Below are 143,265 nucleotides of genomic sequence, written 5' to 3'. Positions count from 1 at the left end.
CTCGGGAGAGTGGGAGTGAACAGGGAGCCCACCTGGCTTCATCTGGGCAAACCTTCATAGCGCCTCTGGCAGGATGTGTGCCCAGTCCCCAGATGGGCAGAGGCACTGCAAGGTAGACACACGAGGGCTGGGGGGCAGGGGCGGAGCCGAACCCTGCAGCAAGGGAAAAGCAGGAAAGGCCTGGGCCCTCCGGCATTTCCCAGCTTTGGGGGCTCCCAAGAGATAGTGGTTCGCACTTGCCCAGCCACTGCTGTGCCAGGCAGCAGGGTCGGACCTGAGCCTGTGGTCACAGCAGACCAGCTACCACTCAGCTCCAGGCCCTTGTTTCCAATCCTCGGTGTCCAGGGGAGAAGGCTGGTCCCAGAGGCCCCAGGCCAGGGATGGGAGAAGGGAAGGAAGGCCAGGCCAGGCCTCTGGGACCAGCTGTAGCCCTTCTGAGCTGGGGCCCAGCGCTCAGCAGAAGCCAGATGGGGACAGAGTGTGGAAGTGGCGTTACTGTACAGAGAGGCGGCAGGCAGGAGTCGCAGATGGTGGTGGCTGCTAGGACAGCATGGACTGCTGCAGGGCCTTCTGCAGCGACTGCCGCGTCACCAGCAGGCACACCACCTCCTCCAAGCGCTTGGTGAGCCACTTCCGGGCCTGGTCGTGTGTGACCATGGTCATGTCCCAGCCATTCACCTGCATGATCTTGTTTCCAATCTGCAGGCCAGCGATTTCAGCAGGGCCTCCTTCGGACACCCGTGTGACATAAATACCCTTGTCCATCTTGTCTTCAGAGAAGGGATTCTGGGAAGGATCCTGGTCGATTCCACCTCCAATGCTGAAACCCAGGATTAAGTTCTCACCTTGATGCAGCTTGTGAATTTCAACTCTTTGCACCACGGCGGTGACCGGCTGGCCCGGGATGCAGGACATCTCGACCCCGCTCTGGTCGCCCAGCGCTGCTCCGAGAAGCCGGCAGCAGAGTCTTATTCACCTTTATTTAACTGATTACCTACGTAACACTAGATACCTGCACTACTCACTCATTATTCCACTATAGTAAGAATTTAGCTTTGAGAAACATGTCTTTTTTCAATTATGGGCGTCTGTGTACTTCTCTGTTTTACTCTACTTATGTCTAGCTACTCCCAGATATCTGTAGTATTAACTGCTTATTCCAACAAGAAATTAGGAAGTAGACTTGAAAAAATGATATTCGTCTTCCTGGATTCAAATAATTATTCCCCTTATAACAAGCTATCTGTAGTGTACTTTTTCGCTAGGTACCATGACTTATGCGCAGCATTAACACATTATGCCAAGAAGAAACATGATGTCAGAGTTGGGAAGAATGCTTTTTGGCTTCCTGGCTTATACTAGTCATTTTAGTTACCTCCAGTTATCCCTAGACACCTAGTTTTTTATGTATCACTACTTTTCTATAGTTCTAAGACAACATTCCAACAAGGAATAAGGATATAGTATATATGGCTGCGCATTTCAGGCAAATAAAAATAGACAAATGGGACTTAATTAAACTAAAAATCTTCTGCACACTAAAAGAAATAACCAACAGAGTGAAGAGACAACCTGCTGAATAAGAGAAAATACGTGAAAATTATTCATCTGACAGGAGACTAATATCCAGAGTATAGAAAGAACTCAAACAACTCAAGTGGAAAAAAAAACCTACAAGTAATCCCATTAAAAAGTGGGAAAAAACATGAATACACATTTCTCAAAAGAAGACATACAAACAGTATATGAAAACCTGCTCAACATCACTCATCATCAGAGAAATGAAAAAACCACAATGAGATATTATCTTACCCCAGTCAGAATAGCTATTATTAAAATGACAAAAAAAAAAAAACAGATGTTACTGAGTATGGAGAGAAAAGGAAGCTCTTATACACTGTTGGTGGGCATGTAAGCTAGTATAGCCACTATGAATGACAGCGTAGCGACTTCTCAAAAAACTAAAACTAGAATTACCATTCGATCCAGCAATCCCACCACAGAATCTACTCCAAGGAAAATAAATTAATATATCAAAAGGATACCTGCATTTGCATGTTTACGGCAGCACTATTCACAATAGCAAAGATATTGGATCAACTTGTGCTCATCAACAGCTGAATGGATAAAGACTATGTGGTACATATACACAGTGGAATAGTATTCACTCACAGAAAAGAATGAAATCATGCCATTTGCACCAATATGGATGTAACTGCAGGTCATTACCTTAAGGGAAATAAACCAGGCAAAAAAGACAAGTATCACATGTTCTCACTAATATATGGGAGCTAAAAAATGTGGATACATGGAGGTAGAGAGTGGAAAAACAGCATAGAATGGAAAGAGTGGAGGGGGGGGGATGATGAAGAAAAGTGCGTGGAAGGGTGCAAACATACAGTAAGATACAAGGAATAAATTCAATGTCCGATAGCAGAGTAGGGTGACTATACCTAACAAAAATGTACTTGGGTGATGGATACCCTAATACCCTGCATTGACACTATGCATTAAATTCATGCAACAAATTCCTCATGTACCCCATAAATTTGTACAAATAAATTTGTACAATGTCTCACACCTGTAATCCAAGCTACTCAGGAGGCTAAGGCAGGAGGATTGGTTGGGCCCAGGAGTTCAAGACCAGCTTGGGCAACATAGTGAAACCCTGTCTCTAGAAAAGAATAAAGTTTTTAAGGCTGTGCATTTCAATTTGGAGTTCAAATGCATGTTCTAATTATCTTTAGTTACCTCTAGTAACCTCATTAAATAGGTGTATTAGTCTGTTTTCACACTGCTGATAAAGACATAAGTGAGACTGGGATGAAAAAGAGGTTTAATTGGGCTTACAGTTCCACATGGCTGGGAGGCCTCAGAATCATGGCGGGAGGCAAAAGGCGCTTCTTCCACGGCAGTGGCAAGAGAAAATGAGGAAGATGCAAAAGCAGAAACCCCCGCTAAAACCATCAGATCTCATGAGACTTATTCACTACCACGAGAACAGTATGGAGGAAACCACCCCCATGATTCAAATTATCTCCCACCAGGTACCTCCCGAAACACGTGGGAATTATGGGAGTACAATTCAAGATGAGATTTGGGTGGGGACACAGAGCCAAACCATATCAATAGGTATCACCAGTTATCTATAGTATTAGCTCACTATTATAACAAGAAATCAGAAGTTCCAATGGTAAATCATGATTTTTAAGATTCTTGCCTTCAAATTATTTTTTAGTTATTTCTACATTACTCAAATTTGCTATCGACCTATGTACTACTAGATGTCTATAGTAAAACTGATTTTATCAAGGAAAGATAAGAATTTCATCTTGTTGAGGACTGCTTTCCAGGTTCCAGGCTTCTCTGAGGTTTTCTAGTTATCTCTAGTTATCTCCAGTTCAGTAGTTACCTATGTACCCTGGTTATATAGAACTAACTCATTATGCTAACAGGAAGTTGGTTATAAGAAGAAGGTGTTCTCCACTCTCCGGATTTATCTGGTATTAACATGTTACAGTTGTGATTACATTGAGTCACAGAGATGTTACGTAACCTGCTCAAAGTTACCCACTTGGGAAAAATTCACAGCTAGAATTTGAACCTATCCTAAGTAATATCCTTGAAACAGAGGATGCTTGCTATTGTGCTACAGGCTATAATTTTCATTTGTAATTAGTAGCTCTACTTATCGCTATTTAACTAGTTTACTGTGTTTAAGCAGTTATCTGTAGGAAAACTGATTTCAACAAGAAACAAAAATGTAGTGTTGAGAATGATCAACTTCCTGAATTCAACCACTTTTCTTCAGCGTCCTGGTTTAAACTTGTTATTCTAGATATCATCCTTTATCCCTTGTTTACTAATGACAGAGGTACCACTAGATATCTGTGGCACTAATTTTTTGCTTGTTTGTTTTGTTTTGTTTTATTTGAGACGGAGTCTCGCTCTGTCACCCAGGATGGAGTGCAGTGGCGCAATCTCGGCTCACTGCAAGCTCCGCCTCCTGGGTTCACGCCATTCTCCTGCCTCAGCCTCCCGAGTAGCTGGGACTACAGGCGCCTGCCACCACGCCCGGCTAATTTTTTGTATTTTTAGTAGAGACGGGGTTTCACCGTGTTAGACAAGGTGGTCTCGATCTCCTGACCTCGTGATCCGCCCGCCTCGGCCTCCCAAAGTGCTGGGATTACAGGCGTGAGCCACTGCACCCGGCCTATGGTACTAATTTAATATTCAAACAAGTGAAGGAAATTTTGAGCTGAATGATACTTTTATTTCTGTTTATAGTTAACTAATTACAAACGAATAATAATTATAGTGTAATAGCAAACGTTATTGAGCACATCCTCTGTGTCAGGAATGGTACTCAGAGGATGGGTTCAAATCTCAGCTTTGGACATTTCCCAAGTGAGTAATTTGAGCAGGTTATTTAACCTCTCAGTGACTCAATCATACCACCTGTAAAATGGCAATAGTAGCATATATATGTTTATAGGGGTGTTAAATTACATGTGTTAATATAAACAAATCACTTAGACCATTGCCTAGACACAGTAAGAACCAGGTATGTGTGAGCTGCCATTAGGATCATCTCAGTTAGTTTCCACAACAGCTCCATGTGGTAGGTCTATTATTATCCCGTTTTACAAATGAGAAATTTGAAGCACAGGGAGAAAAAGCAACTCACCAGGTTAGCTAGGTATCACAGAAAAATATGCTGGAGCGGTTGGGAAGATAGACATTTTCAAATGAGTATGAAATGTTCATCAGTGTATTTCATTTCATCCATAATTCTGAAAAAGTTTAAATACTGAACTTTTGTGGTTTTCTCCTGCAGAATGGAGCTTGCAATATGCATGGATGTCAGTGAAACCGAAGTGGAAGGCAGTACGCCTGATGAAAGCAATTGGTCAGTGTAGCCACTCTGAAACCTGCTTCAGTTCTTGGATACTTTGACCTACACATTCTCAAGCTGGCCTGTTTTTGTTGCCTTTTCTGTTTGCTGAGTTCTGAACTTTAGAGGGTGAAAAATGAGTTAAGGAAACCCCAGCTTATGGAAATTACACATTACCAGAGGGAATATGCTTTCTAATGGAAAAATAAAACGAAACATACCAAACTGCTACTTCTATTTCCTGTACAAAATTAAGTATAAATAAAGTTTGATTTCTTTTAACAATGGTATCATTTAGAGAATACTTCTGTGTGGAGGCATGTTGGGACTGAGTCTGACTTAGAAGTATGCAAATTAATGCACCAAGGAGCTAGGATGTGAGAAGGTTCAACTGTATTTAAAATATTTAAACCGGGCTATGTTCTTAGCTCAATAAGTGAGTTTATAAATATTCGGGCATTGGGTTAAGGAAATAAGTCACACACACAGAGAACACACTATATGAGTAATTAATGTATGTTTAGTTTCACTGAGACTGATGGCAAAGAGATAGCTTAAAAGTCCAAGTGCCTGGTGGTACGGCTGTTTTTTTTCCTCTTTGTTTTTTGTTTTTTAAGTGTCTGATGAAGACATATAGAAAGTGGCTACCTGAAATTGCAATTTTCTGGGATACTTCGATGTGTCAGCCTGAAAACACTGCTAATATACACACATTACAGTGGGGGTTGGGGGGAGACAGGTTTGCAAACTGGAAATTTGTCTAAAAATTGGAACAAACAAGAACAATTTTGAATAAGGTTCCAGTCACCTAAGAAGGGTGAAAAGGTTGAAGAAGAATGGCATACACTTACATATATACCTTGAAGAAATGGCACAAATTGAACTGTATGAGTGAATATTCTCTTGAGGAATTTCTAACAACTAAGGAATTATTTTGATGGGACTGTCTAAAGAGGTGGGTTTTATGAAATTTGTTTGGTGATGGGGAGCACGCTCAATTTAGACAGGATTCTTACCTGTGCTTATTTGAAATACTTTTTCATTTTCCCAGGCAGTGATGACTAATTTGTAGGTCATGGGATCAAAAGATTACTAAGATTACTTAAGTTTTATTGAGAGAATTTTCCAAAACGAAAACAAAATCCAGGATGAGGTTATGAGCCTCAATCTGCAGTTTGTGTGAGGGCAGTGATGGAAAGGAGCTGCAGAACTGGTGTGGGTGACTTTTAGTGAATTTAGACCCAGTTTGGCCCAATTTTGCTCAACTCTGCAGGCTAAAATAGCAGGGCAATATCCACAGCATTAGGACTCTTTTGTCCCAGCTAGATAAGCCACAGACTCTCTAGGTCCCCCATAACCAAGGCTTTTTTCCCTAGACCATCCTATTCACTCTCAAGAGTTTTCCGGCCAGGGGCGGTGGCCCATGCCTATAATCCTAGCACTTTGGGAGGCCGAGGCGGGAGGATCTCCTGAGGTCAGGAGTTCAAGACCAGCCTGGCCAACATGGTGAAACCCCGTCTGTAATTTAAAAAAAAAAAAAAAAAATTAGCCGGCTGTGGTGGCGTACGCCTGTAATCCAGAGGAAGGAGAATCGCTGGAACCCAGGAGACAGAGGCTGCAGTGAGCTGAGATCATGCCACTACACTCCAGCCTGGGTGACAGAGCAAGACTATGTCTCAGGGAAAAAAAAAGAGAGAGAGAGAAAGAATTTTCAGAGGACAAATGGCCCCTTAGACTTCCTTGAGGAAACCTGATTAAAAATCCAACCTGCTCCCATTGATTTAGTTACTTCAGACTGAAGATGTGCTTTTCAAACGTGGAGCTGTTCCCCTCAATATAACTTTAAATGGTGCCCACCTTATACCTTGCTCGACTATCCTCACAACCAGGATGCCAATATCCCTAATGAAGAGGCAGCAGAGGCAGCTGGACACCCCGATGGTCTGCTTTCAGGATACTGACATTTCTTCATCCTGTTACCAAGCATAGCGTTAACAGTAGATACTTAGTGCAGTTTGTTCACTAGACTCATATCCAGGAGCTGGAAAAAACCCTTAAAGAATATTAACATTGGAAGGAGAGAGGCAAAGCAATAAGTATTGTCCAAAACAGAACTGAAGAGAAGGTGGTACAGGATTAACTTTCCTAAAATAGTTTTTCCAATAAGGAAATAGCTTCTCCCAGTGGAGTTTAAAACATCAGTGGCATAGAGTTACATGTTGTGGGGTTTTTTTTCTCATAATATTGTTTGATATACTAAGCTGATCCCTTTATAAAACCTGATTGAGGGTTTTGCTTTAAAAATAGGAGGGTCAAGTAGAGGAGATATCAGGAGGCATTAATTAATGTTCAGAAATAACATGACAGTGGCCCTGTCACCCTGGGTCAGTGGGTACGTATAATACTGGATGGGCCCTATCAGTCATCCTTGATCCACAACCCTATTGAAGATGGGACCTTCTGGAGCCACCACTGCCCAGGTTGCCTACGCCACCCACGCCTCCTCTGCCCTTACCTTCCTTTGGTCTGGCCCCAGTTGGACTGAAATAAGCCCCTGTCATCAGCCGTCATTTTGTAGTCCCCCTTCTCTAAGGTATGATCTTCATGACAGTTTCCAAACTGTTTTTCTGGCAGATTCTAATTCTGCAGAGCATGTTAATAGCACTTCACCAAATGCCTGTTAAATAAATTGCATAAAGTCAGTGCCCCATTTTGTGTGTGTGTGTGTGTGTGTGTGTGTGTGTGTGTGTGTGTCAAATGGGGTTAATAATGTACAGGTGCATATTTCTAAGGGAATGACATTGAAACAGAATGGTGAGGAGGCCTCTTTTCATGAGGTGACCTCCCTGAGTCAGCATGAGTAGGCCCTGCACTTCACAGAAGTTCTCCAGGTACCCACGGTGTGTTTACTGACCCGCGATTTTTCTCCTCTGCTCTCCATCACTGCATCCTCACTATTACCCTTTGAGATCACATAAATATGCAATATGAGGTGGGTGAGTCCCTAGTGAAAGAACTGTGCTTTCAGACAAAGTAGAGCCCCATCCGTGCTAATAGGAACATTCACACCCAACTCCGGACTCTAAGGGAAGCTTCCTAAACGGCTACTCAGTATTTATGGAAAGCAGGCAGGTAAGCATTCATCCAACCAGCTCCAAATTCTGTTCACTGCCCTCCCTTTTTGTGGGGGATACAGGGGAATAGGAGTCATTCTGGCCCAAAGGTCCTGCTGCTTCAGAAGAATCATGAGAGGAGCCTCCACCAAAGCCAGAATGAGGCTGTTCTCCCTTTTCTCTTCCATCCCCAGACCAGAAGGCATATTATTACACCTTCCCCAACTCAAAACTGACAATCAAATCATCCAATGTATTTTGTTGCTCTCTTCATCCTTAAGAGATATCAAATGCCTGCTAGTTAAAAATAGAAATGGAATATTTGGGGTTACTGGCACTCGAATCAAGGAAATGGTCCCCTGAACAGTGATCCAGACTCATCATTCACTGGAATAGGCAGTCATTTGTTCATGGTGTCTTCTTCCTGTGCAACTACCAGAGTAGAAAACAACAAAAACAAAAATGGGAGGGGTAAAGGGAGCCAGGTCTACTTTTTAAGAAACATTAAGTTCTTCTCAATACAGCCTTTGCTTTTGAGCAATCTCCAGCAATGCAAGGCTTCTCGTTTACCATTATAAGTGCTTAATTGTGAGCACCAAGGCTGCACTATGAACTGATTGCTAAGATAAGTGCCATGGTTCCATCAGAATTTTCTATAGCAGGAGTTAAATCAAAGTCCAGTTTCACAGCACTTATGTGTTCCCAGTATAAAGTGAGGCTCTGTTTTCTTAGGAAAGCATGCATTTTTTTGCTGTATTGTCCACTATTTCACTCTGCGACCTTCACAGTTGTGGATATGAAATGTCAGGAAAGCAGTTGCATGTAACGTGGGACTTCTACGCAGAGAGGAGATTATTACTACCCAGTGGCCGCAGCGCCTGGCTGAATTGGGGAACATCTAGGAATGCACCTGCGCATGCCCACTGCCATCCTCAGCAGATAATTTTGAAACCAACATTTCTTATTTCCAAATGTGGGCACCTGTTCTTTTTAAACATCAGCTTCCTCAATGCTATAGGTACCCTCAAAACAGAACTACAGGATCTATAGAAATAAAAGCCACAGGACACCATCAGACCGAGTTCTGTCCTCTTCCAACCTATGTCCACAGTTGAGCACATGGCTTTGCCATATTGCTATTGAAAGCTAAAGAAATACTGCACACAAATCCTGCAGTAAACACTAACATTCAATTTGACACACACTAACATTTTTTTCATGCTCAGGAAAAGAATAGTGAATACCATTTCCCATAACTGATGGAGTCTTCAAGACACATGTAAGTACTTGTTTTTTTTTGTTTGTTTGTTTGTTTTTTTGTTGTGTTTTGTTTTGTTTTTTTGACACAGGGTCTCAGTGCAGTGGCCCAATCTCGCCAACTTCCACCTCCCAGGCTCAAGGGATCCTCCCACCTCAGCCTCCTGTGTAGCTGGGACTACAGGCATGTGCCTCCATGCCCAGCTGATTTTTGTACTTTTAGTGGAGATGGGGTTTCACCATGTTGCCCAGGCTGGTCTCGAACTCCTGGGCTCATGCGACTCACCCCTCGTGATCCCTTGAACAGAGCCACCATGCCCTGCCGACATATGTACTATTTTTAATGTCTGTCTAGTTCTTCCAGTTTCCAGAAGAATTAAGGCATGGGGCAGAGGAAATAGTCAAAAATACTGCAGCAGATAATAGTTGCCACTCAGTCTAAGTTTCAAAAAGAGAGTTATTTAAAAATTAATCCTACAAAAAGCATGTATTTTAATATGTATTTCAAATATTTCAAAGGCAACAACCAGGCCAGGTGTGATCACCCAGGCCTGTAATCCTAGCACTTTTGGAAACCGAGGTGAGAGGATTGTTTCAGCTCAGGAGTTCAAAACCATCCTGGGCAACATATTGAGATCTCATCTCTCAAAAGGGATTTAAAAAACATAAAAAAGGAAAAAAGGCAAAGATGAGAAATTAGCTGTTCTAATACAAGTTTAAATTTTTTTATTTATTAAAAATATTTAACACTGGTTACCAGAAAATAGGTTCGCCCAAGATAAATGGTCTTCATAGATGTTAGTTTCAGCTGAAAAGCTATGAACACAATCTCGGGAGGAGTCCAGGAGCTTCTGCATTCCATAGTAATCAAAAAAATTGAGGATTTAGCTTTCTAAAGTTTCTTTTTTTTCTTTTGAGATGGAGTCTCACTCTGTCACCCAGGCTGGAGTGCAATGGCCCGATCTTCACACACTGCAACCCCACTTGAAAACCTCCCATTTGAAAAGTCCATCTTCAGTCTGAAGTAACTACATCAATAGGAACAGGTTGGATTGTTAATCAGGTTTCCTCAAGGATGTCTAAGGGGCCATTCATCCTCTGAAAACCTTTTTTATTATGAGACAGGGTGTTGCTCTGTCACCTAGGCTGGACTGCAGTGGCACGATCTTGGCTCACTGTAACCTCTGCCTCTCGGGTTCAAGCGATCCACCTGCCTCAGGCTCTCTAGTAGCCAGGGCTACAGTAATACACCACTATGTCCGGCTATTTTTTGTATTTTCACAATGGGGTTTCACCATATTGGCCAGGCTGGTCTCGAACTCCTGGCCTCACATGATCTGCCTGCCTTGGCCTCCCAAATTGCTGGGATTACAGGCATGAGCTACTGGGCCAGACTTCATCCTCTTAAAACTCTTGAGAGTGAAAAAGATGGTCTGAAAAAAAAAAGGCTTAGTCATGGGGGGCCCATCACTGCACTCACTCGAACTGCACAGCACTGCTCATAACCTCATCCTGGATTTTCTTTTTGTTTTGAAAATATACTCGGTCAATAATACTAAAGTAATCTTAGTAATTTCTTGATCTCATGATCTACAAATTAATCACCACTGCCTGGGAAAATGAAAAACCATTTCAAATTAGCACAGGTAAGAACCTGGTCTAAATTGAGCGTGCCCCACCCCACCACCAAACAAATTACATAAAACCCACCAGTTTAAAACAGTAACATAAAAAAAATCCTTCGTTGTTAGAAATTCCTCAAGAGAATATTCCCTCATAGAGCTCCATTTGTGCCATATCTTCAAGGTATATATTTGAGTGTATGCTTTTCTTCTTTAACCTTTTCACCCTTCTTAGGTGAGTGAAAACTTATTCAAAATTGTTCCTTTTTATTCCAATTTTTAAACAAATTTCCAGTTTGCAAGCCTGCCCCCCACACCCCCACTGTTATTCGAGAAAATAAAAATTTCGGGCTGCCACTTTCTACATGGCTTCATCAGACCCTTAAAAACAACAGCAGGACCACCAGGCACTTGGACTTTTAAGCTATGTCCTCCCCATCTGTCTCAGTGAAACTGAACATACATTAATTACTCATATAATGTGTTCTTTCTGTTTGTAACTTATTCCTCTATTCCAATGCCTGAATATTTATAAATTTGGTCATTTAGCTAAGAACATAGCCTGGTTTAAATATTTTAAATACAGTTGAACCTTCTCACAATATGGCTCCTTGGTGCATTAATTTGCAAACTCCTCAAGTCAGACTCAGTCCCAATATAACTCCACACAGAAGTGTTCTCTAAAGGATACCATTGTTAGAAGGAATGGAACCTTATTTATACTTAATCTTGTACAGGAAATAGAAGTAACAGTTTAGTTCTGTTTCGCATTAGAAAGCATATTCCCTCTGGTAATGGGAAATTTCCATAGGCTAAGGTTTATGTATCCCATTATTCCCCCGCTAAAGTTCAAAACTCACTTGGCAAACATAGAAAAGGCAACAAAAACAGGCCAATTGGAGAATGTGTAGGACAAACGTATTCAAGGACTGAGGCAGGTTTCAGAGAGTGGCTCCTCTGACCAATTGCTTTCATCGGGCTTACTGGCTTCCACTTCGGCTTCACTCACATCTATGCATATTGCCAGCTGCTTTCTGGGAAAGAAAACTATAAAAATCCAGTATTTGGGATTGTGCATGAAATGAAATATACCTATGAACATTTCACACCGGTTTGAAAATGTCTATCCTCCCAACTGCTCCTGCACATTTTTCTGTGATACCTAAAAATAGCCCCAGGCTTGCATTAGGTAGGGGATGGTTTTCCTTTGTGTGCAGAATTTCAGAGAGGACTAAAACACTCAGGATTCAAGATTTTTCTATCTGTATCTATCAATCTATCTACCTACCTATCTATCTATGTATCATCTATTTATGTAATCTATCTATGTATCTGATTTTAGAGACAGGGTCTAGCTCTGTAGCACAGGCTGGAGGGCAGTGGCCGGATCACAGTTCATTGAAGCCTTGAACTCCGAGCTCAAGCGATCCTGCAGAGTACCTTGGACTACAGGTGTGTGCTAACATGCCCAGCTAATTTTACAATTTTTTTTTTGTAGAGATGGAGTCTCACTATATTGCTCAGGCTGGTCTTGAACGCCTGGACTCAAGCGATCCTCCTGACTTGGCCTCCCAGAGCGCTGGGATTACAGGCATGAGCCACTGCACCAGCCCGATGCTAGATAATTTTTAATGCAAATATTTAACGTGATTCGTTTCCATACTGCGTGAAAAATACCTTGATGCCTAGTAGGTATTGCCCGCATCCCACAGCTGAAGAACGGCCCTGAGCCAGTGGCCTTGAACCCCCTACTTAACCTTGTGTCCTTGAGCCTTGTGTCCTTGAGCCCCCTAAGTAGCTTTTGACACTGGAGGGTGAGAAGGAGAGAGGGATAGGGCCAAAGGCGTCCAGGGAAGAGCCCTAGAGTCCTGGTAATTGGGCACCTCCAGAGCAAGCCGCTTACCGAGCGAGAATGTGGGGATATTCAGAGCGTGGGAAAATGCTGTCTAGCTCCTTCAGGTGCAACCTGCTGAACGCGCTGGGGCTGAAGAAACGCTGCTGATCTTGGGGTTGTGGTTCCTCTGAGGAGGAGTCCTGGGCTAGAAGCCTCAGGCTGCTGCTGCGAGGGCTCCTGGTCGCCACCGCCGCGCTTCTGGTTATCTTATCTTCCATCATGGGGTCGGCAGCTCCCGCGCAGAGGTGACTTTCTTTGTCTGTTCTGGCTCCCTGCTTGGTTTCGGACCGTATTTTCTTCTCATCGTCTCCTCCAGCTTCAATCACCAAAGTCCCTACAGCCTTCGCATCTGGAAAGGAGGAAAGGCAAAGAGAGATTCAGAGAGCAGAGAGAGAGGGAGAGAAAGAGAGACAGAGGGAGAGAGAGAGACAGACGGGGGGGGGAGAGAGAGAGAGAAAGAGAGAGACTTACATCAGGGAGTTTGGCGCGGGCATAGGGCAGCATACAACCGCGGCCTGAGAGGAGGCGCAGCAGCTTTCTGTCCACGCGCCTCTCTCCGGGAAAGTTCCTTTCCGAGAGTTCCCCCAAAGCACCGGTATGGGTCCCCAGACAGACACTGACTGTCGCCTTCCTGGAACTTCCAGGCGGAGGTCACCGGCGTCTTCATGGCCGGATCTGGGCTGGAACGCCATCTGGGAGCGCGGTAGATGAAGCCGTGCGCCTCCGCGGATTCTGCCCTGGGGTCTTCTGGCTGTTCCGAGTTCCCAAGCGTGGATTTGGGGGTCCTACGCCTGCACGTGGCGGGGAACCGGCTGCTGGTCTGGTCGCCTCTGCTTGTGGGGTGTGCGTGTGTGTGGCGGAAGGCCCTGCTGGCACGCACTCACGGCCGGTGTGTGGCCCTTAAGTCAGGGGCGCGCTCGTGGTCAGGGCGCGGGGAGGGGTCGGAAGTGTGTGGGGACCTGCGATCTATTTTGCAGGTTTCTTGACCACTCCCACTCCGGGAGGGGTGACTGCCAGAGGAAGAGGCTGAGCTGTCTAGTGGAAGCCGATTTGCCTCGGGGAAGCGGCGGAGGAGCGAGACCCAATCTAGCTCCCAAACCCTTGAAGAAAGTTTGCAGAACATGTCACCGTGTGGCCCTGGAGTCAGGCGGGCCGGCGTAATGCTTCTCCAGGGCGAAGACGCTGCGCGCTGAAGGCAGTGCACTTTGCAATTTCGACTGCCAGCATCGCTCTCCCCTCTGGGTAGATGGTGACTAATGGATGAGTCTCTCTAGTTCTGTTCTGCTCCAACCCCAATTCCGCGAATCGGACCGAAATTAAGATGAAATGATTAAATGGAGGCTGCATGCTAGGTTTTTGCAGCAATGTCCAGAAAGTTGAGTGCGCCACGCTCTCCAGGAGATCTGCGGAAGCAGAAGTTTGGGGCTGGGATTTGCAGAGCACTCTGGACGCTCAGATGCAAGCTGCAAGAAACCTAACGCCGCTTGCGAAATACTCCACGTCAGAGTACACGTAGAACCCTGCCTGTGTTTAGTGCATCCCAGAAAGCTTACACTGCAAGTGACCCTTCCTTTGGCGTTCGCTAGACGCGACTGCGGAGCATGCAATGTCTGCTAAGCTATGCTGGGCTCTGGCGCCTTAGGTTGCAGGCCCTCTGCAGAAGTGCCAGTATTCACTGTGCTGCGAACTTGGGTTAGTTCCCGCCTTCCCTCCATCGTCACCCGCTTCTGTTACTCACCCTCCTCCTCCTCCTGCTTCTCCTTTCCTACTCTTTGTCTAGAACTATCATTCTGACCTTTCGCCCCCTACTGATAAATGTCAAATAAAAAAGAACCAGGGCAGATTGGGACCTCTATGTTTTTCCCTTAAGAAGTGTGCCTCCCAAGCGGACCTAATAGACATCTACAGAACTCTCCACCCCAAATCAACAGAATATACATTCTTCTCAACACATGGCACTTATTCCAAAATTGACCACATAGTTGGAAGTAAAGCACTCCTCAGCAAATGTAAAAGAACAGAAATTGTAACAAACTGTCTCTCAGACCACAGTGCAATCAAATTAGAACTCGGAATTAAGAAACTCACTCAAAACTGCTCAACTACATGGAAACTGAACGACCTGCTCCTGAATGACTACTGGATACATAACGAAATGAAGGCAGAAATAAAGATGTTCTTTGAAACCCATGAGAACAAAGACACAGCATACCAGAATCTCTGGGACACATTTAAAGCAGTGTGTAGAAGGAAATTTATAGCACTAAATGCCCACAAAAGAAAGCAGGAAAGATCTAAAATCGACACCCTTAACATCACAATTAAAAGAACTAAAGAAGCAAGAGCAAACACATTCAAAAGCTAGCAGAAGGCAAGAAATAACTAAAATCAGGCCGGGCGTGGTGGCTCACGCTTGTAATCCCAGCACTTTGGGAGGCCGAGGCGGGCGGATCACGAGGTCAGGAGATCGAGACCACGGTGAAACCCTGTCTCTACTAAAAATACAAAAGAATTAGGCGGGCGTGGTGGCGGGCGCCTGTAGTCCCAGCTACTGGGAGAGGCTGAGGCAGGAGAATGGCGTGAACCCGGGAGGCGGAACTCGCAGTGAGCCGAGATTGGGCCACTGCACTCCAGCCTGGGCGACAGAGCGACACTCCGTCTCAAAAAAAAAAAAGAAATAACTAAAATCAGAGCAGAACTGAAGGAGATAGACACAAAAAAAATCTTCAAAAAATCAATGAATCCAGGAGCTGGTTTTTTGAAAAGATCAACAAAATTGACAGGCCACTAGCAAGACTAATAAAGAAGAAAAGAGAGAAGCATCAGATAGATGCAGTAAAAAATCATAAAGGGGATATCAACACCGATCCCACAGAAATACAAACTACCATCAGAGAATACTATAAACACTTCTACGCAAACAAACTGGAAAATCTAGGAGAAATGGATAAATTCCTGGACACATACACCCTCCCAAGACTAAACCAGAAAGAAGCTGAATCCCTGAATAGACCAATAACAGGCTCTGAAATTGAGGCAATAATTAATAGCCCACCAACCAAAAAAAAGTCCAGGACCAGAGAGATTCACGGCTGAATTCCACTAGAGGCACAAAGAGGAGCTGGTACCATTCCTTCTGAAACTATTCCAATCAATAGAAAAAGAGGGAATCCTCCCTGACTCATTTTATGAGGCCAGCATCATCCTGATACCAAAGCCTGGCAGAGACACAACAAAAAAAGAGAATTTTAGACCAATATCCCTGATGAACATCGATGCAAAAATCCTCAATAAAATACTGGCAAACCGAATCCAGCAGCACATCAAAAAGCTTATCCACCACGATCAAGTTGGCTTCATCCCTGGGATGCAAGGCTGGTTCAACATACACAAATCAATAAACGTAATCCATCATATAAACATAACCAAAGACAAAAACCACATGATTATCTCAATAGAAGCAGAAAAAGCCTTCGACAAAATTCAACAGCACTTCATGCTAAAAACTTTCAATAAACTAGGTATTGATGGGACGTATCTCAAAATAATAAGAGCTATTTATGACAAACCCACAGCCAATATCATACTGAATGGGCAAAACTGGAAGCATTCCCTTTGAAAACTGGCACAAGACAGGGATGCCCTCTCTCACCACTCCTATTCAACATAGTGTTGGAAGTTCTGGCCAGGGCAATCAGGCAGGAGAAGGAAATAAAGGGTATTCAATTAGGAAAAGAGGAAATCAAATTGCCCCGTTTGCAGATGACAGGATTGTATATTTAGAAAACCCCATCTCAGCTGAAAATCTCCTTAAGCTGATAAGCAACTTCAGCAAAGTCTCAGGATACAAAATCAGTGTGCAAAAATCACAAGCATTCCTATACACCAATAACAGACAAACAGAGAGCCAAATCATGAGTGAACTCCCATTTGCAATTGCTTCAAAGCGAATAAAATACCTAGGAATCCAACTTATAAGGGATGTGAAGGACTTCTTCAAGAGGAACTACAAACCACCCCTCAACGAAATAAAAGAGGACACAAACAAATGGAAGAACATTCCATGCTCATGGATAGGAAGAATCAATATCGTGAAAATGGCCATACTGCCCAAGATAATTTATACATTCAATGCCATCCCCATGCAGCTACCAACGACTTTCTTCACAGAATTGGAAAAAACTACTTTAAAGTTCATATGGAACCAAAAAAGAGCCCACATTGCTAAGACAATCCTAAGCCAAAAGAACAAAGCTGGAGGCATCACGCTACCTGACTTCAAACTATACTACAAGGCTACAGTAACCAAAACAGCATGGTACTGGTACCAAAACAGAGATATAGACCAATGGAACAGAACAGAGCCATCAGAAATAATACCACATGTCTACAACCATCTGATCTTTGACAAACCTGACAAAAACAAGAAATGGGGAAAGGATTCCCTATTTAATAAATGGTGCTGGGAAAACTGGCTAGCCATATGTAGAAAGCTGAAACTGGATCCCTTCCTTACACCTTATACAAAAATTAATTCAAGATGGATTGAAGACTTACAGGTTAGACCTAAAACCATAAAAACCCTAGAAGAAAACCTAGGCAATACCATTCAGGACATAGGCATGGGCAAGGACTTCATGACTAAAACACCAAAAGCAATGACAACCAAAGCCAAAATTGACAAATGGGATCTAATTAAACTAAAGAGCTTCTGCACAGCAAAAGAAACTACCATCAGAGTGAACAGGCAACCTACAGAATGGGAGAAAATTTTTGCAATCTACCCATCTGACAAAGGGCTAATATCCAGAATCTACAAAGAACTTAAACAAATTTACAAGAAAAAAATCAAACAACCCCGAGCGTGGACACAAGGATACCGAATACCTTCAAGGGAGGTTGATTAATTTTCCTAAAGGTGAAATGACCCAGTACTTCTGCTTGGGTGGGATCCTTGAGTTTTCAGCCCTTCTGAAGCAGGAGAACAAGGTCTGGAGGCAGAGAACCTAAGGCCCTTCCACACTTACTTCCTAGAACTAAATTGAAACGAAAACCCTAACTTTCCATGCCTAAATAACAAAAGGACCAGGGGCTACACCCTTTGCAAAACCCACTTTTTCTGCAGGGCTGATGGGAAATTGAAAGTACCTGTGACTGGTACTTTTTGCAACCATTTGGACCTTTGCCTAGGAATGTAACTTTGTAACTTCACCTCAGCCACTGATTGATTGCTATCTGCAACCAATCAAACTGATTGTGAGCCAAGTCTTACTTTGCATAGAAGTGCAACTTTGTAACTTCACATTCACCTCTGATTGGCTGTGAACCTTGTAACTTTATTTCAGCATCTGATTGCAGGCTATCACTTCATTTACATGAGGTGGACACCAAGTGGCCAGTGGGAAACCTCTAGGGGGTACTTGGACCTGAGAAGATTCTGTATCTGGGGCCTTGAATGCTAAAGCTACTGGACTCCTCCCCAGACTGGTTCATAATTTTTCAGCTGAAATTAATATCTACAAAGACCATCTATCTTGGGTGAACCTATTTTCTTGTAGCCAGCGTTAAATATTGGCTCAGTCTAAGGCCTCTCAGGAAGAGATAATACTCAGCCATAAAAAAGAATGAAATCATGCCATTTGCAGCAACATGGATGGAACTGCAGGTCATTACCTTAAGGGAAGTAAACCAGGCACAAAAAGAGAAGTATCACATGTTCTCACTTATATGTGGGAGCTAAAAAATGTGGACACATGGAGGCAGAGAGGGCAAAAATAGATAACATAGAATAGAAAGAGTAGAGGGAGGGGGGATGATGAAGAGAAGTGGGTGGAAGGGTGCAAACATACAGTAAGAGAGAAGGAATAAATTCAATGTTTGATAGCAGAGTAGGATGAGTATACTTAACAAAAATGTACTTGGATGATGGATACCCTAATACCCTGACTTGACACTATGCATTAAATTCATGCAACAAAATTCCTCATGTATCCCATAAGTTTGTACAAATACAAATGTCTCACACCTGTAATCCAAGCTACTCAGGAGGCTGAGGCAGGAGGACTGCTTGGACCCAGGAATTCAAGACCAGCTTGGGTAACATAGTGAAACCCTGTCTCTAGAAAATAAACACAATTTTTTGTTTGTTTTTGAGACAGAGTCTCACTCTGTTGCCCAGGCTGGAGGGCAATGGCACAATCATGGCTCACTGCAACCTCCACCTCCCAGGTTCAAGCGATTCTCCTGTCTCAGCCTCCCGAGTAACTGGGATTACAGGCACCCAACACCATGCCCAACTAATTTTTATATTTTTAGTAGAGTCAGGTTTTCACCACGTTGGCCAGGCTAGTCTCAGACTCCTAACCTCAGGTGACCCGCCCACCTCAGCCTCCTAAAGTGCTGGGATTACAGGCATAAGTTGCCGTGCCCAGCCAGAAAAACAATTTTTTAAGACTGCATTTCAATTTCGACGTCAAATGCATGTCCTAATTATCTTTAGTTACCTCTTGTAACCTCATTAAAGAGGTGTATTAGTCCATTTTCATGCTGCAGATGAAGACATACCCGAGACTGGGAAGAAAAAGAGATTTAATTGGACTTACAGTTCCACGTGTTTGGGGAGGCCTCAGAATCATGGTGGGAGGAAGAAGGCACTTCTTACATGGCAGCTGCAAGAGAAAATGAGGAAGATGCAAAAGCAGAATCCCCTGATAAAACCACCAGATCTCATGAGACTTATTCACTACCACGAGAACAGTATGGGGGAAACCGCCCCCATGATTCAAATTATCTCCAACCGGGTCCCTCCCACAACATGTGGGAATTAGGGGAGTACAATTCAAGGTGAGATTTGGGTGGGGACACAGAGCCAAAGCATATCAATATGTATCACCAGCTATCTATAGTATTAGCTCATTATTATAACAAGAAATCAGAAGTTAGAGTGGTAAATCCTGATTTTTCAGATTCATACCTTCAAATTACTTTCTAATTATTTCTACTTTACTTAAATTTGCTATCGACCTACATACCACTAGATGTCTATAGTACAAATTGATTTTATCAATGAAATATAAGAATTTTGTCTTGTTGAAAATTGCTTTCTAGGTTCCAGGCTTCTCTGTTTTCCAGTTATCTTTCATTATCTCCAGTTCAGTAGTTACCTATGTGCCCCTTGTTATATAGAACTAACTCATTATGCTAACAAGAAATAAGTTGGTTATAGGAAGAAGATGTTCTCCACTCTCTGGCTTTATCTGTTATTGACATGTTACAGGTGTGATGTTATTGAGTCACACAGATGCTATGTAACCTGCTCAAAGTCACCCACTGGGGAAATGTCCAGAGCTGGGATTTGACCCTATCCTGAGTACTATCCTTGACACAGAGAATATTTGCTATTGTGCTACACGCTATAATTTTCTTTTGTAATTAGTAGTTCTAGTTATTGCTGTTTAACTATTTTCGTGTGTCCAACCACTTATCTACAGGACTAACTGATTCCAACAATAAACAAAAATGCAGTGTTGAAGAGAATGGTTAACTTCCTGAATTCAACCACTTTTCTTCGGCATCCTGGTTTAAACTTGTTATTCTAGATATCCTCATTTATCCCTTGGTTACTAATGAGGGAGATACCAGTAGATATCTATGGCACTAATTCCATATTCAAACAAGTGAAAGAAATTTTGAGATGAATGATACTTTTATTTCTGCTTATTTCTAGTTAACTAATTACAAAGGAATAATAATTATAGCATAATTGCAAATGTAATTGGGCACATCCTCTCTGTTAGGAATAATACTCAGAGGATGGGTTCAAATCTCAGCTTTGGACATTTCCCAATTGAGTGACATTTCCCAATTGAGCAGGATACTTAACACCTTGGTGACTCAATAACACCACCTGTAAAATGACATATAATAGCACATCAATGTGTATATTGGTTTGTTAAGAGGATTACATGTGTTAATATAAACAAATCACTTAGATCATTGCCTAGGACACAGTAAGAACCAGGTTAAGTGTGAGCTACCATTAGTATCATCTCAATTAATCTCCACAACAGCTCCATGAGGTAGATATTATTATCACCCCATTTTACAGATGAGAAAATTGAAGCACAGAGAGAAAAGGCAACTCATCAAGTGAGCTAGCTAGCAAATGTCAAGCAAAGCAATGATGCAGATGCCAGCAATCTGGCTCCAGGGTCCCTGCACTCATAAATCTAGGACATCAAACCCATCATTTGTGCCTATGTTTATTGGGATGAGGCTCAATTCAGTACGTAGCATTTACAAGAAGTGAATCAATTTAACTAAAAATTTTAAGTAAACACTACCTTGATTGGTGCTCCAGTAGGTAACACTCACCAAAGGGACACAGAAATGACTACTGAAATTTAGAAAGCACTGAAGCAAGTCATGGAAACCTCAGCTGTGAGACACCACACAACTCCGATTCTGACAGATGTCCGAGTTGGGCTAATACACACCATGATTAAAACCATTGTAGGTCTCTCACATAGTAACTGATCCTAGGCCAAAATTCATCAAAGTGTGTCTGGCCATGAGAAGGGTGAGGTCTGCCGGACCCTGCAAGATTCAGCCTGAGGAGGAGACGTCTTGGTTAATGTCAGGGACAGTCTGTGGGTGAAATTCCTTGACAGCTTTTTCAGAGTGAATTGGTCAACCAACCATCCTGTAGCTGGCTTCCTATCTACCATCCAGGAATGGGAGACAGGAGAGGCTTATCTGTCAGGCAGAGTGGGCAAAGTGAGTGGAGGTCCCGGTTCTTTTTAGGGGCCTATGAAAATTGTTTAATTTATTAAATAGGCCTGTTGACAGTGGTGGTTCTGAAGGCCAAAATTGGCTAAATAATCCCAATATTCAGGAAACCAACTCATTCCAAGGCCTGATTCTTATTTTTTATTTTGTTTTATGTTTTACAGCTAGGGTCTCAGTCTATAGTTCAGGATGGAGTGTAGTGGTGTGATCATAGTGAGGCAGGAGAATAGGGTCTGGAAGCAGTGAACCTAAGGCCGTTTCAGGCTGACATCCTAGAACTAAATTGAAAGGAAAGCCCTAACTTCCCACGCCTAAGTAACAAAAGCACCTGTGGCTACTCCGTTTGCAAACCCCCACCTTATCTGCTGGGCAGATGGGAAATTGAAAGTACCTCTGATTGGTTGCTTTTTGGAACCAATCAGACCTTTGCAGAGGAATGGAACTTTGTGACTTCACTTCAGCCTCTGATTGGTTGCTTTCCACAACCATTTAGACTGATTGCCGGTCACCACTTCATTTACCTAAGGTGAACACCTCGTGGCCAATGGGAAACTTCTAGGGGGTATTTGGACCCCAGAAGATTCTGTATTGGGGCCCTTGAGTGGCTGCTCAGGCCTGCTCCCACCCTGTGGAGTGAACTTTCGTTTTCCATAAATCTCTGCTTTTGTTGCTTCATTGTTTACTTGCGAGTTTTGTCCAATTCTTTGTTCAAAACGCCAACAAACTGAACAGCCTCCGCTGGTAAAAATAGCCCACTACAGTCTCCAACGCTTAGGTTCAAGCGATTTTCCCGCTTCAGCTAGGTGAGTAGCTTAGACTTCAGGTGGGTGCCACCACGTCCCGCTATTTTTGTTTTTTATTTTTTTAGAGATGGGGGTCTTGCTGTGTTGCTCAAGCTGGTCTCAAACTCCTGGGCTAAAGCGATCCTCCCGCCTCAGCCTCCTGGAGTAGCTAGGATTACAGGCACGCACCACCAGGGCCAGCATCATCCCGAGGAACCATTTTCTTTTTTAAGGTACAGGGTCTGTCTTTTTCTCCCAGGCTGGAGTGCAGTGGCAGGATTGTAGTGTGGCGACCATAGATCACTGTAACCCACAGCCTTCATCGTCCTGAGGCACACTTCTTGAAGAGAGAAACATAGAGCTCCCAATCTACCCTGCCTCTTTTTTATTTGACATTTATCAGTAGGGAGCAAGAGGTCTGAAAGATAATTCTAGACAAAGAGTAGGAAAGGGAAAGCAGGAGGAGGACGAGGAGGGTGGGTAAGAGAAGGTGATGACGAGCAAGGGAAGGCGGGAACTAAGCCAAGTCCACAGCGCCCGCCCAGCACACGAAACACTCATGCTTCTGCAGAGGGCCTGCAACCCGAGGCTCTGGAGCAGAATATAGCTTAGCAGACATTTCATGCTCCGCAGTCGCGTCTAGAGCCAAAGGAACATCCACTTGCAGTGTAACCCTTCTTAGATGCACTAAACACCGAACAGGGTTCTACGCTTGTACTCTGAGGTGGAGTAATTAGAGTGTTAGCAAGGGGCGTGTTAGGTTTCTTGCAGCTTGCATTTGAGCATCCGGAGGGCTCTGCCAAACCCAGACCCAAACTCAGGGTTCCCCAGACCCCCTTGGAGAGCGTTGCGTGCTCAATTTTCTGGACGTTGCTGCAAAAACCTAGCATTCAGCCTCCGACCTCATCATTTCATCTTAATTACGGTCCGATTCGAGGGCTTTCAGCGCGAACGGAACACAACCAGCGAGTCTCATGCATTAGTCACCAACTAGCCAGAGGGCAGCGTGGTGCCAGTAGCCCACGCCGCAAGGTGCACTGCCTTCAGCTTGCAGCGCCTTCGCCCTGGAGAAACATTCTGCAAGCCCGCGTGCCTGGAGGGCTGGACAGAGACATGTTCTGTTAACTTTCTCTATTGGTTCTAGCTCCTCCGCCTCTTCCCCTGCCCCAGATCTGTTGGCGCCAGGCAGCTTGGCCCCTTCCTCCTGGCAGTCACCCCACCCGGGTTGGGAGTGGTCAACCAAGCCGCAAACTGGAGCGCGGGTTCCCTGCACGCCCGACCCCTCCCCGCGCCCTGACCAGGAGCTCGCCCCTGACTTTACCGCCACCTTCCTGCCGCGAGCGCGTGCCAGTAGGACCTTCCGTCCGCCACACACACACACACACACACACACACACCGCCAGCGGAGGTGACCAGGGCAGCAGCCGGCTCCCGCCACGTGCAGGCGTTGGACCCGAAGTCCACGCGCCGGAACTCGGACCGGGAGCCAGAGGACCCCAGCGCAGAATCCGCGGAGGCGCACGGCTTCATCCACCGCGCTCTCAGATCGCGTCCCAGCCCAGATCCAGCCACGAAGACACCGGCTACCTCTGGCTGGGCTTCGTGTTCCATGAGCTCCAGGAAAGCGACGGTCAGTGCCTGGCTGGGGACCCGGACCGGTGATTTGTTCAACTCTAGGAAGGGAACTTTCCCGGAGAGAGGCGCGTGGACGGGAAGCTGCTGTGCCACCTCTCTCAGGCCGCGAGTCTAGGCTGCCCTGTGCCTCTCTCGCGCGCGCTCTCCCTCCCTCCCTCTCTTTCCCTCTCCTCCTTTCCAGATGCGAAGGCTATAGGGACTTCGGTGATTGAAGTGGGAGGAGAGGATAAGAAGAAGAGTCCGAACCCGAGCAGGGAGCAGAAGCAGAAGAATGTCACGTCTGCGCGGGAGCTGCGGACCCCATGTTGGACGAGAACCAGAAGGGCGGCGGTGGAGACCAGGAGCCCTGGCAGCAGCAGCCTGAGGAGTCTGCCCAGGACTCTTCCTCCTCGGAGCTGCAGCCCGAAGATCAGCAGCATCTCTTCTCCCCCAGTACATTCAGTGGATTGCGCCTGAAGGAGCTAGACAGCATTTTCCGACGCTCTCAGTATCCCGACGTGTTTGCTAGGTAAGCGGCTTGCTCTAGAGGTGCGCATTATCCAGGACGCTAGGGCTCTTCCCGGGACGCCTTTGGCCCTGCCCCAGTCTCGCTCCCTCCCCTCCAGAGTCAAAAGCTACATATGGAGCTCAAGGCCACTGGAGTAGGTCACTCTTGAGCTGTGGGGTGGGGGCGATGCCTACTGGGCATCAAGGTATTTTTTCACGCATTATAGAAACGAATCAAGCCAGGAAACTTTGGCCAGACTCGTGTTTTGGAAATGTTTTGTTGGAATTGCGATTGACATCAGGGTGAGGAGAGTGAGTCCTACACGGTTGGATCTTGCCTTTTTTGAACATTTTAACAATTTGGTTACTGTGGATTTTTTCATTGGTCTCGACTTTTAAAATACTGCCTTAACATTTGTTAATCTTCGGGCTGGTTCGATGGCTCACGCCTGTAATCCTGGCACTCTGGGAGGCCGAGGCAGGAGGATCATTTGAGTCCAGGCGTTCAAGACCAGCCTGAGCAATATAATGATACTCTGTCGCTACATAAAAATTTAAAAAATTAGACCAGCATGGTGACACACACCTGTAGTCTCAGCTACTCCGTAGGATCGCTTGAGCCCAGGTGTTCGTGGGTTCAGTGAACCGTGATTGTGTCACCCCTCCTCCAGCCTGGATAACAGAGCTAGACCCTATCTTTAAAATTAAATAGATAGATGGACAGTTACATAGAAAGAGATATCTTGAATCCTGAGTGTTTTAGTGCTCTCTTAAATTCTGCACACCAAGGACAGCCATCCCTAATGCAAGCCTGGGGCTAGGTATCACAGAAAAATATGCTGGAGCAGTTGAGAGGATAGACATTTTCAAACGGGTATGAAACGTTCATCAGTGTATTTCATTTCATCTACAATTCTGAAAAAGTTTAAATACTGAACGTTTGTGGTTTTCTGCCCCAGAAAGGAGCTTACAATATGCATGGATGTAAGTGAAGCCGAAGTGGAAGCCAGTAAGCCTGATGAAAGCAATTGGTCAGAGTAGTCACTCTGAAACCTGCTTCAGTCCTTTGATACCTTTGTCCTACACATTCTCAAGTTGGCCTATTTTTGTTGCCTTTTCTATGTTTGCAAAGTGAGTTCTGAACTTTAGAGGGTGAAAAATGGGATAACGAAACCCCAGCTTATGGAAATTACCCATTACCAGAGGGAATATGCTTTCTAATGGAAAAATAAAACTATATATACCAAACTGCTACTTCTATTTCCTGTATAAAATTAAGAATAAACAAAGTTCGATTCCTTCTAACAATGGTATCCTTTAGAGACTACTTCTGTGTGGAGGTATCTTGGGACTGAGTCTGACTTAGAAGTATGCAAATTAATGCACCAAAGAGCTAGGATGTGAGAAGGTTCAACTGTATTTAAAATATTTAAACCAAGCTATGTTCTTAGCTCAGTGAGTGAGTTTATAAATATTCGGGCATTGGGTTAAGGGACTAAGTCACATACACAGACAGCACACTATATGAGTAATTAAGTATGTTTAGTTTCACTGAGACTGATGGGGAAGAGATAGCTTAAAAGTCCAAGTGCCTGGTGGTCCTGCTATTTTTTCGAAGTGTCTGATGAAGACATGTAGAAAGTGGCTACCTGAAATTTTAATTTTCTGGAATACTTCGATGTGTCAGCCTGAAAACACTGCTAATATACACACATTACAGTGGGGGTTGGGGGGAGACAGGTTTGCAAACTAGAAATTTGTCTAAAAATTGGAACAAACAAGAACAATTTTGAATAAGGTTCCAGTCACCTAAGAAGGGTGAAAAGGTTGAAGAAGAATGGCATACACTTACATATATACCTTGAAGAAATGGCACAAATTGAACTTTATGAGTGAATATTCTCTTGAGGAATTTCTAACAACTAAGGAATTATTTTGATGGGACTGTCTAAAGAGGTGGGTTTTATGAAATTTGGTGATGGGGAGCACGCTCAATTTAAACCAGATTCTTACCTGTGCTTATTTGAAATATGTTTTCATTTTCCCAGGCAGTGATGATTAATTTGTAGGTCATGGGATCAAAAGATTACTAAGATTACTTAAGTTTTATTAAGAATTTTCCAAAATGAAAACAAAATCCAGGATGAGGTTATGAGCCCTGCTCTGCAGTTTGTGTGAGGGCAGTGATGGAAAGGAGCTGCAGAGCTGGTGCGGGTGACTTTTAGTGAATTTAGAACTAGTTTGGCCCAATTTTTCAGACAGAATAGAGACCCATCATTGCTAACAGGAACATTCATGCCCAACTCCGGACTCTAGGGGAAGCTTCCTAAGCGGCTACTCAGCATTTATGGGAAGGCAACAGCTAAGCATTGATTCAACATGCTCCAAATTCTGTCCACTGCCCTCCCTTTTTGTGGGGGACACAGGGGAATAGGAGTCATTCTGGCCCAAAGGTCCTGCTGCTTCAGAAGAATCATGAGATGAGACTCCACCAAAGCCAGAATGAAGCTGTTCTCCCTTTTCTCCCCCATCCCTAGCCCAGAAGGCATATTATTGCACCTTCCCCAACTCAAAACGGACAATCACAATGTCCAATGTATTTTGTTGCTCTCTTCATCCTTAAGAGATCTCTAATTTCTGCTAATTAAAAATAGAAAGGGCATCTTTGGGGTTATTGGCACTCGAATCAAGGAGATGGTCCCCTGAGCAGTAATCTAGACTCATCATTCACTGGAATAGGCAGTCATTTGTTCATGGTGTCTTCTTCCTGCGCAACTACCAGAGTAGAAAACAACAAAAACAAAAATGGGAGGGTGAAGGGAGCCAGGCCCATTTTTTAAGAAACATTAAGTTCTTCTCAATACAGCCTTTGCTTTTGAGCAATCTCTAGCAATGCAAGAGTTCTCGTTGGCTATTAAAAGTGCTTAATTGTGAGCACCAAGGCTGCACTATGAAGTGATTACTAAGATAAGTGCCACAGTTCCACCAGAATTTCCTCTCGCAGAGGTTAAATCAAAGTCCAGTTTCACAGCACTTATGTGTTCCCAGTGTAAAGCGAGGCTCTTTTTCTTAGGAAAGCATGCATTTTTTGCTGTGTTGTCCACTATCTCACTCTGCGAACTTCACAGTTGTGGATATGAAATGTCAGCAAAGCAGTTGCATGCAATGTGGGACTTCTGCACAGCGAGGAGACTATTGATACCCAGAGCCCCCAGCGCCTGGCTGAATTGGGGAACATCTAGGAATGCGCCTGTGTATGCCCACTGCCATCCTCACCAGATAATTTTGAAACCAACATTTCCTTTTTTTTGAGTCGGAGTCTCACTCTGTCACCCAGGCGGGAGTGCAGTGGCGCGATCTGGGCTCACTGCATGCTCCGCCTCCCGGGTTCACACCATTCTCCTGCCTCAGCCTCCCGTGTAGCTGGGACTACAGGCGCCCACCACCAAGCCCGGCTAATTTTTTTGTATTTTTAGTAGAGACGGGGTTTCACCGTGTTAGCCAGGATGGTCTCGATCTCCTGACCTCATGATCCGCCCGCCTCAGCCTCCCAGAGTGCTGGAATTACAGGCGTGAGACACCACACCCAGCCGGAAACCAACATTTCTTATTTCCCAATGTGGCACCTGTTCTTTTTAAACATCAGCTTCCTCAATGCTATAGGTACCCTCTAAACAGAACTACAGAATCTATAGAAATAAAAGCCACAGGACACCATCAGACCGAGTTCTGACCTCTTCTAACCTTTGTCCCAGTTGAGCACATGGCTTTGCCATATTGCAACTGAAAGCCAATGAAATACTCCACATAAATCATGCAGTAAACACTAACATTCAATTTGACACACACTAACAGAACATTTTTTTCATGCTCAGGAAAAGAATAGTGAATGCCATTTCCCATAACTGATGGAATCTTCAAGAGACATGTATTTACTTGTTTGTTTTGTTTTTGTTTTTGACTCAGGGTCTCACTCTGTCGTCCAGGCTGGAGTGCAGTGGCCCGATCTCACCTCACTGCAACTTCCACCTCCTAGGCTCAAGGAATCCTCCCACCTCAGCCTCCCCTGTAGCTGGGACTACAGGCATGCACCACCATGCCCAGCTGATTTTTGTACTTTTAGTAGAGCTGTGGTTTCACCATGTTGCCCAGGCTTGTCTCAAACTCCTGGGCTCATGCGACCCACCCCCTGGGATCCCTTGAATGGAGCCACGGCAACTTGCCAACATATGTACTATTTTTAATACCTCTCTAGTTCTTCGAAGTTCCAGAAGAACTAAGGCATGAGGCAGAGGAAATAGTAAAAAATAATGCTTTAGATAATAGTTTCCACTCAATCTAAATTTCAAAACAGAGAGTTCTTTTAAAAGTAATCCCACAAAATGCATGTATTTTAAAATGTACCTCAAATATTGCAAAGGCAACAACCAGGCCAGGTGAGATCACCCAGGCCTGTAATCCCGGCACTTTTGGAAACCGAGGTGAGAGGATTGTTTGAGCTCAGGAGTTCAAAACCAACCTGGGCAACATATTGAGATCTCATCTCTCAAAAGGGATTTTAAAAACATATAAAAAAGGAAAAAAGGCAAAGATGAGAAATTAACTGTTCTAATACAAGTTTAAAATTTTTATTTATTAAAAAATATTTAACACTGGTTACCAGAAAATAGGTTCACCCAAGATAGATGGTCTTTGCAGATGTTAGTTTCAGCTGAAAAGTTATGAACACAATCTCGGGAGGAGTCCAGGAGCTTCTGCATTCCATAGTAATCAAAAAAATTGGGGGTTTTGCTTTCTAAAGTTTCTTTTTTGTTGTGGTTTTTGAGACGGAGTCTCACTCTGTCACCCAGGCTGGAGTGCAATGGCCGGATCTTCACACACTGCAACCCCATTTGAAAAGCCCATCTTCAGTCTGAAGTAATTACATCAATAGGAGCAGGCTGGATTTTTAATCAGGTTTCATCAAGGATGCCTAAGGGGCTATTCATCCTCTGAAAACTTTTTTTTTTTTTTTTTTTTGAGACAGGGTCTTGCTCTGTCACCAGGCTTGGAGTGCAGTGGCACAATCTTGGCTCACTGCAACCTCTGCCTGTCAGGTTCAAGCAATCCACCTGCCTCATGCTACACCTAGTAGCTGGGACTACATTGGTGCGCTACCAAGTCCAGGTAATTTTTGTATTTTCACCATGGGGTTTCACCATGTTGGCCAGGCTGTCTTGAACTCCTGACCTCATGTGATCTGCCTGCCTTGGCCTCCCAAATTGCTGGGATTACAGGTGTGAGCCACTGGGCCAGACTTCATCCTCTGAAAACTCTTGAGAGTGAAAAAGATGGTCTGAAAAAAAAAAAGGCTTGGTCATGGAGGGCCCATCACTGCACTCACATGAACTGCACAGCACTGCTCATAACCTCATCCTGGATTTTCTTTTTGTTTTGAAAATATACTCAGTCAATAATACTGAAGTAATCTTAGTAATTTCTTGATCTCATGACCTACAAATTAATCACCACTGCCTGGGAAAATGAAAAACCATTTCAAATTAGCACAGGTAAGAACCTGGTCTAAATTGAGCATGCCCCACCCCACCACCAAACAAATTACATAAAACCCACCAGTTTAAAACAGTAACATAAAAAAAAATCCTTGGTTGTCAGAAAAAATTCCTAAAGAGACTATTCCCTGATAGAGCTCCATTTGTGCCATATCTTCAAGGTATATATTTGAGTGTATGCAATTTTTCTTTAACCTTTTCACCCTTCTTAGTTAAGTGAAAACTTTTTCAAAATTGTTCTTTTTTATTCCAATTTTTAAACAAATTTCCTGTTTGCAAACCTGCCCCCCCACACCCCCACTGTAATTCGAGTATATTAGCAGTGTATTACAGCTTACAAATAAAAGTATTGGAGAAAATAAAAATTTCGGGCTGCCACTTTCTACATGGCTTCATCAGACCCTTAAAAACGACAGCAGGATCACCAGGCACTTGGACTTTTAAGCTATGTCCTCCCCATCTGTCTCAGTGAAACTAAACATACATTAATTACTCATATAATGTGTTCTTTCTGTATGTAACTTATTCCCTTACCCCAATGCCTGAATATTTATAAATTTGGTCATTTAGCTAAGAACATAGCCTGGTTTAAATATTTTAAATACAGTTGAACCTTCTCACAATATGGCTCCTTGGTGCATTAATTTGCAAACTCCTCAAGTCAGACTCAGTCCCAACATAACTCCACACAGAAGTGTTCTCTAAAGGATACCATTGTTAGAAGGAATGGAACCTTATTTATACTTAATCTTGTACAGGAAATAGAAGTAACAGTTTAGTTCTGTTTCGCATTAGAAAGCATATTCCCTCTGGTAATGGGAAATTTCCATAGGCTAAGGTTTATGTATCCCATTATTCCCCCGCTAAAGTTCAAAACTCACTTGGCAAACATAGAAAAGGCAACAAAAACAGGCCAATTGGAGAATGTGTAGGACAAACGTATTCAAGGACTGAGGCAGGTTTCAGAGAGTGGCTCCTCTGACCAATTGCTTTCATCGGGCTTACTGGCTTCCACTTCGGCTTCACTCACATCTATGCATATTGCCAGCTGCTTTCTGGGAAAGAAAACTATAAAAATTCAGTATTTGGAATTGTGCATGAAATGAAATATACCTATGAACATTTCACACCGGTTTGAAAATGTCTATCCTCCCAACTGCTCCTGCACATTTTTCTGTGATACCTAAAAATAGCCCCAGGCTTGCATTAGGTAGGGGATAGTTTTCCTTTGTGTGCAGAATTTCAGAGAGGACTAAAACACTCAGGATTCAAGATTTTTCTATCTCTATCTATCTGTCATCTATTCATGTAATTTATCTATGTATCTAATTTTAGAGACAGGGTCTAGCTCTGTAGCACAGGCTGGAGGGCAGTGGCCGGATCACAGTTCACTGAAGCCTTGAACGCCAGGCTCAAGCGATCCTCCAGAGTACCTTGGATTATGGGTGCGTGCTGCTAATATGCCCAGCTAATTTTACAAAATTTTTTGTAGAGATGAAGTCTCACTACATTGGTCAGCCTGGTCCTGAACGCCTGGACTCCAGCGATCCTCCTGACTTGTCCTCCCAGAGCGCTGGGATTACAGGCACGAGCCACAGCACCAGCCCGAAGATTAATAATTTTAATGCAAATATTTAACTTGATTCATTTCTATACTGCATGAAAAATACCTTGATGCCCAGTTGCTATCGCCCGCATTCCACAGCTCAAGAGCGGCCCTGAGCCAGTGGCCTTGAGCCCGGTAAATAGCTCTTGGCACTGGAGGGTGGTAAAGAGACATGGGTAGAGCCAAAGGCGTCCAGGGAAGAGCCCCAGAGTCCTGGGAACTGGGTAGCTCCAGAGCAAGCCGCTTACCGAGCAAACACGTCGGGATATTCAGAGCGTGGGAAAATGCTGTCTAGCTCCTTCAGGTGCAACCTGCTGAACGCACTGGGGCTGAAGAGACGCCGCTAATATTGGGGTTGTGGCTCCTCCGCGGAGGAGCCCTGGGCTGGAAGCCTCAGGCTGCTGCTGCGAGGGCTCCTGGTCGCCACCGCCGCGCTTCTGGTTCTCCTTGATCGTGGGGTCGGCAGCTCCCGCACAGAAGTGACTTTCTTCTGCTGCTCCAGCTCCCTGCTCGGGTTTGGACCGTATTTTCTTCTCATCGTCTCCTCCAGCTTCAATCACCAAAGTCCCTACAGCCTTCGCATCTGGAAAGGAGGAAAGGCAAGGAGAGATTGAGAGAGGAAAGAGACAGAGAGAGATCAGGGCGTTTGGCACGGGCACAGGGCAGCACAGAACCGCGACCTGAGAGAGGAGGCGCAGCAGCGTAAGGTCCACGCCCCCCTCTCCGGGAAAGTTCCCTTCCGAGAGTTCCCCAAAGCACCGGTCCAGGTCCCCATACAAGCACTGACTGTCGCCTTCCTGGATCTCATGGAACAGGAAACCCAGGCCGGGGTCGCCTGTGTCTTCGTGGCCTATCTGGGCTGGAACCCCATCTGGGAGCGCGGTGGATGAAGCCGTGCGCCTCCACGGATTCTGCGCTGGGCTCCTTCGGCTCCTGCTCTGAGTTCCGGCGCGTGGACTTTGGGTCCGACGCCTGCACGTGGCGGGGAGTGGGCTCTTGCCCTCGTCGCCGCTGCTTGCGGTGTCTGTGTGTGTGGCGGAAGGCCCTGCTGGCAGGCGCTCAAGGCCCGAGTGTGGCCGTTAAGTCAGGGACGCGTTCGTGGTCAGGGCGCGGGGAGGGGTCGGGCGTGTGTGGGGACCTGCGATCCATTTTGCAGCTTCGTTGACCACTCCCACTCCGGGCAGGGTGACTGCTAGAGGAAGGGGCTGAGCTGTCTGGCGCGAGTCGAAATCGAGGCAGGGGTAGAGGCAGAGGAGCGAGACCCAATCTAGCCCCCGAGCCCTTGGAGGAAGTTTGCAGAACACGTTTCCGTGTGGTCCTGGAAGCAGGCGGGCCGGCTTAATGCTTCCTCAGGGCGAAGACGCCGCACACTGAAGGCAGCGCACCTTGCAATTTGGACTGCCAGCACCGCCCTCCCCTCTGGGTAGTTAGTAACTAATGGATGAGTCTCTCTAGTTCTGGTCTGTTCCCACCCAAAGTCCGCGAATCGGACCGTAATTAAGATGAAATGATGAAGTCAGAGGCTGCATGCTAGGTTTTTGCAGCAATGTCCAGAAAGTTGAGTGTGCCACGCTATCCAGGAGATCTGTAGAAGCGGAAGTTTGGGGCTGGGATTTGCAGTGCACTCTGGATGCTCAGGTGCAAGCTGCAAGAAACCTAACACGCCCCTTGCAAAAGCTCCGGGTACTCCACGTCAGAGTACACGTAGAACCCTGCCTGGTGTTTAGTGCATCCCAGAAGGCTTACACTGCAAGTGGCCCTTCCTTTGGCGCTAGACGCGACTGTGGAGCATGCAATGTCTGCTAAGCTATGCTGGGCTCTGGCGCCTTAGGTTGCAAGCCCTCTGCAGAAGTGCCAGTGTTCACTGTGCTGGGCAGGCGCTGGGGACTTGGGTTAGCTCCCGTCTTCCCTCCATCCTCACCCCCTTCTGTTACCCACCCTCCTCCTCCTGCTTCTCCTTTCCCACTCTTTGTCTAGAACTATCATTCTGACCTTTTGCTCCCTACTGATAAATGTCAAATAAAAAAGAGCCAGGGCCGATTGGGACCTGTTATGTTTTTCCCTTAAGAAGTGTGCCTCAGGACGATGCAGGGTGTGGGTTATAGTGAACTATGATAACGCCACTGCACTCCAGCCACTGCACTCCAGCCTGGGCGACAGAGCGAGACCCTGTATTTCAAAATTTAAAAATGAAAAAATCGTGCCCCCGGACATTCTGGGCCCGGTTGTGCGTGCCTGTAAATACTAGCTACTCCTGTGGCTTCGGCGGGAGAATCACTTGAGACCAGGAGTTTGAGACCAACCTGAGCAAAATAGAAAAAAACCCATCTCTAAAAAAATTAAAAACAAAATAGTTGGGCATGGTGTCTGTCATGCACTGTCGTCCAAGCTAGTAAGGAGGCTGAGGTGGGGGGATCGCTTAACCCCAGGCATTGGAGGCTGCAGTGAGCTATGATCACACCACTGCACTCCAGCGTGGGCGACTCAATGAAACCCTGGCTCTAAAAAAATAAATAAAAATAAATAAATAAATAAATAAATAAGAATTGTTCATTGGAATGAGTTGGTTTCCTGAATATTGGGATTATTTATCCTTTTTTTTTTACCATGATAAACACCATTGCCATCAGACCCATTTAATAAAATAAACCATTTTCATAGGCCCATAAAGGTACACCCACTCACTTCGCCCACTGTGCTAGACAGATAAGTCTCTCCTTTCTCCTGTTCCAGGAGGATAGATAGGAAACCAGCTACAAGATGGTTGGTTGACCAATTCACTCTGAAAAAGCTGTCAAGGAGTTTCACCCCCACAGACTCTCCCTGACATTAACCAAGACGTCTCCTCCTCAGGCTGCCTCTTGCAGGGTTGTGCAGACCTCACCCTTCTCGTGGCCAGTCACCCTGTAATGAATTTTGGCCTGGGATCCGTTACTATATGAGAGACCTACAATGATTTTAATCATGATGTGCCTTAGCCCAGCTAGGACATCTGTCAGAATTGGAGTCGTGTGGTGTCTGAGAGATTAACATGACTTCCTTCAGTGCTTTCTAAGCTTCAGTAGTCATTTCTGTGCCCCTTCGGTGAGTGTTACCTACCAGGGCACCAATCAATTAGTATTCACTTAAAATTTTTAGTTAAATTGGTTCACTTCTTGCAAATGTTTTGTACGTAATTGAGCATCATCCAAGCAAAAACAGGCCCAAATGATGAGTTTGATGTCCTAGATTTATGAGGGCAGGGACCCTGGAGTAAGACTGCTGGCATCAGAATCATGGCTTTGCTTTACATTTGCTAGCTAGCTAACCTGGGGAGTGGTTTTTTTCTCCCTGTGCTTCATTTTTCTCATCTGTAAAACCAGTTATAATAATACCTACCTCATGGAGCTGTTGTGGAGATTAATTGAGATGATACTAATGGTAGCTCACACTTACCTGGTTCTTACTGTGTTCTAGGCAATGATCTAAGTGATTTGTTTATATTAACACATGTAATCCTCTTAACAAACCGGTACATATTGATGTGCTATTATTGTCATTTTATAGGTGGTGTTATTGAGTCACCTGGATGTTAAGTACCCTGCTCAAAGTCACTCATCTGGAAAATGTCCAAAGATGAGATTTGAACCCATCCTCAGTACCATCCCTGACACAGAGGATGTGCTCAATAACATTTGCTATTACACTATAATTATTATTCTTTTGTAATTAGTTAACTAGAGATATACAGAAATAAAACATCATTCAGCTCAAAATTTCCTTCACTTGTTTGAATATCGAATTAGTGCCGTAGATATCTAGTAGTACCTCCCTCATTAGTAACCAAGGGGTAAATGAGGATATCTAGAATAACAAGTTTAAACCAGGATGCTGAAGAAAAGTGGTTGAATTCAGGAAGTTAACCATTCTCCTCAACACTACATTTTTGCCTGTTGTTGGAATCAGTTAGTCCTAGAGATAACTGCTTGAACACAGGAAACTAGTTAAATAGCAATAATTACAGCTACTAATTACAAAAGAAAATTATAGCATATAGCACGATAACAAACATCCTCTGTATCACGGATAGTACTCAAGATAGGTTCAAATCCCAGTGCTGGACATTCCCAAGTGGGTGACTTTGACCAGGTTATTTAACGTCTCTGTGACTCAATAATGTCACACCTGTAAAATGTCAATAACAGATAAAGCCAGAGAGTGGAGAACAACGTCTTCCTATAACCAACTTCTTATTTCTTGTTAGCATAACGAGTTAGTTCTATATAAGCAGGAGTACATGGTAACTATTGAACTGGAGATAACTAGAAATAACTAGGAAACCTCAGAGAAGCCTGGAACCTGGAAAGCAATCCTCAACAAGACAAAATTCTTATCTTTCATTGATAAAATGAGTTTGTACTACAGATATCTGGTGGTATGTAGGTCGCTAGTAAATTTGAATTAAGTAGAAGTAATTAGAAAAAATATTTGAAGGCGGCCGGGCGCGGTGGCTCACGCCTGTAATCCCAGCATTTTGGGAGGCCGAGGCGGGCGGATCACGAGGTCAGAAGATCGAGACCATCCTGGCTCACACGGTGAAACCCCGTCTCTACTAAAAAAAATACAAAAAAAATTAGCGGGACGTGGTGGCAGGCACCTGTAGTCCCAGCTACTCGGGAGGCTGAGGCAGGAGAATGGCGTGAACCTGGGAGGCAGAGCTTGCAGTGAGCCCAGATCGCGCCACTGCACTCCAGCCTGGGCCACAGAGCGAGACTCCACCTCAAAAAAAAGAAAAAGAAAAAATATTTGAAGGCACGAATCTGAAAAATCATGATTTACCACTCTAACCTCTGGTTTCTTGTTATAATAATCAGCTAATACTATGGATAGCTGGTGATACCTATTCAACGAGGTTACTAGAGGTAACTAAAGATAGTTGGAACATGCGTTTGTGGTCGAAATGAAATGCACAGTTTTTTTTTTCTTTTCTAGAGACAGAGTTGCCCAAGTTGGTCTTGAACTCCTGGACCCAACCAATCCTCCTGCCTCAGCCTCCTGAGTACCTTGGATTACAGGTGTGAGATATTTGTACTTGTACCAGTTTAGGGGATACAGGATAAATTTGGTTGCATGTATTTAATGCTTAGTGTCAAGTCAGGGTATTAGGGTATCCCTCACCCAAGTATATTTTTCTTAAGTATATTCACCCTACTCTGCTATCAGACATTGAATTTATTCCTTGTATCTTACTGTATGTTTGCACCCTTCCACTGACTTCTCTTCATCATCCCCCCTCCCTCCACTCTTTCCATTCTATGTTATCTATTTTTCCACTCTCTACCTCCATGTGTCCACATTTTTTAGCTCCCACATATAAGTGAGATCATGTGATACTTGTGTTTTTGTGTCTGGTTTATTTCCCTTAAGGTAATGACCTGCAGTTCCATCCATGTTGCTGCAAATGGCATGATTTCATTCTTTTTATGGCTGAATACTATTCCACTGTGTATATGTACCACATTTTCTTTATCCATTCAGCTGTTGATGAGCACAAGTTGCTTCCATATCTTTGCTATTGTGAATAGTGCTGCAATAAACATGCGAATGAAGGTATCCCTTTGATATATTGATTTCTTTCCCTTTGGGTAGACCCAGTGGTGGGATTGCTGGATCAAATGGTAATTTTATTTTTAGTTTTTTGAGAAATCACTACACTGTCATTCATAGTGGCTATACTAGTTTACATGCCCACCAACAGTGTATAAGACTTACCTTTTTTCTGCATATTTAGTAACATCTGTTATTTATTGTCATTTTAATAATAGCTATTCTGACTGGGGTAAGATAATATCTCATTGTAGTTTTCATTTGCATTTCTGTGATGATTAATAAATTTGAGCAGTTTTTCATATACCTTTTGTATGTCTTCTTTTGAGAAATGTCTATTCATGTTTTTTGCCCACCTTTAAATGGGATTATTTGTGAGTTTTTCCACTTGAATTGTTTGAGTTCCCTGTATATTCTGCATATTAGTCCCCTGTCAGATGAACAGTTTGCACATATTTTCTCTCATTCAACAGGTTGTCTCTTCAGTCTGTTGATTATTTCTTTTGCTGTGCAGAAGCTTTTTAGTTTAATGAAGTCCCATTTGTGTATTTTTGTTTGCCTGAAATGCACAGTCTTATATACTAGATCCTTATTCTTTGGTGGACTGTTGCTTTAGAATTATAGAAAAGTAGTGATACCTAAAAAACTAGGTATCTAGGGATAACTGGAGGTAACTAGAATGACTAGTATAAGCCAGGAAGCTAAAAAGCATTCTTCCCAATTCTGACATCACGTTTCTTGTTGGCATGTGTTAATACTACACATAAGTCATGGTAGCTAGGGAAAAAGCAAACTGATAGCTTGTGAAAAGTGGAATAATTATTTGAATGCAGGAAGATGAGAAACATTTTCTCAAGTCTACTTTCTACTTTCTTGTTGGAATTAGGAGTTAATACCACAGATATCTGGGAGTACCTAGACATAAGTACAGTTAAATAGAGAACATAGTAGCCCAAAATTGAAAAAACACATTTTTGTCAAAGCTAATTTCTTACTATAGCAGAATAATAAGTGAGTAGTGCAGTTATCTAGTGTTACAAAGGTAATCAGTTAAATAAAGGTGAAGAGAAATAACCAGAATAAATATATGACACCAGGAAGTTAGTAAAGACTTGTTTTCAATTCTTTCATTTATTTTAAAATAACAATGAGGCAATATTATTGATAAATAGTGCTATTGTGGCAGGCCAATTCTCCCTGACAATCACACACAGGCCTGCATAAAACTTCAGTTACATAAATTTCCACAGAGCTGCCTTAACATTGAGCAAATAGTTAAATCTAGGGAAATCGGTGTCCAGACATCAAAGCTAGAAATGAAACATATGATCAGTAGGAGCCTTGCATAAGCTTGTCCCTAACCTGGAGCAAGTCAAAATAATGCAGACAGCCTTACATTCCTAGTGCCAGGATCTGTCTTGGTCGACGAAATCTGAGACGAGTCAAGGTAACGGAGACAGCTGTTCAAACAGATTTATTGGAGAGTCTAAGGCAGTTCTCCAGGCCAAGTTATAAAGGAGATAAGATAGAAATAATCACCCCGGTATCACAATAGACATGCCTTGAAGGCACTGGGCCCCTCACAGCATACTCGGACTTAGCAAGCATTTTTTTGCCTCTGACCTAATTGAAACAAAATTAGTTACCTACAGACTTAGGCGAATACTATACTGCACATAGGCACATAACCCCAACCTATGTAAGCACTAAGAAAATTGTAACGCTTTGAGTTGGTCTGGTGGAATATCTCTGACCTTCTCCCTGTATCTGGTTACAGCAATAAATTCCCTTCTTTCCTAGTTTGTCTGTTTGTCCTTATTGGGCCACAAGAAAACACAGCCAAACCCGGCTCGGTTCTGGGAACAATATCTATTTATTTATTTAATTAGAGATAATTAGATATACCTAGAACGATAATTTGAAGGCAGGAAGCTGAAAAAACATTTTTTCTCAACACCAAATTTAATATTTGCAACATGTATTAGTGCTATAGACAAATACTGGTAGCGAGGTAACTACTTTACTAGGGATAGCTAGAAATAATCAGAAAATCTGTTTGAATCCAGAAGTTGAAAAACTGTTTAATACCACCCTAAATCTTGGTTTGCTTGTTTGTTTTGAAACAGAGTCTCACTCTGTTGCCCAGGCTAGAGTGTACTGGCAACATCTCGGCTCACTGCCACCTCCACTCCCTGTGCTCAGGCCATCCTCCTACCTCAGTCTCGAGGAGCTGGGACGACAGGAAGGAGCCACTATGCCCGGCGAATTAAAAAAAAATTTTTTATAGAGACGAGGTCTCACTGTTTGCCCAACGCTGGTCTCGAACTCCTGGGCTCAAGCAATTCACCTGCCTTGGCCTTCGTAAGTGCTGGGATTACCACCCTAAATCTTAATCTCCTGTTCGAATAAGGATTTGTTACTATGGATAATCAGTAGTAACAGCTTAGCTAGTTAACTACAGATAACTGGCTGAAGCTAAAAAGTGGAACCATAATCTACTCAGCATGAAATTCTTAATTCTGGTTGAAATAATGTATCAGTAGTATAGTTAATTAGAGGGAACTCTAATCAAGAATTCCCAGTTGTGAGGATTGTGGTTTCTACCTTCTGGCTCAAACCAGTTCTCTGTAGTTAACTAGTAATCTTGTGACCAGTAGTTAACCATAGTACTAAATATGTATTCCTATATGAGATAAGAATTAGGGGTGTGACGAATGGTTTTTCAACTTCTGAATTCAAATAGATTTCCTGGTTATCTCTAACTATCCCTACTAAACTAGTTACATACTGTAGTGGTTAATTTTGTGTCTACTTGACTGAGTTAAGTCTAGTTACCTCTAAATAAATAGGTACCACTACTTATCAATAATACTAACACTCTTACAAAAAATAAAAGTCAGATTTCCAAATAATGTTTGTATTCTTGTTGTGATACTTATTTCTTGTTTTATGGTATTGCTCATTATTATTTATTTTTATGTTAATAATATTAATTTTCATAAATAATCTTTTGTAATTCTTTGTTACATTCCTGCTGTCAAACGTTTACTCTGGTTGTGTCCAATTACCTAGGTACCACTACATAACCATACCATTCACTCATTATTCCACAAGTAAAAAGAATTTAGATTTGAAAAAAATGTGTTTCCAGGGTCTGGGCTTCTACAAGTTTTTCTGCTTCTCTCTACTTATTTCTAATTATATATTTCACAAGGGACACCTAGTTATTTGTAATACTAACTCATCATTCCAACAACAAATGAGGTAATTCTCTGGATTCCACTAATTATTCTACATATCACAAGTGATCTCCAGTTTACTCATTCCCTAGGTACCACCAGTTATTTGCAGTACTAACACATCATGCCAACATGAAATAACATTTTAGAGTCAAGAAGAATATTTTTCTTCTTACACTAGTTACTTTAGTTATCTGCAGATGTCTCTACATATCTAGTTTCTCAGGTACCAATACTTAGCTATAGTTCTAAGGCAAAATTCCAACAAGGAATGAGAACATAGTACTGTATGACTTTGCTTATCACCTTCCAGGATTACAATACTTATTTTGATTATCTCCAGTCATTTTGAGGTAAGTAATGAAGTAGACATCACCAGATATCTATAATACTAACTCGTTATAATAAGAAATAAGGAGTTGCAGTGGTAAATCATGATTTTTCAACTTCACGAATTCATTTTTTTTCTGGTTATTTCTAGTTAAATCTATTTCACTACTGACATAGGTACCACCAAATATCTGTAGTATAAACTCATTATTTTACACAAAAAGTAAGAATTTGAGTCTGTGAAGACTGTGCTTTCAAACATCACTGCACTCCAGTGTAGGCAACACAGCGAGGTGCTGTCTCAAAAAAAGAAAGAAAAAGAAGGAAAGGAAGGAAGGAAGAAAGGGAAGAAAGGAAAGAAAGGACAGAAAAGAAGGAAGAAGGAAAGGAAAAGAAAAAGAAGAGAAAGAAGGAAGGAAAAAAGAAAAAAAGAAAGAAAAGAAAGAAAGAAGGTATTTATGAGAATATTTTCTCACCTCCTTTTCTTTGACGTACGACAGGCAAGCCGCCAAATTGGGATTTTGCCCGGATGAAGGGTGAGCAGGTAGTGAGATTGAGCAACTTTTATTGAACTGGTATTGCTTCTTGCAGAACAGCACTAACCCATAGGCAGTGCACCCAGAGCCAGCAGCCGATGGGCTGTTGGCAGCTGTATTTATATCCACTTTTAATTATGTGCTAATCAACAGGCAGGTTATTGAGAACTTTCAAGAAAACGAGTGAGGAGTATCCAGAAAATACAAGGTAACTTCCTGGCTATTGCCATGGCCCCTGGCTATGGCAGTTGTAAATTGTTTTTACACTGGGAGTGTCTTGATGCTAATGGACAGTGAAGACAACTAGAGGTAGCTTTCGTCGCCATCTGCTGGATTTCGCTGGCTTCTTCCCTGCATCCTGGTTTTTTGGGTTTTTGTTGTTGTTTTTCTTTTTCTTTTAAGGGAGTCTCACTGTGTCCCCAGGCTGGAGTGCAATGGCGCGATCTCGGCTCACTGCAACCTCTACCTCCTGGGTTCAAGCGATTCTTCTGCCTCAGCCTCCCGAGTAGCTGGGATTACAGGCACCTGTCACCACGCCCAGCTAATTTTTATATTTTCAGTATAGATGGGTTTTCACCATGTTGGCCAGGCTGGTCTCGAACTCCTGGCCTCAAGTGATCCTCCCACCTCGGCCTCCCAAAGTGCAGGAATTACAGGCTCGAGCCAACAGGCTGGGACGACTGCATCCTGTTTTGACCTGATCCTGTTTCCATCAGTGGGGTCGTGACCCTGTGACTGGAAAATAACTTCTGCTGGCCTCCTACCTCATCTTCATTTCCATATTAATAGTTTTATCCAATTAGTTAGTGTCCTGGGTACAAATAGTTATCTACAACACTAACTCATTATATCCACAATAGATACGACTGTAGTGTTGAGAAGAATATTGTTTCAACTTTCTGGATTGATCAACTTTTCTTCAGCAGAGAATTTGGTGTTGAAAAGAACGTGACTGGCAACTTCCTGCCTTCAACTAGCTATTCTTGTTATTTCTGGTTATTTCTAGGTAAATAATTACAAAGGTACCAACTGAACATTTACAGTATTAACTAATTATTGCAATGATAAGCAGAATTTACAATTGACAATTTTGTGTTGTGTTTTTAGCTCTCCAGCTTTAACTACTTATTCCACTCATGTTTAGCTATCCAGAGTAAGCCAAATGCCTCTTGATTACTACTTATTTATAGTAATAGCATTCAAAAAATATAGAACAGGCTGGGCGCGGTGGCTCACGCTTATAATCCCAGCACTTTGGGAGGCCGAGGCGGGTGGATCACGAGGTCAGGAGATCGAGACCACGGTGAAACCCTGTCTCTACCAAAAATACAAAAAAATTAGCCAGGCGTGGTGGCAGGCACCTGTAGTCCCAGCTACTCGGAGAGGCTGAGGCAGGAGAATGGCATGAACCCGGGAGGCGGAGCTTGCAGTGAGCCGAGATTGCGCCACTGCACTCCAGCCTGGGTGACAGAGCGAGACTCCGTCTCAAAAAATATATATATATAGAACAGAGAAGTATAGTTTTTTGTTGTTGTTGTTCTTTTTTGGACAGCTAGTAGTTTTCCAGTTATTTCTAGATATGTCTGTGTATCACTAGTTATCTACCTTTCCAGTACTTTACTTCAAGAAGAAATAATAAGTTGCACTTGAGAAAAAATGTTTTCCAACATCCTGGCTTCAATTAATTTTCTAGTTATTTCCAGTTATTTCTCTATAAGTAGTTATATAAGTAACACTAGTCATTATATTACTAACATATTCCTTCAATGATGAGAAGTTAGATTGAAAAAAAATGTGTTATTTAGCTTTCTGCCTTCAACTAGTCATTCAGGTTGTATCTATTTTTTATTATTTATTTACCTTTGAGATGGCCTCACTCGGTCGCCCAGGCTGGAGTACACTGAGCCCATCAAGCTCACTGCAGCCTGTAATTCCCAGGCTCTATTGACCTTCCCGCCTCAGCCTCCTGAGTAGCTGGGACTACAGGCTCACACCACCACACATGGCTAATTTTTAAATCTTTGGTAGAAATAGGTTCTCCCTATGTTGCCCAGGCTAGGTTATATCTAGTTATCTTTATATAAAGCTTACCTTAGAGACTGGGTGCAGTGGCTCATACCTGTCAACCTAGTGCTTTGGGAGGCCAAGGTGGGAGGATGGCTTGAGACCAGGAGTTCCAGATCAGCCTGAGCAACGTAGTGAGACCTCGTCTCTACCTTAAAAAATAAAAAATAAATCAGCCAGGCATGGTGGCGTATGCCTGTAGTCCTAGCTCCTTGGGAGCCTGAAGCAGAAGGATCACTTGAGCCAGGGAGTTTGATGTTACAGTGAATCATGACGGTACCATTTCACTCCAGCCTGGGTAACAGAGTGAGAACCTGTCTCAAAAATATAAAAATAAAGCTTACCTTAGTATGCTAGGTATTTTGAGTACTAAATGCACATTCCAAAAAGAAATATAAAAAGGAATATTTTAGAGATGAAAAGCATGTATTTTTCAGCTCTATGGCTTTAAGTAGCTTTCTAGCTAATTCTAGGTATCTCTAATTAAATAATTACATAGCTACCACTAGTTATCTATATTTCCAATACCTTATGTTGAAAGAAATTAAATTCGGATGTAAAAAGAATGTGTTTTTCAACATCCTAGATTGAGGTATTTTTGTAGTTATTTCCAATATCTCTAAGTAAGTACTTAACTAGGAACCACATATTATCTATATTATAGCAAGTTTTTTAAAATAAGAATTATGAAGTTAAATTTGAGGAAAACTTGTTTGACAGCATCCTGCCTTCACATACTCAGTCTAGTTCTAGTAATATCTAGTTATCTTTACGTCTTACATAGATAACTCCGTTTATAGCACTACTTCCATATTACAAGATATAAATATTTAAATGTGAGAAGGGTGGGTTAATTAAAATTCTAAAATCAGTATATCTAGTTAACAAGGTGTGACTAATTACCTATTGGGCTAACTCATTAATTAAACAAGATACAGGAATTCAGATGTGAGAAAAGATTGGTTTTGCATTATCTGGCTTCAAGCCATGATTGCTTTATGCCTGCATTTAAGTAGTTACCAAGTTATCAGTAGGTATCTCTAGTATTAACTCATTTTTCCGACAAGCAATAAGAAGTTATTGTGAGAACAATGTGAGAAAATTAGCTTCCCAAATGGAGGGACCATTTCCCTCCATATAACTGCAAATGGGGCCCACCTTATACCTCGCTCAACTATCCCGACAACCAGGGTGACACTATGAAGTGAGGCAACAGAGGCAGCTGCTCAAGGACACCCCAGTGGTCCACTGTCAGGATACTGAAATTTCTTCATCCTGTTACCAAGCATAGCGTTAACAGCAGATACCGGCTGGGCGCGGTGGCTCACGCCTGTAATCCCAGCACTTTGGGAGGCCAAGGTGGGCGGATCACCTGAGGTCAGGAGTTTGAGACCAGCCTGGCCAACATGGCGAAACCCCATCTCTACTAAAAATACAAAAATTAGCTCGGTGTGGCGGCAAGCGCCTATAATCCCAGCTACTTGGGAGGCTGAGGCAGGAGAATCGCTTGAGCCTGGAAGGTGGTGGTTGCAGTGAGCTGAGATTGTGCCACTGCACTCCAGCTCGGGCGACAGAATGAGACTCTGTCTCGAAAAAAAAACAAAAAAAACCACAAAAAACAGCAGGTACTGATTGCAATGTGTCCACTAGACTCACATCCAGGAGCTGGGTAAAAACCCTTAAAGAATATTAACAATGGGAGGAGAAAGACAAAGAAATAAGCATAGTCCAAAACAGAACTGAAGGGAAAGGGGTACAGCATTAACTTTCCTAAAATATTTTTCCAATAAGGAAATAGCTTCTCCCAGTGTAGTTTAAAATGTCAATGGCATAGAGTTACATGTTGTGGGGTTTTTTCTTATGATATTAATTGTTTGATATACTAAACCAATACCTTATAAAACTCTGACTGAAGGTTTGCTTTAAAAATAGGTGGGTCAACTCTTCAAGGAGAACTGTAAACCACTGCTCAACGAAATAAAAGACGACACAAACAAATGGAAGAACACTCCATGCTCATGGATAGGAAGAATCAATACCGTGAAAATGGCCATACTGCCCAAGGCAATTTATAGATTCAATGCCATCCCCATCAAGCTACCAATGACTTTCTTCACAGAATTGGAAAAAACTACTTTAAAGTTCATATGGAACCAAAAAAGAGCCCGCATTGCCAAGACAATCCTCAGCCAAAAGAACAAAGCTGGAGGCATCATGCTACCTAACTTCAAACTATACTACAAGGCTACAGTAACCAAAACAGTAACTGGTACCAAAACAGAGATATAGACCAATGGAACAGAACAAAGCCATTAGAAATAATACCACACATCTACAACCATCTGATCTTTGACAAACCTGACAAAAACAAGAAATGGGGAAAGGATTCCCTATTTAATAAATGGTGCTGGGGAAACTGGCTAGCCATATGTAGAAAGCTGAAACTGGATCCCTTCCTTACACCTTATACAAAAATTAATTCAAGATGGATTAAAGACTTAAATGTTAGACCTAAAACCTTAAAAACCCTAGAAGAAAACCTAGGCAATACCATTCAGGACATAAGCATGGGCAAGGACTTCATGACTAAAATACCAAAAGCAATGGCAACAAAAGCCAAAATTGACAAATGAGATCTAATTAAACTAAAGAGCTTCTGCACAGCAAAAGAAACTACCATCAGAGTGAACAGGCAACCTACAGAATGGGAGAAAATTTTTACAATCTACCCATCTGACAAACAGCTAATATCCAGAATCTACAAAGAACTTAAACAAATTTACAAGAAAAAAATCAAACAACCCCATCAAAAAGTGAGAGAAATATGAACAGACACTTCTCAAAAGAAGACATTTATGCAGCCAACAGACACAGGAAAAAATGCTCATCATCACTGGCCATCAGAGAAATGCAAATCAAAACCACAATGAGATACCATCTCACACCAGTTAGAATGGCCATCATTAAAAAGTCAGGAAACAACAGGTGCTGGAGACGGTGTGGAGAAATAGGAACACTTATACACTGTTGGTGGGACTGTAAACTAGTTCAATCAATGTGGAAGACAGTGTGGCGATTCCTCAAGGATCTAGAACTAGAAATACCATTTGACCCAGCCATCCCATTGCTGGGTATATACCCAAAGGATTATAAATCATGCTGCTATAAAGACACATGCACACGTATGTTTATTGCAGCAATACTCACAATAGCAAAGACTTGGAACCAACCCAAATGTCCATCAGTGATAGACTGGATTAAGAAAATGTGGCACATATACACCATGGAATACTATGCAGCCATAAAAAAGGATGAGTTCATGTCCTTTGTAGGGACATGAATGAAGCTGGAAACCATCATTCTGAGCAAACTATCGTAAGGACAGAAAACCAAACACCACATGTTCTCACTCATAGGTGGGAATTGAACAATGAGAACACTTGGACACAGGGTGGGGAATATCACACACTGGGGCCTGTCACGGTGGGGGGAGGGGGGAGAGATAGCATTAGGAGATATACCTAATGTAAATGACGAGTTAATGGGTGCAGCACACCAACATGGCACATGTATACATATGTAACAAACCTGCACTTTGTGCACATGTACCCTAGAACTTAAAGTATAATAAAAAACAATAAAATAAATAAAAAAATAAATTTCAGTTTAGTAAATCAATTGTCTCTTTAGATCCCAGCACTTTGGGAGGCCGAGGCGGGCGGATCACGAGGTCAGGAGATCGAGACCACGGTGAAACCCCGTCTCTACTAAAAATACAAAAAATTAGCCGGGCGTAGTGGCGGGCGCCTGTAGTCCCAGCTACTCGGAGAGGCTGAGGCAGGAGAATGGCATGAACCCGGGAGGCAGAGCTTGCAGTGAGCCAAGATTGCGCCACTGCACTCCAGCCTGGGTGACAGAGTAAGACTCCATCTCAAAAAAAAAAAAAAAAAAAAAAATTGTCTCTTTAGAATCAGATTATGAGCTGGGCAGTGGCTCACACTTGTAATCCCTAGCACTTTGGGAGGCCAAGGCAGGAGGATAACTTTAGGCCAGGATCAAGATCAGTCTGGGCAACATAGCAAGATCCTGTCTCTGTATGAAAAAATACATAATAATAAATAAGTAAAATCAGACAATGTTGCTGATGTCTTTAAATATATATATAAGTATATATATAAGTATATATATCAAAGTATATATATAAGTATATATATAAAAAAGTACATATAAATATATATATAAAAGTATATATATATTTTTTTTGAGATGGGAGTCTTGCTCTGTCGCTCAGGCTGGAGTGCAGTGGTTTGATCTTGGCTCACTGCAACCTCTGCCTCCTGGGTTCAAGTGATTCTCCTGCCTTGGCCTCCTGAGTAGCTGAGACTGTAGGTACAAACCACCATGCCTAGCTAATTTTTGTGTTTTCAGTAGAAACAGTGTTTTACCATGCTGGCCAGGCTAGTCTTGAACTCCTGACCTCAAGTGATCCTCTCGCCTCATCCTCCCAAAGTGCTGAGATTTCAGGCGTGAGCCATCATGACTGGCCTCAGGCAGAGTTGTTTCTAAATCCAGGCCTATGGCTGGCTGCAGTGTCTCATGTCTGTAATCCCAGCACTTTGGGAGGCCATGGCAGGAGGCTCACTGGAGCCCAGGAGGTCAAGACCAGCCCTGGAAACATAGCAAGACTCCATCTCTACAAAAAATTTTATAATTAGCCAAGGGTGGTTGTGTGCACCTGTGGTCCCAGCTACCTGAGAGGCAGAAGTGGCAGAATTACCTGGGTCCAGGGAGTCAAGGTTGCAGTGAGCCATAGTTGCACCACTCCACTACAGCCTGGGTGACAGGAGTGAGACCCTGTCAAAAATAAATAAATAAATGAATAAAATAAAAAATAAAAAAACCCAAAAACAAAACAAAACAAAAATTCCTTGAATGAGTCACATCACTTCCATATCTTCTGTATCAGTAACATGTTATTCTAAAACTTAGTGGGTTAGAAAAACAATAATCATTTATTGTTTCTCATGGTTTCTATGGGTCAGGAAATTTGGAAGAGTTTGGCCTGGAAGTTCTTGCTCTGAGAAGGATGCAATCAGATTTTGGCCAGGGCTGCAGTCATCTCAAGGCTTGAGTGGGGCTGAAGGATTCACTTCCAAGCTGACTAATTCACGTGACTGGCAAAGTGGTGCTGGCTGTTGGTTGCGCACCTTCCTTCTTCTCCATATGGGCCTTCCTACAGTGGTTATTCAGGATCCTCATAGGATTGTAGCTGGCTTTTCCCAGAGTGAGTGATCCAAGAGACCAAAGTAGAAGCATCAGTGGATTTTATGACAGCGTTGGAAGGCCCACCATCACTTCTGCTGTATTCTATTGGTCACAGAGGGCCAACCCTAATTCAATATGGGAGGAAACTACACAAGGGCATGAATACCAACAGGCAAGGATCACTGAGGGTCATCTTGGAGACCGGCTATTACAAAACCTAGGCTAACATGCAATCTCCTTAAAGAGTCCTACAAGGCCATTCACCCTTGTCATCAGGAACAAGGACTTGTCATGTCCTAGCACACCTCTAAGCTTGCTATTTTAGAAGACATAGTTCTTAATTCATCTATTTACTCCTAAGGCCCAATAATTAGAGGTGCTGGCATTATTCCAGTTGGCTCATTTATTTTAATGTTCTTAGAGAAGAAAGTGCTAGTGCCACTGAAAACTGTAACATTCTGTGATTAGGATTACTGACAAATACAAAATTATCTCTAAGTCATCTACATAAAACAATACACATTAAACTAAATATGCATATTTAGGGCAACATATTTCATAAAGTTAAATATATTCAGTAATTCAAGTGTGACATTGTCAATATTTAAACTTAAGATTTAGTTAATAAAATTAAATATATCCAAAAAATAAAATAAAAATAAAAATAGGTGGGTCAAGTAGAGGAGACATCAGGAGGCATTAATGAATGTTCAGAAATAACATGACAGTGGCCCTGTTACCCTGGGCCACTGCGTAGGCATAATCTTGGATGGGCCCTATCATGTCATCCATGTTCCAGAGCCCTGTTGGAGATGGGCTCTTCTGGAGCCACCACTGCCCAGGCTGCCGACACCACCTATGCCTCCTCTGCCCTTGCCTTCCTTTGGCCTGGCCCCAGCTGGCCTGGAATGATCCCCTGTCATCAGCCGTCATTTTGTAGTCCCCCTTCTCTAAGGTACTGTCTTCATGACAGTTTGCAAAGTGTTTTTCTGGCAGATTTTAATTGTGCGGAGCACAATGTCAAGAGCAGTTCACCAAATGCCAAATAAACAAAGTCAGTGCCCCATTTGTGTGTGTCTGTGTGTATATCAAATGGGGTTAATAATGTATGGGTGCATATTTCTAAGGGAATGACATTGAAACAGAATGGTGAGGAGGCCTCTTTTCAAGAGGTGACCTCTCTGCGTCAGCATGAATAGGCCCTGCACTTCACAGAAGTTCTCCAGGTACCCATACTTTTTCTCCTCTGCTCTCCATCACCCCATCCTCACTCTTACCCTTTAGGACCACATACATATGCAAGATGGGGTGGGTGACTTCCTAGTGAGAGAACTGTGCTTTCAGACAGAGTAGAGCCCCATCCGTGCTAATAGGAACATTCATGCCCAACTCCGGACTCTAGGGGAAGCTTCCTAAGCGGCTACTCAGTATTTATGGGAAGGCAACAGCTAAGCATTGATTCAACATGCTCCAAATTCTGTCCACTGCCCTCCCTTTTTGTGGGGGACACAGGAGAATAGGAGCCATTCTGGCCCAAAGGTCCTGCTGCTTCAGAAGAATCATGAGAGGAGACTCCACCAAAGCCAGAATGAGGCTGTTCTCCCTTTTCTCCCCCATCCCCAGCCCAGAAGGCATATTATTACACCTTCCCCAACTCAAAACAGACAATCACAATGTCCAATGTATTTTGTTGCTCTCTTCATCCTTAAGAGATCTCAAATTCCTGCTAATTAAAAATAGAAAGGGAATATTTGGGGTTACTGGGACTCAAAGCAAAGAGATAGTCCCCTGAACAGTGATCCAGACTCATCATTCACTGGAATAAGCAGTAAATTGTTCATGCTGTCTTCTTCCTGTGCAATTGCCAGAATAGAAAGCAAGAAAAAGAAAAATGGGAGAGGTGAAGGAGGCCAGGCCCACTTTTTAAAAAGCATTAAGTTCTTCTCAATACAGCCTTTGCTTTTGAGCAATCTCTAGAAATGCAAGGCTTTTCATTTGCTATTAAAAGTGCTTAATTGTGGGCCGGGCACGGTGGCTCACGCCTATAATCCCAGCACTTTGGGAGGCCAAGGCGGGTGGATCACGAGGTCAAGAGATTGAGACCATCCTGGCTAACATGGTGAAACCCCGTCTCTACTAAAAAAATACAAAAAAATTAGCCAGGCCTGTTGGCGGGCACCTGTAGTCCCAGCTACTCGGGAGACTGAGACAGGAGAATGGCGTGAACCCAGGAGGTGGAGTTGCAGTGAGCCGAGATCGCATCACTGCACTCCAGCCTGGGTGATGGAGCGAGACTCTGTCTCAAAAAAAAAAAAAAGTGGTTAATTGTGAGCACCAAGGTTGCACTATGAAGTGATTGCTAACCATGGTTCCATCAGAATTTCCTCTCACAGGGGAAAAATCAAAGTCCAGTTTCACAGCACTTGTGTGTTCCCAGTGTAAAGTGAGGCTCTGTTTTCTTAGGAAAGCATGCATTTTTTTGCTGTGTTGCCCACTATCTCACTCTGTGACCTTCACAGTTGTGGATACGAAATGTCAACAAAGCAGTTGCACGTAATGTGGGACTTCTGCACAGAGAGGAGGTTATTGCTACCCAGAGCCCCCAGCGCCTGGCGGGAGTGGGGAACATCTAGGAATGCACCTGTGCATGCCCACTGCCATCCTCACCAGATAATTTTGAAACCAACATTTCTTATTTCCCAATGTTGGCACCTGTTCTTTTTAAACATCAGCTTCCTCAATGTTATAAGTACCCTCAAAACAGAACTACGGGATCTATAAAGATAAAAGCCACAGGACACCATCAGACTGAGTTCTGACCTCTTCTAACCTGTGTCCACAGTTGAGCACATGGCTTTGCCATGTTGAGACTGAAAGCTGGACAACTACTCCCCACAAATCCTGCAATTAACACCAACATTCAATTTGACACACACTAACAGAACATTTTTTTTTTTTCATGCTCAGGCTGTCTGGGAAAGAATAGTGAATACCCTTTCCCATAACTGATGGGGTCTTCAAGAGACACATATATATACTTTTTTTTTTTTGAGCCCTGTTCTCACTCAGTCACCCTGGCTGGAGTGCAGTGGCGTGAGCTCAGCTCACTGCAACCTGCACCTCCCAGGCTCAAGGGATCCTCCCACCTCAGCCTCCCAAGTAGCTGGGATTACAGGCATGTGCTACCATGCCTGGCTGATTTTTGTATTTTCAGTGGAGATGGGGTTTCATCATGTTGCCCAAGCTGGTCTCGACTTCCTGGGCTCAAGCGATCCACCCACTTCGGCATCCCAAACTGCCGGGATTACAGGAATGAGCCACGGCACCTGGTTGATATATATACTATTTTTCGTGCATCTCTACTTCTTCCAGGTTCCACAAGAATTAAGGCATGAGGCAAAGGAAATATTCAAAAACACTGCTGCTGATAATAATTTCCACTTTTTCTAAGTTTCAAAAAAGGGAAGTCTTCTAAATGTAATCCCACAAAAAGCATGTATTTTAAAATATACTTCAAATATTTCAGAGGCAAAAATCAAACTGGGCACAGTGGCTCACACATGTAATCCCAGCACTTTGGGAGGCCAAGGTGGGAGGACTGCTTGAGTGCACAAGTTCCGGACCAGCCAGGGCAATGTAGTGAGACCTCATCTTTAAAAAATATATTTTAAAAAATTCTATTTAAAAAGGTGAAAATCAGAAATTATTCTAATGCAAGTTTTAATTTTTTTTTTTTTTTTTTTTTTTTGAGACGGAGTCTTTCTCTGTCCCCCAGGCTGGAGTGCGGTGGCGCGATCTCGGCTCACCGCAACCTCCACCTCCTGGGTTCACGCCATTCTCCTGCCTCAGCCTCCCGAGTAGCTGGGACCACAGGCGCCCACCAACACGCCCGGCTAATTTTTTTGTATTTTTTAGTAGAGACGGGGTTTCACCGTGTTAGCCAGGATGGTCTCGATCTCCTGACCTCGAGATCCACCCGCCTCGGCCTCCCAAAGTGCTGGGATTACAGGCTTGAGCCACCGCGCCCGGCCAAGTTTTAAATTTTTGATTAAAAAATATTTAACACTGGTTACCAGAAAATAGGTTCATCCAAGATAGATGGTCTTTGTAGATGTTAGTTTCAGCTAAAAAGTTATGAACATAATCTCAGGAGGAGTCCAGTAACTTCAGCATTCTACAGTAATCAAAAAATTTTGCGTTTTGCTTTCTAAAGTTTCATTCCAGAGAAGATCAGCCATTTCGTGACCATGCTCTCCTCTGGGCCCTGAATCCTATGGAAAATGCGTACCAACCCAGGTTCAGTTCCTCAGCACTCAAGCACCTCCATCCTGCACAAAACTCTCCTTCAAAGGGCTGAAAATTCAAGGATCCCACTCAAGCCAAAGCACTAGGTCATTTTACCTCTGGGAAGGGTAATTAACCTCTCTTGAAGGTATTAAGTGTCCTTCTGTCCACACTTTCAGGCCTTGAGAGGTTGATGCAATTTGTACCCTCTTCACAAAAGGCCAAGTATGCTTCCTCTGCAGCAGCCCTCATTTCCCCCAATCTTTTTGCAAAGCAAAGTCTGCCAACCGAAAATACAACCCATGAGCAAAAGCCAGTTCTGTGCTTGTGTTAAATTAGCTTTTTTAGGAAAGCAGGCTAACAGCTTGGAAACTGTTATTACACAATTAGTATTCGTTTTGGAATTGGTAATTTGTCATTCGCCTCAGTCAATATCACACTTGATATCTCAGCTATCAGCACAGAACTATGGGACAGGGACCCTGAGTGCAATTGAGGCAGAATAATAAGGTCTAGAGGCAGGGAACCCAAGGCCATTTCACGCTGACTTCCTAGAACGAAACTGAAAGGAAAACCTTAACTTTCCATGCCTAAGTAACAAAAGGACAGAAGTACGAGTGGCTACTCCCTTTGCAAACCCCCATCTTTTCTGCATTGGCAGATAGGAAATTAAAAGTATCTCTGATTTCATGGACATTAAAATGATGAGAAAGGAATATTTTGAAAAACTTTATGGCCACAAATTTAATAACTTAGATGCAATGGACAAATTCCTTGAAAGATACTGTTGGGGTGATCAGACCCAACACCAGGTCGTGGGGACGACGAAGTCCAGTGGAGTCAAAGGATTGAGAAAAAGACAGTTTGAGAGAAAGTGGGACCGGGGGCCATCGCAAGTGTGGAGGCTGCAAAGGCCCTGAGCTCTGGGAGCCCACGCTATTTATTGGTGCTCAAAGAAACAGGTGGTGAGGATGTGGGGGTGGAAAGGAAACAGTGTATCAAGTGAATGAAAAACATATGGCTACTTGGGATAATGGTAGTGCTAGAAGTAAGGAGCCAGCAAGTCTAGCAGACATGCAAGCCCTGCCTCAGCTTCTCTCCCTACACAGCTTTTCTCCCAATAGATACAATCTACTAAAACTCAAACAAGGAGAAACAATCTGAACATCTATATGTATTTTTAATTGAATCAATAATCTTCCAGAACAGAAAGCATCTGGCCCAGATAGTTTCACTGGGGAATTCTACCAAACATTTAAGGAAGAAATTATACTAATTCTCTACAATCTGTTCTAAAAAATAGAAGCATAGGAAATACGTCCTAACTCATCCTCTGAGGTCAGCATTACCCAAATACCAAAATCAGACAAATGCATTACAAGCAAGGAAAACCACAAATGAACATCTCTCATGAACATAGATGTAAAATCTTCAACAAAATGTTAGCAGATCAAATTCAGCAATGTATACAAAAAAATTATACGCCACAACTAAGTGGAATTTATTTCACGCATGCAAAGGTGGTTCAACATTTGAAAATCAATTAATGTAACCCATCACATTAACAAGCTAAAGAAGAAAAATAACATGATCATATCAACAGATGCAGAAAAAAGCATTTGAAAAAATCCAACACCCATTCATGTTAAGAACTCTCAGAAAACCAGGAAGAGAGAGTAAGTTCCTCACCATGATAAGGACATCTAAAAATGCCTACATCACACTCAATGGTGAGAAACTAGATGTTTTCCCCTTAAGATCAGGAACAAGGCAAAGGCATCACCTCTCACCACTCCAAATCACAATTGTCCTGGAAGTCCTGCCTAATGCAATAAGAAAATAAAATAAAATAAACAGTATATGAACTGAGAGGAAGAAAATAAAATTGTCCTTATTCACAGATGACATGATTATCTGTGTAGAAAATCCCAAGGAATTAACAACGATAAAAAAACAACACTCCTGAAACTAATGAGCAATTATAGCAAGATTGTAGGACACAAGGTTAATATACAAAAGTCAATCACTTTCCTATATGTCAGCAATGAGCAACTGAAATTTGAAATTAAAAACACAATACCATTTATATTAGCACCAAAAAATTAAATACTTAGGTATAACAAAATATGTGTTATATCTCAATATCTGTATGCAGAAAACTACAAAACTCTGATGAAATAAATCAAAGATCTAAATGGAGATCCTTTGAGCTGCAAGGTAAAAAATTTAATAAAAATAAATAAATACATGAAGAGAGATTCTATGTTCACGAATAGGAAGACTCAGTATTGTTTAGATGTCACTTCTTCCCAACTTGACCTATAGATTGAATGCAATTCCAATCAAAATCCCTGCAAATCATTTTGTGGAAATCAACTAACTGATTTTAAAATTTATATAAAAAATCAAATGACCCAGAAATTGCCAAATTAATTCTCAAGAATAAGAATAAAGTGAGAGGACTGACATTTCCCAACATCAAGATATTACTATTATAAAGCTACAGTAATCTAGACAGTGGGGTATTTGTGAAAGAATAGATTGATGAGACACAACAGACAGCTCAGAAATAGGCCCACACAAATATAGTTAACTGATCTTTGATAAAGGAACAAAGGCAATCCAATGGAGAAAGGATAGTCTTCTCAACAAATGGTGCTGGAAAAACTGGACAGCTACATGCAAAAAAAAAAAATGAATCTTACACCTTTCACAAAAAGTAACTCAAAATGGATCACAGATTTAAATACAAAATGTAAAACTAGGCCAGGTGCAGTGTCTCACACCTGAAATCCCAGCAATTTCAGAGGCTGAGGCGGCTGGATCTCGTGAGTTCAGGAGTTTGAGACCAGCCTAGGTAACATAGCAAAACCCTGTCTCTACCAAAAGAAAAAAAAATTAGCCAGCATGGTGGCGCCTGCCTGTAGTCCCAGCTACTCAGGAGGCTGAGGTGGAGGATTGCTTGAGCCCAGGAGGTGGAGATTGCAGTGAGCCCTGATCTCGCCACTGCACTCCAGCCTTGGCAACAGAGCGAGACTTCGTCTCAAAAAAAAACAAAAAATTAATGTAAAGCCATAAAACTTCAAGAAGATAACATACGAAAAAATCTGGGTGACTTGGGGTTTGTCAATAAGTTTTTAGGTAAAAAGCAAACAGAATAGTCCATGAAAAAAAATTGATAACTTGGACTTGGCATTAGGATTAAAAACTTCTGTCCTACAAAAAACATCATTAAGAGAATGGGGCTGGGCGCAGTGGCTCATGACTGTAATCCCAGCACTTTGGGAGGCCGGGGCAGGCAGATCACAAGGTCAGGAGTTCGAGACCAGCCTGGCCAATATGGTGAAACCCTGTCCCTACTAAAAATACAAAAATTAGCCCGGGCCTGGTGGCGGGCACATGAAGTCCCAGCTACTCAGGAGGCTGAGGCAGGAGAATCACTTGAACCCAGGAGGCAGAGGTTGCAGTGAGCCAAGATCGTGCCACTGCACACCAGCCTGGGCGACAGAGCAAGACTCCATCTCAAAAAAAAAAAAAAGAGAGAGAGAGAATGAAAATACAAGCCACTGACTGAAAGGAAATATTTTCAAAACACATATAAAAGGCTTGTATCCACAATACACAAGGAACTCAACAATAAGAAAATAACCCAATTAAAAAGATGTGACCCAAAAGAAGACATACACGTGGCAAACAAGCACATGAAAAGATGTTCAACATCACATATGTAGTTTGCAAATTGAAAATTAAAATTAGATACCACTACACAGCTATTAGAATGGCCAAAATCCACAACACTGACAGCACCAAATGCTGACAAGAATGTAGACCAACAAGAGTTTTCATTCATTGCTGATGGGAATGCCAAATGGTTCAGCCACATTCAAAGACAGTTTGGTAGTTTCTTACAAGGCTAAACATAGTCTTACCATATGATCCAGTAATCACACCTCTAGGTATGTACCCAAGTAAGGTTAAAACATATATCTGCACAAAAACCTGCACATAAATGTTTATAGCAGATTTATGCATAATTGCCAAAACTTGGAAACAATCACGACGTCCTGCAATAGGTGAATAGATATACAAACTGTGGTGTATCCATACAATAGAATATTATTCAGCACTAAAAAGAAATGAACTGTCAAGTAACAAGAAGACATGGAGGAATGTGAAATGCACACTGCTAAGTGGAAGAAGCCAGTCTGATTGCAAATATATGGCTGTGATGGTTAATACTGAGTGTCAAATTGATCACACTGAAGAATGTTCCAAAGTATTGTTCCTAGGTGTGTCCATGAGGGTGTTGCCAAAGGAGATTAACATTTGAGTCAGTGGACTGGGAGAGGCAGATCCACCCTCAATCAGCGTGGGCTCCATCTAATCAGCTGCCAGGGGGCCAGAATAAAAGCAGGCAGAAGAACAGACTAGACTGGTTTAATCTTCTGGCTTACATCTTTCTCCCATGCTGGATGCTTCCTACCCTTGAACATCAGACTCCAAGTTCTTCAGCTTTGGGACTTGGAGTAGGTTCCTTGCTCGTCAGCTTACAGACAGCCTACTGTGGGACCTCACCTTGTGATCATGTGAGTCAATACTCCTTAATAAACTCCCTTTATATATATATATATATATATATATATGCTATTAGTTCTACTAATGCTATTAGTTCTACTAATAGCATATATATACTATTAGGTCTACTGCTAATATATACGTATACACGTATATAGTATATATACGTATACACGTATATAGTATATATACGTATACACGTATATAGTATATATACGTATACACGTATATAGTATATATACGTATACACGTATATAGTATATATACGTATACACGTATATAGTATATATACGTATACACGTATATAGTATATATACACGTATATAGTATATATACGTATATACTATATAGTGTATATATACACATAGTATATACACGTATATAGTATATACACGTACATAGTATACACACGTATACACTACACATACACGTATATAGTATACACACGTATACACTACACATACACGTATATAGTATACACACGTATACACTACACATACACATATAGTATACACACGTATACACTACACATACACATATAGTATACACACGTATACACTACACATACACATATAGTATACACACGTATACACTACACATACACATATAGTATACACACGTATACACTACACATACACATATAGTATACACACGTATACACTACACATACACATATAGTATACACACGTATACACTACACATACACATATAGTATACACACGTATACACTACACATACACATATAGTATACACACGTATACACTACACATACACATATAGTATACACACGTATACACTACACATACACATATAGTATACACACGTATACACTACACATACACATATAGTATACACACGTATATATACTACACATACACATATATAGTATACACACGTATATATACTACACATACACATATATAGTATACACACGTATATATACTACATATACACATATATAGTATACACACGTATATATACTACATATACACACATATATACCATATACATAGTATACAATATATGTATACATATATACACACATATATGTATATATATAATTAGTTCTGTCCCTCTAGAGAACCCTGACTAATACTATGGCGTTCTAGAAAAAGTACAGCTGTAGAGACAGTAAAAAGATCAGCAGTTTCCAGAAGTTTGGCAGGGAAGAAGGGAGAGGGTAGGGAAGGAAGGATGAATAGGTAGAGCACAGAGAGATTTTAAAGGTAGTGAAACTGCTCTGTATGATGCTGTAATGGTAGGTACATGACATTATGCATTTGGCAAAATCCATAGAAAGTAGAACACAAAGAATGAACCCTAATGTAAACTACAGACTTTAGTTAATTATCATATATCAAAATTGGTTCATCAATTAACAAATGTGCCACATCACCAGGCGCGATGGCTCACGCCTGTAATCCCAGCACTTTTGGAGGCCAAGGCAGGTGTAATCCCAGCACTTTGGGAGGCCTGAGGTCAGGAGTTCGAGACTGGCCTGGCCAACATGGTAAAACCCCGTCTCTATTAATAATACAAAAATTAGCTGGACGTGGTGCCACATGCCTGTGGTCCCAGCTACTTGGGAGGCTAAGGCAGGAGAATCGCTTGAACCCAGGAGGCAGAGGTTGCAGTGAGCCAAAATCACACCATTGCACTCCAGCCTGGGCAACAAGAGCAAAACTCCGCCTAAAAAGCAAACAAACAAACAAAAAAAAAAACAAACGTGCCACACCAAAACAAAATGTTCATAATAGATGAAACTGTGGAGATGGAGTGGGGCAGGGCAGGGGGAGTATATGGGAACTCTGTACTTTCTGCTCCATTTTTCTGTAAACCTAAAACTGCTCTTAAAAATAAAGGCTATTAATTAAAAAAAAAAAAACAAGGCAAGATCAAAGCATGACTACAGCTAGCATCTCTGCTCACTGAATCCAATGTTTTCAGGGTGTGCCTATTTCGGGTTTTCAGTTTATTGGCATGGCTTATCCGATAATAGATACGAGTACTTCATGTAGTGTTTAGTTAAATTTTGCAAAACTGCATTCTGAGGAAGTCCTGTTCTTTCATTTTTAAAGCTAGAGGAAGAGAGGGGGAAGGGACAGAAGGGAAGGAGGAGGAAAAGAAGAGGGGAGCATGAGGGAATCAAATGCCACAGTCCCATATTTAACATTTGCCCTTACAGGAATAGCAAATGTGCAGCATGTTGATTTCTCACTATCAGCACCAAAGTTTTGTACTCTAGCTACTGCAAATAAGGAATGTCAGTTAATTGGAGTTAAGCAACACCGGAACAGAGGGTTATATCTTACTTCTCTCTGTAATCAACCCTCTTTCCCTTTTTTGCCCCTTCTCACATAGATGCAAACTGGAAGCTGTTCAATTGTATTTGGAATCTGTGACACAACTATTGTGTCTATTGTGATTATTGGCTGTGCTTTAGGATATCGGTTGTTTGGCCAAGTTTTGGAGCGGCCTCGCCCCCTGGCTAACATCCTAGTCCCCTAGGGACCCGGTGGGCAGCAGAGCACTCAAATTCTCCATCCATGTCTAGCACTGAGCTCTGCTTCATTCAGTGTTTCCTCTCTATATCTTTTGTGTGCTCATGAGCACACACGATCTTTAGCTCGAATATATCCTAGAATGGTCACATCACTTATTTTATCCTGTGCTTTTGGTCCTCAGAACACACCTGTAAGTTTCAGCCATATTTCTACCTGTTGGTAGATACAGCTCCTCCTAGTGGAGTCAAATTAGACACAATTCTCCATTTATGACAGTCTTTCCAATGTGAGATTCAAATAGGCTAACCCAAGAGTGCGAAATTTTCCATATTTAGGGGCCTAATATCATCAAATTTCTTCCTGTAGAAGTAGCAGCAATTCATTATCAGAGAAGAAATGCAGATAAGTGAGGTGTTAGAAGAACTGACAAAGCCAGCACGCCAGTTAAGTTATCAGGGATCACAGATCTGTATTGACTAAGCAGTATTCTAAAAAAAAATCCTTTTTAGAAATTATGTAGTTCGGGTTTTGATCCTGTAAATTCTTTCAAAAGAGGTTAGTGATTAAAAACATTGTTTTAATCTCGCAGTCTCGAGTCCCCCTAACACCCACTCCTTAAATTCCATTTCCACAACCCAGATGCCTGCCTCAGTCCTCTGGGTGTTAGCCATGCACCTACCTGCCCAGACAGCTGCAGAGTCTCAGACTTTGAAGAGGAGTAGTGAATGGAAGCTGAATACCTCCATATCCCATAACACACAAATGGTTTAATTCCTGTAGAGAATGGATCAGGTCGGGTGTGGTGGCTCATGCCTGTGATCCCAGCACTTTGGGAGGCCGAGGCAGGCGGATCACTTGAGCTCAGGGGTTCCAGACCCACCTGGGCAACATGGTGAAACCTTGTCTCTACCAAAAATGTCAAAACTTAGCCAGGCATGGTGGTATGCGCCTGTTGTCCCCGCTACTCGGGAGGCTGAGGTGGCAAGATTGCTTGAACCCAGGAGGCGGAGGTTGCAGTGAGCCAAGATAGTGCCACTGCACTTTAGCCTGGGTGACAGAGTGAGACCCCCATCTCAAAAAAAAAATTTTTAAAGAAGAATAGGCCAGGTGCGGTGGCTCACGCTTGTAATCCCAGCACTTTGGGAGGCTGAAGCAGGTGGATCATGAGGTCAGGAGTTCAAGACCAGCCTGGCCAACACGGTGAAACCCCGTCTCTACTAAAAATACAAAAATTAGCTGGGCATGGTGGCACATGTCTGTAGTCCCAGCTACTTGGGAGGCTGAGGCAGGAGAATCACTTGAACCTGGGAGGTGGAGGTTGCCCAGGCTGGAGTGCAGTGGCAGGACCCAAACTCTGCAAGCCTGATCCCACTGGCTGTCTGCACCTGCCTGTGTGCTCTAGCTCCCCCTCACTGCCAACTCATGAAACACAGGCTGCTCCCAGGATCCCTGGCAAGAAGAGCACCATGCCATTCAGATGTGCAGGAGTAGGGGTTTGCTCTTCCCAACTAAAGTACATGTCCACCAGCCATGGGGCAGGTAGACCAATCACTGTTGCAGAGTTGGTTTTATAGGCAACTGATGTGAAGGTGTACAGCCTGTTGTCACAAAAGTTAGGCAGTAGGTTTTCCATTGAAAACTTTCTTATTAGAAATTCTCCCCAATCTCCATCTCAAATCACAGAATTTCTCTTATTCAATTAAGTTTTTGGACCTGGCCCCATGACAAATTAGTTATACATAGAAGATATCCAATAGTGTGGTCCACTCTTTCCATTTAACATTATTTCATACATCTTTCCCTTAAATTCCAAAAAAAGGAGATTTCTGATAATCAATTGGCATTAATTTTCATGATCTGATAAATTACTTCTTAGGAAAATCCCAGAGGCCATCATGCTACTGGCAGACTGGACTTGGAATTTCTTCGGCAAACCTATGTACCTTCAAAAATCCAAATTGAGGGCTGTGCATGGAGGCTCACGCCTGTGATCCCAGTACTTTAGGAAGTGGAGGCCGGCAGATCATTGGAGGCCAGGAGTTTGAGACCAGCCTGGCCTACAGGGTGAAACCCAGTCTCTACCAAAAATACAAAAATTACCTGGGCGTGGTGGTGGGCACCTGTAATCCCAGCTACTTGGGAGGCTGAGGCACGAGGACTGCTTGAACCCAGGAGGCAGAGGTTGCAGTGAGCCAAGATCCTGCCACCGCATTCCAGCCTGGGCAACAGAGCAAAACTCCGTCTCAAAAAAAAAAGTCAAAATCAGTAGAATTAATGTTGGAATGCGCTTTGATTTAAAAACAGTAGAGGCCTAGGCGCAGTGGTTCAAGCCTGTAATGACAGCACATTGAGATGCCGAGGTATGAGGATCACTTGAGTCCATGAGTTCAAGACCAGCTTGGGCAACATGGCAAAATCCCATGTCTACAAAAAAATTCAAAAATTAGCCGAGCGTGGCACATGCCAGCTACTCAGGAGGCTGAGGTGGGAAGATCCCTTGAACTCAGGAGGCGGAGGTTGCAGTGAGCCAAGATTGCACCACTGCACTCCAGTCTGGGTGAGGGAGCCAGACCCTGTTTCACAAAAGAAAAAAGAAAAGAAAAACAGTATAAAATGTATAGAAATGCTGGGCGTGGTGGCTCACGCCTGTAATCCCAACACTTTGAGAGGCTGAGGCGGGTGGATCACAAGGTCAAGAGATCAAGACCATTCTTGCCAACATGGTGAAACCCTGTCTCTACTAAAACTACAAAAATTAGCTGGGCGTGGTGGCATGCCCCTGTAATCCCAGCTACTCGGGAGGCTGAGGCAGGAAAATAGCTTGAACCCGAGAGGCAGAGATTGCAGTGAGCCAAGATCGCGCCACTGCACTCCGGCCTGGTTACAGAGCGAGACTCCATCTAAAAAAAAAAAAAAAAAGAATAGAAATACTGATCCTTAACTCTATATTGCTGGGCTGGCATACAATGAGACTAGTTTAAGGAGCTGGACAAAGAAGGGATTACAAATTCCTTTTGCTGGACAGATAATAGAGGCTAGGTAGGGTATGTGGGAGAAAGCAGAAGGATGAAGAGAAATAGGTTAAAGGGTACAAACATACAGTAAGATAGAAGAAATAAATTCAATGGTTTTTGTTGTTGTTTTAAGATAGTGTCTCATTCTGTCGCCCATGGAGTGCAGTGGATCAATCATGGCTCACTGCAACTTCGATTTCCTGGGCCCAAGTAAGTGTTCCTCCCACCTCAGTCTCCTGAGTAGCTGGCATGCACCGCCACACTCGCCAAATTTTTAAATTTTTGTAGAGACAGGGTCTCCCTATGTTTCCCAGGCTGGTCTCCAACTCCTGGGCTCAAGTGATTGGCCCGCCTCGGCCTCCCAAAGTTCTGGAGCTACAGGTGTAAGTCACCACGCCCAGCCCCAAATTCAATGTTTGATATTGACATCAGGGTAGAGTGAGAGTACACTATTTTTTTTTTTTTTTTAAACACAGCCTCACTCTGTTGCCCAGGCTGGAGTGCAGTGGCGCAATCTTAGCTCTCGGCTCGCTGCAACCTCAGCCTCCCGGGTTCAAACGATTCTCGTGCCTCAGCCACCCTAGTAGCTGAGATTACAAGCACGTGCCACCAGGCCCAGCTAATTTTTGTATTTTTAGTGGAGACAGGGTTTTGCCATGTTGGCCAGGCTGGTCTCGAACTCTTGACCTCAAGTGATCCACCCACCTCTACCTCCCAAAGTGCTGGGATTTCAGACATGAGCCACCACACCAGGCCAAGAGTACACTTAACAAAAATGTACTGTGCTCAGATAATGGACACCTTAAATACCCTGACGTCATCCCTACACATTATAGACATATAACAAAATTTCACAAGTATCCCATAGATTTGTACAAATTTTAAAAATAATAAAAAATTAGCTGTGCATGATGGCACATGTCTGTAATCCCAGCTACTCAGGAGGCTGAGGCAGGAGAATCACTTGAACCTGGGAGGCGGAGGTTGCAGTGAGCCAAGATAGCCACTGCACTCCAGCCTGGGTGACAGAGTGAGCCCTTGTCTCAAAAATAAAAAAATAAAAAATAAAATGACACTTTTTGGGGAAAAAAAATACAAGCCAGACGCAGTGGCTCACACCTATAATCTCAGCACTTTGGGAGGCCGAGGCTGGCCGATCGCTTGAGCCCAGGAGTTCAAGACCAGCCTGGGCAACAAGGTGAAACCCTGTTTCCCCCAACCCCCCTCAAAAAAAAATTAGCCAGGCTTGGTGTCGCATGCGCCTGTAATCCCAGCTATTCAAGAGGCCGAGGTGGGAGGATCGCTTGAGCCCGGGAGGAGGAGGTTTGCAGGGAGCTGAGATCTTGCCACTGTACTCCATCCTGGGCGACAGAGTGAGCAGAGTGAGTTCCAGTCTCAAAACAAAACAAAACAAAACAAAACAAAAAAAAACCTCCTTTAGCTGGGGCATTATTGGTGGAGACGGGTGGCTAGGGGATAAGTATGCAGTTTTTCTCTAGGCGGGAAACTTAACTGAAGTTTATCAGGCGCGAGTTATTAACAACATTTGCGCCCTCTAAGCTAACACGGCAATATGGGGCTTAGACATCATAGCTCATCCCCAGTCGCGAAAAACCCTCCCAAATTTGCTTGGGATTGGAAAGAAAAAGAAAATATACATTCATACTTTCATACATGACAGACACACACACACATTTATATAAATACACACAGAAAGCACATGAAACACAAGCAGAATTAACTGTGTTGTTCATACGGCCACTCAGTGAAATGTATACTGTATATTGTGTTTTAAATATATACTTCCCTTCAAGTGTTTCAAGTTCCAGGCTGAGAAAGGACTTGGTCTCTTGCTTAGATTTGAGGAGCCTCACTCGGAACTGGAAGGGTGTACGCAATCTAGTTGCCCCACCGGCTTATTTATATTGATGCACACATCGCTTCCCGTCGGTGACGACCGCCTAGATCCGGGGAAGAGTTTTGCAGACGTACCGAGAACTGTTTCCAAGGTTTCCTCAGATTTGGGCTGTTCCGCAGCGGCAGGTCCCGGGAACCAGTGCAACAGAGATCTTCCTAGGCTCGCGAGAGTGTCCCCTTCTCCCACGGCTGCTGGGGCCCCCCAGTAACAATGGCTCCGGTGTCCGGCTCGCGCAGCCCGGATAGGGAGGCCTCGGGCTCGGGGGGAAGACGTCGCAGTTCGTCGAAGAGTCCAAAGCCCAGCAAATCTGCCCGCTCCCCGCGGGGCCGCCGCTCTCGCTCGCACTCTTGCTCTCGGTCCGGGGACCGGAATGGACTCAGCCATCAGCTGGGTGGCCTCAGCCAAGGCTCCCGAAACCAGTCCTACCGCTCACGCTCGCGGTCGCGTTCTAGAGAGCGGCCCTCTGCGCCCCGGGGCATCCCCTTCGCTTCTGCCTCCTCGTCAGTCTATTACGGCAGCTACTCGCGCCCCTACGGGAGCGACAAGCCTTGGCCTAGTCTCCTCGACAAGGAGAGGGAGGAGAGCCTGCGGCAGAAGTGAGTGAGACGGCCGCACTTTCTCTTGTACGAGCCTACGTGCCTTTGGAGTCCGATCTGTCATTCATTCCGCTTCTGGGTATTTGCATTTCCCTCACTCTGCTTGCCTTGCGCCCATTTTCATCCCTTTCTTTAATCCACCCACGACAACCCTTTATTCGTCCTTTTCATTTTCCCTTACCCTCAGGCCCCTTCGTATAGTACCCTGGTCTCCCGCTACCCCCTTCCGCCTCCGGTCTTGTTAGAGAATATTGCCGAGAGCCTCAGACCTATCAGAATTGTAGCATTTACCTGGTTGTGTCATTATCATTCGTGAATATATTTGTATTTCCCACTAGACTGAGCTCATGGAAAGGAGGAGCCACTGAACGGAGGAGAATTCTGATCACAGAATTCTAAGTGCCTGATACTTTATAGGCGCTCAACCACTGCTTGTTGAATGAAGGAACTCACAGGTCTGAGATAACAGGATATTTATGTAGAAATGTTTTGTGGGGAATTAGGAAGAGATGAAATCAAGGGTTTAAGTTGGAGAGGAAATAAACCTTCCCCTCAGACAAGACGATTAGATGCATGTAGGAAAAGTGATCTGATAAGCTATAGATGACCCCACTTTGAGGAAGGTCTTGTTAAGTGGTCTCAGTCTTGATCTCGAAAAATGACGCCAGGATGAGACTAGATCTCTAATCAAAGTGAAAGAATGCATAGCTTGGGGATTGTTTTGTTTTTGAGACAGGGTGTAGCTCTGTCGCCCAGGCTGGAGTGCAGTGGTGCAGTCTTGGCTCACTGCAGCCTCCACCTTCTTGGGCTCAAGTGATCCTCCCACCTCAGCCTCCCTCATAGCTGGGACTATAGGTGCACACCGCCACGCCCGGCTTATTTTCGTATTTTTTGGTAGAGACAGGATTTCACCATGTTGCCCAGGCTGGTATCGAACTCCTGGGCTCAAGTGATCCTCCCACTTTGGCCTCCCGAAGTGCTGAGATTACAGGTATGACCCCACATGCCCTGCCGAACCTGTCCTTTTCATCACTATACTTTATTACCTCCCACTGCCGGAAGAAAAAGAATCAAGACATCTCCCAACTGTTGAAACTTTAACCTACCTCTCAATGCCTGTAATATTTCTAAGTTTCTCATTTTTTTAAACATATAAGTGCACGTAAATAACTTACTACAGTGCCTGACACATAATTTAACAATAAACATAAGATATTAAGACTTACACAGCAATAATTATGAGCCTTTTCCTTTCTCCTTAAAACTATGCATTTTTGGCTGGGCGCAGAGGCTCTTGCCTGTAATCCCAACACTTTAGGAGGCCAAGGCAGGAGGATCACTTGAATCCAGGAGTTCAAGACCAGCCTAGGCAATATAGGGATACCCTGTCTCTACAAAAAGTGTTTTAAAAATTAGCTGGGCGTGGTGGCATGTGCTTGTAATTTCAGGTACTGGGGATGCTGAAGTAGGAGGATCACTTGAGCTGGAGAGGTCAAGGCTGCCGTGAGCCATGATCTCACCACTGCACTCCAGCTTGGGTGACAGAGGGAGATGCTGTCTCAAAAACAAACAAACAAAGAGAAGAACAGGAAGAAAGGAAAAGGACAAACTCCAGAATCAGACTGAGTATGAAGCCTTTATTTGCCACTTAATAGCTGTGTGACCTTGGTCAAGTTACTTAACCTCTCTGGGCTCCATTTCTTCATCATTAAAAGGGGGATAAAATAAGTATTACGGATTAAAAAGGGGATAAAATAAGTACTATGGATTTTGGGATTGTAATAATTAACTGGCTGGAACATAATAACTATTCCATAAATGTTAGCTATTAATGTTTCATGCATGGGAGCAAAAACAGTAAAAACAGTCCTGAGTTAGGTTGGAGACCCATCTCTCCAAGTTACATTTTTCAGAAACATACCCACAGGCTATGTCAATCAAAAAGTAAATAGTTTCTTCTTGGAGAATCCTCACCAAAAGATGTCAGAACTGCTTGGATGAAACTTGCATATGTACATTTAGCAAATAAATAATTTATCTTTTTTTTTTTTTTTTGAGATGGAGTCTCACTCTGTCTCCCAGGCTGGCATGCAGTGGTGCAGTCTCGGCTCACTGCAGCCTCTACCTCCTGGGTTCAAGTGATTCTTCTGCCTCAATCTCCTGAATAGCTGGGATTACAGGTATGCACCACCACACCCAGCTAATTTTTGTGTTTTTAGTAGAGACGGGGTTTCGCCATGTTGGCCAGGCTAGTCTCGAACTCCTGACCTCAGGTGATCCACCCGCCTCGGCCTCCCAAAGTGCTGGGCCCGGCCAATAATTTATCTTAACATTACAGATGAAACCAGGTGACAACAGGACTTCCTGCTGTTTACAGTCTGGTAGGCGTTCTTCCCCCGATCCATACATTCCAAGTACAGCTATAAATATGTTACCTTTTAAATTGTCTGTTACTTCAGGTGAGAAACCCTCTCAGTCTGACTCTGCATAGTTATAATACCTTTTCCCCTGATTAAAGAAGCAAAAACAATTTATACAAAAACTCATTGCAATTATATTTATTTTGGAAGGATTTTTTAAAACAAATGGAGTCACAAGCAGCTAAAGTTTGAGAGAATGAGCCTTAGTCTTTGTTTTGTTTTTTTTTTTAGTTTATGAGGAATAACAAAAATTAAAACAGAAGAAACCATAGGCATAAAACAAAAGAAGAAACAAATTTTAGTGTCCTTCAAAGAACAGATACAAAATGCACTCCTTTTCCAAAAAGGAACTAAAAGGAAAACAGAGAGGGAACAAACCTTGTATCTCATTGAGTATAGTTTTTTTTTGGTTTTTTATTTTGAGATAAGAGTCTCGCTGTATCACCCAGGCTGTCACGTGCAGTGGCGTGACCTTGGCTCACTGCAACCTCCACCTCCAGGGTTCGAGGAATTCTCCAGCCTCAGCCTTCTGAATAGCTGGGACTACAGGCGCATGTCACCATGTCCAGCTAATTTTTGTATTTTTTTTTAGTAGAGACAGGGTTTTACCATGTTGGCCAGGCTGGTCTGGAACTCCTGACCTCAGGTGATCCACCTGCCTCGGCCTCCCAAAGTGTTGGGATTACAGGCGTGAGCCACCACGCCCAGCCCCAAGTATATTTTTTGTTAAATGAAACTTTTTGACTAGGTGCAGTGGCTCATGCCTGTGATCCCAAGGCTTTGGGAGGCTGAGGCAAGAGGATTGCTCGAGGCCAGGAGTTCAAGATCAGCCTGGGCAACAAAGCAAGACCTCTTTTTTTTTTTTTTTTTTTTTGAGACGGAGTCTCGCTCTGTCTCCCAGGTTAGAGTGCAGTGGCGCGATCTTGGCTCACTGAAACTTCCACCTCCTGGGTTTAAGCGATTCTCCTGCCTCAGCCTCCCTAGTAGCCGGGATTACAGGCACGCGCCACCACGCCTGGCTAATTTTTGTATTTTTAGTAGAGACGGGGTTTCACCATGTTGGCCAGGCTGGTCTTGAACTCCTGATCTCAAGCGATCCGCCTGCTTCAGCCTCCCAAAGTGCTGGGATTACAGGCATGTGCCACCGCGCCCAGCGGCAAGACCTCATCTCTACAAAAAATAAAAAACTTTTATTTCGGGCCAGGTGCAGTGGCTCACGCCTGTAATCCCAGCACCTGAGGTGGATCACCTGAGGTCAGGAGTTTGAGACCAGCCTGGCCAACATGATGAAACCCCATCTCTACTAAGAATACAAAAATTAGCCAGGCATGGTGGCGCATGCCTGTAATCCCGGCTACTAAGGAGGCTGAGGCAGGAGAATTACTTGAACCCAGGAGGCAGAGGTTGCAGTGAGCCAAGATCGCGCTACTGCACTCCAGCCTGGGCGACAGAGTGAGACTCCATCTAAAAAAATAAATAAATAATAAAATAAAATAAAAACTTTTCTTTGATTTTCAGAACTTCAGTTGTTTTCTACGTCTAATGCATCATTTTTATTTTCTTCATTAATTCCTCAGTTTCTGAAAACTGAAGATTTGACCAAATCAAGAGACTTCTCTTCATCTTTCATAAATCTGTAAACAAATGGTTACTTACAAATGTGAAGCTGTTTCTGTCACATGTTACAGATGATGAAATGAGCAGTTAAGAGCTGTGTCATGCATTCAGCAGAACGGATGCACTTGACAGTCTCTCAGGCCATCGTTTCTATAGTCTGTACAATTTGATAGTATCATCAGAACATCAGACCTTAAGTGATGAGTTTACATTTAAACCAAGTTTTTATTCATGTTTAAAATATAAAGGGAAAAAAGGCTTAACTAGACTCCTATTGAATTTGATTATATATTTAGGAAACAACTCAGCCATTGAGTTATAATTTACATGTCTTTATCTACTAGGAGATTAAGTGAGAGAGAGAGAATTGGAGAATTGGGAGCTCCTGAAGTATGGGGACTTTCTCCAAAGAATCCTGAACCAGAGTAAGTGGTTAAAAAATATATTTTTAAAATGTTATAATATGTGTTTAAATCCTGAATCTATTGTGAAAATGTTTAAGTGAAGAACTTTAAATATATCTCACATTTTTCTTTCTTGTGATTTATGTTCTTCTATCCCTTAAGTTTTAAAAACATAGAACACATCTAAAGATTAAAACATGTTGCTAGTAGATTTTAGCATAATCTAAAATAATTCATGGAGTATAAATTTCCTATTAGTAGGGTTCATTGTTAAATAATACACATTATTTTGAATTATTTTTTCTCAACTAAACTCAGTGGCAGATTGCATGCCAGATATTAGCATTACAAAGAGATTTTTTTTTTTTTTTGAGACGAGTCTTGCTCTGTCGCCCAGGCTGGAGTGCAATGGTGCAGTCTCAGCTCACTGCAACCTCTGTCTCCTGGGTTCAAGCGATTCTCCTGCCTCAGCCTCCCAAGTAGCTGGGATTACAGGCGCCTGCCACCACGCCCAGCTAATTTTTGTATTTTTGGTAGAGATGGCGGTTTCACCATGTTGGCCAGGCTGATCTCGAACTCCTGACCTCGTGATCTGCTTGCCTCAGCCTCCCAAAGTGCTGGGATTACAGGCGTGAGCCACTGCGCCCAGCCTACAAAGAGATTTTTTAAAATGAATATACCAGTATGGTTTTGTTTAGTTAATATTCCTATATCCAATACTATCTTCAGGCTTAATGCTTTTTCTTTTTGCTTATTTCTTTTCTCTTTGATGCTACTCATAAGTTTCTTCTTCCCTCTTTATTTCTGTGCCAACTTTAGGTTGAGTTGAGACAATGTGCTTGACAGGTAAACCTGTAATTTGTGACTGGATAATAAAGCATTATTATCTGAAACTTGTTCTTACAGATACCTTTAGAAAATGCTTGAAGAGGCCAGGTGCAGTGTCTCACGCCTGTAATCACAGCACTTTGGGAGGCCAAGGCAGGTGGATTCCTTGAGCCCAGGAGTTCAAGACCAGCCTGGGCAAATAACAAGACTATTTAAAAGAAAAAAAAAAAAGAAAATGCTTGAAGAACCTGAACGTATTGAATTAGAGTTGGAAGGAACCCTAAAAATAGTTTTCTTTCTTTCTTTTTTTTGAGACAGAGTCTCACTCTGTCACCCAGGCTGGAGTGCAGTGGTGCGATCTTGGCTCACCACAACCTCCGCCTCCCGGATTCAAGTGATTCTCCTGCCTCAGCCTCCTGAGTAGCTGGGATTACAGGTGCATGCCACCATGCCTGGCTAATTTTTGTATTTTTAGTAGAGATGGGGTTTCACCATGTTGGTCAGGCTGGTCTTGAACTCCTGACCTCATGATCCGCCCACCTCGGCCTCCCAAAGTGCTGGGATTACAGGCATGAGCCACCGCGCCCAGCCAAAATAATTTTCTAGATAATATTTAAATTACTCCAAGTATGATCTTCAGAGGAAAAGATTATATGATGTGGAAACTCCTTTTCTAAACTATTGTAGAATTTGAATACTCATTTTCAGAATTCTCTGCAAAAGAACAACATCTCTTTAGACTGTAGTTTGTTAGGTTTTTGCTCTGAGGAGACAGAACAGTTGCTGCTTTACCATTTGTCTTTTACGTGCTTAAAATAAAATTATAAAGTCTTTCTTCGGCCTTCTTATACCCAGTTTCTTTCATCTTTCCTATGGTTCCTGTTTCTCTACTTTTTCCCTGTGGTTTCTTGTGAAAATATAAATCCTCCATGCTGCTCTGTTTAAATAGCACTATGTAAACTCTAAAGTGTTATGCAAATGATAAGTTATTTTATTATTACAAAGATGGTAGACCCTTGAACTGCACGTTTACGAAAGTAGTTCAGTGCTTGCTTTGTTGTTGTTGTTTTGGTTTTTTTGATTCCCAAGTTCTGCCTTAGGATCTCCAATGCTTGCTTTTAATGGTTCTTGGACAATTGATGCTGTACTGAAAAATTTGGAGTTCTTATTTTTATACTCCATGGTCCATATCTCATCACTTTCCTAATTCTTATAACCATTTTATTTAAATTCAGTTCCGATGAACATACACCAGTGGAGGATGAAGAGCCAAAGAAAAGCACTACTTCAGCTTCTACTTCAGAAGGTATTTTTAAAAAAAGGGTATTTTTAAAATACAAGCTATTTTATTGAGAGATTTTAAAAAATCAGTTTGTAAATAGTTGAACATTAGACTTTGCTTTTACTCAAATTGCCCATCGTCTGTTTCTTTTGATGTTCAGAAATAGTTTTTTAGAATATAATTTTTTTATTTGTACTTTCTTAGAAGAAAAAAAGAAGAAGAAGAAGTCTAGCCATTCAAAAGAAAGGTCCAAGAAAAGGAGAAAGAAAAAATCATCGAAAAGAAAACATAAGAAGTATTCTGAAGATAGCGACAGTGACTCTGATTCTGAAACAGACTCCAGTGGTAAGAACGCCAACAGCATTCTGCAAGCCTTGCTTGCAGTTTTACTTCTTAAAACTTATTTTAGAAGAAGGTTCCTGAAAACAATAATAATACTGAAGAGTTTTTGAACACTTGCTAACCTTGTGCCAGGTACCCCAATAAGTGCTTTATATTCATTATTGCCATTTAATCCATACAATAACTGTAGGGTACATCTTATAGATGAGGAAATGGAGACAGAGCAGGTTATAAGTACTATCCCTAAGGTCACACAGTTTGGATTCAAACCTAAGCAATCTGACTCCGGATTGGGATTGGTTGTGCAAAGTGTACAAGGCACATGGCACCAGACCAAGTCAGGGGGTTGGGCTGTACCAAAGTAAGCCTTACAGGGCTGCATCAGCCCAGTGGAAGGGCTCTTTTGTTTAATTCTCATGCTCAATGAGCACCTCTGTACAGTTTTCAAAAAGGTATGCCATAAAGTGCCTACTTCATGCTGGCTGCCTATTTGTGGAAGGCACCCTATCTGGGGTAGTGCATCACAAAGAGTCTCCTTTTTGTACTCTCTCCTGGCTGATGATTGACCAGAAGGTGCCTCCTCTGAGGTTAACACATTACACAAAGATTCACCTTCCTTTGATATCGCCCAAGTTTCCTGGCCCTCCCTGTCACTTCTCTTCCTCAGTGCTGGAAGACAGAACTTTCAAATATTTCTGTGTGCAACACTTAAAAAGAGGCATTTTTATACTTAACTACAACACTATCTCATACAATAAAATTAGTAATAATACCCCATAACACCAAATACCTACTTAAAATCGTTCAGTAGCACTCCATAGCCTTCAGGGTAAAGTTCAGACCCTGACTCATTTCTCTCTAATCACATATACCCTGTTACACTCTCTTGCAACATCCTCTGTAATCTGAAAACTACTTTCTGTCTCCTCAGTATTCCATGTTCTTTCTCTTGTTACTTGGTAGAGAGGCCCTCTGCCTACAATGCCAGTATCTCCCTCCATCCAGCTTGGTTTACTCATTGCACCAATGGGCATGCGTTACTTTTGTGATCAAATAACTACTTTAAGAGTCACCTTTCCTGATCAACCATTCCTCAGCCACCCTCCCCAAATCAGTCTGATTTTGAGACTCCTCTGTGTGTCCAGGTTCCCCAAGCTTCCCTCTATCATTCCAGATTGTATTGATCTCTTTACCTATCTGTCTCCTCCATTAGACTGAGCTCCAGGAAAGTATTTTCTCTCCTGTCTCCAACACACATAGTTTTCTTTCCCTTTTTATCATGAAAATATTTAAATATTCAGAAAAGCGAAGAGAATAGTATCATTAATACCATATACTTATCACCTAGATTTGGCAGTTGTTGGTATTTTTACATATTTGCTTCAAATATGAGCTTTTCACTGAGATAGTCAAAGTTAATTACAAATATCATCACACTTCCACCCTAAATATTTCTGTATGCATCCCGTAAAAAGAGGCATTTTCCTACTTAGCCACCACACTATCTCACACGATAAAATTAATAATAATACCCTATATCATCAAATACCTAGTGACTTTAATTACGTTCATAGTACCTCCTACAGTTCCTAACAAATAGCAATAAATGTTTCAATGAGGTAATTTCTTTGTAACAATAAATGGGACAGCAATAGGATAGTTACCTACTCAAAAGTACTACGGTTTTAGAGTTAAAAAAATTTTTTCTTAATTGTAATGTGCTTTAATTTGCAGATGAAGATAACAAAAGGAGAGCAAAGAAAGCCAAGAAAAAGGAAAAGAAGAAGAAACACAGATCGTCAGTTTTTTAAGTTTTATTATGGAAAATCTTTTCTTTTTTTTTTTTTCTTTTTGAGACAGTCTCACTCTGTCAGGCAACAGAGTGCAGTGGTTCGATCTCAGCTAACTGCAACCTCCGCCTCCTAGGTTCAAGCGATTCTCATGTCTCAGCCTCCCGAGTAGCTGGGATTATAGGCACCCACCACCATGCCCGGCTAATTTTTGTATTTTTAGTAGAGATGGGGCTTCACCATGTTGGCCAGGCTGGTTTCATACTCCTAACCTCAAGTGATCCTCCCACCTTAGCCTCCCAAAGTGCTGGGATTACAGGTGTGAGCCACCGCACCCGGCCAGAAAATTTCAAATGCATGTAAAATTACATAAAATAGTATAATGATCCCTCCTGCACCTGTCATGCAGTCTAAATGATTATCAACTCATGGGCAGTATCTGCCATCCATCATTTATTTTGGAACCAATCTCAGATATCATTCCATCCATAAGCAATTCAGTACCTTTCTCTAAAAGATAGGCATTCTTTTTTTTCTTCTTCTTCTTTTTTTTTGAGATGGAGTCTCGCTCTGTCGCCCAGGCTGGAGTGCAGTGGCGTGATCTCGGCTTACTGCAAGCTCCGCCTCCCGGGTTCACAAAGATAGGCATTCTTTAAAACAAAACAAAACAAAAAACTGGCCAGGCACAGTGGCACATATCTGTAATCCCAGCACTTTGGGAGGCCAGGCAGGAGGATTGCTTGAGCCCAGGAGTTCATACCAGCCTGGGCAACATAGCGAGATCCTGTCTCTGTATTAAAAAAAAAACCCATAACCAGAATGCTATTATTGTGCCTAAAACATTTAATAATAATTCCTCTATTCTCAGCAGTCTTTTCTGTAGTTTATTCCAATCAGGATCCAAATAATGTCCCTAAATTGCAATGACCGTATTCTTATGGTATTCTTTGGCATGTTCTGTCCTCTGTATTTCCAATAGATTGATAGGTCTAGAGGCCTGAGAAGGCTCAGATTTGAGTTTGGGGCAAGAATACTTCATAAGTGGTGCTGTATACTGTCAGGAGGCAAATAATGTCTGGTTGTCACTTTTTGTCATATTAACAGCCATTGATGGTCATTATCTCGATCCATTATTTCATTAGGGGTTGTAAAATGGTGATAGTCTAATCCTGGCTTTATCCTTCATTTATTAGGCAGAATAATTCTATAAGAGAAACTTACCCTCATCAACTATTTAGATACCCTGAAATATAGTTTATATAGTAAGAACAGGATAATTGCTTGATTTTTTTTGTTTTATGACTTTTCAAATAATGAATTGGATTTTTTAAAAGTATTATTAACCCAAGGATTTAAACATATTTGACATATTTTAATCCATTACACATAAAATTATTCATAACTTTCAAATTGTTGGGACTTTTTAGGCTGTTTTATTTCTGTTGTCTTTCTACAACATCAGAACTGTATTTCATTGTTCCCTTTAGTGAATTTTTTTTTTTTTTTGAGACCGTGTCTCACCCTGTCACCCAGGCCAGAGTGCAGTGGCACGATCACAGCTCACTACAACCTCAACCTTCCAGGATCAAGCCATCTTCCCACCTGTGCCTCCACTTTCCCCATACCTGGGACTACAGGCGTGTGCCACCACACCTGGCTAATTTTTGTATTTTTTGTAGAGACGTTTTCGTCATGTTGCCCAGGGCTAGTTTCTAACCCCTGGGCTCAAGTGACCCACTCGCCTCAGTCTTCCAATGTGCTGGGATTACAGGGGTGAAACACTACACCCAGCCTCCTTTAGTGATAATTTTTATAGCAAAAGATGATTTGGTTAAATAAGTTAGAATACTTTTTAAAAAAATTGTTAAGAGACAGTGTCTCGCTCTGTTGCCCAGACTGGAGTGCAGTGGGCTAATCATAGCTCGTTGCAACCTCGAACTCCCGGGCTCAAGTGATCCTCCCACCTCAGCCTCCTGAATAGCTTAGACTACAAGTGTATGCCATCACACCCAGCTACTTTTTTTTTTTTTTAAATAGAGACGGGGTCTTGCTCTGTTTCCCAGGATAAGTTAGAAGCAGATTTTTTTAAGCAAAATTATCTTGCAAGTTTGAATAAGCTGGGAATTCAGATCATTTTATTGTCACCTTTCTTTGCCTTGAAAAATTAAGATGTATAGTCACCAGTTCAAAATTTAAAAAGAAAAAGAAAAATTAAGATGCCCTCTAACATAGGAAGATTAAGTGAATTTGTATCAAATTAAAATCCCTATAGGAAGAAATATAAGAAAAAGAGGTCTAAGAAGAGCAGAAAAGAGTCCAGTGATTCAAGCTCTAAAGAATCCCAAGAAGAGTTTCTGGAAAATCCCTGGAAGGATCGAACAAGTAGGTTCTTCTGATAGACTTTAACTCAGAACAGATGAAACATTAACCAATTAGTCAGAATGTGAATGTGTTTCTTAATATCCTTCATGCAGAGGCTGAAGAACCCTCAGATTTAATTGGCCCAGAGGCTCCAAAAACACTTACCTCTCAAGATGATAAACCTTTGAAGTAAGTAGCAGTGTGTTTATAATATCTAAAGTACCCACCAAAAAGTCTGGTTCTAACTTACCTTGCCAAGCTTATGTGACTTTATTCCCTTATTTCTACTCCAGGTTCCAGCTGAGCTGGACTACTAACTATTCCCTGGGCTTAATGTGCACTTTGCAACTTTTATGCCATGTTCAGCTTATTTCTTCATCCAGTGTGCCTTCCCTTCTTTTCCCTGCCCTCTGTTTTCTTCCCTATCCCCAGTTTCTTCCTGTTAAAATCGTTACTTACTATCCTTCGAAGCCCTTTTCAAAAGGAGATGCATATGCTGATTCCCAATACTTCCCCTCCACAAGTGGGTGTGATTTCTATTTCTCATTGATCCTCACAGAATTTTTTATTCCTTTTTTTTCTCTTTTTTCTTTTTTTTTTATCAGCAGAATTTTTTTTCTTTTTTTGAGACAGAGTCTCGCTCTGTTGCCCAGGCTGGAGTTCAGTGGTGTGATCTTGGCTCACTGCAACCTCTGCCTCCCAGGTTCAAGCGATTCTCCTGCCTCAGCCTCCTGAGTAACTGGGATTACAGGCACGCACCACCATATCCGGCTAATTTTTTTTTGTATTTTCAGTAGAGACAGGGTTTTACCATGTTGGTCAGGCTGGTCTCAAATTCCTGACCTCATGATCCACCTGCCTCAGCCTCCCAAAGTGCTGGGATTACAGGCGTGAGCCACCGCACCTGGCCTAGAATTTTTTGTTTGTTTTGTTTTGTTTTTTTGAGATGGAGTCTCACTCTGTCTCCCAGGCTGAAGTACAGTGGTGTGATTTTCACTCTGTCGCCCAGGCTGGAGTGCAGTGGCGTGATCTTGGCTCACTGCAACCTCCACCTCCCAGGTTCAAGTGATTCTCCTGCCTCAGCCTCCCAAGTAGCCAGGATTACAGGCGCCTGCCACCACGCCCGGGCTAATTTTTGTATTTTTAGTACAGATGGGGTTTCGCCATGTTGGCCAGGATGGTCTCGAACTCCTGATCTCAAGTGATCTGCCCGCCTCAACCTCCCAAAATGCTGAGATTACAGGCGTCAGCCACTGCACCCAGCCTACTTTGCTTTTTTTTTTTTTTTTTTTTAGACAAAGTCTCGCTCTGTCACCCAGGCTGGAGTGCAGTGACACGATCTCAGCTCACTGCAACCTCTGCCTCCCAGGTTCAAGTGATTCTCCTGCCTCAGCCTCCTGAGTAGCTGGGACTACAAGCATGCACCACCATGCCCGGCTAATTTTGTATTTTTAGTAGAGACGGGGTTTCGCCATGTTGGCCAGGCTGGTCTCGAGCTCCTGACCTCAGGTGATCCGCCCGTCTCGGCCTCCCAAAGTGCTCAGATTATAGGCATGAGCCACAGTGCCTGGCATACTTTGGATTTTTTAAGGAAAAAAGGGAAAGGGAGTCAGCTGGAGCCAGAATCAGTAATGACAATACCCGTAGGGATAAATTAATCCATAATTGTAAACTGTGAATCTATACTTACATCAGTTCTTTTCTTCCAAAATATTTCTGCATTTCTGGGTTAGTTGTATAGGTCATAGTGCAATGCAATGTTTAATATACTAATTAGGATAAAGCAATTCACATTAAGCTTCCTAGCACACTACTGCTGAGCACTGTTATTCCTACTCTTGTCTGAGAGAAAATTTGGGGATTTTTGGTGCTCTCTTTAGATTATAAGCTTTTAATATTAAGATGATTTAATGGACCTTTTCTGAATTCTGAATTACTTTGTAGCTATGGCCATGCTCTGTTACCTGGTGAAGGTGCAGCTATGGCTGAATATGTAAAAGCTGGAAAACGTATCCCACGAAGAGGTGAAATTGGCTTGACAAGTGAAGAAATTGCATCATTTGAATGCTCAGGTTACGTAATGAGTGGTAGCAGGTATGTTGTTGGCATTAAGCTCAGTTTCCATGATTAGATCTTTTTCTTCTTTTTTACTACGAGACTTATATTTTGGTAATTGATTTTCATAACCTTTGGATATAAGGTTAGTACACAAAAATCCATTGCATTTCATAAGTGACTGTTTCTTATGAAAAGTAGAGTATAAATATTGGTTTGATATTAGTGTTGTTAGTATAACATGGTTTTCTGCAATTCCAAGTATATATGCAACTCAGCCTCAAACTCAGCTATATTTCTGACTTCAAAGAATCAATCTTTCTAATGTCCTTTCCTAGTTGGTATTTGCTTACAGATGTTTTATCCACTGGAGGATATAGTTAAATTCAGCTATTTATCACTGCCCCATGAGGAATGTGGCAGTTAGGAAAATATTTTCACAAGACAGTGTTTCCTGGTTACAAGTTTGTCTCCAGTTTTTATGGACCCAGATTTCTGAGACTGAATCACAGAAAAAGATGATAAAAGACATTGGTCAGCTGAGAACATATCCTGGCTAATAAATAAATGAATAAATAAATAAATTTTAAAAAGACACTGGATTCAGCATGGGAAAATGAATATAAAATTAGGAAAGAGAAAAGTTCCAGGAAGAACCAGGAGAATGAGCTAATTAGGGCAGCAGTACTTAGATCAAATTGAATTTTGGATTCTTTAAAACTTGATAAACTTTTTTTTTAAGTAGGTAACTATTTTTAAATGACATTGAAGGCAAATATTTGCAGAAACCCTGAAGCACCTCCAGAATCTTGTAATACCGAGGACCAATATTTGAAGCATTGCATTGGAGGACCCACACAGTAAGGCAAGAAAAAGAAATTAGAGACACAAGGATTGGAAAGGAAGGCCAGGCATGGTGGCTCGTGCCTGTAATCCCAGCACTTTGGGAGGCCAAGGCAGGCAGATCACTTGAGCCCAGGAGTTCAAGACTAGCCTGGGCAACATGGCGAAACCCGTCTCTACTAAAAACACAAAAATTAGCCAGACGTGGTGGTACGCACCTGTAATCCCAGCTACTCAGGAGGTTGAAGCAGGAGAATCGCTTGAACCCAGGAGGCGGAGGTTGCAATGAGCTGAGATCACACCACTGCATGCCAGCCTGGAGAGCAAGACTCAGCCTGAAAAAACAATAATAATAACAATAATAAGGATTGGAAAGGACGATATAACAATGTCATTTTTTAGCCAGGCACGGTAGCTCACGCCTGTAATCCCAGCACTTTGGGAGGCATAGTCGGGTGGATCACCTGAGGTCAGGAGTTCAAGATCAGCCTGGCCAACATGGTGAAACCCTGCCTTTACCAAAAATACAAAAATTAGCTGGGCATGGTGGTGGATGCCTGTAGTCCCAGCTCCTCAGGAGGCTGAGGCAGGAGAATCACTTGAATCCAGGAGGCGGTTGCAGTGAGCCAAGATTGTGCCATTGCACTCCAGCCTGGGTGACGAGTGAAACTCCGTCTTAAAAAAAAAATGTCATTTTTTTGTGAGTGACATGGTGAATGATTTGATTGTTTACATAGAAAATCCCAAAGAATCTCCAGATAAATTATAAGTAAGAGGAAGGTTTAACAAATGGTTGGATATAAGGTTAGTACACAAAAATCCATTGCATTTCTATTTACCAGCAACAGACAACTAGAAAATGTAACTAAATAAGAAGAAAACAACATTTGTTATAGTATCAGAGAATATGAAGGACTTCAGAATAAATCTTAACAAAAGATGTCCAAGGCTCTGTGAGGAAAACTATAAAACATTATTAAGAGATTGTATATTCAATACAGTTCCAATAAAAATGAACTGCATTTCTATTTACTAACAAGAGAAACCTGGAAAGTTTATAACAGTGTCAGAATACGAGAGACTTAAGAATAAATCTTAACAAAAGATGCCCAAAGTTCTATGGGAAAAAATGTAAGACATTAAGAGTCTGTATATTCAATACAGTTCCAATCAAAATCACAACACAGTTTTTCATGAGACTTATTAAGCCGGTTCTAAAATTTATATATTACACTAAAAGGACAAGAATAGCCAGGTCACTTCTGAAGAAGAAGAGCAAGAAGGTAAGATTAAAGAAAACTTAAATAACTGGAGAGATACCAGGTTCATGGATAGGAAGGCAATATTGTAAAGTTGTCAGTTCTTCCCAAATTGATCTTTATATTCAATACAGTCCCAATCAAAATCACAACAGTTTTTCATGAAACTTAATAAGCCAGTTCTAAAATTTATATACTAGACTAAAAGGACAAGAATAGCCAAGTCACTCCTGAAAAAGGAGAGCAGGAAGGTAAGATTTCCCCTACAAGATAGGAGGACTTATTATGAAGCTTACAGCACTTTAGAAAGCATAGGAGAACAACTGAATTGTTCAGTGGAATAAAATTCAGGCCGGGCACAGTGGCTTACCCCTGTAATCCCAGCACTTTGGGAGGCTGAGGCAGGTGGATCACCTGAGGTCAGGAGTTCAAGAGCAGCCTGGCCAACATGGTGAAACCCTGTCTCTGCCAAAAATACAAAAATTAGCTGGGCGTGGTGGCTAGTGCCTGTAGTCCCAGCTACTTGGGAGGCTGAGGCAGGAGAATCGCTTGAACCCATGAGGCGGAGGTTGTAGTGAGCTGAGACCTCGCCGTTGTACTCCAGCCTGGGCAACGAGCGAAACACTATCTCAAAAAATTAAAATAAAATTCAGAGCCCAAAGATAGCCATACATGTATGGAACTTCAGTGTATGAAAGAGATAGCATGTCAGATCAATGGGGAAAGAAAGAACCATCAGTACATGAAATAGGAGGCTGAGGCAGGAGAATCGGTTGAACCTGGGAGGCGGAGGTTGCAATAAGCCAAGATTATGCCACTGCACTCCAGCCTGGGTGACAGCGGGAGACTCGGAAGTTAAATCCACTGACAAAAACTGCTCTTCAATTATAGATTTAGACTTGGTTCTTTTTTTTTTTTTTTTTTTTGAGACCTAGTTTTGCTCTTGTCTCCCAGGCTGGAGTGCAGTGGCGTGATCTCAGCTCACTGCAACCTCCACCTCCTGGGTTCAAGTGATTCTCCTGCCTCAGCCTCCCAAGTAGCTGAGATTACAGGTGCCCGCCACCACACCCAGCTAATTTTTGTATTTTTAGTAGAGATGAGGTTTCACCACGTTGGCCAGGCTGGTCTTGAACTCCTGACCTCAGGTGACCTGCCCGCCTCAGCCTCCCAAAGTGCTGGGATTACAGGCGTGAGCCACCGTGCCCAGCCTAGACTTGGTTCTTTTGGTTTTATGGTAAAGTAGAACCTTGAAGGAAGTTCCATCTGATTAATGACTAGTTAAATGTTTTATCTATCCTACTTCCAATTCCACAAAGGCAAATGGATATATCACCTAGGAAGTTTAATAATTTGCCCATTTCTGGTTGTTTTACTGGAAACAAATTAGACGTATACCTTTAGTATTTGAAATTAATGATAGCGGCCGGGCATGGTGGCTCAAACCTGTAATCCCAGCACTTTGGGAGGCCGAGGCAGGTGGATCACCTGAGGTCAGGAGTTCGAAACCAGCCTGGCCAACATGGCAAAACCCCATCTCTACTAAAAATACAAAAATTAGTCGGGCGTGGTGGCACACACCTGTACTCCCGGCTACTCGGGAGGCTGAAGCAGGGGAATCACTTGAGCCCAGGAGGCAGAGGTCGCAGTGAGCCAAGATTGTGCCACTGCACTCCAGCCTGGGTGACAGAGCCAGACTACATCTCACAAAAAGGAAAAAAAAAAGGATAACATTTACTGTGTTAACAGGAAATCAGAGATCATTATTTGAATAGTGGAAATGAATCAAAGACATATCAGGGCTGGGCACAGTGGCTCACACCTGTAATCTCAGCACTTTGGGAGGCTGAGACAGGCGGATTACTTGAGGTCAGGAGTTCAAGATCAGCCTAGCCAACATGATGAAACCCCATCTCTACTAAAAATGCAAAAATTAGCCAGACCTGTTATCCCAGCTACTCAGGAGGCTGAGATAGGGGAATTGCTTGAGCCAGGTAGGTGGAAGTTGCAATGAGCTGAGATTGCGCCACTGCATTCCAGCCTGGGCAACAGAGCAAGACTCCGTCTCAAAACAAAACAAAAAAAAAGGACGTGTCAGGCAGCTAAAATATTAATAAATGATCTTTTGGAAATTTAACCCATTTCAATTTTTATTTGTCAGCTGTTAAATCGATCACTCTGGGTAAGAAAGGATTAATGAGGATGTACTATGAAAATAATTACTGAGAAATTAAGCCAAAAATAAAATTCTCTCCAGGCATCGCCGAATGGAGGCTGTGCGACTGCGAAAAGAGAACCAGATCTACAGTGCTGATGAGAAGAGAGCCCTTGCATCCTTTAACCAAGAAGAGAGACGAAAGAGAGAGAACAAGATTCTGGCCAGTTTTCGAGAAATGGTTTACAGAAAGACCAAAGGGAAGGATGACAAATAAAGATTTTCTGATTGTCCAGAAGACATTTTTAACAACTAAAAAGAAAGTCTGGGTTCCACACATACATAGAAAAAGATTATTATGTTCTGAGAAAGCTTTACAGTGCTACTGTGCCTTCTATTTAATTCTTTCAGTCCTTCAATAAAAAGCTGCTTATTGATATAACTTTAGCAAGTTCTTTGGGTTATTTTGGATTGACCATAATAACTTTAATGGTTTAAAAATCCAAATTATGGGCTGGGCACGGTTGCTCACACCTGTAATCCCAGCATTTTGGGAGGCTGAGGCGGGTGGATCACTTGAGGCCAGGAGTTCGAGACCAGCCTGGCCAACATGGTGAAATCCTGTCCCTACTAAAAATATAAAATCAGCCAGGAGTGGTGGCGCACACCTGTAGTCCCAGCTACTCGAGAGGATGAGGCAGGAGAATTGCTTGAACCTAGGAGGTGGAGATTGCAGTGTGCCAAGATTGTGCCACTGTACTCCAGCCTGGGCAACAGAGCAAGACTCTGTCTCAAAAAAAAATAAAAGGCCGGGCACGGTGGCTCACGCCTGTAATCCCAGCACTTTGGGAAGCCAAGGCGGGTGGATCACCTGAGGTCAGGAGTCGAGACCAGCCTGGCCAACATGGTGAAACCCTGTCTCTACCAAAAAATACAAAAATTAGCTGGGCATGGTGGTGGGCGCCTGTAATCCCAACTACTTGGGAGGCTGAGGCAGGAGAATTGCTTGAATCCAGGAGGCGGAGGTTGCAGTGAGCCGAGATTGTGACATTGCACTCCAGCCTGGGCAAGAAGAGTGGAACTCTGTCTCAAAAAAAAAAACAAAAACCCAAATTATGAATAAAATCCTACTGTATTGGAGGAGATGGCATGAACAAAAAGTGAGATGAGAAACTTCAATCTCACACCATGAGACAGTGCTACTATTAGCTCTATGCGATGCCTGCCCCACCCCCACCTCTACCCCAACTGAACTTTTGGGAAATTATCACTCCTCTGTGTTGAATGTGTTATAAATGGACTTGATAGGAACATATAGGAGGCCACTTTTGTTAACAAAATGAAGGCATTGCTGCGAAAAGCAAATCTGGAATTTGAAAACTGACTTGTGTACTATAATATATGATCTGCCCTGGAAATAATGAGTTTTGATTTAAGTCCCTACCTCCACTCTAAAACCAACAAACAAACCAAAAAGCAAACTAACCCACAGATGTGTTGAATTGAAAATGTGAACATTAGATATTTTAAATTGTTTTTTGTTTTTTTTTTTTTGAGATGGAATTTCGCTCTTGTTGCCCAGGCTGGAGTACAGTGGGGCGATCTCGGCTCACCACAACCTCCGCCTCCTAAGTTCAAGCAATTCTCCTGCCTCAGCCTCCTGAGTAGCTGGGATTACAGACATGCGCCACCACGCCCGGCTAATTTTGTATTTTTAGTAGAGGCAGGGTTTCTCCATGTTGCTCAGGCTGGTCTCGAACTCCCAACCCCTGGTGATCTGCCCGCCTTGGCCTCCCAAAGTGCTGGGATTACAGGCGTGAGCCACCTCATCCAGCCTAAATTCTTAATAAGTTACTTAAAAATGGTTATTTCAAATATAAAGTCTTAAGAAGTCTACTCTTATCCCCATGTAAGTACTTTATTTCAATCTGAGCTGATATGAGCTTGAGGATAGGATAACATCCAAAAGAATAGGAGTCAACTATGGCCAAGAGTTCTGATAAGGAAGAATATAATGAGTCAGTATTTAAGCTTAATTGTTTCATAAGAGAAACTAAAATGATATTAAATATTTTTAACTGTCTTTCATATACTAAGTAGATTTCATTTGAAACACTTAAACCTTTCTGTTTGTTTTTAAGTTGGGGAGAAAGGGAAAATTGTGGGACTGTGATAACATGATCTTGTTCCTTTGTTTTGTTCAATTTTAATTAGGTCAGAAGAGTGAATGGGGGAGGGAACCCTGGAAGTTTTGGCTGTTTTCATTAAGGTTGGTTTTCTGTTTTTTTGTTTTTTGAGATAGAGTCTCACTCTGTCACTCAGGCTGGAGCCCAGTGGTGTGATCTCGGCTCACTGTAACCTCTGCCTCCTGGGTTCAAGTGATCCTCCCACCTCAGCCTCCCAAGTAGCTGGGATTACAGGCACTCACCACCACAACTGGCTAATTTTTGTACTTTCAATAGAGATGGGGTTTTGCCATCTTGGCCAGGCTGGTCTCGAACTCCTGACCTCAAGTGATCTGCCCGCCTCAGCCTCCTGAAATGCTGGGATTACAGGTGTGAGCAACCGTGCCTGGCCATTTTTGTTAAGGTTGTTTGATCTGCATTATTATTACATGCCTATGGTAAATTTAAATTACCTGAGTGATAAGGACATTCTGATTATACTATTGTAAAATGCCCATTTGCCTTATATTTTTAAGTGGTTGTTTTTCAAAAGTGTTTAAATAAGCCAGTCATATTTCAAAGTATAGAGCAAAGTTTTTTTATTATTATTTTTGAGACAGGGTCTCCCTCTGTCACCCAGGCTAGAGTTCAGTGGTGCAATCTCGGCTCACTGCAACCTCCACCTCCTAGGCTCAAGCAATCCTCCACCTCAGCCTCCCGAGCAGCTGGGACTACCAGTGTGCACCACCATGCCCAGCTAATTTTTGTATGTTTAGTAGAGATGAGGTTTCACCTTGTTGCCCAGGCTGATCTCGAACTCCTGACGTCAAGCAATCCGCCCGCCTTGGCCTCCCAAAGTGCTGGGATTATAGGCGTGAGCCACCACACCTGGCCAAAAGTTTTATAATTAAATAGTATTAACAGTCTTAAATACTATTAAATATACGTTCCAGGAAATGTCTACCTTTAACCCGCAACTACTGAAATAAAGAGTCAGCATGTAGCAACATTAATGACCCCTGAATTTGAAATGATTTCTGTTTATACCTAATCATAGTTGCTGCCTAGCCTAATATATCTGTAGTTTTCAAAAGTTAAACTAGTTCCCAAAGTTTTGAGTCTCAATCCATCTACTTCCCTGAATAATAAAACCTGAATTTTTTAATACCCACTTAAAAATTTTATTTTCAGCCGGGTGTGGTGGCTCACGCCTATAATCCCAGCACTTTGGGAGACCGAGGTGGGTGGATCATGAAGTCAGGAGATCAAGACCATCCTGGCTAACATGGTGAAACCCCATCTCTACTAAAAATACAAAAAATTTAGCCAGGCGTGGTGGCACCCACCTGTAGTCGCAGCTACTTGGGAGGCTGAGGCAGGAGAATCGCTTGAACCTGGGAGGTGGAGGTTGCAGTGAGCCGAGATCAAGCCACTGCACTCCGGCCTGGGAGACAGAGTGAGACTTCGTCTCTAAATAAATAAACAAATAAAAATGTATTCTCTAAGGACATTTTTTTTTTTTGGTTACTGTTTCCTAGAGGTGAAATGATTATCTTATTTTCAGTAGGCAAGGTAGTTTAAATGCAGAAATTCTGTGATATATGAATATTGTGACATCAAGAACAGCTTCATTGGCATATTCTTTGGGAAAGAGGCAAGAAGAATAAAAGGGCTAAAAGTATTTTATTTTCAGCTTATGAGTGTTGTTACTGCTTCAAATTGTGTTTAGTCACCTGAGCCATAAATCAGTTGTAGTAGGGCTATTATATTTTAAATATATTTTTTGTTCTCCAAGGAGACTTACCTAGTTTGCCACCTCCTTGCCCATTGCTCTGATATGGTTTTCCCTCCTTTTTTATTTATTGCACAAATATCTAACAGTTAAAAAGAAAAATTTCAGTACCATATCAATTATCTTTCATATTTTGTGTTCCTCCTTTCCAGTGCTTTTCTATGTAAGTAAACATTCTGATGTACTTGTAAGTAATCACTCAGAGCATAATGTAATTTTGTCTTTGGTGTCTTAAAATTTTGCAGCCAGGTAAGAGAGGTTCACAGGGAAGGTAGGAACAAGTGATTATTCAGTGTGAGGATGGGAAGAAGATCAAAGATAAGTAAGGGCAATGATTGTATCCTTCCCGTGTCATTGCCCCTAGTCCCCAAGCAATCATGAGTATAGTGGTATATTGTGGAAGGCAGCATGCACGGTTTTCCAGTTTCAAAATATATTATTTAGCAGTGAGGCTTAACTCCCAGTAAATGAAGGGGTCTGTGAGTAGGGGAACCCTTCAGACTGGTTATATTATGAGCTGTAGAACTGTTGCCATTTTGTTGTTCCCCAGTTGTGCCCATAAAGAGATGTGTCTGAGCTGGAGACTTAGGCTCAGATGGGGAACAAACAGCCAAGTACCAACCTTAGTTTGGTCCGATAGGTGAATTTTAGCAACTCTCTAAACTCAGCTCTATACCTGTAAGACTCAGAGGTGATGCATATAGTGATAGAAAAAAATATTTTAGAAAATAGAAAACAACTTACTGGTTACTCTGCTAATGTGATGGAGGTTGCAGAATGGAAAATGAATGAATGCAAAAAAATACAGCTGGATTGTGTGCCACAAGTTTATTAATAAATATTCTGTGGTTTGACGTGCTGTATTGTATTTTTAATATATCCTGATGAGAAAAACAATCCTAAGACATCTGTAAGTATCAGACACGATTGAATAAGAAGGGGAATGACTCCATGAAACTATATTTGGCATCAGTAAAATTCTTCAGCCAGTTTTCTCGAAAGCAAACCATTTCTGGTCTACAAAGGAAGAAAAACAAACACTTTTAAAGTATTTTTAAATCAAAAGCTTTTAAAATCAAACAAAGGGGATTCCCTATTTACTCTTTTATATTCCTAGTAAGCAAGAAGCCTCTTTTATTGGTGGGGGAGGGGAGGTAGCTAAGGTTCTTTATGCCTATCCTTTACTGTTTCTTAAGCCCAGTCAATGAAAGGATTAATGAGCTTATATGTAAAGATACTTTAAGAGAGCTGCTATAAAAGGGATTATTATACATGAGTTAATTTTATGTGATATTGAAGTTTTCCATAGAAACGATAGACATTACCCACTTTGCCTCCACCCCACTCCAGCAACTAATCCTCAAGCTTACAATGAATGAAAAACCAGACACTAAGAAAAATAATTTTCTAGAACAATTTCAGCCCATTCTTCGTTGTCCAAAGAAGAAAAGTGACCATTACATGAACTATCTGTTGTGCAACTGCTGGATTCCTGGAGTGTGATGACCTTTCTCCCACCCTTTTAAAACAAACCTCCAAATGTTCATTACCTGTGAACTAATGCTTGGTGTTCACCTACATAAGAAACAACAATGGGTGCATCCTAAAAAAGAGAAGGACAACTGTTAGCCCAGGCCAGTCATACCAACTCTTTTTGTTTTTTTCAAGATGGAGTCTTGCTCTGTCTCCCAGGTGTAAGTGCAGTGGTGCAATCTCAGCTCACTGCAACCTCCGCCTCCTGGGTTCAAGTGATTCTCCTGCCTCAGCCTCCCGAGTAGCTGGGATCATAGATGCCCGCCACCACACCCAGCTATTTTTTTTATTTTTAGTAGAGACGGAGTTTTACCTTGTTGCCCAGGCTGGTCTCGAATTCCTGACCTCAGGTGATCCACCCACCTCGGCTTCCCAAAGTGCTGGGATTACAGGCGTGAGCCACCATGCCCAGCCCAATCATACAAACTCTTAATTCCTTACTTCCCTACACTTGCCCGTATGCATACTCTTGAATTTCTAGAATTCATCTTGTTTATGAATTGGGAATCTATAGGTGATAGTTTTTTGTCACTTTAAACCTCTGTTCCCCAAAATATCTTTTTGACAACAAACAAATACCTTAAGAATCTTTACAAAATTGGAAATAAGTTGGGACAGGCTTGTGCTCCTCACCAATAGGAGTGTAAGTCATTAACCTTCTTTACATGCTCCACTTTACTCAACTGACAATCTCTACCTCTTAGGAATGGCATGAGAATGAATTAATATAGATGAAAAGGTGTGAAACATTTTTAAAGCAGCATAAACATGTAGGTTGTAATACTGTCTCAGTAGTCCCTCCCATCCTCGCCTCCAAAATTATACTTGGAATTTTGAGCAAGAGCCATTCTCCCAAGACCTCTCTCTGTGTGGTCTCTGGTGTAGTCTTGTTCCCCCCTACCAATCTCACTTCCTGACCTCTGACCTGGCCAATTAGCAAGACAGCTGGTAGAGGGATATATGACCAGAAGTAAGATCTCTGCATATTGCACCTCTTTAGATTACTGCAGGTTCCAAACGCTCTGAATAGGCACATTTGTACTAGGATAGGATGAATATAGGACATAGATGGCTCACTGACTGTGTGGTCATATACAAAACCTTAACATCAGGCCAAGGTGCAAATAACTTTTGGGAAAGGATGGGAAGGCAAAGAGGAAATAAAATGTTTATGTCTGTTATGTTTCAGGCACTATGCTTGGTACCAGCCCTGCTCCTCTGATGACCCTTCCCCTAGATTCATGGATGTTATTTTTGGTCTTTTCACACCAGCTATCAAGTTAACATATTTCTTAATCATGGTCTACCTCGTGGATACCAGCAATCATTCCTTCAAGTATTTATTGAGTGCCTACTATTTGCCAGGCCTTGTTTTACGGGAAGACAAAAATCCCAGCCTTCATGGAGCTTACATTCTGATGGAGAGAATAGACAACAATAAAACAATTACAGGGCTGGGTGTGGTGGCTCATGCCTATAATCCCAGCACTTTGGTAGGCCGAGGCAGGTGGATCACCTGAGGTCAGGAGTTCGAGACCAGCCTGGCCAACATGGTGATAGCCCATCTCTACTAAAAATACACAAATTAGCTGGGTGTGGTGGCATGTGCCTGTAGTCCCAGCTACCCAGGAGGCTGAGGCAGGAGAATCACTCAAACCCAGGAAGCAGAGGTTGCAGTGAGCCGAGATCGTGCCACTGCACTCCAGCCTAGGAGACAGAACAAGACTCCATCTAAAAACAAAAACAAAAAAAAATTATATAGAATATGAAAAGGTGGTAAGTGCTATGGAGAAAAAGCACAGGAAAGTGAGTGAAAAAGGAGGTGAGGGAGCAGGCAATTCACATACCTAGGGGAGAGTGTTCTAGTTAAAAGAAACAGCAAGTGCAAAGGCCCTGAGGCAGGACTATACCTGACTTACTTGAGGAGAAGCAAGATCAGAATGGCCAGAGCACAGTGAGAGGGAAGGAGTAGTGGGAAAGCACAAGTAATATGGGACCAGATCACACAAGGCCTTGTAGGCCCTTACTACTGAAAGCTGGTCTCTAGGCCTGCAGCCTCAGCATGGCCTGCGAGCTTGTTAGTCATGCAGAATCTCAATCCCTACCCCAGAGCTGCTGAATCAGAATCTTCATTTTAACAAGATCCCTAAGTAATTTGTACAAACTTTAAATTTCTTTCTTTCTTTCTTTCTTTTTTGTTTTTTTGTTTTTTTTTTTTGCGACGGAGTCTCACTCTGTCACCCAGGCTGGAGTGAAATGGCACCATCTCAGTCACTGCAACCTCCACCTCCTGGGTTCAAGCCATTCTCCTGCCTCAACCTCCCAAGTAGCTGGGACTATAGGCATGAGCCACCAGACCCAGCTATATTTTTGTGTTTTTCTTTTTTTTTTTTTTTGAAATGATGTTTCACTCTTGGTACCCAGGCTAGAGTGCAATGGTGTGATCTCGGCTCACCGCGACCTCCACCTCCTGGGTTCAAGCAATTCTCCTGCCTCAGCCTCCTGAGTTACTGGGATTACAGGCACGAGCCACCACGCCTGGCTAATTTTGTAATTTTAGTAGTGACGGGGTTTCTCTGTGTTGGTCAGGCTGGTCTGGAACTCCCGACCTCAGGTGATCTGCCCACCTTGGCCTCCCAAAGCGCTGGGATTACAGGCGTGAGCCACTGCGCCCGGCCTAATTTTTGTATTTTTAGTAGAAACGGGGTTTCACCATGTTAGCCAGGCTGGTCTTGAACTCCTGACCTCAGGTGATCTGTCCACCTCGGCCTCCCAAAGTGCTGGGATTACAGGCATGAGCTACCATGCCCTGCCAGCACTTTGAATTTTGAGAAGCACTTTTGGAAAGTTTATTTATGTATTTTTTATTTTTATTTTTTATTTTTTTTTTTGGAGACGGTGTCTCGCTCTGTCACCCAGGCTGGAGTGCAGTGGCACAATCTTGGCTCACCGCGACCTCCGCCTTTTGGGTTCAAGCAATTCTGCTGCCTCAGCCTCCTGAGTAGCTGGGATTACAGGCATGCGCCACCATGCCGGGCTAATTTTTGTATTTTTAGCAGAGATGGGGTTTCACCATGTTGTTCGGGCTGGTCTCGAACTCCTGACCTCATGATCCGCCTGCGTCAGCCTCCCAAAGTGCTGGGATTACAAGCATGAGCCACCGCGCCTGCCCTTGGAAAGTTTTAAACAGAGGAATGGGCCAGGCGCAGTGGCTCACGCCTGTAATCCCAGCACTTTGGGAGGCTAAGCCAGGTGGATCACTTGAGCTCAGGAGTTCAAGACCAGCCTGTGCAACATAGCAAGACCTTGTCTCTACGAAAACTCAAAAAAAAAAAAAAAAAAAAAAAAGCCAGGTGTGGTGGTGCATGCCTGTATTCCCAGCTACTTGGGGGGCTGAGGCAGGAGGATGGCTTGAGCCCAGGAAGTAGAGGCTGCAGTGAGCCCTCATCATGCCACTGCCCGCCAGCCAGGGTGACAAAGTGAGACCCTGTCTCAGTAAGTAGATAGATAGATAGATAGAGAGATGATAGATATAGATAGATAGATAGATATAGATAGATAGATAGATAGATAGATAGATCGATAGATAGATAGATGGATGATAGACAGACAGACAGGCAGACAGACATAGATAAAACAGAGGAGTGACGGAAATTTGTTTTACAGCCGGGTGTGGTGGCTCACACCTGTAATCCCAGCACAAAGTTTGCTGGGCATGGTGGTGTGCACCTGTAGTCCCAGCTATAAGGAAGGCTGATGTGGGAGGATCACTTGAGCCTGGGATGTCAAGGCTTCAGTGAGCTCTGATTGTACCACTCTACTCCAACCTGGATGACAGAGTGACTCTGTCTTAAAAAAGAAAAAAATAAGTTTGAGAAGCACTTTTGGAAAATTTGAAACACAAAAGTGACGAATTTGTTTTACAGCTGGTCATGGTGGTTCACACCTGTAAGTCTAGCACTTTGAGAGGCTGAGGCAGGAGGATAGCCTGAGGCCAGGAGTTCAAGACCAGCCTGAGTAACAAAGCAAGACACCATCTCTTAAAAAAAAAGAAAAAGAAAAATTTGTTTCACAAGACTCACTCAGGCTGCCTGCAACATTGAAAAGAGACATGATGAGGGCAAGGGTGGAAGCAGAGAGACTGATTAGGAGGCTATTGACATAATCTTGGTGAGAGAGGATGGTGTCTTGGACCAGGATGATAGAAGTGGAGTAGTAAGAAATTGTTGGGGGGGCCAGGCGCGGTGGCTCATGCCTGTAATCCCAGCACTTTGGGAGGCCGAGGCGGGTGGATCACTTGAGATCAGGAGTTCGAGACCAGCCTGGCCAACATGGTGAAACCCCGTCTCTACTAAAAATACAAAAACTAGCCAGGCATGATGGCGCACTACTGTAATCCCGGCTACTTGGGAGGTTGAGACAGGAGAATCACTTGAACCCAGGAGGTGGAGGTTGCAGTGAGCCAAGATCATGCCACTGCACTCCAGCCTGGGCAATAAGAGTGAAACTCTGTCTCCAAAAAAAAAAAAATTTGTTGGATTCTGGATACATTTTTGAAAGTAGAGCCAATAGGATTTCCTAATGGATTAGATGAGGGATATGAGAGAAGAGTCAAGGATGACACCAAGGATTTTGGCTATTAACTAAGATGAAGACTGCAAGTAGATAGGCTTGGAAGGGAAAATCAGAAGTTCAGTTTTACATACAATAAATTAGATGTTTATTAAACATCCACGTGGTGTCTGTGCTAGAGATACAAATTTGAGGATCATAAGCTCTAGGTGGCATTTAAAGCTATGAGACTGGATGAGATAACCACAGAACTGAGTATAGAGAAGAGGTCCAAGGCCTGAGTTTCAGGACATTCCAACATGAAGAGGTTGGTATGAGGCAGGGAAACTACAAGTAGAGACGGACTGTGAAGGAATGGTCAGTGAGGCAGGAGGAAAATCAGGAAAGTATGTTGTTCTAGAAGCCAAATGGAAAGTTTCATGGAGCGGGGAGTGATGAGTTTTGGCAAGTGCTGTGCATAGTCCAGTAAGATGAGGACAGAAGTATGACTATTAAATTTTGCAAAAATGGGGTTATTGATGACCTTGACAAGAGAATTCTCCATTCTCACTGAAGCCTCACTGAAAGGAGAAAAAGAAGAACTTACCGGCGGTTTGGTTTTGGAGACCTTCATGGTGAAGTAGGTACCAGCAGAGATTCGTGATACGGGTAGCTGAGCAGTTGGGATACTCTGGTGTACATAGTAGATGTAGAGGAAGCTGTGAATTAAGTCTTTCCTCTCTATAAACTCTACGTGATGTCCCCAGCATGTTTTAGAAACACACTTCTGTTTCATAGAAAAAAGAAAAAGCACACAGAAAAAGAAAAGCCTTCTGTTCAAGTCCTGTAGATAAATGCAGCATGGCTGGGTGCAGTGGCTCATGCCTGTAATCCCAGCACTTTGGAAGGCCGAGGCACGAGGATTACTTGAGCCCAGGAGTTCCAGACCAGCCTGGGCAATGTAGCAAGACCCTATCTCTACAAAACAAATTTAAAAACTAGCCAGGCATGGTGGCACGCACCTGTAATCCCAGCTACTGGGGAGGCTGAGGCAATAGGATTGCCCGAGTCCAGGAGTTTGAGGCTGCAGTGAGCTGTGATCGCACCACTACACTCCAGCCTGGGTGACAGAGCAAGACCCTATCCCTAAAAAAACGAATAAAAATAAAGGATAAGTGTGGCATGTAACAGTCAGGGTTAGAGCTCTGTTCTGGAGTCCGCTCCTAATTTTTTTTTTTTTTTTTGAGATGGAGTCTCTCCCTGTTGCCCAGGCTGGAGTTCAGTGGCATGATCTCGGCTCATTGCAACCTGTGCCTCCCAGATTCAAGCGATCCTGCCTCAGCCTCCCAAGTAGCTGGGATTACAGGCGTATGCCACCAAGCCCGGCTAATTCTTTTTGTATTTTTAGTAGAGACGGGGTTTCACCATGTTGGTCAGGCTGGTTTCGAACTCCTGACCTCAAGCGATTTACCCGCCTTGGCCTCCCAAAGTGCTGGGAATACAGGTGTGAGCCACCGCACCGGGCCACTCCTAATATTTTTTATTGGGGTCAAACTAGGGTCAGCTCCCAATTATCACCATGGGTAGAGGAGAGAAAAGGTTAAGCTGAAATGAAACAAGTGAAGAATGCAAACATCAGTTGAGATTGAGCCTCGGACTGTAGGGACACACATTGATTGATTGATTGATTGATTGATTGATTGAGACAGAGCCTCACTTCTTCACCCAGGCTGGAGTGCAGTGGCGTGATCTTGGCTCATTGCAACCTCTGCCTCCTGGGTTCAAGCGATTCTCCTGCCTCAGCCTCCCGAGTAGCTGGGATTATAGGCATGCGCCACCATGCCCAGCTAATTTTTGTATTTTTGGTAGAGATGGGGTTTCGCCATGTTGCCCAGGCTGATCTCAAACTCCTGAGCTCAAGTGTTCCACCTGCCTTGGCCTCCCAAAGTGCTGGGATTACAGGCGTGAGCCACCACGCCCAGCAAGGACACACCCTTCAATGTCTAAGTGTATATACACACAGATGTTGCTTCAGACCCCCTCACAGGAGGCAGGTTCAATTCGTTGGAAAATAATTAGAAAGTGATTAGAACACTTGTTCTGCTCACCCCAGGAGACCTAAATGTGTGACTGGAAAGTAATGAGGCTGGCTTTAGCCATTTGTGAAAATCCAGCTCACTTAATTGTAGCCATAGATGGTATATAAAATAAGTTCAGGGAGGCAATAGAATAATCCACATCCTACAGAAAGGAGGGATTCCTTGTTTGCACCCTTGGAGAAGCTTCCCCCTTTTCTTTTTAAAATTTTATTTTATTTATTTATTTATTTATTTATTTATTTATTTATTTATTTTAGAGACCAGGTCTTGCTATGTTGTCCAGGCTGGCCTTGAACTCCTGGGCTCGAGCAATCCGCCTGCCTCAGCCTACCAGAGTGCTGGGATTACAGACGTGAGCCACCACTCCCGGGCACTTCCCCCTTTCAAGGCACAAATCTTCGTAGTGATGAGAGTTGAGAAGCAAAATCTTCCTTGGAACGTCTCCTTTGTCTGGGCCTATTCTTGGAGTTGAGATGGGAATACAGTCCCGCCGCTGTGGATTCTAATACATAGGGCCAAACTTTTCAATCCACAGTTGGTTAAATCCATGGGTGGGGGGACGACTAAGGGACTTGAGCGCATGTGGATTTTGATATGCATGGAGGGTCTGAAAACGTATTCGCCTGCAGATATGGAGAGCCAACTGTACACAACTAAGGTTAACTACATTATTGAAAGTAGCATTTAGGCTGGGCACGGTGGCTCACGCCTGTAATGTCAGCACTTTGGGAGGCCGAGGTGAGCGGATCACTTGAAGTCAGGAGGTTGCAGTGAGCCAAGATCATGCCATTGCACTCCAGACTGGGCTACAAGAGTGAAATTCCATCTCAAAAAAAAAGTAGCATTCATTCAGTTCTTTCCTTCCTTCCTTCCTTCCTTCCAATTCATCCATTTTTTATTAACCTTCAATCATATCTATTCTACCTGAAATGTGTCTCAAATCTATCCATTCTTCTCCAGTCCCACTGCCACTGCTCTACTTCAGCTCTCAGTGTTTCTCACCTGGACTTAGGCAATAACCTATCTAGACTCCATTGTCCTCAACCTCACTTCTCCAATCCCCCACCCACAATGAAGCCAGAGTTATTTTCCTAAAGCACAGCTTCGGTCATAGCTGCTCGGCTCAAAAACCTCCCGTGCGCCGGGCGCAAGCTTGGTGGCTCACGCCTGTAATCCCAGCACTTTGGGAGGCTGAGGCGGGCAGATCACCTAAGGTCAGGAGTTCGAGACCAGCTTGGCCAACATGGTGAAACCCCGTCTCTACTGAAAATGCACAAATGAGCCGGGCGTGGTGGTGGGCGCCTGTAATCCCAGCTACTTGAGAGGCTGAGGCATGAGAATCCCTCGAACCCAGGAGGCGGAGGTTGCAGTGAGCTGAGATCGAGCCATTGCACTTCAGCCTCGGCGACAAGAGCGAAACTCCATCTCACACACACCAAAAAAAAAAAAAAAAAGCAACCTCCAGTAGCTCCCCATTGCCTGCCAAACAAAATGAAAATGTTTCACTGTGTCATTTAAGACCTCCCACAATGGCCAGGCGTGGTGTAATCCCAGCACTTTGGGAGGCTGAGGCAGGAGGATCGCTTGAGCCCAGGAATTTAAGACTGCAGTGAGCTATGATGGTGCCACTCCAGGCTGGGCAACTCCTTGTGTCAAAAAAAAAAAAAAGTTTCATGTCACACTTTTCTCAACAAAATGCTCATATTCCCATCAAACTATAATTAGCACTATTCCCCATGTTTACACCATGCTTTTGATCCGGCTGTTGTCATTTCTTGAGAAGCTTCTATCACCTACTTGATAAATTCTGTTTTCCTTAAAACTACCACCTCCAAGAAGTCTTTCTGATCCCTCTTCCAACCAGATGTGACTTCACACCCTTTCCCTTTGAACACTGGTGGAACTTGTTTTCTGCCTGTCTTATGGCACTTGGGAACTCCCCGCATAGTACAGCCATAAGGAACTGTCTGCATTGTAGTCTCCATATTAAAAAATTTCTTTTCTTTTTTTCTTTTTTTTTTTTTGAAAAAGAGTCTCGCTCAGTCACCGAGGCTGGACTGCAATGGCACCATCTCAGTTCACTGCAACCTTCGCCTTCCAAGTTCAAACAATTCTCCCACCTCAGCTTCCCTGAGTAGCTGGGATTACAGGCGCCCACCACCACACGTGGCTAATTTTTGTATTTTTAGTAGGGACAGGGTTTCACCATGTTGGTCAGGCTGATCTTGAACTCCTGACCTCAAGTGATCTGCTCGCCTCGGCCTCCCAAAGTGCTGGGATTACAGGCATGAGCCACCGTGCCTGGCCAATATTAAAACATTTCTAACAGGGCTGACTTATCTGTAAGGCATAGTAAGCTCAATACCTAGGGCCCACAAAAAAAAATGTGTTCATTTCTTTTAATATTAGAAGAAAAAGGCCGGGCACAGTGGCTCATGCCTGTAATCCCAGCACTTTGGGAGGCCGAGGAGGGCGGATCACCTGAGGTGAGGAGTTCGAGACCAGCCTGACCAACATCGAGAAACCCAGTCTCTATTAAAAATACAAAATTAGCCCAGCGTGGTGGCGCATGCCTGTAATCCCAGCTACTCAGGAGGCTGAGGCGGGAGAATCGTTTGAACCTGGGAGGCGGAGATTGTGCTGAGATGAGATTGTGCCATTGCACACCAGCCTATGCAACAAGAGCAAAACTCTGTCTCAAAAAAAAGAAGAATATATGAATTTTAGGGTCATGATTATATTCATCTTTATACCAGTGCTGTCTTGAATTTTTTCGTATTTTGAAGGAGAAAGGGGCCTACAAAGGGAAGAGTGCCTAGGGCCCACAGAAGTCAAAATGCATCCCTGATTCCTGGCACAGGGCCTTGGATTTCACAGGTATTCAACAAATTCAATTCAACTGAACCTCCTTGGGCTGGCTCTCGGGGCACCAGAAGCTTCTGAATCAAAGAAGAGCCTGAATTAAGATGAAGGTTCACAGAAGGAAGGAATTGGGAGAGTCTAACAAATCCCAGTAATGTGGAGAGGGAGTACAGGAGACATCAAAAAGATTTCAGGCCCTCCTTTAAAAAAAATGTAGGCTGGCCTTTTGCCTCAGCTTATTTCACACTTGTACCCAATTGGCTGTTTCAGTCCAGAGAGGAGCACTGGACTCGAGATTCCTTGAGATCAGGAGCTGTGTATTCTTTCATGTATCATTATTCCTTTTTTCTGAGACAGGGTCTTACTCTGTCACCTAGGCTGGAGTGCAGTGGCACGATCATGTCTCATTGGAGCCTCAACCTCCCCAGGCTTAAGTGATCCTCCCGCCTCAGCCTCCCAAGTAGCTGAGACTATATACAGGCATGCACCACCACACCTGGCTAATTTTTGTATTTTTTGTAGAGATGAGGGTCTCCCTATATTGCCGAGGCTGGTCTCAAACTCCTGGGCTCAAGTGATCCACTGGCTTCGGCCTCCCAAAGTCATTATTCCTTCCTTTCTTTTTTTCGAGACAGAGTCTCTCTCTGTCTTCCAGGCTGGAGTGCAGTGACGTGATCTCGGCACATTGCAACCTCCGCCTCCTGAGTTCAAGCGATTCTCCTTCCTCAGCCTCCTGAGTAGCTGGGATTACAGGTGCTCACCACCATGCCCAGCTAATTTTTGTATTTTTAGCAGAGATCCAGGCTGGTCTTGAACTCCTGACCTCAGGTAATCCGCATGCCTCGGCCTCCCAAAGTGCTGGGATTATAGGCATGAGCCACCACGCCTGGCCCCAAAGTCATTACTCCTTTTAATGAAGGGGCCCAACAGTCAACCCCTTATGGCTCATTGGAGCATGCCTTTTTTGTGTGTGTGTGTGTTTTTGAGATGAAGTCTCGCTCTGTCACCCAGGCTTGAGTACAGCGGTGTTATCTCGGCTCACTGCAACCTCCGCCTCCTGGGTTCAAGTGATTCTTCTGCCTCAGCCTCCCGAGTAGCTGGGATTACAGGTGTGCACCACCACATTTGGCTAATTTTTGTATTTTTAGTAGAGACGGAGTTTCTGTGCTCGCTTCGGCAGCACATGTAGTAGAGATGGAGTTTCACCATGTTGGCCAGGCTGGTCTCAAACTCCTGACCGCAGATGATCCACCTGCCTCGGCCTTCCAAAGTGTTGGAATTACAGGCATGAGCCACCGCACCCAGCCAGAGCATGCCTTTTTTTTCAACTGTTCTATATATATATATATATATATATATATATTTTTTTTTTTTTTTTTTTTTTTTTTTTTTTTTGAGACAGAGTCTCGCTGTGTCGCCCAGGCTGGAGTGCAGTGGCGTAATCTCGGCTCACTGCAAGCTCCGCCTCCCGGGTTCACGCCATTCTCCTGCCTCAGCCTCCCGAGTAGCTGGGACTACAGGCGCCTGCCACTATGCCCGGCTAATTTTTTGTATTTTTAGTAGAGACGGGGTTTCACCATGGTCTCGATCTCCTGACCTCGTGATCCGCCCGCCTCGGCCTCCCAAAGTGCTGGGATTACAAGCATGAGCCACCGCGCCCGGCCTTCAACTGTTCTATATTACTCAATATACTTTTCTAGCCCTAACGTTTAATCTGTCACACAATCACAGACTTTGTAACATTGAATTGGTCGCTAGAGATAATCTAATGCAGCCCTTCATTTTGCAGATGAGGACACCAGGGCCTAGAAGTAGGTAGGGACAGTCTAACACAATAAACTGGGACTGGTACCCAGGACTCCTGAGCAGCCCGCTCAGTGCTTTCTCCACCCCACTAGAAGCCTCAGTTCTAAGAGTTTCTCCTTCTCAGCTTGGTTCTTAGTGGATTTTTCCCCCCTTTTGTGAATGAAGGCAGCCTTACACATGACATTAAATTTAACTTTTCATCAGCCGAATCTCCTCCCATTTTTATCCATGTGCAGGCAGCAGACTTTTATGTAGCAGCAGTGAGTGTGTTTTGTGATTTTTACATAATACTGCTTCATATACTCACTTCCAGGAAACAGTATCTCACTGTACTACTTGATCATGGATGGCTTAGCCAGCTACATACTACTGGACACTCAAAATCAACAGACACATAGAAGTATATGCACAAGGCAAAAAAACAATAAAAAAACAGTATATGCACAAAACTGTTATCCATGGTAAGTGACCTTTGGGGTAATAGAAATGGGTATTATGGGTAATTTCATTTTCTAATTTGTATCTTTTTGCTCACTGGGCATTTTTTATAGTGATGTCTTTTTTTATTATAAAAGTAATTTTAACTGTGTGAGGTGATGGGCATTCTCTGATTTTTCTTTTATAAGGAACCCATTTGTATATTCCTGTTGCCAGACTGTGTTCCTGAAGAGAATGAACCAACTTTGCCATTGGCAATGTGTAAGTGTTCCCTCCCCACAACTATACCATCCTATACCATCCTTCTTCTTCTTTTTTTTTTTTTTTTTTTTTTTTGACAGAGTCTCACTCTGTTGCCCAGGCTAGAGCGCAGTGGCGCGATCTCAGCTCACTGCAACCTCCGCCTCCCAGGTTCAAGTGATCCTCCCAAGCAGCTGGGATTACAGGCACACACCACCACACCCAATTAATTTTTTTGTATTTTTGTAGAGACAGGGTTTCACCATGTTGACCAGGCTGTTCTCAAACTCCAGACCTCAAGTGATCCGCCCGCCTCGGCCTCCCAAAGTGCTGGGATTACAGGCGTGAGCCACCGCGCCCAGCCTGTATCAGCCTTCTGATAGCAGGTTTAATTATTCGTATTCACTTTGTAGTACCTTAAAATCATTTGAATTTGTATTTTTAAATGATAATAAAAGTCTGCATTATTTTTGTCATCCAAGAGTACTTTTCCTGGGTCAGTAGAAGCTGGTGAGAAAAAACAAATAAGAAAAAAAAGTACTTTTCCTACTGTGGTGGAAAGAATATATCAGATAGAACTGGCTGGGTGCAGTGGCTCACACCGGGTGCAGTGGTCACTGCCAGTGGCTGGCAGTAATCCCAGCACTTTAGGAGGCCGAAGCAGGAGGACCACTTGAGGCCAGGAGATCAAGACCAGCCTGAGCAACAAAGTGAGACCTCATCTCTACAAAAAAATAAAAAATTTACTTGGCCATGGTGCTGTGTACCCATAGTCCTAGCTACTCAGGAGGCTGAGGCAGGAGGATCACTTGAGCCCAGGAGTTTGAGGCTGCAGTGAGCCGAGATTATGCCACTGCACTCCAGCTTGGGTGACAGAGCAAGACTCTGTCTCAATAAATAAATAAATAAATAAATAAATAAATAAATAAATAAATATTTTTTAAAAAGAATATATCAGGCCAGACACAGTGGCTCACGCTTGTAATCCCAGCACTTTGGGAGGCCGAGGCGGGCGGATCACGAGGTCAGAAGATTGAGACCATCCTGGCTAACATAGTGAAACCCTGTCTCTACTAAAAATACAAAATATTAGCCAGCACGGTGGCACACGCCTGTAGTCCCAGCTACTCGGGAGGCTGAGATAGGAGAATCACTTGAACGTAGGAGGCAGACGGTGCAGTGAGCCAAGATTGTGCCACTGCACTCCAGCCTGGGTGACAGAGTGAGACTCCGTCTCAAAAAAAAAAAAAAAAAAAAAAAAGAAAGAAATGCCAGGCATGTTGCATTAGTGGGGCTGGGAACAGGGCGATTTTACATCATGAGTTAATATAACATATTTAGCTTTTCAGTCATTTACTTTTTAATTGTCTGTATCCTCACAACAGCCCTACGAAATAGGTAAGACAAATCCTTTGACCTGGCTCTTCATCTGTGAAGAAATATGGTAATGCAATAATAAATCTGCTCATGTATTCAACACAGAGTTATTGAGCATCTGTGTACCTGACATTGCTAGGGGCTGGGAACAGAGCAGTCAAGAGAAATCTGCCCTCATTGACCATATAGTCTGGTGGTGGAAGACAGGCAGTAGGACAAGTAAATAGACTGTAGTAGGCAGAAAGAAGTGCGAAGGGAAAAATGAATCAGAGAAGTGGAGAGGGTTGTGATTTTAGATGAAGTGGCCAAGAAAAGCCTCAATGAGCAGGTGATATTTTTTAACAAAGATCTGAAGGGAGGTAAAGCAGTGAGCCATGGGTATATATCTTAGAGGAGAGGGTTCCAGGCAGAGGGAACAGCAAGAGCAGGGGTCCTGACAGGGGAACATGCCTGGCAGTCGAGGAACAGCAAGGAGGCAAGTGTGGCCGAGGGAAGAAGGTGAGAGGGGGGAAGGAGTGATGGGAGCTGAACCATAAGTTGGGAGGGGAAAAGGAACTCAGATCATATTGGGCCTTGTAGACCACTGTCAGGACTTACTTTTGCCTTTTACTCAGAATGACCAGTGGGATTTGCAAGGGAAATTTTTCCTACTTGCTATGTGTTCCATTCTAGTTTGATTCAGGAACCCTGAGTGCAGTAGGCAGGGGCCTTTGCCCAACCCCAAATGGAGATGTGCTCCACAGCAGGGAGGCTCAAGAATAACTTGCACCATTCATCTTCACTATGCTCGAGATACCCCTCCTAATGAGAACGGTGAGTGGTGTCCGCTGGAGCATAGAAGGCGTGGAGCCAGAAATCCCTGACTTTTCCTCCTTCACACCTGACCAGGCCTTCCTAAGGCCTGGGAAACTGCCCTGAGGGCTATAGGCTTTGAGGGGCTGGCCTGGGGAACAGAGACAGCTGGAACTTTTCCCAGGGGTAGGGGAGTTCTCCTCCACCAATTTCAACTGGTCTCTGTTCCATAGAAGCACAATGAGAAGGATTTCAAGCCATTTTCTCTTTTGAGACAGGGTCTCACTCTGTCACCGAGGCTGAGTGCAGTGGCGCAATCACAGCTTACTGCAGCCTCGACCTCCTGGGCTCAAGTGATCCTCCCACCTCAGCCTCCTGAGTAGCTGGAACTATACGTGCATACCACCACGCCCGGCTAATTATTATTATTATTTTTTTGAGACAGAGTCTTGCTCTGTCGCCCAGGATGGAGAGTGCAGTGGTGTAATCTCAGCTCACTGCAACCTCCGCCTCCTGGGTTCAAGTGATTCTTCTGCCTCAGCCTCCTGAGTAGCTGGGATTACAGGCGCCCAGCACCATGCCTGGCTAATTTTTGTATTTTTAATAGAGACGGGGTTTCACCATATTGGCCAGGCTGGACTCGAACTCCTGACCTTGTGATCCGCCCACGTCGGCCTCCAAAAGTGCTGGGCTTACAGACGTGAGCCACTACGCCCGGCCTAATTTTTTAGTTTTATAGAGATGGGGTCCCACTGTGTTGCCCAGGCTGTCTCAAACTCTTAGGCTCAAATGATTGATTCTCCTGTTTTGGTCTTCCAAAGTGCTAGGATTACAGACATGAACCACTGCACCTGGACCAAGCCATTCTCCTTTATTCACTCACCAGTTACGCAAAGTAATCCAGGGCCTTCTCAGCAAAGCTGCCACACGAAGAAGTCAGAGTCAGACACAGGCAGAAAAACAAAGGAATTCATGGGATTGTACATCTTACTATGCAGGCAATATATTCCAAAGCCAAATCAAAAAGTCTTTTGATCCATCTGCATCCCCTCTGTTAACAGGAGCATTCTAAAGTTGGTGGTGGAGGCTGGGTGCAATGGCTCACACCTGTAATCCCAGCACTTTGGGAGGCCAAGGCAGGAGGATCCCTTGAGGCCAGGAGTTCGAGGCCAGCCTGAGCAACATAGCAAGACCCTGTCTCTACAAAAAAAAATTAAAAATTAGCCAGGTGTGGTGACACACGCCTGTCTACTTGGAAGGCTGAGGTGGGAAGATTGCTTGAGCCCAGGAGTTCAAAGCTGCAGGGAGCTAGGATCGGGCCCCTGCACTGCAGCCTCGGTGACAGAGTGGGACCCTGTCTCTAAAAAAAAAAATAAAATAATGGTGGTGGAGAATTCCTGTTTTGGAGGAGCATTTCCCTCCTTAGGCCACTAGGCCCCCATTTAATGCACCAGCATGGACAAATTGCTTAAGTAGGAAGAGCAGATTTTCCCAGGAAAATGTAAGGTTAGAATGATACAGACACAGGGAAAATGATTGTGACTGTGTATTTCACCTTCAAAGACTATCCCACCTTGATTTTGGAACTGAGATGGAGACGATGTTTACTTATTCTAGTCAGCCCCCTTTGATGCCATCTCCTAGTTTTTCCAGACTTCAGACTTTTGATGTGCTGAGAGTCTCCTTATTGTTCTTCACACCGGTGTACCGTGCTGGAGTGGCCGGCCTGACTTACCGAAAAATATTCGTCAATTTGTTTACGACCCTTTTCCACAGTGAATTCACCGTGAGTCATCCACTTGATGTTTTTCACACGGTTTCGCTCCTCTGCAAAAAAAAGGTGTGAATTCGTTAGTTGCCAGGTAATGTGGTGCTTTATAATGAGACAATTATTTAGGCATCCAAACAAACAGGATTACTACCTTCCACAATCTTAACAGCATAATTGATGACATCCTGAACCAGAGCTAGAGCTACTTGAGTGAATTCATCCTCGTAGTTCTTGTCTTGTGTATTCGGCATTGTTTGGCTTGCGGCTTTGTTACCCTCATCCATTGCTTTCTGGCTTGTTGAATTTTGAGTCTCACCCATTTTCTTTTTCCTGGGGAAAAAAAGAAGTTACTGCGTGCCTGTGTGTGTACACACATGTGAACGCACTCATATAAGTACAGATCATCTCTTGAAGAATCAAGAGACAGGAAGCAGTTATTGCCTCTAGGGAGAGGATTAGGGGTTTAAGGGTAGGAGTCAGACCTGTGCCTGGCTGCTGATATCTACTTTTCCTGAAAACCAAGGATTTTCCCATTCTCAAAACCATAAGGTGGCTCACGCCTGTAATCCCAGCACTTTGAGAGCCCGAGGCAGGTGGATCACCTGAGGTCAGGAGTTCAAGACCAGCCTGACCAACATGGTGAAACCCCGTCTCTACTAAAAATACAAAATTAGTCGGGCATGGTGGCAGGTGCCTGTAATCCCAGCTACACAGGAGGCTGAGGCAGGAGAATTGCTTGAACCTGGGAGGTGGAGGTTGCAGTGAGCCGAGATCGTGCCATTGCACTCCAGCCTGGGCAACAAGAGCAAAACTCCATCTCAAAAACAAAACAAAAAACAAAAAAACACCACAATAACTTAAATCAAAATGTAGTAGAAAAATAGTAGCACTTCTTTGGAGTGCCTAGCAATATTGATTCCAAGTTGAATCTTTGATAAGAAACCCAATCCCTGGTAGGAGCAACTGAGGGCACCTGGCTCTTTTAAAATGATGTTAAAATGAAGTGGGTGTGGTGGCATGTGCCTGTAATCTCGGCTATTCAGGAGGCTGCAGCAGGGGGATAGTTTGAGGCCATGAGTTTGAAACCAGCCTGGGCAACATAGTGAGATCTCCCCACTCCCCAACCCGTCTTAACTTTTAAAAAGAAATATAAAGGCCCAGCGGGGTGGCTCACGCCTGTAATCCCAGCACTTTGGGAGCCCAAGGCGGGCAGATCACGAGGTCAGGAGTTGAAGACCACTCTGGCCAACATGGTGAAACCCCGTCTCTACTAAAAATACAAAAATTAGCTGGGCGTGGTGGCTCATGCCTGTAATCCCAGCTACACAGGAGGCTGAGGCAGGAGAATTGCTTGAACTGGGACCCAGGAGGCAGAGGTTGCAGTGAGCTGAGATCGCACCACTGCACTCCAGCCTGGGCTACAGAGGGAGACTACATCTCAAAAAAAAAAAAAAAAGTATAAAGATAGTGTTTTGTTTTTTGTTTGTTTGTTTGTTTGTTTAAGTCAGAGTTTTGCTCTTGTTGTCCAGGCTGGAGAGCAATGGTGCTATCTAGGCTCACCACAACCTCTGCCTCCCGGGAGAATCTGGGTTCAAGTGATTCTCCTGCCTCAGCCTCTCGAGTAGCTGGGATTGGAGGCATGCGCCACCATTCCCGGCTAATTTTGTGTTTTCAGTAGAGATGGGGTTTCTCCATGTTGGCCAGGCTGGTCTTGAACTCTTGACCTCAGGTGATCCACCCGCCTCGGCCTCCCAAAGTGTTGGGATTACAGGTGTGAACCAGTGCGCCGGCTAAGATAGTGGTTTTTTTTTTTTTTTTTTTTTTTTTGAGACAAAGTTTCGTTCTGTCACCCAGGCTGGAGTGCAATGGCACAATCTTGGCTCACTGCAACGTCCGCCTCCCGGGTTCAAGTGATTCTCCTGTCTCAGCCTCCCGAGTAGCTGGGACTACAGGCGTGTGCCACCATGCCTGGCTAATTTTTTGTAGTTTTAGTAGAGACGGGGTTTCACCATGTTGGCCAGGCTGGTCTCGAACTCCTGACCTCCAGTGATCCACCCACTTTGGCCTCCCAAAGTGCTGGGATTACAGGTGTGAGCCACCACACCTGGCCTATAAAGATAGTGTTAAAATGAGTAGAGGCATTACAGCAGAGGAATATTGGTTTCATAGTTCTCTCTCTTGGGTTTTCCCAGTACAGTATACAATTATATCATCTCCAATAAACTATCACTTTTATCATCTTTTTCCAGGAGTATATATCTCTTATGAGTATTAGCTTTGGTTAATACTTCCAGGAAAATGTAAAATGAAAGTGGAAATAATGAGCATCCTCCTATTGTGTCTGACTTTCCTGGCCTTGCTTTCTGGTGTTACACCATTAATATGATGCTGGTTTATGGTTTGAGATGTATCACATCAAGAAAACATTTGTCTGTTCCTTTTCTAGTAAGATTTTTATCATAAATGATAGCTATAATCTTCCAGATGCCTTTAACATGTATCGACAATGTGAAAATTTGTGTTACTAGGGCTGTAAACATGGCTCCATCACAGAGCTAGAAGTCTTTGCTCGTTTTCAATTTTTTTTACATCTTTTCCCTTGAGTCTTAAATCCTTTCTTTTCTTGCTACTGTTTAAGTCCCTTTGCTTATGAAAAATTGCTTACTTCCAGCACAACTTTAAATTCCTTACAGGCGGCCGGGTGCAGTGGTTTAGGCCTGTAATCCCAGCACTTTGGGAGGCCAAAGTGGGAGGATCGCTTAAGTGCAGGAGATTGAGATCAGCCTGGACAACATAGCAAGGCCCCATCTCTAAAAAAGTTTAAAAAATTAGGCAGGCATGGTGATGTGTGCCTGTAATCCCAGCTTTCTACTCACAAGGCTGATGTGGGAGGATCACTTGAGCCTGGGAGGTCGAGGCTGCAGAGAGCCGTGATCTCACCACTGTACTCCAGTCTGGGTGACAAAGCGAGACCGTCTCAGAAAAAATAAAAAATATGGCCAGGCACGGTGGCACACGCCTGTGATCCCAGCAATTTGGGAGGCCAAGGCAGGTAGATCACCTGAGGTGAGGAGTTTGAGACCAGCCTGGCCAACATGGAGAAACGCCATCTCTACTAAAAATACAAAAATTGGCCTGGGCCAGGTTTGGTGGCTCACGCCTGTAATCCCAGCACTTTGGGAGGCCGAGGCGGGTGGATCACCTGAGGTCAGTAGTTCAAGACCAGCCTGGCCAACAAGGCAAAACCCCGTTTCTACTAAAAATACAAAAATTAGCCAGGTGTGGTGGCACGTGCCTATAATCCCAGCTACTCGGGAGGCTGAGGCAGGAGAATCGCTTGAATCCGGGAGGCGGAGGTTGCGGTGAGCCCAGATCACGCCATTGCACTCCAGCCTGGGCAATGAGAGCGAGACTCCATCTCAAAAAAAACAACAAAAAAAAAGTTGGCCTGGCATGGTGGCCAGCGCCTGTAATCCCAGCTACTCAGGAGGCTGAGGCATGAGAATTGCTTGAACCCGGGAGGCAGAGGTTGCAGTGAGCCGAGATCGTGTCACTGCACTCCAGCCTGGTGACAGAGCAAGGCTGTCTCAAAAAATAAAAAATAAGTATGTTGCAAGCAATCCTTCCATTGGGTGGAAGGGCTACATGAAAGTGGGTATCTCTCTCCAAATGGAGCTATTTTTCTATAAATAACAGCTCCCAATTTGGGGGTGTTTAATGTGCTATGTTTCATTTAACTGTCATCACAGCCCTATGAAAGAGTGCACTGGGCACCTTCCATTTGCCTTTCCAAATCCACTGTCCTTGCATCTCCTCCTGCTTCCTGCCCTGGAAAACTAACCTGACTGCACCCATAAATGGTGCCCTCTGGCTTCTAGGGGGTTCCACACAATAAGGAGATCAGGAAGTCAAAATATATGTCACTGGTGGTTTTTCCCCTGTGAGTTGGCTGATGGCTGGCTGCATGAAGTCCCCAGCGTCTTTCAGGGCAGTGCTCTCCCAGCTTCTCAGGGTGGTAAGGGTAAGCATTCTCTCCCCTCAACGTTTTAGGCCCACTGTTACTAGCCCCGGGGAGCTGCACCTTCCTCTGTTGCCCTGCACTCTGGCCACACCTTTGTAAATATTCCCTTACTTAACCCTTCTACAGCTATCCTCATTTTAATATGCCAACAGTTTCCTACAGGAACCCTGAGTCACAGACAGAGGGCCTGTTGCTGCCATGTGAAAATGAGGAAACTGAGCTGTACACCCACAGTGTCTGGCTCCACAGCCCGTGCTCTCAACTGTGCTGCTCTTCTCTTTCCAAGATTCAGAAAGAGCGGTAGGGCCCTATTCTCACATTTTCTCTTTCTTACTTTTTTTTTTTTTTGAGACAGAGTCTTGCTCTGTCACCCAGGCTGGAGGGCAGTGGCGCGATCTCAGCTCACTGCAACCTCCGCCTCCCGGGTTCAAGCCATTCTGTGCCTCAGCCTCCCGAGTAGCTGGGATTACAGGCACCTGCCACCACGCCCAGCTAATTTTTGTATTTTTACTAGAGACGGGGTTTCACCATCTCGGCCAGGCTGGTCTTGAACTCCTGACCTCCTGAGTCACCCGACTCAGTCTCCCAAAGTGCTGGGATTACAGGTGTGAGCCATCGCGCCTGGCCTTATTCTCACATTTTCATCTAGAGTCCAGTGACCACTGTCTCTCTGGGAGCCTCTTTCACAAAAGGCAACTCTTTTTTTTTTTTTTTTTTTTTTTTTCGAGACGGAGTTTTCACTCTTGTTGCCCAGGCCGGAGTGCAATGGCGAAATCTCGGCTCACTGCAACCTCTGCCTCCCGGGTTCAAGCGATTCTCCTGCCTCAGCCTCCCAAGTAGCTGGGATTACAGGTGTCTGCCACCATGCCTGGCTAGTTTTTGTTATTTTTAGTAGACAAGGGGTTTCACCATGTTGGCCAGGCTGGTCTTGAACTCCTGACCTCAGGTGATACGCCTGCCTTGGACTCCCAAAGTGCTGGGATTACAGGTGTGAGCCATCACGCCCGGACAAAGGGCAACTCTCTGTTTCCTTTCTTGACATCATCATTGATCCCAGGGGGTAGTAGATACTGCAAAAGGCAACCTGGCTCCGATGGCCATCAGTTCAAGAATGACTGGGACAGCCTTTGAACATCCCTGAAATAATGTTGGCCATTGTTCATTTTAGCTTTTTTTTTCCTTTTTTTTCTCTTGAGATAAGGTCTTGTTCTGTTACCCGGGCTGGAGTGCAGTGGTGCAATCACAGCTAGCTGCAGCCTCAACTTCCTGGGCTCCAGTGATCCTCCCACCTCAGCCTCCTGAGTAGTTGGGCCTAAAGGCCTATACCACCACAGCTGGCTATTTTTTTTTTCTTTTGAGACAGAGTCTCACTCTGTCACCCAGGCTGGAGTGCGGTGGCACAATCTCGGCTCACTGCAACCTCTGCCTCCTGGGTTCAAGCGATTCTCCTCTCTCAGCCTCCTGAGTAGCTGGGATTACAGGTGTGTAAATGCAAAATACAAAAGTATTGTAAATACAAAAATATGCCCAGCTAATTTTTGTATTTTTAATAGAGACAGGGTTTTACCATGTTGGCCAGGCTGGTCTTGAACCCCTGACCTCGGGTGATCTGCCCACCTCGGCCTCCCAAAATGCTGGGATTACAGGCATGAGCCACTGTGTCCTGCCTACACCAGGCTATTTATTTTATAGGTCTCAGTATGTTGCCCAGACTGATGTTAGCATTTTTAAGCCCAGTTTGCCTCTGCCCCAGTTCCTTGTTGCTGCAGCTGGAGGTAGACAGGATCATCTGCCGGAGCACACAGAGCATTTCCAGGCTGCCCACTCCAGAGCAGCCAGAGGCTAAAGGGTGGTCAGTGAGAAGCCTAAAGGCCCTTAACACTAGAGAACTGGCTCTCCCTAGCCCTTACTTAGACCATGCCAATTTGGCCAGAGCAACCTGCTCTAAATTCTGTAGTTAAAGACAACTGTACAAAGGTTTTTGGGTAAATTGGTAATTTCAGTAGACTTTGGTGAGGTAGCCATATATCAACTTGATCCTTTAGAAAATTGTCCATTTGGGCCGGGCACAGTGGCTCACGCCTATAATCCCAGCACTTTGGGAGGCCAAGGCAGGCGGATCACCTGAGGTCGGGAGTTCGAGACCAGCCTGACCAACATGGAGAAACCCCGTCTCTACTAAAAATACAAAAAATTAGCCGGGCATGGCTAGGCACAGTGGCTGACACCTGTAATCCCAGCACTTTGGGAGGCCAAGGCGGGCGGATCACGAGGTCAGGAGATCGAGACCATCCTGGCTAACACAGTGAAACCCCGTCTCTATTAAAAATACAAAAAATTAGCCAGGCGTGGTGGTGGGTGCCTGTAGTCCTAGCTACTTGGGAGGCTGAGGCAGGAGAATGGCGTGAACCCAGGAGGCAGAGTTTGCAGTGAGCCAAGATCTCACCACTGCACTCCAGCCTGGGCAACAGAGTGCAACTCCACCTCAAAAAAGGAAAGAAAGAGAGAAAGAAGGAAAGAAAGAAAGAAAATTTTCCATTTGGGGCCAGGTGCGGTGGCTCACACCTGTAATGCCAGCACTTTGGAAGGCCAGTGTGGGAGGATTACCTGAGGTCAGGAGTTCAAAACTAGCCTGGCCAACATGGCAAAACCCCGTCTCTACTAAAAATACAAAAATTAGCCAGGCATGGTGGTGCATGCCTGTAGTCCCAGCTACTCGGGAGGCTGAGGCAGGAGAATCACTTGAAACCAGAGGCAGAGGTTGCAGTGAGCCTTGATCGTGCTGCACTCCAGCCTGGGCGACAGAGCGAGACTCTGTCTCAAAAAAAAAAAAAAGAAAAGAAAAGAAAGTTGCCCATTTGGTAACTTGGACATTCAGTAACTTTGCTTTCAGCAAATTTCCTATTGATAAATTGATGAGAAGTCAAATCTGTGACCTCCAACACGAAGCACATGGGGTGTGTGCTTTATGCATGGAAGGACCTCCTTAAGACTTTCCCTGGGGAGCCCGTGCTCCAACAGGAGAGGGAAGATGGGGAGCAGTGCCCAGGAAGAAGCTCAGTTTTTACCCTCACACGTCTGTGGGCACACACCATTCTTAAGCCTCCCTCCCACTGGCATCTCCTAGTTATTTTTCTTCCCTTCCCTCCCCTCCTCTCCCGTCCCCTCCACTCCCCTCCCCTCCCTCTCCCTCTCCCTTCTCCTCCCCTTCTCAGAGTCCAGATAAGCAGGGTGGGTGGGAAGAGATGGGGGGAATGGTAACGTTTGGGGTCTGGGTGATGAATAGGGAGAACCACTGCAAGTCCTTTCTGTGGACTCCCCCACCCCGGAGAATCCCCAGTACCGGAGTGAGCAGATCCTCTTTGCTTGGAACGGGAGCAGTGGTAGGTGGCTGGGGATGTCTCAGGATTCTCTCAGTAGCTTCTCTCAGATTGCCAGATGGAATGTTTGCGAGTGCTGCCAAGGAAACAACAATTTCAACCAATGGGAAGCATAGCCTACATGTTTCTGACTGCTTATGTTAATAACAGAGGGTAAGATGGGAGGGGGTGAGGGAAGGAGGGGAGAGCCAATCACAGCAACTCTCTGACCGCAATAATAGGACCAAACTGTAGTAGGTATACCTAGCTTCTCTTCAGCCGAAGATGAGCTTACAGGGCCATGCCAGGAAGAACAGTGGTGATAAGCCTCACAGCTAGTATGTATTGGGCATCCCTATGATATGCCAGTCACTGTGTTAAGCCTTCAGTGTCTGAAGTCATTTACTCCTCACAATAGCATTATGAGGTAAGTATTAGTATTTGCATATTACAGTTGAACAGACTGAGGCACAGCAAGTACTGTCCCAAACTCAAACCCAAAGCTGTCTGACTTCTTTGGCTGAGCTTTTACTTTTTCATTTCCAAATTCTGAGGTTAGGACTTCCCATGTGTACTTCATTGCTTTGCAAACCAAAAAGTATCTGAAACAGGTCTCAATTTACCAGTTTATTTTGCCAAGGTTAAGGATGTGTCTGGGAGACAGGTCTGTGCCTTTCTCCAAAGATGACTTTGAGGGCTTCAGTATTTATTTATTTATTTATTTAAAGACAGGGTCTCACTGTCACCCAGGCTGAAATGCAGTGGCGCAGTCATGGCTCACCCCAGCCTCGACTGCCTGGGCTCAAGTGATTCTGCCACCTCAGCCTCCCAGGTAGCTGGGACTATAGGTGTGCCACCACCACACCTGGTCAATTTTTTTTTTGTATTTTTTTCTTTTTTTATTAATTTTTTTCTTTTTTTGCACACAAAACAATAAACATTTTCTAAAAATACATACAAACAAAAAGATGCATATCAAACATATTAGGAAGGTTGCACATGGGAAGACCGGGAATAGAAATGGGGGGTGGGAATAAAAGAAAATAAATGAGAGAGGGACTTTGTATGGATCAATGATAATAACTCAATCCTCTATGTCTCTGACAAAGAAGAAGGAGAAGGAAGAGGAAGAAAAAGAAAGTGGGATAAAGGATCAGGAAGGGAGGAAAATAGAAAAAATTAGAGTATGACTCCAGGGTAGACCTGTTTTGTTGTTGCTGGGTTGGTTGGTTAGTTTGTTGTACTTTTCATATGTTTTGCCATGTTGGCCAAGCTGGTCTCGAACCCCTAGCCTCAAGTGATCAACCCGCCTCGGCCTCCCAGAGTGCTGGGACTACAGGCGTGAGCCACCACGTCCAGCCCCCACACTGCATCTGGCCTCCGTGGTAGACCTCCCAGACGGGGCGGCCGGGCAGAGGCGCTCCCCACATCCCAGATGGGGCGGCCGGGCAGAGGCGCTCCTCACTTCCCAGACGGGGCGGCCGGGCAGAGGCGCTCCCCACATCCCAGATGGGGCGGCCGGGCAGAGGCGCTCCTCACTTCCCAGATGGGGCGGCCGGGCAGAGGCGCTCCCCACATCCCAGACGGGGCGGCCGGGCAGAGGCGCTCCTCACCTCCCAGATGGGGCGGCCGGGCAGAGGCGCTCCTCACCTCCCAGATGGGGCGGCTGGGCAGAGGCGCTCCTCACATCCCAGACGATGGGCGGCCAGGCAGAGACGCTCCCCACCTCCCAGACGGGGCGGCGGCCGGGCAGAGGCTGCAATCCTAGCACCCTGGGAGGCCAAGGCAGGCGGCTGGGAGGCGGAGGCTGCAGCGAGCCCAGACCACGCCACCGCACTCCAGCCGGGGCAACACCGAGCACCGAGTGAGTGAGACTCCGTCTGCAGTCCCAGCACCTCGGGAGGCCGAGGCGGGTAGACCACTCGAGGCCAAGAGTTGGAGGCCAGGAGTTGGAGACCAGCCTGGCCAACATGGCGAAACCCTGCCTCCACCAAAAATACCAAAACCAGCCAGGCGTGGTGGCGCACGCCCGCAATCCCAGCCACCCGGCAGGCCGAGGCAGGGAGTCTACAGCAAGCCAAGACCATGCTGCTTCACTCCAGCCTGGGCAACAGAGGGAGCCAACTTTTAAATTATTTGTAGAGACAAGGTCTTGCTCTGTTGCCCAGGCTGGTCTCGAACTCCTGGGCTCAAGCTATCCTCCTGCCCCAGCCTCCCAAAGTGCTGGAATTACAGCCATGAGCCACGCCACCCGGCCAGGCTTCAGGTTTTTGTTTGTTTGAGATGGAGTTTCACTCTTGTTGCCCAGGCTGGAGTGCAATGGCATGATCTTGGCTCCACCAAGAGCCTCCTCCGCCTCCCGGGTTCAAGCGATTCTGCTGCCTCAGCCTCCCAAGTAGCTGGGATTACAGGCTCCTGCCACCACACCCAGCTAGTGTTTGTATTTTTAATAGAGACGGGGTTTCACCATGCTGGTCAGGCTGGTCTCGAACTCCTGACCTTAGGCGATCCATGCGCTTCGGCCTCCCATGGTGCTGGGATTACAGGCCTGAGCCATCACGCCCAGCCTAGGCTTCAGTATTTAAAGGAGAAATACAAGGGCAGGTGCAGTGGCTCACGCTTGTAATCCCAGCACTTTAGGAGACCAAGGCAGGCAGATCACCTGAGATCAGGAGTTGGAGATCAGCCCGGCCAATGTGGTGAAACCCTGTCTCTACCAAAAATACAAAAATTAGTTGGGCATGGTGGTGGGCACCTGTAATCCCAGCTACTTGGGAGGCTGAGGCAGGAGAATCGCTTGAACCCGGGAAGTAGAGGTTGCAGTGAGCCAAGATCGCACCACTGCACTCCAACCTGGGCAACAAGAGCCAGACTCCGTCTCAAATAATAATAATAATAATAATAATAATAATAATAATAATAATAATAATGGGGAAATGCGAGCTTGAGGGAAGAGAGGGAAGGTATGGTCACATTATTGAATCCACATGTTATAAGAGAAAAAGAGCAGGTAGAGGAATAATCAATTATGTATCCATCTCCTGCTCAGTAAATCAGCACTTTACATAAGGTAAACATAGAGTAACTACAGGTGGAGATATTTAACCTGTTATTTGTAGCTGTCTGCTTAGGAACAAAAGGAAAGGCAGCTTCTTGCATGACTCAGCTTTCAGTTTAAATTTTTTTCCTTTTGGCAGAGTGAATTGGGGTCCCAAGTTTTTATTTTCCTTTCACAGCTTTCAAAGATGTCTTTTATGAATCAAAGATGAAAGAGATATAGTGTTTATCAGCTTACACTCAGGAACAATTTAACATTTTTCTTTCTCAGTTCCCTTGTCTATAAAATGGGGTTAATAACAATGCCTACAGAATAGGGGTTTTATGGGGATCAAACCAGGCAATTCATGTGAAGACCAAGAACAATGCCTGGTACATCATAATCTCTCTCTATAATGATTAGATAGCCTTTCTTTTTCTCTCTCTCTCTCTTTTTTTTTTTTTTTGAGACAGAGTTTTGCTCTTGTTGCCCAGGCTGGAGTGCAGTGGCACTATCTCGGCTCACCACAACCTCCACCTCTCAGGTTCAAGCGATTCTCCTGCCTCAGCCTCCGGAGTAGCTGGGATTATAGGCACCCGCCACCACGCCCAGTTTGGTCTCAAACTCCTGACCTCAGGTGATCCGCCCACCTTGGCCTCCCAAAGTGCTGGGATTACAGGCATGAGCCACTGTGCCCAGGCTCTTTCTTTTTTCTTTCTCTTTTTTTTTTTTTTTTTTTTTTTTTTGAGTCAGGATCTCAAAATGTTTCCCAGCCTGGAGTGCAATGGTGTGATCAAGGCTCACTGCAGCCTCAACCTCCCAGGCTCAAGCGATCCTCCCAAGTCAACCTCCTGGGTAGCTGGGCCCACAGGCATGTGCCACTACACCCAGCTTTTTTTTTTTTTTTTTTTTTTGTAGAGACAAGGTCTCTATTTGTTGCCTGGGCTGGTCTCGAACTCCTAGGCTCCCACCTCCACCTCTCAAAGTGCTGGGATTACAGGCATGAGCCACCATGCCCAGCCTAGATATCATTTCTATTAATAGTATTATTATTTATAGTAGTGGTATTGGCCAGGCGTGGTAGCTCACGCCTGTAATCCCAGCACTTTGGGAGACTGAGGTGGGCGGATCACCTGAGGTCAGGGGTTCAGGTCCAGCCTGGCCAACATAGTGAAACCCCGTCTCTACTAAAAAGTAGCTGGGCATGGTGGCAGGCGCCTGTAATCCCAGCTACTTGGGAGGCAGAGGCAGGAGAATCACCTGAACTGGGGATGTGGAGGTTACAGTGAACCGAGATCTCGCCACTGCACTCCAGCCTGGGCAAAAAGAGCGAAACTCTGGCTCAAAGAAAAAAAAAAAGACAGTGGATCTCAAACCCAACAAAGGAAGAAAACTGCAATGTTAAGTGTCTTTATCCAGGAAGAAATGCTGAGCTCACTGCCTGGAAGACATCACATATTTTGAGGTCCCACACCCAGAGATCATGCTGTGGAGGTGGAGTGGTGAGGCAGGGGAATGGAGGGTGGGAAGGGAGGAGTTTGGGAGACAGTATGGTTTAGTAGAAGAAACACAGACTCTGGGCCGGGCACAGTGGCTCACGCCTGTAATCCCAGCACTTTGGGAGGCTGAGGCGGGTGGATCACCTGAGGTCAGGAGTTTGAGGCCAACCTGGCCAACATGGTGAAAACCCATTTCTTCTAAAAACACAAAAATTAGCCGGGTGTGGTGGTGCTCACCTGTAATCCCAGCTACTTGGGAGGCTGAGGCGGGAGAATCGTTTGAACCTGGGAAGCAGAGGTTGCAGTGAGCCAAGATTGTGCCATTGTACTCCAGCCCAGGCGACAAGAGCGAAACTCTGTCACAAAGAAAAAAAAGAACACAGACTCTGAACGCAGATACAGTACAGGGTTTCAAATCCCAGCTCTGCCACATACTGGCGTTGTAACTGTGACTTCAGGCAGGTTGTTTTGTAGCAGGATGAGTCGCAGACAAAACTCCTCAGACACCGGATTAAAGAAGGAAGAGGTTTTTATTCGGCTGGGAGCGTCGGCAGACTCGTGTCTTAAGAGCCGAGCTCCCTGGAAAAAGAAATTCCTAGCCCTTTTAAGGGCTTAAAACTCTAAGGGGTCCACGTGAAAGGGTCATAATAGATCAAGTAAGCGTGAGGAACATGACTGGGGGCTACACACATCAGCTAACAGAACAAAAAGTTTTACAGTGCTTTCTCATACAATGTCTGGAATTTACAGATAACACCAGTAGTTTTGGTCAGGGGTTAATATTATTATTATTATTTTAACCACCAGGGCCAGGTGGTGGCACCAAGGTCGTCTAGCTATTTATCTTACTTTTGTTTCTTTCCAACTTTTTGCTTTCTCCATTTTCTCCTGTCTTATAAACTAGGGAAAAGGGGAGGTGGGGGAGAAGCTGGGAAGGACAACAGGAGAAGTGGTGGTCTCATTCCATAGTTTTACCTCTCTGAGCCTCATGTGCACAATGGGGATCTTAATAGTCTTTTTATAGGGTTGATAAAAAGATGAATTTAGGTGAGTCAGACAGAGCCCTCAAAACAAGGACAGGTACGTTGTACGTGCTCAATAAACATTAGTTAACATATCATGATGATGGTAAGACTGACCAGCACAGACTCCAAAAGCAGAGGAACCGGGAAGAGCCCACCACTCTGCTGAGCTGGGAGAATTAGCCCAGTACTCCAGGGACCAGTGTGTCCTGAGCTCTCATTTGGTAGGGTCAATGCCCGGAAGCCAAGCCTGAAAGAGGATTTGTATGGGCCATGCATGGTCGCTCATGCCTCTAATCCCAGCACTTTGGGAGGCCGAGGCGGGCGGATTACCTGAGGTCAGGAGTTCGAGACCAGCCTGGCCAACAAAATTACCCAGGCATGATGGCAGGCACCTGTAATCCCAGCTACTCAGGAGGCGGAGACAGGAGAATCGCTTTAACCCAGGAGGCAAAGGTTGCAGTGAGCCGGCTCGCGCCATTGCACTCTAGCCTGGGCGACAAGAGCAAAACTCCATCTCAATAAATAAATAAATAAATAAATAAATAAATAAATAAGAGGATTTGTGTGGATGTTGTTGTTGTTGAGCACATAAGCTCCGGAGCTCTGATCAATGATGGTGACTGCCCTCGGTTCTGCTCACCGATCTGACTCCCAGAAAGCCCATCACACCAACTGTCATTAACCCTGTGGTGCCACAACAGGCCAGGAACCATAGCCCTGCCCTCCTCCTGGGTTCAGGGTAGGGGAGTTGTGCTGCTTCTGGGATGGGGGTTAGAAACAGGCCCCACAGTAGCTGCATTGCATAAAGCAGAGCTCCCGTTTCCTTCGTGTCGAGCTTAGGTGGGCAAGGACAGCAAGACCTCTCCTAGGCAGCCCAGAGGCCACTGGTGAGAGGAACATGGTGGGGAGGACCTGGTGTGGGAAGGGGAGTGGGATTCTTTCTTTTTTCTTTTTTCTTTTTTTGTTTTGTTTTGTTTTGTTTTGAGATGGAGTTTCACTCTGTCACCCAGGCTGGAGTGCAGTGGCACCATCTTGGCTCACTGCAATCTCCTCCTCCCAGGTTCAAGCAATTCTCCTGCCTCAGCCTCCCTAATAGCTGCGATCACAGGTACATGCCACCAAGCTCAGCTAATTTTTTGTATTTTTAGTAGAGACGGGGTTTCACCATGTTGGCCAGTCTGGTCTAGAACTCCTGCCCTCAGGTGATCCTCCTGCCTCGGCCTTCCAACGTGCTGGGATTACAGGTGTGAGCCACCACGCCCGGCCTTATTTTAATTTTATTTTGAGATGGAATTTCAATCTTGTTGCCTCAGCCTCCTGAGTAGCTGGGATTATAGGCGCCTGCTACCACGCCCAGCCAATTTTTGTATTGTTTTGTGGGGACAGGTTTTTGCTATGTTTCCCAGGCTGGTCTTGAACTCCTGAGTTCAAGGGATCCGCCAGCCTCAGCCTTCCAAAGTGCCGGGATTACAGGTGCGAGCTACCACGCTGGGCCAGGATTTGTTTTTTTCCCCTTTGTTTTGTTTTCATTTTTCTTTTGGTGGGGAGAGGGGAGAGATAGGGTCTCACTCTGTCACCCAGGCTGGAGTGCAGTGGTGCGATTACGGCTCACTGCAGCCTCGACATCCTGGACTCAAGTGATCCTCCCGCCTCAGCCTCCCAAGTAACAGAGACCACAGGCACACACTACCAAGGTCAGATAATTTTTTGTAGAGACTAGGTCTCACTATGTTACCCAGGCTGGTCTCGAACTCCTGACCTCAAGCGATCCTCCTGCCTCAGCCTCCCAAAGTGCTAGGATTACAGGCGTAAGCCACCCCAACGGGCTGGGAGTAGGATTCCTTATTGCCCAGAGGAGACAAATACAGGCAAAATGCTTTCGTGGAGGCAACCTGGAGAGATTTCCCAGCAGATTAGAAAGGCTCCTTCTTTGAAGCAGAAGCTTAAATTCTGTGGCCAGAACTTTACTTCTTACCCCCAGCCAAGCCCCTTACTGAAACGCACAAATTTTGGCTTCCAGGGCTCTCTAGGTTGAGAGGCCTTTTGAATCCTCATGCAGCGCCGAGGACAGGTCCTTCCAAACTACTCCCTGCTCGGATGCTAGTGCAGGTATGAGTGGAGAAAAATGGCTTGGAAGCAGAGATGGAGGGGAGAGCTGGGAGGAGCAGGTGGGGCAGAGCGGGAGGAGCTGGCTAGAGGCTTGCCAAGCTCAGACCCTCCCTCTTCGGGAAGAAAATAGACTTGGCTGCTTGGGAAGCCGTAACTCCCACCCGACTCCCCACCCACCGCGCCACACCCCCACCATGGGCCTCTGGAAGCATCCGGACTATGGGGGGCAGGGAAGCGGCGCCGGCTGCCCTCTGGCGCGTGGTCCAGCGATGCGCCCGCGTTCTTCTGAAAGAACGTGGAGACTGCACCAATACGCGCCGCCCCAATAACAAAAATTAGCCGGGCGTGGCGGGGCGCGCTCCTGTGGTCTCAGCTACTTGGGAGGCTGAGATGAAAGATCACTTGAGCCGGGGAGGCCGAGGCTGCAGTAGCCATGATCGTACCACTGCATTACAGCCTGGGCGACAGAGCCAGAGCCTGATGCAGGCCTGGCCAAGTGGAGTGCGTCCTGTCCGCTCCCCAGGAGCCGATGGGCGGGGTCGGTCGCAAATACACTGCCCTACTGTCCTGGGCTTTCCGAGGCTGCCGGGAGCTAGACAGACCGCCAGGGGGCGAGAGGGCCAGCGCCTCCCTTGTCCTGAATGTGGGGAGTGGAGGGGAGGGGGAAATTTGTATCAAGGATGTTGTGCTCACTAGAGAGAACTGCTTTGGAGAGTCTTGCAGATCCACACGCTTTTTTTTTTTTTTTTAGTCGGAGTCTCACTGTGTCGCCCAGGCTGGAGTGCAGTGGCGCGATCTCGGCTCACTGCAACCTCTGCCTCCCGGGTTCAAGCGATTCTCTTGTCCCAGCCTCTCAAGTAGCTGGGATTACAGGTGTGTGCAACCGCACCCAGCTAATTTTTGTATTTTCAGTAGAGACGGGATTTCACCATGTTGGCCAGACTGGTCTCAAACTCCTGACCACATGTGATCCGCCGGCCCCAGCCTCCCAAAGTGCTGGGATTACAGGCATGAGCCATCGCGCCTGGCCCACACTCTCTTAGCTGCTGCTGCTTTTTTTTTTTTTCTTTTGAGACAGAGTCTTGCTCTTGTCGCCTAGGCTGGAGTGCAATGGCACGATCCTGGCTCACTGCAACCTCCCCCTCCCGGATTCAAGCGATTCTCCTGCTTCAGCCTCCTGAGTAGCTGGGATTACAGGCATGCACCACCACACCCTGCTAATTTTTGTATTTTTAGTAGAGACGGGGTTTCGCCATGTTGGCCAGGTTGGTCTCGAACTCCTGTCCTCAAGTGTTCTGCCCACTTTAGCCTCCCAAAGTGCTGGGATTACAGGCGTGAGCCACTGCGCCTGGCCTAGCTTCTTCCTGAACTGAAGAAAATCCAGGGAGATGCCCTAGACAGGGTAGTCTACATCACAGCACAAGGAAGAGAGGACAGAGCCCTCTCTTGGGACTCCACACCCTGGGCCTTGAATTATAGTCTTTTCCACCTATGCCTCATTTTCATTCCTTCTCAGTTTCTTCCCTCTCCTCCCCTTATACTCTCATGCTCACCCCTTCACCCCTTCCCTTACTTTTTTCCCCTTCTTTCTCTTATCCTACCAATCCCTAGCAAGGCTGATGCCTCTTAGCCACAAGCCTAGGCTTAACGCTGACATTCTCTGCTTGTCGAATGAACCCAGTCGGCCACCACGTATCTTTTTAAGTGACCATAAAGTGCGCAGGTGGCAGGAATTGTGAGAAGTAAAACTGGCTTAAGACAAGGTTCCCACCCTCGATGCACTTACAATGTAGTTGGGAAGACAAAGTGTGTTCACATGAAAAAATAGCAAGTAAGTCAAAGCAGGGGACAATGAAATGCTTTCTTACCCAAAACATGAGGCATGTTGGATTTGGGCAGGTTCTGTTACCAGTAGAGGGTCTTTACTGCAAGTTGTCCAGGTTCTTGGCGTTTTGAACAAAGAATTGGACAAAACGCACAGCAAAGACAGGAAAGAAAGAAGCAAGGAAAGCAGAGATTTATTGAAAGTGAAAGTATACTCCACAGTGTGAGAACGGGCGGAGCAGTGGCTCAAGGGCCCTGATACACAATCTTCTGGGGTCCAAATACCCGCTAGAGGTTTACCATTGGCCACTTGGTGTTCACCCCGTGTTCATGAAGTTGCAGCCCACAATCAGAGGCTGAAATGAAGTTACAAAGGTCACACTCCTATGCCAACATCTTATTGGTTGTGGAAAGCAGCCAATCAGAGGCTAGAGTGAAGTTACAAAGTTGCCCTTCTATACAAACGAAGACTTGGCCTCCAATCTGTATGATTGGTTAGGATAGCAACCAGTCAGAGGTTGAAGTGAAGTTACAAAGTTACACTCCTATGCAAACGTCTGATTGGTTGCAAAAAGCAACCAATCAGAGGTACTTTCAATTTGCCATCTGCTTTTTTTCCAACCAATCAGAGGTACTTTCAATTTCCCATCTGCCACACAGAAAGGTGGGGGTTTGCAAGGGGGCAGCCTCTGGTTCTTTTGTTACATAAGCGTGGAAAGTTAGGGCTTTCCTTTCAATTTAGTTCTAGGAAGTCAGCGTGAAATGGCCTTAGGTTCCCTGCTTCCAGACTGTATTCTCCTGCCTCAGTTCTTAGCAAGTGACTTTGCTTCACGTCTCAAAGGCCACCAGACTGCCCTAGGAAGAAAGAGGGAGGAGGTGGTAGGAACCCAGGGCCTTTCCCAAGCAGAGGCCCATCCTCTAACAGTAAGGCCACAGACCTGAGTACTGTGGTAGTCAGGCCCAGGTGGGTAGGTCCTTGAGAGTCATGATGTCACAAAAACCTCTCAGAATATCCCGGTCATCCTTGAGCATGAGTGCCTCATTGAATAGTGCCTTCCTCAGAACAAAAGTACTATGGCAAAGCTGTTCCTGATGGCTGGATTTTTTAATATATATATATACTTTAAGTTCTAGGGTACATGTGCACAAAGTGCAGGTTTGTTACGTATGTGTACATGTGCCATGTTGGTGTGCTGCACCCAGTAACTCGTTATTTACATTAGGTATATCTCCTAATGCTATCCCTCCCCCCTCCCCCCACCCCACGAGAGGCCCCGGTGTGTGATGTTCCCTACCCTGTGTCCAAGTGATCTCATTGTTCAATTCTCACCTATGAGTGAGAATATTCGATGTTTGGTTTTCTGTCCTTGTGATAGTTTGCTCAGAATGATGGTTTCCAGCTTCATCCATGTCGCTACAAAGGACATGAACTCATCCTTTTTTATGGCTGCATAGTATTCCATGGTGTATATGTGCCACATTTTCTTAATCCAGTCTATCATTGATGGACATTTGGGTTGGTTCCAAGTCTTTGCTATTGTGAATAGTGCCGCAATAAACATACGTGTGCATGTGTCTTTATAGCAGCATGATTTATAATCCAATGGCTGGATTTTTGATAGTGATGTCTTGATGTTCAGATCCACGGTCATAACTAGAGTGGGCTGCTCTTGTAGGCACTGTATGAAAACTCCAGGGTTTCCCTAGAGACCAGACCAACCCCACCCCAAATACTAAGTTCTTAGAGGTAAGAGAGAAGAGCAAGCTTCTGGTAGCCGGGGTGACTTCTGGCCTCTAGAAACGAAACGTATTAGGCTTAGAGGGAAAATCTGTCTGCTGAATGAAACACTCCCCAGCAACATGGCAGGTGGTACAGAGCAGATAGGCACAGTATACCAAAGAAACTGTGTTTTTTTGTTTGGTTGGGGTTTTTTTGGTGGTGGTGTTTTGTTTTGTTTTTTGAGACAGAGTCTCACTCTTGTTGCCCAGGCTGGAGTGCAATGGCACGATCTCAGCTCACGGCAACCTCTGCCTCCCAGGTTCAAGCAATTCTCCTTCCTCAGCCTCCCGAGTAGCTGGGATTACAGGCATGCACCACCACGCCCGGCTAATTTTGTATTTTTAGTAGAGACGGGGTTTCTCCATGTTGGTCAGGCTGGTATCAAACTCCTGACCTCAGGTGATCTGCCTGCCTTGGCCTCACAAAGTGCTGGGATTACAGGCGTGAGCTACCACGCCCAGCCACCAAAGAAACTCTTAACCACCTGGAAAATATCTTTGTTTTCTTGGGGCAGTAATGCTCAGTGTTCCCAGTGTTTTCCCTACCTTCTTTCTGTTGCCTTTGGGATTATAGTTTTTTGGGGTCATAATTAAAATTGCATGGTTGTTTATAAATTTTATTGCCTGATCACTCTCCAGCCCAAATATAATAATTGGTCTCTCCATGTTTACTCGAACTGAGGAAGACACCTACCAAGAACCAAAACAACGGATGAGAACAAATGTGTTCAAACTAATAAAGCAACAGTTACTTGAGTTTATACAAGTAATATCTGCTGGGTCATTTTCTCAGTGGTGCCCTGTAAAGAACAATTATGTGTCTAATGGTGAATCAAGATTTGTGGAAATCCTAAAAGGAATTATTTGGATTTTTGTTGCAGAAGAGTCTTTGGGGTTGGAGGAAGGTGTATTACAGACAATAGCATAAGACATATAGGGTACAGAAATATGCCAAAAAAACTTAACAATTAAAGATTATGTAAACATAACATAGGGTTTATTCTTTATAGGAATTTCTCTCCACGTTTTATCAAAACTGCATCAAAATGTGACAATTGGCCACGTGTGGTGGCTCACGTCTGTAACCCTAGCACTTTGGGAGGCAGAGATGGGTTGATCACTTGAGGTCAGGAGTTCAAGACCAGCCTGGCCAACATGGTGAAACCCCGTCTCTACTAAAAATACAAAATTAGCCAGGCATGGTGGGGGGCGCCTGTAATCCCAGCTACTCGGAGGCTGAGGCAGGAGAACCACTTGAACCCAGGAGGCAGAGGTTGCAGTGAGCCCAAGCACTCCACCACTCATGCCATTGCACTCCAGCCTGGGTGACAGAGTGAGATTCCATCTCAAAAAAAAATAAAATTCTAGAATATTCAAACCTCAAAGACAAAATATTTGGTCAGGAGGGTATAGATGAGGTGACAGAGGGAGTATTACACAAGCACACACAGACCCAAACCAGTAAGCTGAATGACAGTCTCTTTCGATATCTAAAATCCAAATCTATACACTTGGTATAGAAAAAAAAAAAACCCTAAAATTGTACCATGTGCCTTGTTTCCCACAGAAGTACAGGAGAATAATTTCTCAGTTCACAGAAGTATCAGAGTGATATGGAATCTTGAAAACCAACTGATGTTTAACTCTCATCCTCCATCCCTTACCCTCAACCAGAAGCTTCTTGGTGAGAATGGCCAGCTTCAGTCCTATCCATTCAGCACCTTCCCTTAGAGCAGAGCAAGCAGCAAGAGCTGAGAGGGGTAACTAGGAACTCGGTTCTCACAGTGGCATGAAACTGCGTTTTTAGCTCTGCTTTCAGAAAACAGCTTCCAAACAATTAGTGTCTTCATCAAAGTTCCTACCGTCTGTTGTCCTTGCAGTGCTCTGAGATTCCCTAGCTGTGACCACTCTAACAGGGGACCAAAGACCTGGCCTGAGGGTCCTCCCAACATCACTTTGTGTAAGTGCCTGAGGGATTTGGGGGTCGGCTGGAGAGCTGTTAAAGGGGTGCTCAAAATGCAGCAATGGTCCATTCCACATGCACAAGGCTGTACACTTACAAACTACTTCACATACGTGATTTCGTGAGATCTTCTCAGCTACCCAGGGACATATGCAGGGCACATACTGTCCTCACTTGAGAGATGGGAGAACTGAAGCTAAGATCAGTGATGTGACCTACCAAAGCCCACACAACCCACAGGTGGTGCAGCTTTCTGATGTGAAGTTACTCCCAACATTCTGTGTCTCCACATCTTACATCATCTATTTGGAAAAGAAACATGTTGTTCTGTGCCTTCTCAAGCTAAGGCACATCACTGAGAGTACATTGGGAGGCCGGGCACGGTGGCTTACGCCTGTAATCCCAGCACTTTGGGAGGCCAAGGCAAGTGGATCACCTGAAGTCAGGAGTTCGAGACCAGCCTGGCCAACATGGTGACACACCGTCTCTACTAAAAATACAAAAAATTAACTGGGTGTGGTGGCATATGCCTGTAATCCCAGCTATTCGGGAGGCTGAGGCAGGAGAACTTCTTGAACCCCAGGGGTGGAGGCTGCAGTGAGCCGAGATTGCGCCATTGCACTCCAGTCTGAGCAACAAGAGCAAAACTCTGTCTCAAAAAAAAAAAAGAAAGAAAGAAAGAAGAGTACATTAGGATACTTCCTTGGAAAAACAAACGCCTCCAGGGAAGGGATATGGTTCAAGTTTACAGATGAGCCAACAGAGATCTGAATGAAAAAAAGAACCAGGAGAGGGAGGGAGAAGGAAAATTGCTCCCATACATTTCTGAATAATTAGGACTTTTTAAAACTTTTTTCTCTCTTTAACGCTTTTTTTTTTTTTTTTTTTTTTTTTGAGAGGGAATCTCACTCTGTCACCCAGGCTGGAGTGCAGTGGCGCCATCTCGGTTCACTGCAACCTCTGCCTCCTGGGTTCAAGCGATTCTTGTGCTGCAGCTTCTCTAGTAGCTGGGATTACAGGTGCCCACCACAACACCCAGCAATTTTTGTATTTTTGTTTATTTGTTTGTTTTTGAGACGGAGTCTCCCTCTGTCACCTAGAATGGAGTGCAGTGGCTTGATCTCGGCTCACTGCAACCTTCACCTCCTGGCTTCAAGTGGTTCTCCTGCCTCAGCCTCCCAAGTAGCTGGGATTACAGATGCACGCCACCACGCCTGGCTAATTTTTGTAATTTTTGGTACAGATGGGGTTTCACCATGTTGGCCAGGCTGGTCTCGAACTCCTGACCTCAGGTGATCCGCCTGCCTCGGCCTCTCTAAGTGCTGGGATTACAGGTGTCAGCCACCACGCCTGGCCTAATTTTTGTATTTTTAGTAGAGATGAGGTTTCACCATGTTGGCCAGGCTAGTCTCAAACTCCTGGCCTCAAGTGATCCGCCCGCTCTGGCCTCCCAAAGTGCTGGGATTACAGGTGTGAACCACTGCGCCTGGACTCTTTAATACTTTTTTCAAAATAGATAAGGAGTTTTGCTGTGTTGCCCAGGCTGGTCTTGAACTCCTGGGCTCAAGCAGTTCTCCTGTCTCAACCACCCAAAGTGCTAGGATTACAAGTGTGAATCACTGTGCCCAGGCAGAATTTTTTTAAAAAAATACTTCCTACTGTGTTCCTTAATGGAGACCCTGCTACTGTTTTCAGAGTTTCTCAACCTTGGCACTATTGACACTTAAGGCTACCAGAAACTGTCACATGGGACTGTCCTGTACATCTGAGGATGTTTAGAAGCATCACTGGCTTCTACCCACTAGATGTCAGCAACACCTCCCCACCCATACCTCCTATTGCCTCAAGGAAAAATGTCTGCAGGTGTTGCAACATGCCCTGGGAGGCAAACTCACCCAGCTGAGAACCACTGCTTTAAACCCACCCTGTGCAGAGCAGCCAGGCAGATGTGCGCAAGTCGCATCACTCTCCTACCTCCTGCTAGACTTCCCAGTCACCCTCAGGAGGAATTCCAACACCCAGGGGGAGACATTCATGTTCTGGGCCCTGCCAACCTCTCTGGTCCCTCTCTTCTGCCTCGCCCTCTTTGCTCTGCAGAACTGCTTGTAGAGTTTCCCACATAGCCACGCTATTTGTGTCCCCACCCTCACGCTGTTCCCTCTGCTTGGAATGTCCTCCCCTCAGTTGTTTGTCTCGTAAATCCTATCCAGCCTTCCAGACAGCTTAGTGTAGACATCCTCTGGAAATGTATCCCTAAGCTCTTTCCTTTCCCCTCAACCCAAGGCTGGGTTGCCCCACCTCTGCGCTCCCACAGCACCTTCTGCAAACTTCTGTCACAGCACTTATCCTTCACATAGTTGTCTGTCACTCCCACTGACTGAGTTCCTGCAGAGCAGTTCTGTGTCACATTCATTTATTTTAGGTCATTTTATTTTTTGGTAGAGATGGGGGTTTCGCTAGGTTGGCCAGGCTGGTCTCGAACTCCTGGCCGCAAGTGATCAGCCCGCCTCAGCCTCCCAAAGTGTTGGGATTACAGGGGTGAACCACCGCACCCGGCCTGTGGTGTCATATTCAAATCTGAGGCACAGCACCTGGCATGTAGCATTTACTCAATCAGTGTTTAGTGAAGTAAACCACGAAGAACAATACAGTAGGTTGGAAGTCAAAACATCAGGATTCTAGTCCCAGCTCTGCCACTGGCTAAGTGATCATTTGGTTCCCAAACAAAAGGCAGCGCCATTCTCTTCCTCTTCCTTCTGAATATGTATGGCTTCCTCTATCTTTTTTCAGTCTTTTCCTATTGACTACTTTATTTGACCCTACAAGTAACAACCTGGTAGATGTAATTTCAAACAAGAACCATTCTTCCAAACTTCCAAAGAAGTGAACAGTATGTGTCAGACACTACAATTGCATACAAGACAGAAGAACCCGTTTGTATCTGTATGTGCAAAAAGAAACCCTATTGGCCAGGTGCGGTGGCTCATACCTGTAATCCCAACACTTTGGGAGGCCAAGGCTGGCGGATCTCTTGAGCCCAGGAGTTCGAGACCAGCCTGGGCAATATGGCAAAACCCTGTCTCTACAAAAAAATACAATTAGCCAGGCGTGGTGGTAAGCACCTGTGGTCCCAGCTACTCAGGAGGCTGAGGTGGGAGGATCACTTGAGCCCAGGAAGCAGTGGTTGCAGTGAGCTAAGATCTCGCTACTGCACTCCAGCCTGGGTGACAGAGTGAGACTCTGTCTCAAAAAAAAGAAAAAAAGAAAAAGAAACACTATTGACCATTTTCGGTTTGGGCTTAATAAAAAAGGATTTTTTTTTTTTGAGCCATCGCGCCCAGCCAAAAAGGATTATTTTTAAAGTAAAAAGAAACCCATGCCAGGTGCAGTGGCCCACACCTGTAATCCCAGCACTTTGGGAGGCCAAGGCAGGTGGATCACCTGAGGTCTGGAGTTCGAGGCCAGCCTGGCCAACATGGTGAAACCCCGTATCTATTAAAAATACAAAAACTAGCTGAGTGTGGTGGCAGGCACCTGTAATCCCAGCTACTCGGGAGGCTGAGGCAGGAGAATTGCTTGAACCCAGGAGGCGGAGGTTGCAGTGAGCCGAGATCACGCCATTGCACTCCAGCCTGGGTGACAAGAGCGAAAACACCATCTCAAAAAAATAAAAATAAAGTAAAAAGAAACCCTTCGGGGTGGTGTGACAATTGACAGGTGTTGGGCAGGGGATTAGAGCAACTATTTTCACTGCATACCTCATATTGTTGGATTTTGAGCTAGGTGAATATAACATCTATTTTTTTAAAACTTCATGATAGTAAATAAAACCGAGCAAATGGGATTGTTTCCTAAGCAGCATTTTAACAGGCCTTAAGAGCTGATGACAGATGGATCTGACATCAGTAGCTTTACCACATCAGTTAGAGCTGCTAAGAAAACCCTTCTAATTGCACTTGCAAAAAAAAGAAAAAGAAAAAGAAAAAAGAAAAGAAATCCACCATTAAATCTTCTATCTTCAAAGTGCTTTAATCTAGCTCACCCCCTAGCAGTAGAGTACAAAAATAAAGCTCAATTTCACAGCAGATGCTACAAAAAAAGGGCAGTGAAGAATTTGGACTCTAACCGTGAACCTAACCAACTCTGTCATTTTGTAGCCCCTCACTATACAGCTGTGTAGCTGTGACAGTCATCTAAGGAGATAAAAGTTTAGGGGATGATCCCTGCCTACAGGCAAAATGGAGAAATAACGGACCTAAAAATCAATAAAAGTAGTAATAGATCAGTCATGTTTTCAACACATCTTCTGTATCCACAACTCCCTAGGTGTACTACCTGCCCTCTTTCTTCCTTTCCAGGGATAGTTGTTTTTGTTTTTTTTTTTTTTTTTTTTTGAGACAGTTTCACTCTTGTCGCCCAGGCTGGAGTGTGGTGGCGCAATCTCGGCTCACTGCAACCTCTGCCTCCTGGGTTCAAGCAATTCTCCTGCCTCAGCCTCCAGAGTAGCTGGGATTACAGGCATGCGCGACCATACCCAGCTAGTTTTGTTATTTTTAGTAGGGACGGGGTTTCTCTCTGTTGATCAGTCAGGTCTTGAACTCCCGATGTCAGGTGATCCACCGGCCTCCCAAAGTGCTGGAATTAAGGTGTGAGCCACCGCCCGGCCAGGGATAGTTCTCCTAACAGTCAATTACACAAGGCCTGTGAAGCACTAAATGATAATACAGGTTCTATTAAGTTTGTAATCATGACCAGGCTTTCCTTATACAGTAAAAAGTAAAAGGTCATTGCCGATCAAGGGATGGCACAATCCAGCCACCACTGTAAGTTTAAACACCACTTCCTTCTATAAGCCCCGCCCTATAAAATGAGATCAATGGCAATCACACAGTGCAGGCATGTTCAAGGTAACCAGATCAAATGTTAAACTGGATAAGCGATGAAAAGCAACTTAGTATTCTCACCTGGAAGTGTCATCTGTGGTGTTGCTTTATACACATGGAGTTATCACCATCTTTAGTTTTATCTTTTCAGATCTTCATCTTTGGTTACCTTTAACGTTGAACATGCATCTCTATTTCAAGTGCTCAGTACACTCTCATTTTAATAAACCGAATGATTGCTGTTGCTGTATACTAAAACAAAAATTAACTTAAGCATATACTATTTGTTAGATACTATACAGAATGCATGAAGGTTGAAGGTGCAATCTGTTTTAAACATATCCCAACTGGAATTTTTTTTTTTTTTTTGGAGACGGAGTCTCACTCTGTCACTGTCACCCAAGCTGGAGTGCAGTGGCACAATCTCAGCTCACGGCAACCTCCGCCTCCCAGTTTCAAACCATTCTCCTGTCTCACACCACCACTGCGCCTGGCCTGGAATTATTTTCTTACACCCCTCTCAGCTCAAACCTAACCAACTGGAATTTTAAACATTGTAGGATCCACTCAGAAAAGGAACTAGAAAAAAAATACTTTTTCTGTATTCCCCTAGTCATCTCCGAAGGAACTATGTTTGTAAAATTTACTGTCAGCCGGGCAAAATGGCTCACACCTGTAATCCCAGCACTTTGGGATGCCAAGGTGGGTGGATCACCTGAGGTCAGGAATTCGAGATCAGCCTGGCCAACATGGTGAAACCCTGTCTCTACTAAAATTATAAAAACTGGCCAGGCGCAGTGGCTCACACCTGTAATCCCAGCACTCCGGGAGGCCGAGGCAGGTGGATCACGGGGTCAGGAGTCCAAGACCAGCCTGACCAAGATGGTGAAACCCCGTCTCTACTAAAAATACAAAAATTAGCCAGGTGCAGTGGCAGGTGCCTGTAATCCCAGCTACTCAGGAGGCTGAGGCAGGAGAATCACTTGAACTTGGGAGTCGGAGGTTGCGATGAGCCGAGATTGAGCCACTGAACTCCAGCCTGGGCAACAGAGCAAGACTCTGTCTAAAAAAGTAAATAAAGTTAAATAAAATATACTAGTGTCTATTACAATAGTAGCAACTACAATTTATGAAGTATTAGCTGCTAGGCTCAGAGACAGGTGCTTGATGTACATTATGGATGTACATTATGTCTATACAAGCCTCACAGTTGCCTTCTAGTTTTAAGTGATAAAGACTACATTGGGTAGATTGCTTCATTTTGTGTAACATATTTAAAAAAAAGAAATGCTTTTTTTCATTTTATTTTTATTAAGCACTACATAACACATTGCATGCTACATAATACACTGTATAACCTTCTAGCAGGGGTAGATGGCCATAACTGAGTTATTTTTTTCATCAATCAGGAAAATGCTTCCTTAATCAATGTTCTCCAAACCCTGAAAAACAGTTTAAAAAGGAGAATGTGACAAGTCTGTTCCCATCAAAGATATGCCATGTACTTTTATTTCCAGTGTCATTAAATGGCATTCTGTCATTAAAAAGAGTGCTTCCACATCCCACATTTCTCTAACTCCAACAATACATTAGATTAAATTTTATAATCACTAAAGAATAACCTGTAATGATTTCTAGTTTTCATTTTCTGTCAGCAGCATATTGCTTTATATGAAACAAATCTTCCCCGACTCCCAATCAGAACTAAAGTCAAGCAACTCTTTACCACCTGGATCCTTTTTTTTTTTTGAGATGGAGTCTCACTCCCATCATGCAGGCTGGAGTGCAGTGACGCGATCTCGCCTCACTGCAACCTGCATCTCCCAGATTCAAGCAATTCTCCTTCCTCAGCCTCCCAAGTAGCTAGGATTGAAGGCGTGCGCCACCATGCCCAGCTGATTTTTGCATTTTTAGTAGAGAAGAGGTTTCGCCATGTTGGTCAGGCTGGTCTAGAACTCCTGACCTCAGGTGATCCACCTGCCTCGGCCTCCCAAAGTGCTAGGATTACAGGTGTGAGCCACTGTGCCTGGCCTCCACCTGGATCCTTACAAAGCACCTCAGTGAGTCAGGACAAGAAGGTAAAATCTGTTTTAAAAAATAACAGCCAACATGAGGTAGATACTATTATTCTCATTCCATTTTTTTCACAAATGAGGAAACAGAGGCTCAGAGAGGTTAAAAGTCACCTGCTTAAGTCCATAAGGAATTAGCAGAGCCAGAATTCAGGGACCCCAACTCCAGAACCCTTCTCTGACAAGCACTACACTATCTATTCAAAATACCTACTGGATCTTACTAAGTTGACAACCAAATACTTCAGAAGCTATAAATTAAAAGATTACGCCAGGCACGGTGGCTCATGCCTGTAATCCCAGCACTTTGGGAGGCCGAGGTGGGTGGATCATGAGGTCAGGAGTTCAAGATCAGCCTGGCCAAGATGGTGAAACCCCGTCTCTACTAAAAGTACAAAAATTACAGCACGCCTGTAATCCCAGCTACTCGTGAGACTGAGGCAAGAGAATCACTTGAACCTGGTGGGTGGAGCTTGCAGTGAGCCAAGATCATGCCACTGCACTCCAGCCTAGGCGACAGAGCAAGACTCCATCTCAAAAAAAAAAAAAAAAAAGACTCATCAGTGATGACACTTCTTTTAGGTATTAAATAACATAGTCCAGGTATTTGGTTTACTATTACAGGAAGAACTGCCTTAAGAGAAGTTAAAACTGTATCTTCCTTGGAGCCATCTCTTAGAAATCCTAATTCTAAATCACATGCCAGGTGATTCTGATGGTTATTCTTGGACCATACTTTGAGAAACATGGCTCCGGATAAGTAGATATCTATTATCATGTTCATTGGATTAGATTCTCAACTACCTCTCCACTGAGAGGTGTTTATCACCCAGGTTGAGTCCTTATAATATTACTTAATCACTCTGACCCTTGTCTATAAAATGGAAATTCTATTTACTTAGGTTTGTTGCGAGGAATAAATGAGGAAGGAGAAAATATTAAAAAGTAAACATTTTTAAAAGAATTATGAGAATAAACTACTCCTACAAAATATAAAAACATACTATTAGGGCCAGGAGTAGGAGCTCACGCCTGTAATCCTAACACTTTGGGAGGCTGAGGTGGGCGGATCACTTGAGGTCAGGAGTTAGGAAACCAGCCTGGCCAACATGGTGAAACTCCATCTCTACCAAAAAGTACAAAAAAAAATTTAGCTGGGCATGGTGGCGGGTGCCTGTAATCCCAACTACTCAGGAGGCTGAGGCACAAGAATCACTTGAACCCGGGATGTGGGGGTTGCAGTGAGCCAAGATTGCACCACTGCACTCCAGACTGGGTGACAGAGTGAGACCTTGTCTCAAAAAAAAAAAAAAAAAAGCAGAAAAACAAAAAATATACTATTAGGTTGAGCCTTATGAAATGCTACTGCTTGGTCGTTTTTGACCTACAAAAATGGCAATGTCATAATTGAATCAAATATAAAATTATAGTAATTCTTTAAATGAAGTATTGTTTCAGGAATAGGCAGACCTAGAGTATAGAAAAGCACATCCGTGAAACAGGCCCATGTGTACATGGAAATTTAGTTTACCAGAGTGGTATTACAAATAAAAATGAACTAGGTGCTTCGTGGTTTTTGTTTTTTTGTTTTTTTTTTTTTTTTGAGACAGGCTGTCATTCTCTCGCCCAGGCTGGAGTGCAGTGGTACGATCCTAGCTCACTGCAGCCTCGAACCCCTGCTCAAGCTATCCTCCTGCCTCAGCCTTCTGAGTAGCTAAGACTACTAAACTGTTCTATAAATGGGTAATTGCAATAACTAGCTACCTCTTGGAAAAAAGTAAAGTTAATCCTCCCTTCACATTATACTCCAAAATGACTTGTAGATGTAACCAAATCACTGATTTTTTAAAGAAACAATATTAGGAGAAATTATTTTTTAAATGTATTTTTATGAGCCAGGTATAGTGGCACACCTGTAGTCCCAGCTCCTCCGAAGGCTGAGGCAAGAAGATCACTTGAGCCTATGAGTTTGAGGCCAGCCTGGGCAACACAGCAAGACTGTCTCTATTTTATTTTTTGAACGTATTTTTATAATCTTAGATAGAAAAGGCCTTTGTATGGGAGACATAAAAACCCAGAATCCAGAACAACAAAGCATGATACATTGAATATCAAAATTTAGAACTACCTGATGAAAAACATCATAAAGTGAAAAAGACAAACAGCAGACTGGGAAAAATGTTTGTCATATATAAAATAGACAAAAAATTAAAGTCTAGGATATATAAAGAACTATAGCTCAAAAAGAAAAAGACAGACAATAGAACAGGCAAAGGATATAGGCAACAATCCACAGAATAAGAAATACATGACAGTAAGAAAAACTAAAAAAAAAAAAGAAATATAAAAGATTAAATATGTAAAAAGATGCCAACCTCACTAATAGATAAGAAAATGCTAGTTATATATTAGCACTGTATGACCCTTGGCAAGGCATTACCAGAACCCACCTCAACCCTGGCAAAAGGCTGGCATCAGAGTGGCATCTTACCTTTGACACATAGCAACGATTAACTCCAGAGATGCGCCTATCTCTTTCCATCAGATTCCAGTGATACCCAAAATGAGCAACCCTTTTTTCCTTCAAATAAGAGACAATTATTGTTGCAGTTTATAAAACTGAGTGACCCAATTGATGGATATTACAATTTTTAAAAGGGACATTCCAGAGAAATGGAATCATCATTTAAATAAAAATGCAAATTAGTAGTACAAGAACAGAATCTCCTAAATAAAATCAGACCACTGAACTTTAGGATTAAGTTGGTAACTGTGACTTCTTACACTGTTTTAACCAACATGAATTTTTCCTTTTTTTTTTTTTTTAAAAAGAAATATCTAGTTGTTGCCTTTTGGGACACTAAGAAACAACAGCTGGGCCGGGCGCGGTGGCTCACGCTTGTAATCCCAGCACTTTGGGAGGCCGAGGCGGGCGAATCACGAGGTCAGGAGATCGAGACGACGGTGAAACCCCGTCTCTACTAAAAATACAAAAAATTAGCCTGGCGTGGTGGCGGGCGCCTGTAGTCCCAGCTACTCGGAGAGGCTGAGGCAGGAGAATGGCGTGAACCCGGGAGGCTGAGCTTACAGTGAGCCGAGATTGCGCCACTGCACTCCAGCCTGGGCGACAGAGCGAGACTCCGTCTCAAAAACAAAAACAAAAACAAACAAACAAAAAAGAAACAACAGCTGTAGATCACACGTGAACAATAACAAAATCAAAAAGTAAATAAATTTATACTCTGTACTCTAGAGATGATGTGAAGGGCTAGGAAAAGGGGAAAATGAATCCTGACGTAAAAAACAAGATCTTGCAGTAAATTCCTAAAGGCTTGCAAGATAAAGTGGGGAATAAAAAAATCAAGGGTGGCCGGTCGCGGCGGCTCACGCCTGTAATCCCAGCACTTTGGGAGGTCAAGGCAGGTGGATCACCCGAGATGAGAAGTTCGAGACCTGCCTCGACAACATGATGAAACCCCGTCTCTACCAAAAGAAAAAAAAAAAATCCGGGCGTGGTCTCGGAAGGCTGAAGCAGGAAAATCTTTTTTTTTTTTTTTTTTTTTTTTTTGAGACGGAGTTTCGCTGTTGTTGCCCAGGCTAGAGTGCAGTGGCGCGATCTCGGCTCATCGCAACCTCCGCCTCCTGGGTTCAAGCGATTCTCCTGCCTCAGCCTCCCGAGTAGCTGGGATTACAGGCATGCGCCACCACGCCCAGCTAATTTTGTATTTTTAGTAGAGACGGGGTTTCTCCATGTTGGTCAGGCTGGTATCGAACTCCCGACCTCAGGTGATCCGCTCGCCTCGGTCTCCCAAAGTGCTGGGATTACAGGCGTGAGCCACCGCGCCCAATCAGGAGAATCTCTTGAACCCAGAAGGCGGAGGTTGCAGTGAGCGATTCTCAGGTTTGAGCCACCTCTTCTAATCTACCTTTCCGGCCCCCGCGTCGCTACTCTGCCCTGAGGCCCACTCTGATACACCCAGAAACGCTGTTTTTCACTAGAGCAGGATGTGGTTTCGACCGGACTTCGTTTCGCAAGCCTCGGCTTCTAGGCAACCGGAAGAAAGTAGAGGGCCGACCTCGGAGAGAGGGTTCGCAGGCTGACGGCCTCCCTGCCCACCACCCTTTTCGGAAATCAGCCCGTGGAGTCGGCCCCCGGGCCGAAGCCGCCTTACCTTGCTCCCGTTAGTGAACCTGTGGATGTACGCAGTAGCCAGTCCTGGAATCAACAAGCACACGCCCATGACGGAGAGTCCGGGGAGAATCTCGAACCACATCTCTGCGCCGTTACCTAGGCCAAAACCCTACTTCTGGGTCCTTGAAAGGTGACCTGGTTTCGCCTCTCTTCCCAGCAAGCCCCGCGGCCGCCCGCGAGCGGGGCGGTGCCACGTACGGCTCCGGAAGAAGCGACGGAATCTGCTAGGGCACAAGAGAGGCGAGCGCTCGCGCTCTTGCGGTCCTCTTCCGTCAGTGTCTTTTGCTTCGACTCCCGGCGGAGCGCGCAACGTGGAGTGACGTGCAGGGGCCAAGTGCAACCCAGGCAGCCACGGCCGTTTCAGAGCTCGGGACTCTAAAATGGCAGAGCAGCTTTCTCCAGGAAAGGCGGCGGATCAGGTGTGCACCTTCCTTTTCAAAAAGCCTGGGCGGAAAGGGGCTGCTGGACGCAGAAAGCGCCCGGCCAGCGCCCCAGAGCCCGGAGAAAGCGGCAGCAGTAGCGACGAAGGCTGCACTGTGGTTCGACCGGAAAAGAAGCGGGTGACCCACAATCCAATGATACAGAAGACCCGTGACAGTGGTAAACAGAAGGCGGCTTACGGCGACTTGAGCAGCGAGGAGGAAGAGGAAAATGAGCCCGAGAGTCTCGGCGTGGTTTATAAATCCACCCGCTCGGCGAAACCCGTGGGACCAGAGGATATGGGAGCGACAGCTGTCTATGAGCTGGACACAGAGAAAGAGCGCGATGCACAAGCCATCTTTGAGCGCAGCCAGAAGATCCAGGAGGAGCTGAGGGGCAAGGAGGATGACAAGATCTATCGGGGAATCAACAATTACCAGAAATACATGAAGCCCAAGGATACGTCTATGGGCAATGCCTCTTCCGGGATGGTGAGGAAGGGCCCCATCCGAGCGCCCGAGCATCTACGTGCCACTGTGCGCTGGGATTATCAGCCCGACATCTGTAAGGACTACAAAGAGACTGGCTTCTGCGGCTTCGGAGACAGCTGCAAATTCCTCCATGACCGTTCAGATTACAAGCATGGGTGGCAGATCGAACGTGAGCTTGATGAGGGTCGCTATGGTGTCTATGAGGATGAAAACTATGAAGTGGGAAGCGATGATGAGGAAATACCATTCAAGTGTTTCATCTGTCGCCAGAGCTTCCAAAACCCAGTTGTCACCAAGTGCAGGCATTATTTCTGCGAGAGCTGTGCACTGCAGCATTTCCGCACCACCCCGCGCTGCTATGTCTGTGACCAGCAGACCAATGGCGTCTTCAATCCAGCGAAAGAATTGATTGCTAAACTAGAGAAGCATCGAGCTACAGGAGAGGGTGGTGCTTCCGACTTGCCAGAAGACCCCGATGAGGATGCAATTCCCATTACTTAGGTTTCCCATAATTCTTAAATTTAAAAAATAAATATTTTGTTCTTTTGGAAGTCTTAACTCGTGTCCTTCCTTTGTAGAGAAAGTGACAGAGAAGGCGGGTGGTGAAGTAGGGTCCTGGATTAAAAGCTTCAAGGTAGGTATAATCAGGATTTTTAGCCCTAGGATAACCATTTTGCCTGTGTTTCTTTTCAGAACACTTTGGCATAAATTATAGGGGTGGGAGTAGTTTGAGAAAAGAGCTATAATTTGCTCGAAGTAACCAAAGCTATGATGAAAGCAAGACCTCTGAGCCTGTTTATTATATCACATTTCTGTATCACTTAATAGTTTACAAAGTACTTTCATGCATTGTTTCTTTGGGAGCCTGTACTACAAAATATACCCGAGCCAATGTGTGGGAGAGAGGGGTTGTGTTTGGGGAATTGGTAGCTAGAACCACAGGCTTCACATATGGGAAATGTTCCTTGCTGTCTTGGTTATTTATTTATTTATTTATTTATTTATTTATTTATTTATTTTAGAGACGGAGTCTCGCTCTGTTGCCCAGGCTAGAGTGCAGTGGCGCGATCTCAGCTCACTGCAACCTCCGCCTCCCCGGTTCAAGCGATTCCCCTGCCTCAGCCTCCGGCGTAGCTGAGACTACAGGCGCATGCCACCACACCCGGCTAATTTTTTTTTTTTTTTGTATTTTTAGTAGAGATGGGGTTTCACCATATTAGCCAGGATGGTCTCGATCACCTGGCCTCGTGATCCGCCCGCTTTGGCCCCCCAAAGTGCTGGGATTACAGGTGTGAGCCACCGAGCCCGGCTCCCTTGCTGTCTTGGAAGCAGCTATAGTTAACCCCCACGTCCATGGATGATAAAAGTATCTGTGCTCAGCTATCCAGTGTGACAGACACTAGCCTCAGGTCGCTACTGAGCACTTGAAATGTGTCTGACCACTGTATTGGACACTGCTATTGTAGACAGAACTTGTGAACCTGCAGAGGGCAAAAACATAATATTTTATCATTCATTACCTGAAACTATCTGTGTTCCAGTCTCTGTAATAGCGCTGATCACACCTTATTAAAATTAGTCGATGCACCTGTCTCTCCAACTGGTTTATGAACTCAGTGACTAGCCTAGTGCTTGGCATATAATAAGCACTTAATAAATAAGCCTAGAGAGGTTTAAAAAGGGAGATTGGGGCCAAAGCCTTGAATCCAAGCTGAGGAGCGTTGACTGTATTCTGTAGGCAGCGGGGGAAATAGCAGAAGTTTGGGAAGAGAACACAATCGGACTTGGGTTTTTTTGTTTGTTTGTTTGTTTTAGTGTTACTGTGGTTGCGGCTATAGGATGGCTCACAAGGGAGATGGAACACAAGAGGCCGGGAGGCTAGTTAGGCCAAATGATTAGTAAATTTTATTGATATGGCTAGAATTTGCGCTAATCCCACGAAACAGATGCAAAAATAAATTCTGGGTTAGTGGTTTTTATTCACATTCATTAATCCGTTTAAAGATATTCTTTTTTTTTTTTTTTTTTTTGAGACAGAGTCTTGCTCTGTCGTCCAGGCTGGAGTGCAGTGGCGCAATCTTGGCTCATTGCAACCTCCGCCTCCCAGGTTCAAGCAATTCTCCGCCTCAGCCTCCCGAGTAGCTGGGACTACAGATGTGCACCACCACACCCAGCTAATTTTTTTATTTTTAGTAGAGACAGGGTTTCACCATATTGGTCAGGCTGGTCTTGAACTTCTGACCTTGTGATCCGCCCGCCTCGGCTTCCCAAAGTGCTGGGATTACATGCATGAGCCACCGCGCCCGGCCTAAAGATATTCTTTGAGTAGCTACTCTCTATCAGGTGCTGTGCTTGGCATGGGGGATATTAGCAGTGAACAAGATGGACACAGCCCCTGCCCTCATGTCGCTGGAGATTAAATAATGACTGTTTGGGGTGGGGGGAGGGGGGAGGGACAGCATTAGGAGATACACCTAATGCTAAATGACGAGTTAATGGGTGCAGGAAATCAACATGGCACATGGATACATATGTAACAAACCTGCACATTGTGCACATGTACCCTAAAACCTAAAGTATAATAAAATAAAATAAAATAAATGCAAAATACCATAAAAAAAATAATAATAATGACTGTTTGTTTTTGAGACAGAGTCTCGCTGTGCCACCCAGGCTGGAGTGCAGTGGCATAATCTCAGCTCACTGTAACCTCCGCCTCCCAGGTTCAAGCAATTCTCCTGCCTCAGCCTCCTGAGCTGGTCTCGAACCCCTGACCTCATGTGATCCGCCCACCTGGGCTTCCTAAAGTGCTGGGATTACAGGTGTGAGCCACCGTGCCCTGCCTATTTTGTTTCTTTTAATTTCAAATAGGATCTCCTATGTTGCCCAAGCCCGTCTCAAACTCCTGGCTTCAAGCAATCCTCCCGCCTCAGCTTCCCAACATGCAGGGATTATAGGCGTGAGCCACCATACCTGGCCTAGGAAAGCATTTTGAAAAGTGTCATGTCCTACACAAAGCTTCAGAGGAAAAGGAAATAAATGAAAAGTGTCACGGAGGCAAGACGCGGTGGCTCACGCCTGTAATCCCAGCACATTTAGAGGCTGAGATGGGAGGATCACTTGAGGCCAGGAGTTGGAAACCAGCCTGGGCAACATAGGGAGACCCCCGTCTCTACAAAAAACAAGCAAAAATTTTAGCCGGGTGTGGTGAAGTGCACCTGTAGTCCCAGCTACTCAGGAGGCTGTGGTGGGAGGATCCCTTGAGCCCAGAAGATCAAGGCTGCAGTGAGCCATGATTGCACTACTACACTCCAACCCGGGTAACAGGAGTGAGACCCTGTCTCAAAAAAAAAAAAAAAAAGAAAAAAAGAAAAAAGAAGTATGGCAATGAGTAGCAAAAGAACCAGAAAAAATGTTCATTTTTTTTACTATTTCTGATAATTTATCCTAAAAAAGTTATTCAGGGTTAGGCACAGTGGCTCATGCCTGTAATCCCAGGACTTCATGAGGCCAAGATTAGAGGATCACTTGAGCTCAGGAGTTTGAGAACAGCATGGGCAACATAGCGAGACCCCCATCTCTAAAAAATAAAAATAAAAAAAGTTATTCAAAAGTAGAATAAAGCGTTATGGAAAAAGATATACTTTGAGTTGTTATCTATTATATAAGCTGAGAGAAAATGTCCAGGAGAAAACACAGATGATAAAAGGTGAAAGAATGCTGCTGATGACTAAATTCTAGGAGGTAGAACAGAGAAGCGACAGAATTAAGAGCATAAATCAGTCTTAAAGAGTTGAGAGGGCAAGAGAAAGATGACGTTTGTGCGCTACTCTCCACATGACGTTTTTGAATACTTGTCTGTAAATCCTTTTTTTCTTTCTTTTTTTTTTTGGTTTTAAGACAGGGTCTCACTGTCGCCCAGGCTGGAGTGCAGTGGTGCGATATCGGCTCACTGCAACCTCTGCCTCCCAGGTTCAAGCGATCCTCCTGCCTCAGCCTCCCAAGTAGCTGGAATTACAGGCATGCACCACCATGTCCAGCTAATTTTTTGTATTTTTAGTAGGGATGGGGTTTCACTATGTTGGCCAGGCTGGTCTGGAACTCCTGGTCTCAAGTGATCTGCCTGCATTGGCCTCCCAAAGTGCTGGGATTACAGACGTGAGCCACCGCACCCAGCCTTGTCTGTGAATTTTGAAAAAGTATACAAAGTACTTGCAAATGAGCATTATTTTGGAGTCTGTAGCATTCAGCAGATTCTTAAAAGGGACCGTAACTCCATAAAAGCACCTAAATCAATAGTGTACTCAAAGTACTTTTCATGTTTACAAGCTTATGATTACATTTTCTACAGGTCAGGAATATTTTCATCACCTTTAATTAAATGGTACAACTTCATTTCATAGGTGGGAACTGAATAGTTATTCTTACAATTTAAAAGAAACTAAATACGTAGAGGGAAGCAAGCGCTCCAGCAGAGATGAGGTTGCAGTGTACCCTAAAGGAGTTTACCTAGTTTGAGAGGTCAGGGCACCTATGTCTCCCCTAGGAAATGAGCCTCAAACTGAGACCCGAGAGGTGAGTTGCAGAAAGAGTATCTCAGGTAGAGGGACAAGTATATATACTAAGGCCCTGATGTGAGAGACTGCCTCCAGCTAAAAACTCAAGGCAGTCTAAGGTGGCTGGGGAAAAGAGACAAGGTAGTCAGGGCCAAAGAGCAGACACCTTGCAAGTCATGTGAAGGACTTTGGACTTTATCTGAAGGGCAAAAATGTGCCATCAAAGCATTTTAAGGGCCAGGCACAGTGGCTCACGCCTGTAATCCCAGCACTTTGGGAGGCCGAGGTGGGCGGATCACTTGAGGTCAGGAGTTCGAGACCTGCCTGGCCAACATAGTGAAACCCCCATATCTAGTAAAAATACAAAAAATTAGCTGGGTGTGGTGGCGGGCACCTTTAATCCCAGCTACTCGGGAGGCTGAGGCAGGAGAATCCCTTGAACCTGGAAGGCAGAGGTTGCAGTGAGCCAAGATTGTGCCACTGCACTCCAGCCTGGGAGACAGAGCAAAACTCTGTCTCAAAAAAAAAAAAAAAAAAGTGGGGGGAGCTGGGCACGGTGGCTCACACCTGTAATCCCAGCACTTTGAGAGGCCAAGGTGGACGGATCACAAGGTCAGGAATTCGAGACCAGCCTGACCAACATGGTGAAACCCCGTCTCTACTAAAGATACAAAAATTAGCCAGGCGTGGTGGCACGCACCTGTAATTCCAGCTACTCAGGAGGCTGAGGCAGGAGAATTGCTTGAACCCGGGGTGGGGGGTGCGCAGAGGTTGCAGTGAGCCAAGATTGCACCACTACACTCCAGCCTGGGTGACAGAGCGAGACTCCGTCCCAAAAAAAAAATTTTTTTTAAGGGTTTTAAGAAGGAAAATGGCCGGGCGCGGTGGCTCACGCCTGTAATCCCGGCACTTTGGGAGGCCGAGGCGGGCGGATCACGAGGTCAGGAGATCGAGGCCATCCTGGCTAAAACGGTGAAACCCCGTCTCTACTAAAAATACAAAAAATTAGCCGGGCGTGGTGGCGGGCGGCTGTAGTCCCAGCTACTTGGGAGGCTGAGGCAGGAGAATGGCGTGAACCCGGGAGGCGGAGCTTGCAGTGAGCCGAGATTGCGCCACTGCACTCCAGCCTGGGCGACAGAGCGAGACTCCGTCTCAAAAAAAAAAAAAAAAAAAAAGAAGGAAAATGAAATGATCAGATCTGAGTTTCAAAAAGATAATTCTGAAGAGTGGGGAATGGATTGAAGGAAGCCAGACATGAAACAGGGTGATCAGTTATGGGGGTAGTGCACTGGTCCAAATCAGATGATGGTAGACTGGACTAGACTGGTGGCTATGAACATTCATTTAATAAATTTGTAATGATCACCCACTACATGACAGGCATTAAGCACTGGAGACATAGTCATGACAAAAGCACACAAGTCCCTGCTTTCATAGAACTTACATGAAGTGAGCACAGTGGCTCACACTTGTAATCCCAGCACTTTAGGAGGCTGAGGCAGGAGGATCACTTGAGGCCAGGAGTTGGAGACCAGCCTGGAAAACAAAGTGAGACCCCATCTCTACAAAACATAAAAAATAAAAAACTTAGGCCGGGCGCGGTGGCTCACGCTTGTAATCCCAGCACTTTGGGAGGCCGAGGCAGGCGGATCACGAGGTCAGGAGATCGAGACCACGGTGAAACCCTGTCTCTACTAAAAATACAAAAAATTAGCCG

At 44.3% G+C, this 143,265-nt stretch overlaps 5 protein-coding genes and 1 long non-coding RNA gene across 8 annotated transcripts in view; 2 read left to right on the top strand and 4 right to left on the bottom strand.

Moving 5' to 3' along the window:
- LOC115833256 (tax1-binding protein 3) overlaps positions 1–962 on the bottom strand; it is a 1,272-nt gene extending 310 nt beyond the window's left edge. The window contains exons 1-2 of one of the 2 annotated variants that reach the window (XM_030806732.1): positions 748–915; positions 541–678 (exon numbers count right to left, since the gene is read on the bottom strand). In XM_030806732.1, the coding sequence (XP_030662592.1) occupies positions 541–678; positions 748–915 (306 nt within the window). The other variant, XM_030806730.1, reaches the window with a different exon arrangement.
- A 29,969-nt stretch (positions 963–30,931) lies between these two features.
- LOC101177598 lies at positions 30,932–32,628 on the bottom strand. The gene is made up of 3 exons (XR_001113868.2): positions 32,416–32,628; positions 31,877–32,211; positions 30,932–31,077 (listed from the first exon to the last, which is right to left on the bottom strand). It is a non-coding gene; the product is annotated as an uncharacterized LOC101177598 (long non-coding RNA).
- A 32,358-nt stretch (positions 32,629–64,986) lies between these two features.
- On the top strand, positions 64,987–87,703 carry NKAP (NFKB activating protein). The gene is made up of 9 exons (XM_003262263.3): positions 64,987–65,539; positions 69,921–70,001; positions 72,044–72,114; positions 72,295–72,435; positions 74,167–74,230; positions 76,495–76,604; positions 76,697–76,772; positions 78,528–78,677; positions 82,995–87,703. The coding sequence occupies exons 1-9, from the start codon at positions 65,154–65,156 to the stop codon at positions 83,167–83,169; spliced, it is 1,254 nt and encodes a 417-aa protein (XP_003262311.1). The 5' UTR covers positions 64,987–65,153; the 3' UTR covers positions 83,170–87,703.
- Positions 87,663–112,113, bottom strand: AKAP14 (A-kinase anchoring protein 14). Of its 2 annotated transcripts, XM_003262265.3 has the most exons (7): positions 111,963–112,113; positions 111,683–111,795; positions 104,470–104,648; positions 104,283–104,374; positions 93,541–93,720; positions 88,400–88,452; positions 87,663–87,866 (listed from the first exon to the last, which is right to left on the bottom strand). In XM_003262265.3, exons 3-7 carry the CDS (start codon positions 104,636–104,638, stop codon positions 87,767–87,769), a joined length of 594 nt encoding a protein of 197 aa, XP_003262313.1. In that variant the 5' UTR covers positions 104,639–104,648; positions 111,683–111,795; positions 111,963–112,113; the 3' UTR covers positions 87,663–87,766. The 2 variants fall into 2 exon arrangements, with proteins under 2 accessions (XP_003262313.1, XP_004092555.1); XM_004092507.2 differs by lacking the exon at positions 93,541–93,720 and having other exon boundaries at positions 111,963–111,977.
- Positions 112,114–131,108: 18,995 nt separating this feature from the next.
- Positions 131,109–136,268, bottom strand: NDUFA1 (NADH:ubiquinone oxidoreductase subunit A1). Its single transcript, XM_030807034.1, has 3 exons — positions 136,062–136,268; positions 134,381–134,470; positions 131,109–131,259 (listed from the first exon to the last, which is right to left on the bottom strand). The coding sequence occupies exons 1-3, from the start codon at positions 136,161–136,163 to the stop codon at positions 131,239–131,241; spliced, it is 213 nt and encodes a 70-aa protein (XP_030662894.1). The 5' UTR covers positions 136,164–136,268; the 3' UTR covers positions 131,109–131,238.
- Positions 136,254–137,543, top strand: RNF113A (ring finger protein 113A). The gene has a single exon (XM_003262261.3). The coding sequence runs from the start codon at positions 136,462–136,464 to the stop codon at positions 137,491–137,493; it is 1,032 nt and encodes a 343-aa protein (XP_003262309.1). The 5' UTR covers positions 136,254–136,461; the 3' UTR covers positions 137,494–137,543.
- The last annotated feature ends 5,722 nt before the right edge of the window (positions 137,544–143,265 follow it).

This window comes from Nomascus leucogenys, chromosome X, assembly GCF_006542625.1.
Source record: "Nomascus leucogenys isolate Asia chromosome X, Asia_NLE_v1, whole genome shotgun sequence".
NCBI lineage: Eukaryota > Metazoa > Chordata > Mammalia > Primates > Hylobatidae > Nomascus > Nomascus leucogenys.
This window is presented reverse-complemented; position numbering and strand designations above follow the sequence as displayed.

What these genes read in the sequence shown, in the direction of transcription:
- NKAP (XM_003262263.3), top strand. Translation starts at nt 65,154, where the DNA reads ATGGCTCCGGTGTCCGGCTCGCGCAGCCCGGATAGGGAGGCCTCGGGC. An exon ending in GAGGAGAGCCTGCGGCAGAA is followed by an intron (nt 65,540 to 69,920) that starts GTGAGTGAGACG and finishes TTTATCTACTAG; the next exon opens with GAGATTAAGTGAGAGAGAGA. An exon ending in TTCTGAAACAGACTCCAGTG is followed by an intron (nt 72,436 to 74,166) that starts GTAAGAACGCCA and finishes TTTAATTTGCAG; the next exon opens with ATGAAGATAACAAAAGGAGA.
- AKAP14 (XM_003262265.3), bottom strand. Translation starts at nt 104,638, where the DNA reads ATGGGTGAGACTCAAAATTCAACAAGCCAGAAAGCAATGGATGAGGGT. An exon ending in TGCTGTTAAGATTGTGGAAG is followed by an intron (nt 104,375 to 104,469) that starts GTAGTAATCCTG and finishes TTTTTTTTGCAG; the next exon opens with AGGAGCGAAACCGTGTGAAA. An exon ending in CACCAAGCATTAGTTCACAG is followed by an intron (nt 87,867 to 88,399) that starts GTAATGAACATT and finishes CTTCCTTTGTAG; the next exon opens with ACCAGAAATGGTTTGCTTTC.
- NDUFA1 (XM_030807034.1), bottom strand. Translation starts at nt 136,163, where the DNA reads ATGTGGTTCGAGATTCTCCCCGGACTCTCCGTCATGGGCGTGTGCTTG. An exon ending in GGTTCACTAACGGGAGCAAG is followed by an intron (nt 134,471 to 136,061) that starts GTAAGGCGGCTT and finishes TCTTATTTGAAG; the next exon opens with GAAAAAAGGGTTGCTCATTT. An exon ending in ATCGTTGCTATGTGTCAAAG is followed by an intron (nt 131,260 to 134,380) that starts GTAAGATGCCAC and finishes ACTGTTTTTCAG; the next exon opens with GGTTTGGAGAACATTGATTA.
- RNF113A (XM_003262261.3), top strand. Translation starts at nt 136,462, where the DNA reads ATGGCAGAGCAGCTTTCTCCAGGAAAGGCGGCGGATCAGGTGTGCACC.